At 37.2% G+C, this 144,179-nt stretch overlaps 7 protein-coding genes and 2 long non-coding RNA genes across 11 annotated transcripts; 3 read left to right on the top strand and 6 right to left on the bottom strand.

The window, feature by feature from the left end:
* Nucleotides 1-5,115: 5,115 nt before the first annotated feature.
* Nucleotides 5,116-24,268, bottom strand: LOC764771 (V-type proton ATPase subunit C). The gene is made up of 12 exons (XM_030995059.1): nt 24,061-24,268; nt 20,064-20,263; nt 19,377-19,462; nt 17,625-17,719; nt 16,737-16,828; nt 12,284-12,382; nt 11,609-11,677; nt 10,251-10,343; nt 9,246-9,339; nt 8,067-8,164; nt 7,084-7,225; nt 5,116-6,161 (listed from the first exon to the last, which is right to left on the bottom strand). The coding sequence occupies exons 2-12, from the start codon at nt 20,261-20,263 to the stop codon at nt 6,078-6,080; spliced, it is 1,152 nt and encodes a 383-aa protein (XP_030850919.1). The 5' UTR covers nt 24,061-24,268; the 3' UTR covers nt 5,116-6,077.
* A 6,191-nt stretch (nt 24,269-30,459) lies between these two features.
* LOC115918933 (MOB kinase activator 3B-like) lies at nt 30,460-42,470 on the bottom strand. Its single transcript, XM_030995048.1, has 7 exons — nt 42,249-42,470; nt 35,580-35,730; nt 34,847-34,940; nt 34,170-34,303; nt 33,642-33,757; nt 32,644-32,730; nt 30,460-31,852 (listed from the first exon to the last, which is right to left on the bottom strand). The coding sequence occupies exons 1-7, from the start codon at nt 42,276-42,278 to the stop codon at nt 31,823-31,825; spliced, it is 642 nt and encodes a 213-aa protein (XP_030850908.1). The 5' UTR covers nt 42,279-42,470; the 3' UTR covers nt 30,460-31,822.
* Nucleotides 42,471-46,236: 3,766 nt separating this feature from the next.
* On the top strand, nt 46,237-47,384 carry LOC115928264. The gene is made up of 2 exons (XR_004065986.1): nt 46,237-46,462; nt 46,895-47,384. It is a non-coding gene; the product is annotated as an uncharacterized LOC115928264 (long non-coding RNA).
* Nucleotides 47,385-56,847: 9,463 nt separating this feature from the next.
* On the bottom strand, nt 56,848-59,686 carry LOC105441414. Its single transcript, XM_030995036.1, has 5 exons — nt 59,418-59,686; nt 58,802-58,961; nt 58,260-58,386; nt 57,610-57,872; nt 56,848-57,316 (listed from the first exon to the last, which is right to left on the bottom strand). The coding sequence occupies exons 1-5, from the start codon at nt 59,599-59,601 to the stop codon at nt 57,055-57,057; spliced, it is 996 nt and encodes a 331-aa protein (XP_030850896.1). The 5' UTR covers nt 59,602-59,686; the 3' UTR covers nt 56,848-57,054.
* Nucleotides 59,687-70,041: 10,355 nt separating this feature from the next.
* LOC590580 (kinesin-like protein KIF17) lies at nt 70,042-90,947 on the top strand. Of its 2 annotated transcripts, XM_030995023.1 has the most exons (17): nt 70,042-70,244; nt 72,257-72,497; nt 73,130-73,276; nt 76,335-76,473; nt 77,061-77,294; nt 79,079-79,228; nt 79,653-79,880; nt 80,354-80,368; nt 83,528-83,664; nt 84,103-84,238; nt 84,793-84,908; nt 85,367-85,506; nt 86,397-86,619; nt 87,056-87,229; nt 88,341-88,613; nt 89,203-89,299; nt 89,810-90,947. In XM_030995023.1, exons 2-17 carry the CDS (start codon nt 72,273-72,275, stop codon nt 89,995-89,997), a joined length of 2,622 nt encoding a protein of 873 aa, XP_030850883.1. In that variant the 5' UTR covers nt 70,042-70,244; nt 72,257-72,272; the 3' UTR covers nt 89,998-90,947. The 2 variants fall into 2 exon arrangements, with proteins under 2 accessions (XP_030850883.1, XP_030850890.1); XM_030995030.1 differs by lacking the exon at nt 80,354-80,368.
* A 6,361-nt stretch (nt 90,948-97,308) lies between these two features.
* On the top strand, nt 97,309-101,364 carry LOC578390 (microtubule-associated proteins 1A/1B light chain 3A). Its single transcript, XM_778560.5, has 4 exons — nt 97,309-97,457; nt 98,280-98,335; nt 98,916-99,022; nt 99,410-101,364. The coding sequence occupies exons 1-4, from the start codon at nt 97,427-97,429 to the stop codon at nt 99,567-99,569; spliced, it is 354 nt and encodes a 117-aa protein (XP_783653.1). The 5' UTR covers nt 97,309-97,426; the 3' UTR covers nt 99,570-101,364.
* Nucleotides 101,365-104,775: 3,411 nt separating this feature from the next.
* Nucleotides 104,776-118,800, bottom strand: LOC588307 (di-N-acetylchitobiase). Its single transcript, XM_030995009.1, has 7 exons — nt 118,432-118,800; nt 113,060-113,198; nt 111,728-111,930; nt 110,900-111,071; nt 108,145-108,242; nt 106,814-106,978; nt 104,776-106,100 (listed from the first exon to the last, which is right to left on the bottom strand). The coding sequence occupies exons 1-7, from the start codon at nt 118,660-118,662 to the stop codon at nt 105,900-105,902; spliced, it is 1,209 nt and encodes a 402-aa protein (XP_030850869.1). The 5' UTR covers nt 118,663-118,800; the 3' UTR covers nt 104,776-105,899.
* A 928-nt stretch (nt 118,801-119,728) lies between these two features.
* Nucleotides 119,729-140,310, bottom strand: LOC115918932 (tRNA (cytosine-5-)-methyltransferase-like). 2 transcript variants are annotated; one of them, XM_030994997.1, is made up of 10 exons: nt 140,225-140,310; nt 138,497-138,606; nt 137,400-137,476; nt 136,207-136,278; nt 134,351-134,416; nt 133,473-133,518; nt 132,142-132,704; nt 127,839-127,896; nt 122,985-123,111; nt 119,729-120,719 (listed from the first exon to the last, which is right to left on the bottom strand). In XM_030994997.1, exons 2-10 carry the CDS (start codon nt 138,512-138,514, stop codon nt 120,619-120,621), a joined length of 1,128 nt encoding a protein of 375 aa, XP_030850857.1. In that variant the 5' UTR covers nt 138,515-138,606; nt 140,225-140,310; the 3' UTR covers nt 119,729-120,618. The 2 variants fall into 2 exon arrangements, with proteins under 2 accessions (XP_030850857.1, XP_030850864.1); XM_030995004.1 differs by lacking the exons at nt 136,207-136,278; nt 137,400-137,476; nt 138,497-138,606; nt 140,225-140,310 and adding an exon at nt 134,519-134,579.
* Nucleotides 140,311-141,764: 1,454 nt separating this feature from the next.
* LOC115928150 lies at nt 141,765-143,321 on the bottom strand. The gene is made up of 3 exons (XR_004065919.1): nt 143,174-143,321; nt 142,336-142,478; nt 141,765-141,865 (listed from the first exon to the last, which is right to left on the bottom strand). It is a non-coding gene; the product is annotated as an uncharacterized LOC115928150 (long non-coding RNA).
* Nucleotides 143,322-144,179: the final 858 nt, after the last annotated feature.

Genomic DNA, 144,179 nt, shown 5'->3' with positions numbered 1-144,179 from the left:
TTTCCGCTGCATATCCGAACGGACTTTAAAGCAGTGTTAAAGCTTATATGCCGTACAGGAGGGATTAGACCGCTCTTCAAGGTCACTGGACAGGTGGTTATCTCATCAACTCAGCTCTCAGTTAACATAAGAAAAAGAGGATCATGGGGAACCAATGGTCACCGATTAGGCATTGTTTGTTATATAGAGGGCGCAAGTAGCTACCAGTAGTGCAGTGGGCCTTTAAGATTTCCACATTCAAGAGTGGATTTCACTATTTGAAGATATCCATTCAAAAATTAATTTTTGCTGACTCTGATCCCATGATTACTCTAAATGATCGAGTTATTGTCATGAATGTCTAAATTATGTTCCTATGTGTATTTTTCTTTGATAGTCTGATTTGGATTTGGATTTTATGTTCATTCATTTTGTTTAGTTTGTATATTTCATTTTCTGTGATTGTATTGTTTGGTTATGTTAAATTGTAACATAATTTTGATAGTCTGATTTGGATTTGGATTTTATGTTCATTCATTTTGTTTAGTTTGTATATTTCATTTTCTGCGATTGTATTGTTTGGTTATGTTAAATTGTAACATAATTTGAAAGAGGATGCCATTTAAGACACACTTCTGCAAAGATTCCCCCCCCCCCCCAAAAAAAAAAAAAAAAAAAAAAAAATGTGTTTGAAGAAAACTTGATAAAATAATACATAATTTGGGTTTTCTGTTGTACGCAGAAAACCTTAATTTTGTATTCTTTCATCAAAATTCGACTTCAAACACATTTGTTGAAAACAATCTTTGCAGAAATGTGTCTTTCACATTATGATACATAGCCTATTAAGTGATATTTTTTCCATCAAAGTTTTGGGGCTCCCAACACTTTAGAGGGGCTTTAATGTGAGTGAACCCCTTATAAAAAACAGCTCTCGTACTGATTAGGGTGGTCCACCCTACAAGTGGTACATACATAAATAGATAAATAAATGAATGAATAAAATAAATGTTGTATTGAACGGGGCTAAACCGGTCTACCTCTTGCAATTCATTGGTTCCACTTACTAAATGTGTAATTGCATTATGCTGAAATACAATGTAACTTGAATTTTTGATAATAAATCAATGAAATCACAAGAAAGTGATCCAGAAGAGACTCTCTAAAGAATGGATGTTTACTGTATTCCTATACGTACTAGAGTAAATTTGTCTCGATTGAATTGAATATAATGTATTCTATATAATTAGTAGCGCATTTGAGGTCAGTTGGCCTATTTTAGAGACAAAACCTGACAATCTGTGATTCGATCTATATAGTTGCGTATATTGAAAGGCTCGCGCTACGTACCGTGAATACAAAAGTATTGTTATGACATAATCATCGCTAAGTTAGTACCCGGTTTAGTATCCTTAGGAAGTGTGTTTATTCTTCTTTATACGTGTAATTCCACTCCAATTGTTATGATTTTCAGTCATGATATTTGCATTACATAAAAAAGGGGCAAGTATGGTCAAAAGTGAAAAGTTGCTAAACATGCTGCTCTTGCTTGGCTGTGCCGATTCTTCTTCATTGAAGAGTGTTGGACTGCTGTGGAGTGCATTGCATAATAATTAATACCAGTGCTTACCAGCACATTTTGCAACTTTTCACCTTTGACTCTGCCCCTTATTCCATGGCTACAAAATCAGAACAAATTATATTATCATTTGATGAAGAGAAATAAACGGACTTTCTAATGAAACAAAACTGAGCAATGATCACACATGACAAGACAGATATGATCGATCAAACTTGAGTTTCAAAAAAAAATTGAGGGGTTTAGTAACGTGCTGTTACACGCCTTTTCATACAGATAAGTATAGGACATGTTTAGGTGTATGTTACATAATTATGTAGTGGGACATTATACTCTCTTCCTCATTTTAATAAATAAACTGGTCGCAATAAATAAAGTCTTCATAAAAAGTTTGGAAACTGAAGTGGATCAATGTCTTGTCAAAAGACGTGAATACTGGGCTGGGATTCGAACCCGCCCCCCCCCCACTCAGTATCATTTAGGGTACGCATATGCGTGTTCCCTCTTTTTGAAAACACCACCCAAGTCCGGTGTGTAAAGTCTTTTTTGTGTATGTACGACTTTGGTGCGTGAAAAGTACCCCTTTACCGGACATTTTGGTAACACGCATGCGGTCATTCCGACCCAGGAGTGGGGGGGGGGGGGGGGATTTGAACCCTCAACCCTTGGATGGAGAATCAAGTGAATGAACCACTATACTACGACACCTCGAAACATATGCACTATAAAAGCTAGACTCCATTACTATTATTATTATTTTTTGTGATTTGATGATGTGGTTGGGGTGTGTGTTTGCAGCAGGAATTAGGTACCAGCAAAAATTTGTCCGCGAGAATCATGTGGTCTCTAATAAAATTATCAGCTTTCTAGCTTTCAACATCGTATTTCCAAACTTACCATTATGCAAATTTCTACCCCCACATTGATTTTATTTTCTTACCTTCAACCGTATACAAATAATTCATGTTTGCGTCAGTGCATCAAGACAGTGTATTAGTGAATATGCACTAGCTGCACACAGGTTAATTCACAGTAGGATAAAGAACGAGACTTGTCGAGTTCATTGTTCGTCTGATTGTGACTACTAACGAGCTTGTATCATGTATCATTTGTTTCATAAGATGGGTCTACAATACGAGTCTAAAGCCAAGAAAATGACGGTTGTCATCACCAAAATACATTCCCTGTTCATATGTTAACAATTAATACACGCACGAGTGATCCATTTCAACGCTTCCCATAGAGTACCCGAAGCTGTGACGTCATAAAAATCTATTTTTAGAATTTCTCAATTTTTTCTTCATATTCCGAAAGAACATGAAAAATAATGTCCAAATGTCGAAAATCAATTGAATATGTTAAGTATTGGCTGATATATGACCATCTGAATGAATATATGTCCTATGGGAACTCAGTGTTATATGCTCTGGCTCCTAACCATTAGGAGCCAGAGCATATATATTCCTATGGGGAGTATATTTATTTAGATGGTCATATCTCAGCCAATACTTAACATATTCAATTGATTTTCGACATTTGGACATTATTTTTCATGTTCTTTCGGAATATGAAGAAAAAATTGAGAAATTCTAAAAATAGATTTTTGATGACGTCACACTTCACCATTCTATTGGCCACCTTCTTGAACCCATTTTATAAAATACAATACACCAAGGAACAGGACGCATATTCACTTTTATAACCATATATATTTTAATAACAATACCATAACATTATAATCATATTTCATATATATATAGAACTCTTTGAGGAATAGTAATACAAATAAGTTGACTTTAATTACCCAACCATACAAACATGATCAACAAGGAGGGATCAAAATATTATAAATCTACCTTATGAACTATCTCTATCTCTGAATTTTCCTACGCCAACACAACCATTCTCGAAAAAATAAACTCGAGGGTAATTTCAATGCCACATTGTATACTACTACCCCTGAACTTGCCTTAGCTTGAATTTTGCGAAAGTACTTGCCATTGTGTTTAGTCCACTTTTTCATCATTTATTCATGAAAAAAATTACAGAAATTTAAAAAGGAAGGGTTCTGTTAGACAGATTCTGGCGACAATTGCTCTGCTAAATGAATTCCCAAATCCAACCCTGGACCAAACACTAGACCTAATTCTAACCCTAATGGTAAACCTAACCTAAAACCCAATTGCAACCCTGACCGTAAACCTGTATCTTTGACAAAATCGAGCCCTTAGCAATTGTCGACAAAGCATATATCATATAATCCAGGGATCTGTTTCACAAAGCCTTTTTTCAATGAAAAATGACAAAATTCAGTGACAAATCTGCTGATAACCAATCAGAAGCAAGGATTTCAGTAGCTTATAACAAAAACTGTCATTTGTCACCGATGACAAGTTTTGTGAAATGGAGCCCAGGTTACTTCTTCATATGGAGAATGTACTATCAGTATAAGTGATAAATACACAATTCCCAATTATGCATAATGAATCCATTTTCCCTTGATTAATACATATCAAACCTTCCAACCTTTCTCCCCTCCACCTCTTCTTCCATTTCCTTATTCCCGACTTATTCTCAATATTCAATTGCTTTGTCAAGTCTCAATTGAATTTAAACTGAACTTCTTATTTTTGAGACACTGGAATGTAATATCCTACACATAAAATTGCATAACATCAGGATCAATACAGGCAGTTCCTATTGGATAGTGTACACATATACAGAGGAGGCCAAAATACATATACACCCTAAAATATGTGTACCGGTATGCAATAGCTTTAAATTATAACGTGCATGTATGTATATGTAATCTTTAAGCAATACATAACTGGTGAATTTTTCTGCCCTAGGTTACCTTTAATTGCACAGCGCCATCTCATGGTCAACGTGCAGACAGTGCGTAACTCATGACTTAATTTTCACGTCACAGAGGTCTCGATGCGAGAACCAACAGCGCAGCTAGGGAAGCAGTGAGTTACAGAATCATACTGCTATAGCTGACCTGAGATGGCACTAGAGGGGACTTGCAGTCTAGTACTTCTAGTACAGTATGACTTTAACCCTTTGTGTGTCATGGGTGCCATAGAAAGTTGCGCAAAGAGTATGCGTGCACATTCTTTAATTTAAAAAAATCCTTAATCTGCCACTGAGTGCTATCAGCTTAGCCTTTCTCGCTCTCTTGAACACCTGACCAGTATCATGCTGGCCTCGTCAGTTTTTTTATAATGGTAATGATTCCAAATTTCAAAAGATTTTGGGTCATGTTCTACTCAAATTTAAACCAGAGGCTGACGTGAGACCCTGAATTAGTGGAATACAGACCCTTTGTCTGCACCCATTAATACAATAATATAGTTACAATAATATAGTTACAGCACTTATTGCAAAATGCAAACATTTTCAAAAGCTAAACATACTGTACTAGGAGAAAGAGACATTGCATGTAAATTATGAATGAATATAAATGGAAACAGAAAATCATCAGAGATTTTGTTCAAGAAGCACCTCTAGCACATAAAAAACTAAAACAAAATTGTAACAATACATATCTTTAAAGATTTTTTTTTTGGGGGGTGGGGTCCTACTTATTCTCTCACTGTATTCATCACTGATATTTAAATAAATTCTCATCAATGTTAAGAAAAGTGATCATTTAAATAATCTAGCTTATACCCCTACTGACAAAGGATTTGCAAGACACACATGAACGACATAAACAGGAAAGAAAAAAAAGCCTTTTGAGATTTAAACTAATCCTCTCAAAATCTGATTATCATATTCTTCAAGTACTGATCCTATCTTACAGACTTCAATGTCCTTTTAGAATTCAACAAAATGATATTTTATTTTTATAATACGGATATCTAATATCTATCTATACACGAAACTGACAGATGTTCAACTATATATGGAAATATAAAGAACATGTACTATTATTGCCCCAATTTGTACAATACATATTTTTCACAGTTTAAACAAACAGCATTGTCTCATTATAATTAATATATTGGTTATTTTGTACAAGTGAATCTGTTATTGGCAGAACTGCCAACATCAAAAATTAGACCACCACATATATTACAGGACTGAACTTTTCATGGAGTTTTCCGACTTTAATTCTCAATGAGAAGCCTTCATCAAGAAGACAAAAAAGTGGTCTTTCTATACAGATGGTCACAAAGCTGGTTTCAGTATATTCACTGATTAACGAGTCAATACTATAAAAAAAAAACAAGCAAATAGTTCCAGGTGTCGCAACGAAATATCTTCTTTTCTTAAGTCCATGCTTGTTCATTGGTCTGTGTCTCTGTGACATCAGCAACGTAAATAGGGTGTATTCAAATTTGCTAGGCAATGAAACAGAATTTGACATAACAAGCAATGCTATTATAAACCTTTCAATTCCTTTTTGGTTCTTTATGCAATGATGTAGATTTACAGACTTGATTAATGAGATGTACTGTGTTTTTATTTAGCTGAAGTTAAAATGTCCACGATGATGACGGCAAGGAGGTCTTGCTCAGTCGCAGAAGTTGATTTGGATAGGATAGAAGACATAGGGGAAGTACTCTGTGTTTGACATTAGACCTGGCATGTCAAAAGCCTGCAGGAAATAAAAATGAGATAATTTTGAGATAAATTTTGAAGTTAAAGAGAAAGCTGAGTTCTGGGAAAAGGGTGAAAAACAATTTGTGAGCGTTATCATTGCTGTTATGCAAGTGTGGAAGAACATCAGATAAAACATGCTCCTTGAAAAGCATGGCTCTTCAAATGCCTGGATATTCTAAATATCGCATGTAACATCATAAAAATCTGGACAAATTTTTACAGCACTTGTTCGAGTAGTCCCATATACATCTTTCTGTGTACAGTGAATTTAACTTCACCAAGACTGGGCCAAGTTTCTTATCATTTTGATGATTCCAGAACCTTGCAGTACACACCAATACTTATATGCTAGATGATCAACCTTTTCTGATCATTTCCACAACGTTTCTTTCACAATGCAATCGCATGACCAGAACTCAACTTTATCTTTAAAGGGACATTTGAGCTCTTTTTTTAAGACCGCAAATGCCTTCAAAGTACATGGTTATTGTTCTTATTCTTATTTGCCACTCAGTTTTTCATTATTTCATTAAAACAATTATTTTGTGTAGCGCCCTCTACACCAAAACTCAACTATCCCTTTAAATGTTGTGAACATTATCATCATAAGAAGTAAGAAAAAATCAAGTAAACATAAACATGTAATGTATTTAAGCCATTCCTTCAATAAAAAAAACTTAATTCCATGAAAACAAGACACTACAGAACTAAGGAACAGTCAAACCTGTCTACAGCGACCACCCAATGGAAACACAAAAAGTGGTCTTTGTAGACAGGTTTCTTTAGTACATGTTTCAATGAGAAACCATTTTCAAGGGAAACAAAAAGTGTGGTCCTTGTAGACAAGTGGTCACTAAAGCAGGTTTGACTGTACAATGTAGAAAACACATTGGATCGAGGAATAACTTTTTACTTACCGGTACACCTTTAGCATCCTTAGTATTTATATTGCTCCCATCTAGATGGCCGTAGAGGGTGTTTAGAACTTCTTTGAGTTTCTTCTGTGTTTTCTTGTATGGTTGGAGTATCATGGGTTGAAAGTTAACTGGCAGACCATACCTAGAAGAGGAAACAAAGAGATGCATTTAATCTAATCTGTTGTCTGATATCTCACCGTATCTGGTCTGATCTAATCTTCACATGGTCTAATTTGCCAATGTTTGTTCTGTGTTTTCTTGTGTATTTGGGGGTCGTTACTCGAAACCGTCTTAGACTTCCTATTTAAAACGTGTTTTTAATTCTATAACTCATGTTTTAAATGGGATGTTTACAAACTTAGACTTTCAACGGTTTTGAGAAATTGGCCCTTGGATTATATCATGAGCTGTCAGTTAACCGGCAGACTCTACCTAAACAAAGCGAAGAGATCAATTTGGTCTGATTTATTTGCTTTTATCTGATCTACTTTGACAAATATGATCTGATTATAGTCAACACTTACTCCTACGACTTATTAAAGATAAAGGTGAGTTCTGGTAATGCGATTGCAATGTGAAAGAAAAAGTGTGGAATGGATCAGAAAAAGTTGATCATGTAGCATGTAAGTATTGGTGTGCACTGCAAGGTTCTGGAGTCATCAATATCATAATAAATTTGGCCCAGTCTTGGTAAAGTTACAAGCACTGTACACACAAAAGGCGTATTTTGGACTACATTAAACATGTGGCATAAAAATCCGTCCCGATTTTTATGATGTTACATGCCATTTTTAGAATATTAAGGCATTTGAAGAGCCATGCTTTTCAGGGAACATTTGTTATCTGATGTTCTTCCACAGTTGCATATTAACAATGATAACGCTCACAAATTATTTTTCAACTCTTCCCAGAACTCATCCTTCTCTTTAAAAGAACACAAATTCTAACTGGAGAATCCATTGTACAACCAATGAACATCTTACCTTAAGACTGATTCTACAAACACCCTCAGGGCCTTGACATGTACCCACGCCTGGAATGCTTCACTGAAATTGATCTTTAGCCATCGCACGAGTGGGCCCTGCATCAGCAACAAAAACAATTGGGTGTGTCTCAAATGTTTGGTTACTACAGATTCCTCCAGATATCCACTTATAACTTATGTCAGGAACTAAACATTGCATGCTAGTACAGTGAAATATGTCTATAAAGATCACTCAAGGGAGACAAGTCTTTACAGACAGATGGTCTTTATGTACAGGTTCCTGCTTTAGTACATGTTTCAATGAGAATCAATATTCAAGGGAAACAACAAATGTGGCCTTTGTAAACTAGGTTTGACTGGACTACTCAAAATCAGAAAAGAATTAGAAACAAGCAATGAAAGAAAACAAAATCAAAAGGAGGGAAAAGAGACATAACAAAAAATAATGAATGAAGACACATGTAAAACGCAATAAAAGAAGTTTCTAAGCTCAGTGCAAAAAATGAAATAAATAAGTAAATTTCCCTAATATGGAACAGTTGATGAACACAGATCAAGCCGACCCCAACCATCAGGTCCTGACCTATCACCAAACTTTGAGGCTTGGGAGCTCTAGATTGTACTTGGTGACATTAACATAGATCAATATCTATGTGGGGTCTTTTAGACTCTTGAAAAAGTGGTTAAATCTAAAACATATGGGTCACTCCATAAAGTTGGGGCAAAAAAAATACGCAATGTCCATGTAACGTTGGTCTTCTACTATACATGGAAGATGAAATTATCAGTTGAAGATATTTATGTAATGAATATTATTATATTAGTGCACGCCAGAATCGTTCCAGATTCAGTTGCTTTTCTTCAAAATCTTTGCTTGATACTCATTTATCTTTTTACCAGCTTTACATGGACACCATATTCATATTACATTACTTAAACCGTAGGTCTATAATATCGATTCACCATATAGCTTGAGTACTTCTGAAGATAGTTGGCCAAGGTTTTCATGCAAAACTCAATGTGAACTATCATTGTTACAGTTGATAGGAGACATAGTTTCTCACTTCTGGTATGTCAACAAAGTGCCCCAACTTTCTGGACAGACTCATATCACTCAAGAGTTATTTAATAAATTGCATAAGGCGTGATAGAATGATTAGTATGGATGGTTACTTACATATTGCCTTTTCTTGTCAGCTGCAAGCTTGTTCAGCTCGCTCTTCCCGGCGTTCAACTCCTCCTCATTGTATGTGAACTCTCTCACCATGAACCTGTGTGGGAGGTGAAAGTTCAAAGGTCAAAGGTTATATTTAGTTAATTCACACTCTTTCATAATCAAGGACCTAGAATAAAAACTATAAATTACCGGGTACAACAAACATATCTTTTACCGATTCTAGACACAACTCCACCATTGAAATGTTTGTAATCATTTTTTCTTTTCTTTGTCGTTTGTTAATGTATATTGTATTTTTTTGCTGTACCATTTCTGGTCCCCATAGAAGGCCAGCGGTATCATATTGATACCGCTGAATATGGGCTATCCAGCCGATTATTTTATCTTGTAATTCATAATTCTATTTGTTATTAGTTTATTGAATGCATGATGTATTTTTATATGGAAATAAAACAAACAAACAAACAAACAAGCATCTTGCTTGCACAGATTTTTTTGTTAAACTTCTGTTTTCCCTGGTGTAGTTTGTGCTCATCCACGACCTTCTATAACATGACGCTGTACAATATGACTGTTCCCCCCTCCCCCACCCCATCACGCTTAACCTATTGCATAGTGGGGAGTGTTTCACAAAGACTAAGATCGATTTTAAGATAGACTTAACTATGGTAGGCTGTTCATGCCACTGTTTGCTTTCACCATTTACTGGCATTGGTCTCTCAAGGGACGTACAAAATCAGGGTCACAAATCTACAGAATTTATATTTTTGATAATTAATTATTGAAGGTGAGAGTGACCAGTGGCATGAACGGCCTGCCATAGAGCACATAGAGATGTTATTTCATAACGTTTTATGCGTTATACAAGAACTGAACTATTATTATTATTATTATTATAGTTAAGTCCATCTTAAAGTCGATCTTAGATTTTGTGAAACACCCCCTGGTCCCTGTATTAAGACTATGTGAATGAGAGAATTCAGAAGACAAAGGGTTGATCCTTACTTGTTTTCCCTGGCGTGTAGCTTGTACTCATCCACGACCTTCTTGAATAACGTGACGCTGTATAAGCCGTGATCATTGTCTTCATAGATCATCCTGCAATGAATAAAAGTGGAGACGATTATCCATTTGAAGCACTATAGCATATTGTGTAGCATACATTTAAGATCCCAATGAGAATTATTCCTTCAAAATCGGAATGGGTGGCAGCTATGCACTACACAAATGTGACTATTACTGTTATTATTATACTTGATGAGTTCCGATCCCATTATGGGGGTCGTGCATGTTGCATCAGTCCTCTGGAACAAGCTGCCAAGTGACTTTAGAAACATTCAATGCCTAGAAACCTTTTAGAAACATGTTAACCCTTACTGTACTGGGCTATTTTGAGCACCTCCTGACTGGGGGGGGGGGGGGGGGGGGGGGGGGGGGGGGGGGGGCCTGGGAGGCCCCCCCTATGATCTCGGCCGTCGGATGTCCGATGAACACGAAAATTTGCATGTTTGTAGATATTTACATTACGAACAAGATGGTGTAATTAGTTTTTTGCGAATATGCAAATTTTTGTCGTTATAGCCTAATTAATTATGCAAAATGCTAATCTTATGCATTTTACAGAAAACATGTCAAACTTCACTTTTTGAGCGTTAAAACTCATTATTCATATGAAACTTCTTTTCTAACACAAAATATTTATTTGGATGTAATTAACAATGATAATTTATGCAAATTTGATGCGATTTTCAAATATTTATTTTCTTATGTATTTTATTGTTTTTTTTATTTCTTATTATATCTATTGTTTTTATTTCTTATGTATTCTTTTGTTCTGGAACACATCAAGTTACTTTGAGAAAACATATAAAAGCAATTCGATATCAATTCACATCACCCACTTAGGAAGGAATACATCTAAACCTGCATTCACATTTATGCTTGTACATGAATATATGCAATTATAGCATATTTTTGATGACATGCGCATACTAATTGTTATGTAACACCTCACAGGTATATCCGATTGCGACGAAAATGGTATCAAAACGTGCGTAAGACTTGACGGAAAAAAGTCATGAAATGACAATTCAAAATTTCAAGCGGTTGCGGCGCAATCTCCGAAAATGTCGAGGGGGGGGGGCCTCCCAGGCCCCACCCCCCAGTACAGTAAGGGTTTAAAACGGTTTTATTTACTCAGAGTTACAAATGATATTACGTTGTTAAAATTCTGGAGAGAGATTTGTGTATTCTATTTTGTATAGCACATTGAGTAAGTTATTACATAAGTGCGCTTTTTAAGTGTTTATTATCATTATTATTATGATTATCCCATCAAAAGCAAGGATGCATGTTTTACTCACCTTGTAGACCTGGGCACAACCATGTCAGAGAGCTTCTCATATTTGAAACCCCAATCAGAGTACAGATTCCTGCCAAAGAGAAGCAAGGCAAGACAATTAGATAAAGACTTATACAGTGAAACCTGCCTATAATGACCACCCAAAGGAGACTTGTAAGAGAAGTGGTCTTTATAGGCAGGTGCTTTTTATGTACAGGTTCCTTCCTCTCATATTTCATTTCTCTCTCTTTCTCCCCCTTTCCTTTTTTTGTCTCTCTCTCTCTCTCTCTCTCACTCCCCCCTCTCTCTCTCTTTTTTTCTCCCCCTCTCTTTCTCCCCCTCTCTCTTTCTCTCTTTCTCTCTGTCTCTTTCTTTCTCCCCCCCCCCCCTCTCTCTCTCTCTCTCTCCTTCTCGGTGTGACCGAAGTAAAAACAAGTACAAATGCACAAGGAAAGGATATGAAAGATGGATTTCAACCTACTTTTAGACCACGACGAGTAGCGTGGTGAGATACTACGACTCGTTGATGAAGTCCTCCTTCTCTCTCTCTCTCTCTCTCTCTCTTTCTTTCTCTCCCTCTTCCTTTCTCCCTTCTCTCTCTCTCCCTTTTCTCTCTTTCATTCTCCCCCTCTTTCTTTCTTTCGCAGCGTGTCAGTATAAGATAAGGATAAGAAAGGTGGATTTAAATTAAACCTACTTTTGGACGACGACAAGCAGCGTGGTGAGATACTCTGACTCGTTGATAAAGTCCTCCTTCTTGACGATGTCTCCAAGATTGCGTGATAACAAGCTCCCTCTGTGCAAAGAAAGGGAATGGCATTCTGTTATCCCATTGGCTACTGATTTATTCCCTTAAAGCTTATCAGTACTAGTTTACAAAAGAGATTAGACTGCCCCGCAAGGTCAATGGACAGGTGGTTATCTCATCAACTCAGCTCTCAGTTAATATAAGAAAAAGAGGATCATTGGGGACCAATGGTCACCAATTAGGCATTGTTTAATATAGAGAGGGCGCAAGTAGCTACAAGTAGTGCAGTGGGCCTTTAAGCTTGAATACAATAGATTACTATCTATATAAGGCTTACTAGTAGAATAATAAATCAGTGTATTCAATATCTGTAGCGCAGTACCCGGATGTCTGACCCAGTGGCGGATCCAGGGGGGGGCCGAAACGGCCGCGGCCCCCCCTATTGGCGGCGCAAAAAAAGGAAGAAAAAAAAAGAGGAAGAAAAGAAGAGAAAAAAGAAAGGAGAAGAGGAGAAAAAAAAGGAGAAGAGAAAAGAAAGGAGAAGAGAAAGGAAAAAAGAAGAGAAAAGAAAAGAGAAGAGAAAAAGATAAAGAAGATACACCCCCCCCCCCCCTTTCTCCCTCCCACTCCGGGGTCGGAGGGACCGAATTTGTGTTCCCAAAATTTCCGATAAAGAGTTACTTTTCACGCAACAAAGTCCGGCCCGTAATACACAAAAATCCGGCCCGTACTGACTCTACACACCGGATATAGAGGGGTGCATTCAAAGAGAGGGAACATACATGTGCGTACCTTAGATAACACTGAGTGGGTGGGGGGGGGGGAGAAAAGTCGGGTGAGAAAGGGGGAAAGACAAGGAAATGGCGCTAAGTGACAGTAACGACGAACAAGGGAAAACTGTAATCGGGAGATTTGGGGTCATTCCAGAAGGCTTGGCAAACGTTATTGAATAGAGGGGGGCCGGGCCGGCCGCATAAAATCTCGAGCCGCGGATTCAAATTTAAACGTTAAGATCAGCCCCTGCGGTCATCACTCTTTAGTGAGAAATTTGAAAAGGGCACAATAATTTGGATGTCTTTTAAATAGAAGTTATATACTCAACAGTCAAATTTTAAATTAACGGTAGGGCCGCTTCACAACTCTTATTTTGCCCTTCATTTGGATTCAGCTCATACCAACTCGCTTGTGCTTGTATTTAAACTCATGTTGGTAGTAATCATGGGCAGGGGCGGCAATCCTGGGCCCGTCCCCCAGGAAATTTAGAAATATGGCTAGAAAGAAATATAGCGGAAAGAACGTACATATTGGGCTTAGGGATTTTTTAGAATGCATAATTTCAGCATTCAACATTGCAAAATCTCGCTTGGTCGCTACAACCAGGCCCTCGCCCGATAACACAAACCTTTGAAGCTCCCGGCCGTGATTTATCCATGGTTGGTGTAATATATCTTTTTTCCCTTTCATTTCTACTAACCTAATTGTGTGCTATCACAATCATGATTGTTTCATTTTCGCTTTAAAGCGGTTGCGTAGCCAGGGGCGGTGGGGACAGTAAGAGGATATAGGACGAAAAAGGAGCAGACAAAGAAACATTTTTGAAAATTCTGACAAGTCGAGAACGGTACAACGAATCGTCTTCTTTTTTAATAATTTAATGAAACGTCAACGTTTCCGCGCTTCGCGCGGGAGGGGGAAAACTGAATTCAAACAACGATTAAGAGACGAGAATGGTAAAACGATTGGTCTTCTTTCTTTAATAATTTAATGAACCGTCAAAGCTTACGCGCTACGCGCGGGCAGGGGAAAATGGAATTCAGACAAGGACTAAGAGTCAAGAATGGTACAAAGAATCGTCTCCTTTCCCTTATAATTTAATGAAACGTCAAAGCTTCCGCGCTTCACGCGGGAGGGGGGACGGGAACTCAATTCAGACAAGGATTAAGAGTTGAGAACGGTACAACGAATCGTCTTCCTTCTCTAATAATTTAATGAAACGTCAAAGCTTCTGCGCTTTGCGCGGGAGAGGGGGGGGGGGGAAGGGGGGCTGAATTCAGTCAAGTAATAAGAGTCGAGAATGGTACAACAAATTTTCTTTCTCTAATAATTAATGAAAGGGCAAAGCTTCCGCGCTTCGCGCGGGCGGGATGAAACTGAATTCAGACAAGGATTAAGAGTCGAGAATGGTACAACTAATCGTCTTCTTTCTCGAATAATTTAATGAAAGGTCAAAGCTTCCACGCTTCGCGCGAGAGGGGGTGAAACTGCGTTAACACAAGGATTAAGAGTCGAGAATGTCACAACGAATCGTCTTCTTTCTCTAATAATTTAATGAAACGTCAAAGCTTCCGCGCTTCGCGCGGGAGGGGGAAAACTGAATTCAGACAAGGAATACGAGTCGAGAATGGTTAAACGATTCGTCTTCTTCCTCTAATAATTTAATGAACCGTCAGAGCTTACGCGCTACGCGCAGGCAGGGAAAAACTGAATTCAGACAAGGATTAAGAGTCAAGAATGGTACAAAGAATCGTCTTCTTTCCCTTATAATTTAATGAAACGTCAAAGCTTCCGCGCTTTACGCGGGAGGGGGGGACGGGAACTCAATTCAGACAAGGATTAAGAGTCGAGAACGGTACAACGAATCGCCTTCCTTCTCTAATAATTTAATGAAACGTCAAAGCTTCCGCGCTTTGCGCGGGAGAGGGGGGGAAGGGGGGCTGAAGTCAGTCAAGTAATAAGAGTCGAGAATGGTACAACAAATTTTCTTTCTCTAATAATTAATGAAAGGGCAAAGCTTCCGCGCTTCGCGCGGGCGGGATGAAACTGAATTCAGACAAGGATTAAGAGTCGAGAATGGTACAACTAATCGTCTTCTTTCTCGAATAATTTAATGAAAGGTCAAAGCTTCCACGCTTCGCGCGAGAGGGGGTGAAACTGCGTTAACACAAGGATTAAGAGTCGAGAATGTCACAACGAATCGTCTTCTTTCTCTAATAATTTAATGAAACGTCAAAGCTTCCGCGCTTCGCGCGGGAGGGGGAAAACTGAATTCAGACAAGGAATACGAGTCGAGAATGGTTAAACGATTCGTCTTCTTCCTCTAATAATTTAATGAACCGTCAGAGCTTACGCGCTACGCGCAGGCAGGGAAAAACTGAATTCAGACAAGGATTAAGAGTCAAGAATGGTACAAAGAATCGTCTTCTTTCCCTTATAATTTAATGAAACGTCAAAGCTTCCGCGCTTTACGCGGGAGGGGGGACGGGAACTCAATTCAGACAAGGATTAAGAGTCGAGAACGGTACAACGAATCGCCTTCCTTCTCTAATAATTTAATGAAACGTCAAAGCTTCCGCGCTTTGCGCGGGAGAGGGGGGGAAGGGGGGCTGAATTCAGTCAAGTAATAAGAGTCGAGAATGGTACAACAAATCTTCTTTCTCTAATAATTAATGAAAGGGCAAAGCTTCTGCGCTTCGCGCGTAATGGGGGGGGGGGGGGACAGCGAGCTGCCCGAATATGAGTTTTTGATACCTTTTCTCGTTTATTTTGGTGATAAATAACACTTTCACAAAATACATATTATGCTCAAATTGTTGCTAGCTCACTAGCCGAATTGTGAAACCAGAAAATTACTTTTTTTCGGGCAAGACGCTCTAGCCTCCCCCCCCCGATGAAGATGTCAAAAATTGTACCGGTATGGTGCTTCTAATATGACCTTGACAAACACGGTCTGCGCAATTTTCAAATTTCCGGCCCCCCCTATTGGAAAATCCTGGATCCGCGCCTGCTGACCAATATTGTTTTTGTATTGCTCAGTCATCCAGGAACTTCAACTATCAATATTGATATCGATATCGATATCACATCACATTATCACATTATCACATGAAAACAATGCCATATGTACCGAGGTGAGTCAAATTTGTTATTTCGCTAGTCAGCCTAATATAGATAATAATAATATTACTTTGCTTTGTTTTCGTGGGATACAAGAATATATTGCTCTCGCTATGACAATATTGGACTCGTCCAATAGTGTCATGGCTTGAGCAACATATTCTTGTATCACACTCACAGCCATCCAGTATTATATAAGCACCGAAGCTGTAACATCATAATTTTTTTTGAAGAATTTCTCAATTTGAACTTCATTTTCCGAACGAGCATCAAAAATAATGTCAGAATGTTGAAAACCAATTGAATATGCTAAATATTGGCTGAGAAATGACCATCTGAATAAATAGAGTTCAATAGGAAATCACTGTTATTTTGCTCTGGTTCATAACATTATGGGATGCGGGAGGCTAGGAAATACACAGTGCAGGTTTCAGTCTTCTCCTTGGACTCGACTCAAACCCATAATCTTTGGGTGAACAAGCTACACCAGCTGAGCCTGTAAACTTACGTGGCTTTCCTTTCCAGTGTTTGCAGGTTTCCCTTGATACTGTTGTACGAGTGAGATTTGGTCTTGAGATCTCCATCCATCTGTGATACTTGCTGTACATGGAAAGATCATGTGACAACAAGAAAGATCATGTGACAACAAGAAAGGTCATGTGACAAAAAGACAGATCATGTGACAATGAGAAAGGTCATGTGACATCAAGAAATATCATGTGACAGCAAGAAAGGTCATGTGACAGCAAGAAAGGTCATGTGACGACAAGAAAGGTCATGTGACAACAAGAAAAATAAAATAAGATTCGATGCAAACGTTTCTTTTATAAACGTTTTCTATTTTTTAGGGGTGAGTAGATGGCTCAGTCCTAGAGCAGAGGTCATGGAGGTCAAATCAAAATGCTAGTGCCCTTTGGAAAGGCATTGATCCTCATTACCAAGTCCCTCAGAGAGGACTTAAAGCCATCAGTCCTCTGGTTGTTTACTTACAAGCATATACATGCTCTCTGTAATAGCAGTCAGGTAAAAACAAACAAACAAACCAATGTGCAAATAGAAATAACCTGACATTTCCTCTGGCAACACTTGTTCCCAACTTTGTTTTGTCACAGAGAAAGGGCTATGGTTACGATTGCAATTGGGTTGCAGATTTGGTTTAGGGCAAGGGTTAGGATTGCTGTACAAGGCAAGATAGAGAAAGAATAGGGTAATTCTCCGCTGATCTGTAATACTTGTTGTACAGAGAAAGATCATATCACAACAAGAAAGAAGCAAAATAAGATTGAATGATAAAGTATTAATTTACTTCAAATTTGTTGATACATTTAAATTAATTTAACAAATAAATGAATTGGAAAATGAAACGTATGAAAGAATGAATGAATGTTACACATACCTTGCTAATGATCTCAGCAATGCTCTTTAGAGGAAGTTTAATAGGATATTTAGCCACATCCCACTGGAATCTGGTAACATATGTGCTCAAGTCCACTAGAAAATGAAATCAAATAAACACAGAATTAAAGAGAAAGTTGAGTTCTGGTCATGTGATTGCATTGTGAAAGAAAAGGTGTGGAATGGATCAGAACAAGTTGATCATGTAGCATGTAAGTATTGATGTGCACTGCAAGGTTCTGGAGTCATCAAAATCATAATAAATTTGGCCCAGTCTTGGTAAAGTAACAAGCTTGGTACACAGAAAGATGTATATGGGACTACACAAATGGTGGTGTCGGGGCTAGTACTACCTGATTTTCTTATCTTTCTATGCTCATTACTCAGCCAATATACATTTTCTTCCAAAATTGTTTGGCACATGACATTTATTTGTAATCTTGAACATTCAGTGTAAGTTTCGTTTGATTCTGTGAGAATTAAATTTCTTATTTTTACCAGAACTCACCTTTATCTGAACACTAATACATGTGTATAATTATACATAGTAATCATAATAATAATAGGCATTTCTATAGCGCCGTCTATCTTGAAATTCTACTCCGAGGCGCATTTATTATTACCCCAGCTTTAGCCTAGCTGCCATTATAGCGCTCCAGCATTTCAAGGAATTAATTCCTGCCAGGTACCCATTTACATCATCATATCCTGAATATGTAATTTGATATTGCACCTATTACAAGTAGAACTACAAATAAACCAAAAGATATCAGATGAAGGTAAGGACATAGGAAAAAAGGATTATACTCTCCTGAATATTATTTTAAATTATGCGCAATATGCAATTTATAAATGTTACGTTAAAAAGATTGTCACTGGTTCTGTTATTGACCCCAAATTACCAGCATGCTTTGTTTTTTCAGTTCAAGTCGTCGCTAAGATTATTTTTTTAAGGTATGAATGTGTTAGCAAAGAAAATGATACTAAGCTGGAAGAACTGTTAAAAGTATGCTTTAATTTTTAGCCAACATTAATTTTCATTCAATCATTGAGTAATCTATGTAAATATGTATTGAAATTATGGAAATAAAAACCTCGCTGGAGGAAAAGAGAAAAACAAAATATATATTTACCACTGATGGTACGACTACGCCAATTCACATCTCCATATAATTGCTACAAGAGAGTACATTTTAAAGAACCCTCTTACTCTCACCCCCCCCCCCCTTCTCTCTCTCTCTCTCTCTCTCTCTCTCTTCCTCCTTCTCTTCCTCTCTCTCTTCCTCTCTCTCTCTCTGTCTCTCCCTCTCACTCCCTCTTCTTCTCTCTCTCTCTCCCTCTCACTCTCTCCCTCTCTCACTCCCTCTTCTTCTTCTCTCTCTCCCTCTCTCACTCCCCTTCTTCTCTATCTTCCTCTCTCTTTCTGTCTCTCCCTCTCACTCTATCCCCATCTCACTCTCTTCCTCTCTATCTTCCTTTCTCTCTCCCTCTCTCTCCCTCTCCCTCTCACTCTCTCCCCCTCTCTCTTCCTCTCTCTCACTCTCTCTTCTTCTCTATCTTCCTCTCTCTTTCACTGTCTTTCCCTCTCACTCTCTCTTCCTCTCTCTCTCCATTGATATATCCTTGCTATTATAAGGGAGTACATTTTAACCCATCGCCTACAGGAACCGGGTAGCTCCTGTATTAAGCCTATGTGAATGTGAGAACTCAGTAGTCAAGGGGTTAAAGCACCACAGTGATGATGATGACTCACTTCTGTTAGCCATGAGATTCTCTGCCAGTCTGTCCTTCTGATCTTCTAGAACTTCTCCAAGATAGTGAGCAAGCTTGTGAGTGATACTGTGAGAGGGGTGGGGGGGGGGGGAGAGAGAGAGAGAGAGAGAGAGAGGGAGGAGAGACAGAGAGAGGGAGACACACAGAGAGAGAGGAAGAGATAGAGGGAGAGAGATGGAAGAGAGAGAGATAGACAGAGGGAGAGAAATAGAGAGAAATATATAGAGGAAGAGAAATGAAACGAGAGTGGCAAAATTAGATAGAACAATAGAAACATAAAAAAGAAATAAACAAAAAATGGATGAAGAGATTTCAGATAAATTCAGTTAAGTTCCATTTCACAAATTTTGATGTATTCTGTCTTCAGTTTTTTTTAAAGTGTAATTCGATGTTGCTTTTTGTTCAGAGCTAAATTACCTTAGACTCCATAGTATTTTGTTTGTATTTTTTATAATAATTATTATATTCTGTACGATAGATTATATGGTTTAGGAAATATATAATTTTAACCTAATCCTTGCTAGATGTTTATAATAACTTCTTATACCCTTATATATAGAGGACACACAAAGGCTTCCATTTACATCAAAGGAAAAGTAAGCTAGTCACTAGTAGTGCTAATGTTGTTTTTTTTGCATTGTCCTTTGAAGAAACACATTATGCTTACTTGTCTACATAGGAATCCAGTTTCCCCAATTCATCCGAGAGTCCGACCAACGTGTCTAACGTTCCGACTTTCAGGTCAGGGATCGGGAACTTGAAGTTCAGCGACAGATCGAACCTCACGGTAGCGCCATTCAGTCTCTCCCATGTCTGCTGACACGTCTTCTCACCCGGCGCCGAGATCAACCAAAACTCACCGCTCATCTGGAATTAAAACATCAAAAGTTGATAAATTAGCTTTGAATGAGTGTTAAAGTGGGACTGCACTACTTGCAGCTACATGTACTTGCGCCCCTATATAGCAAACAATGGCTAAGCGGGACTTATTGATCATGTTTGCTGACACATCTTCTCGCCTGGGGCCGAGATCAACCAAAACTCACCGCTCATCTGCAATAAGAACATCGAAAGTTGAACAATTCGCTTTGAAGAGATGTTAAAAGAAAAGGTTGAATTCTGGTAAAGGTTAAAGAGTATCCAGAGCTGAAAACAAGATTTGCTCTTGATGTACAGTAAGGGGTCCGGTGAGGCTATACTGTAAGCTTACTATACTGTATTCAAAATATGAGCTTCAAATACTACAAGATTTTGCATTTACATGTACTGCAAATACATTCTAGTGAACTGTAAGAAGTCTTGTTGAGTCCAGTTAACACATGTGTACGCACTATAGGGCTCGCACAGAACCCAAGCCAGAACTGGGTTCTGTCACTTCTGTGCGTGACCTATACGCAGGGTTTTGATGTTATCTTTATTTCTTCATACTCTGTAACCATTTATATATATAATGCCCAGTTAAGTTTTGTCAAGTTGAAGAAATAAATTCTAGCTGTATACACACGAAATATTGCAGTTGCAATGCAAAACTTTCAAACATTGTCAATCTACAGTGCATCTGCCTGGTCTGAAGTTCTACCGTAAATTGGTCTGGTAAAAGACTAGCTAGCTTGCATGGTTGAGATTAAAACTACCATACTCTAACTTTAGAAATGTAAGTTAGGTGTCATTGATAGATTCGATACACAATGCACATTTTTCACAAAATTGCTAAGCTACTTTCCGGTAGATTTAGAATTAGGTCTTGTAAATTACTATTGAGCTTGTACATGTATGATTACTTCTTTTAAAGCACACTGCAGTAATACATGTATATTAAAAGTTATGAGTTGGCCAGTTGGCCTGCAAGTACATGTGTATTCAGTCCAAAGCCACGCTTTTGAAGCATTGCCAACTTGCTTTCGTCTGTAGAACATAATTAGGTCTGGTAAGAGACTAGCTTGCTTACAGTATGATTGAGACCAAGAGTACAGTTAGAGCAATGAGATTTCCTCTCTCTTTCTGTCACTTCCTCTCTATACATGTCATTATGACAGTCACAACGAAACACCTAACATTGAAAATCGTTTTAAAGGGATCGTTAAACAATGTTAAATCTGAGATACATGGCCCTACGTGTTATCAGCGTCTGTGATATGATGTAATATTGAAGCCCTAAAAAAAATTGCGCTTCAAAATGATCAAGAAGTGCCTCTAAAAAGTAAAAATCTTTAAGTGACCGGTTTTACCATACTCGTTTCCCCAGTGGACTGTAGTATTATGAAAACCGTTTGGCAAACGGTTTTCAAAATTTATAATTCCAATCATAAATATCTTGATAATCAGACAGGCGATTGGCTTGTAAAAGTCATGGGATTCCTGACTGATGTAAAGGTTTATAATTATCATTGCAGCATGAGCTAAATCCAGAATTTTTATTCAGAATCTGAGACAAAGTTACTGATCCCTTTAAACCTGAAACGTACAGTATAAAAAACAGCAATAGAATCATTGAAGCAATTCCACGATATGAAATTATGAATGACCAATGACATTTTCATTTGATTTCATTTCCAGGAACATACATGTAAGGAGATAACAATAATAAAGAATACAAGAAAACGAATTACAATAATAAAGACATAGGAAATTGATTTTCAAAAGGTTAAAGTTAATAAATTCTGCTTCCTGCAATATATAGCGTTGATTATATTTTCTTCTCATTCTTTACTTTTCAAGATAAAATTAACATAATAATAATAATATTAAATTTTTATATAGTGCTTAATACAAATGTCTCTAAGCGCTTTTAACATTAAACCTTAATAGTGTAATTGAGTACATGTTTGTAAATGTAAGTCTACACCTGTGATAAAATGCTGAATATAGATTTCCTTCTAATTTTGTTCCGCTTGGTTTTCATCCAGAACTCATATTTTTTATCTTCAACATTTTCATCTCCACTTCCATGTTCCTATTTCTTTTGAAAACTTCCCGTTTCATTCCTCATCCACTCATTCTCTTTAACGTGCTTAACTTTTATTACAATGTAGATCTTTATTCTCCTATTCCCTCTCCTCATAGTCATAGTTCAAAGTAGACCGAAAGCTTCAGTCTCTATACCGTCGGTTGTTCCACTGAGACTGCGTCTGGCTCCACTAGACCTCCGGTTATAGAGACAGAACGATCGCCTATGCCAGCCTATGTTGAAGATATCACGGCTAGATTTTAGCCGTTAGGCCCCTCCCACAAACATGAACAAACTTGCCACGGCCGTATTGTTATGCCCCCAAAATCCCCAAAAATGTCATTTTACCTTGTGCATATCCAATTTTACATTAGGCCTAGGCTATAATACATGTATCGGTTCCACTTACTAACTTGATTGAAATAATCCGTTTAATGGTCCCTCTTAAGGAAATTATGGGTCAAAATCGACAGGAAAAACTGTGCGCCATCTACACGTTCGTAATGGCGTTATCACAGTTTTTCCTTCATAATCATTTTGCCTTCGGCGTAGACTAGAAGGGATGAGATTGACGGCAGCGAGAGTTTAACACGGCTTGCAAGATTTTCAACATGGATGTCGATTTTGACCCATAATTTCCTTAAGAGGGACCATTAAACGGATTATTTCAATCAAGTTAGTAAGTGGAACCGATGTATTATAGCCTAGGCCTAATGTAAAATTGGATATGCACGAGGTAAAATGACATTTGGGGGATTTTGGGGGCATAACAATACGGTCGTGGCAAGTTTGTTCATGTTTGTGGGAGGGGCCTAACGGCTAAAATCTAGCCGTGATATCTTCAACATAGGCTGGCATAGGCGATCGTTCAGTCTCTATAACCGGAGGTCTAGTGGAGCCAGACGTAGTCTCAGTGGAACAACCGACGGTATAGAGACTGAAGCTTTCGGTCTAAGTTCAAAGGTACTTTTGTATCTCTCTTCTTCTTCTTCTTCTTCTTCTTCTTCTTCTTCTTCTTCTTCATCTTCTCCTCCTCCTCCTCCTCCCCTCCTCCTCCTCCTCTCCTTCTTCTTCTTCTTCTTCTTCTTCTTCTTCTTCTTCTTCTTCTTCTTCTTCTTCTTCTTCTTCTTCTTCTTCTTCTTCTTCTTCTTCTTCTTCTTCTTCTTCTTCTTCTTCTTCTTCTTCTTCTTCTTCTTCTTCTTCTTCTCTTCATCAAACTACACCATCATGGCGATCAAGTGATGCATAATAAGGTGCAACACAAACAGATAGATCTCATATGAAATGTTGGAGTAACAGAACAAAATGAATTTTAGATCTAAAAAAAAGAAGTGAAATAGGCCTAGATCTAGGCCTAGACCTAGTCTAGATTAGTTAGATCTAGATAAAATTCTAGAGTCTAATTTATATTTCTAGGGTCTACTTAGCCTAGATCTAGACTCTTAATTACAAACAAGCATAAAATGACGAGTAAATATTCGCCACCTGCAAACAAATTTTATTCAGATAATTCAACCTCAAAATAAGGCAAAATGGATCTTCGACCTGTCACTTCATTCATAATCACAGTCACAAGCATTAAGCACAGGCTCGCGCTCGCTCCACCGGCAATCCAATTCACTTCGCTGGGGCCGCACCCCGACAACTTCACACGGCTTGACACTACTGAAGCCCCACTAGCCACTCACGTCAACATGTCAACGAGTCGCATACTTACGGTCAATAATAAAGGTCAAATAATTAGAGATATCCCTTTATAACAGCAAAATTGTGTAAAGCAACTTCTTCCGTCTCTTTGACCCACTTTACACGTGAATCATCCAGCTCAATCCTGTAACATTCGAGTTTTCCAGCCTATTTGTATTCTCGAATGATGTTAGATCGCAAGTCCCATGACCTGTAAGAAGTGACACGAAAACATTTCATTTCATGATGTGCGGACGTCAAAGTGCAATTGACAAATGCAAAGAAAACCCTGCTGTGCAAACAAATGCAGCGCCGATGCATGGGGCCACGTTAAGTACAGCAAAATAAAATTGAATTCCTAGATGTTTGTCCCCTCCCACAACGTAGGGGGGGGGGAGTAGGGGAGCAATTGCCATTCCAATCGAGCAGTGAACAACAAAAGTGAAATGGAGCTACAAGAAGGGGGGGGGGGGGCCGGGGAGGGGGAATTGAAATCTCTGGTATCGGACCTATATACGACCAACCCCATCGGCTTATTCTCATTTCATCCACACCCTACGATCACCCCCCCCCCCCCCACCATGGCTAAAACCATGCTACACCATGTCTTCTGTTTCCTTTTCTTTCTCTACCCGTCCCTTCTTAGCACTAGTTTGTCCGACGGTCCGATCCCTCTCTTTCTCTCCCAACCCCTTTTCCTTCTCTCTCTTCCGAGTCTTTCCCTCCTCTCTACAAAAATACTTCATACAAAATAATGATATTCTTTCTATTTTTCTCTGCCTCCCCATTATTAATATTATTATTAGCACTTGTTTTTCTGTCTCCCTCTCTCTCCCTCTCAAACACTATCTCTCTCTCTCGTTTTCCTCTCTCCCTCTTTTGTTTCCCTCGATCTCCCTCTAATTGTTTCCCTCTCGCCCTCCCAACCCCAACCCCTTGATCCCGTCTTCTCTCTCTCCTTCTCTCCCTCTCTCTCTCTCTCTCTCTCTCTCTCTCTCCCTTCCTCTCTACATGACAATAACAAAAACAAAACAAAAAATACTTCATACAAATTATATTCTTTTCTTTTTTATCTGCCTCCCCATTCTTAGCACTTGATTGTCTGTCTCCCTCTCTCTCCCTCTCAAACACTATCTCTCTCCCTCTCAAAACTCTCTCTCTATCTCTCTCTACATGAAGATATAACATAAAAAAGCAAAAGATTACTTCATACAAATGATATTCTTTCTATTTTTCTTTGCTCCCCATTCTTAGCACTTGTTTGTCTGTGCCCCTCTCTCTCCCTCTCCCTCTCGTTTTCCTCTCTCCCTCTTTTGTTTCCCTCTCAAAACTCTCTCTCTCTCTCTCTCTTTCCCTCTCTACATGACAATAACAACAACAACAAAAAATAATCATACAAATGATATTCTTTCCATTTTCTCTGCCTTCCCATTCTTAGCACTTGTTTGTCTGCCCCCCCCCCCCTCTCTCTCTCTCTCTGTGTTATTTCCCTCTCTCCCTCTCCCTCGTTTTCCTCTCTCCCTCTCCCTCTCCCTCGTTTTCCTCTCTCCCCCTTTCTCCCTCTCTCTCTCCCTCTTTTGTTTCCCTCTCAAAACTCTCTTTCTCCCTCTCGTTTTCCTCTCTCCCTCTTTTGTTTCCCTCCTCCCCCCCCCCCTCTCTCTCTCTCCCTCTCTACATGACAACACAACAAACAAAAACAAAAGATTACTCCATACAAATGATATTCTTGTATAAATTGCAAATACAATGTTATTCAAAAAAATGTTCAGTACAAGATGACACAATGTGGTATTTACATTTTTTACTCCACATTTCTTTCTGTACGTAAAATTTAAGCTACCAAAGAATGCATCAGAATCCAACAAATAATCTTGCTTTTTATCGACGCAAAATATAAAATCTTTAAAGATACATGTCACCTACAGTATTTCACTAAAATGAACCATTTCCAGTCTGGGGTAAAAACCATAAGTGATCTACTTTTTCTTCATCTTCCAATTTGCAACTCGCATATTTCAATTTTATTGCTACATTTCTATACCGGTACTTAAATCATACATCAACAAATTAAAAGTGCATGTCAAATTTGACTTCTGATTTTTGTTCTTCACATTGTTGTGAAGCAGACGATCTTGATACCTATTTAAACACAATGTGATTATATCAAATTTTCCTTGATTAGATAAAAGAATTGACAATTTAAAAAGCAGCCAAATGTTAGGGGTTTGTGTACTTCAAACTGGTGGGGGTAGCACAGGTCAGATGTATCCACCCCCTCCCCCACCCCCCCCCCCCCCCCCCCCCCATCCCCCTTCTATCATTACATATCAGCTTACACACAAATTTAGTTTTCACTTTTACTTTGCTTAATGTTCACTCTGTAACAAATTTTACATAAAAAGGTAGACGATTTGAAAATAAATGTAGATTAATAAAAATTTGCTCTCTCCTTTTCTATACAGCCAAGCTAAGATGCTTGTTTATCAATTTGTGATCTAAATTCAGCTTTTATGGTGCAACATGTCTTAATATGGCCTTAAAAAAAGATGGTTTTCATTTACAACTACTTTACAAGTTACAACTTAAGGGCTTACCAGTATTTAATTTTCATCAAAATGTATATAACATGAAAGATATGTTACAAAATGCAACCAAAAAGCCCCTGCCAATTTGTACAAGAAAATAGAGATTATCAATTGATTCCACATTGCATTGTCAATTTTTATGAACATTATACTGCAACAGAAACAGTTTTTTTTTTAAGTCTGTGATTTTAGCTTTTTCTGGTCATATATTATGTCAAATTCATTGCATTTTGCATCAAAATATTACACACAAACAGCATTAAAAGGTGACTCTAAGATGCTTTGAATTAAAATGCAAAGAAAAGTGAAAAAGAATATTAAAAATAACATAAATAACGTGAGTCTAGAGCACACGGGATACACAATTCAATGACATTTTCCCTTTACAATACCAATACATGTACACGTAACAGAGCCATAAATAATTCCACTTAAATTTGCATGAATTTTGCAGGGAGCACATATGCACTACTGAGGGGGTGTTTCACAAAACTTATCATCAGTGACATGTGACAGTTTTTGTTACAAGCTACTTAAGTCCTAGCTTCTGATTGGTTATTGGTTTTTGTCATTTGACAATGAAAAAAAGGCTTTGTGAAACAGGTCCCAGAACTTGTTTTACACAGGAAATGTGTGCAAATTTCAACAGTTGTTCAGATTTGCAAAAACTTTCAAACAAGCTGTCGGTGACAAATAGCAAAGTTTCACATCACAAAAATCTCTGGTTTCATAGTATATCGTACTAATCACAAACAAATCTGTGACTGACATGACATAAACTGTTCATATCATATTCACTACCGGGTATTTAAAAGATTATTTGTTCATATAATTTTTTTTTGCAATGTAAATACGTGCAGTGGGTGCATCATTATATTACGGAATCAAAATTATGTGAACTACACACAAATTAATCTCATCATAATTCAAATTATTTGTAGAACGTCTCCAGAAATTTCCAGAACAAAAGGAATAAATAAATATTATTTTCTTTGATAAATGCAGGAAATGTACATGAAGATATTTGCAAATACATGTACATATATAGCGATATAGACGTACGTACAACTGAAGAAAAAGACGAAATTTCAGAGGCAAATTTGAGGAAGTTTCTGACAAGCACATTTCCGGAAAAGCGTAAGACTTTGCCACATACAAATATAATACATCACAATACATTGAAACACAGACTATACCATACATTAAGAATTGCAAATTAGTCTTGATCAATGTTATCATTTTTTTTCTGTACATAAAAATCAGAATTATGAAAATACTTTTATCTCTAGTTGAAAAATACACAAAAATGATGCAATACAGTCTATTCCTCCCACACAAAAATGGTTCATACACATTTGATAATATTTCAATGGTTAAAACAATTTTTTTTTTTTTAAAGTGAGGCATACTAATGCCATAATAGAATGAAGTCACTTTACATATTAGCTTTGTGTGGTAACAAAGAGGCAAAATAAATGACTATCCTCAAATGTGTGATTCAATGATATATGTCCCCCAAAACATATGATTTGATCCTTTTCATTAATCCACAATATCAATTTCTTGACCAATAATGATAAAACGGTTCTTTCTGGTACCAGTAACATTATTAAAAGGTCAAGTGGATAGATTTCTCATTTTTGAAAGAAGTGGGAAAAGGACACGTGCCACATCCCACAGAATTGCCAGATCTAAAGAGGAATTACATGTTTTCTGAAAATGGATTAAACCAAGTCTGGTTTTTTCAGACTACCTCTATTCAACTTTCATGCTCATTTTAGTTTTAGGAGAATAAGATGTACCAGTTTTAATATTTTCCTCTTGAAGTTTGTTTTTTACAAATAAATATCACAGTCCCTTACAAAAAAAATTCTCTAACAAAGTGGGGAGATTGTAGTCACTCTATACGAACCCTAACACCACACGAGTACATGTACAAACCTTCACTGTGACATCACAATGCCACAGCAAACCTATACTGTGACATCACAATGCCACAAACCTATACTGTGACATCACAATGCCACAAACCTATACTGTGACATCACAATGTCACAAACCTGCACTGTGACATCACAATGCCTCAAACCTATACTGTGACATCACAATGTCACAAACCTGCACTGTGAAATCATAATGCCACAAACCTATACTGTGACATCATACTGCCACAAACATTTACTGTGACATCACAATGCTACGGCAAAAGCAAGTCATCAAGATGGTGTCAATTTACAACTGAGATTGCAACAATATCTTTCAAATGATTATTTTCAAAAAAAGTATCTACCATTCTCTGTCTAATAAAAGGTAAGAAACAATATACGATTGTGTGAAGAAAAAAAAATCATTAAAACTCGAACATCGATATAAAAAAACATAACAGAGAATAGATCATTGAAAGAAAGGCAAAATATACAAAATATAAGTTCATGAGTAAGTGATGGAAAAAAATGGTTTACAAGGTTTCTTCTCCTCAAGATATATTTTCTAATATGATGGCAAGTTATGACTACATGGGGGTTGTATGTACATTAGGGATATCATGGTTGGTGTCTGTGTCAAGTCTTTGGTGTATAATCATACACTTTATGTTCAGGCTTGTATAAAATGGGTGTTGTGTATTATCACCACTCACATGTTTTCTAGCATGGCTTTAGATAAGTGCTACATCAAAGCACCAAACACCAATCAATGTAGGTGTCTATGATTCAGTGTATCATGATAGGTGTTAGGTATTGAAGGTGATAAGACTATACTTCATGCGTAGAGTCAACACATCACACCAACACTGGACCATTAGCTTTGGTGTATAATTATACACTTTATGTTCAGGCTTGTATAAAGTATGCATATGTTTTCTAGCATGTCTTCAGATAACATGGCTCCAAACATTAACACCGAACACAAACACCAATCATAACACCACCCAGTCTGTCCAAAGGATAGAAACCATAAGTCTTTCATGTCCCAAAGTAACTCCTTAGATACACCTTACAATTTTGGAAAAAACAATACAAGACCTGCAGACACTTGATGAACACCTGGATTTAGGATCTTAAAAGATAAAGTGGAACCTCATTATAAAGAGCACTGATATATTGATAGTAGGTTCTTGTATAGTGCTCATGTCTGTCAGACTTGGCATTCCTGGTGCTCCCGATTATTGCCCTGGCTTTACCCTGGCATTTCAAGGAATTAATTCCTGCCAGGTAGCCATTTACATCACCTGGGTTGAGTGTGGCAAATGTAGATCAATATCTTGTCAAACGAAATTAGCGCCGCAGCGGGACTCGAACCACGGACCTTGTGATCGACAGTCCGATGACATATCCCCAAGACCACGACACCTCTGACAAGGTATCTTTTATAACAAGGTGATTTTGCTGGTCCCAGCTCTTTATATTCTTTTGGGTTTTTTACCCCGATATATCAAGATTCTTGATGTAACAGTGTACTTTATATGGTCCCAAGGACCGTGTTTCGAGGTTCCACTGTATCTGGATGCACCTTTGAAATTTGACAGTAGATGTGTTCACAGAAAGTTGACTTGTTTAGAACAGATTCACACCAAACAACAAGTCAAGTCACAATCTGTCGATGAAAGGTAGACATTCAAACTGGACTTCAAACACGTTTCCTTTCCTGGAGTTTTTACTCTTTCCTGTATAGTACAAATCATTCTGTTTGAAGCCAGAAGGCCATTAACTCATATACTTTAATACAGAGTTAATGCCCTCCTGGCTCTGAACAAACAAATTTGTGATATTCTGTCTTAACAGAACAATACATAGGGGTGATATTTTCATATCCTGGAGTATTACTTCAGTAATTCTCAAACTTTACAGATGACTGCCATAATTGCAATAACATTAGTCTTGATATAATGGACTTACATTACAATAATTTTTTTTTTTTTTACAAGGATATCACAGCCACTGGGCGTTTGTGATTATGCACAACCTTTTGAGTATACATTGACCTTAGACCTACACAATGTTAAAGGTTATGACCTGAAGAACTTCATGATGAAAAGCGATAAATAATGGCTGAATGTGAATGTCTCAAAACCTTAACTAAAATTTCGGCTACATCAATAAATACCAAGGCATGGTCTGTATAGCATATCATGAGTATTTATTTTCAATCTTTCAATCTGAATCTTAACTACATGTATCAAAAGCATGAAAAATAGAGCTATAGTTTGAAAAGGAACTAAAAAACTGTGATGATATTTTTTCATAATTTAAGATAGTTCTGCAAAAGGAAATAGCAAATTAGACATTCGCAGAAGCTATTTCTAGATCGTGTTGAAGACCCTTTACACAAATAGGGACAATATCTAGGTTACTAAAAAAACAGAAACTCCCGAGTGTATGACGTTCTTTGCGATATTTTGCCAGTGGTTCAGATTATAAGCAGAAAAGTATCATGCCGAAATATCATTGCAAAACTTGATACAACACTAGATTTATGCCATTCTAGAAAGATTCTTCTGTGAAAATGGGCAGTTTCATGTCCCAAGAATTTATGGTTTTGCAGTGGCTTTCTGGATTAGATTTCACCTTTCCATTACTGTTGAAAAAGTCACATGCACATTTCATGGGAGACTTTCTAAACAGTGACATAAAGGGTCAAAGTTCAGAGGTCGTGTTCATCTTAACAGATGTCGAGTCAAAGTTCAAAGGTGGGATCATGGAGAGCTATGGTTTTTATTTCTCGTTGTTGTTTCTAGGAAGAAGGGTTATTTGATGAGAGGGCACTCAAATGTACATCCAGAAGGGAGCCATCACATATAGTGACATGTGAGGTCAAAGTTCGAAGTTCAAAGGTGAGATGCGATCATGGATAGCTATGGCTGTTATTTCTTGTTGTTGGTTCTAGGAAGAAGGGTTGTTGATGAGAGGGCACTCAAATGTACATCCAAACAGGAGCCCTCACATATAGTGACATGTGAGGTCAAAGTTCGAAGTTCAAAGGTGAGATGCGATCATGGATAGCTATGGCTGTTATTTCTTGTTGTTGGTTCTAGGAAGAAGGGTTATTTGATGAGAGGGCACTCAAATGTACATCCAGAAGGGAGCCATCACATATAGACAATAGTGACATGAGAGGTCAAAGTTCAAAGGTCAGATGCTATCTCAATGAGCTGTTGTTGCTATTCCTAGTTGCTGGATCAGGAGGAAGGGTCATGGGTCACAAGGGCGCTCATATGCAGATTTTGTGGATCATATCTCTCTGCAACAGAAAACATAAGCAGATGGAAATAAAAAATGAGATAATAATAATAATAGTGAACATTTATAATGCGCCATGTCTGTCAAAAAGGACACTCCTTTAGTACATGTTTAAATGAGAAACCATATTCAAGGGAAACAAAAATGTGGTCTTTGAAGACAGGTGGTTGTTAAGCAGGTTTGACTTTACTATGCCAGTACCAAAATGTCACTTATTGATTCATAGAGAATTCATCCCATAAATGGGCAGCATACTCAGAAAAAAGATGTGATAAATGTCATGAAATCTGGAGCAACCAAATTTGTACATAGCAACTACCTTGTTCCTGAGTCATACATATTTTTTATATTGAAATTTTAGTCATTTTGTGTATTGGATCAAATGGGAAAGTTGTACTGATTCAGTCAATTTGCAGAGCATGTACCTATACTGATTACAACATGTTTTTGTCTGATTTCATTCAAACTTCCACCAGTCTACTTCTCTGATTTGTATGCTTTTATCTATAGGGTAGTTTGTTATCAAGGTTGGATTTCTCTTTTACAAAGGATCCTCAACACAATTTCATATGCCGTATTTAATCGTTTTATATAAAGTAGCAAAAAATCACCCTCATTACAGGGACCCGTTTAGCAAAGCCTTTTTTCAATGACAAATTACAAAAATCAGTGACAAATCTGCTGATAACCAATCAGAAGCAAGGATTTCACTAGCTTATAACAAAAACTGTCATTTATCACTGATGACAAGTTTAGAGAAATGGGGCTCAGATGTGTGTAGTTCTAACTTACCAACGGTTCTAGCTCCTTTGAATCCACAAGGTTGAACTCGTGTACGAAGAAGTAGAAGTGTTTGTAGCATGTGTTTATGTGTGCTTCCTGTAAACAAAAGAAAAGAAAACGAAGAGGACTTTCAGGTAATCTGATTTTTAAATATGGTCATGTCGTTTTTTCATATGCACTGTCGGTATCTTCTTACATCTTTCACCTCATGAAATAGTTTTACTATCTTAATGTCACTCACATCTATGAAATCGTTTTATACTATTTATTTTATTTAAACAATCTCAACAAGTCTATCAAAGTGATTGATGTAGACATGAATGAAAACTATATAAAATCTGGTCAGCATCTTCATGCATTTTTCACCTCGAGAAATAGTTAACTATCTCACTCATAATCATGAAATAGTATACAGATATTGACTGCTTTGAGAGGCCTGGCTGTATTATATGCTTAAGGGAATGCGCGCACCTCCTGCCATGACCCTGAGGCATACCTGGGTGGGCGGCGCGCCGAGGGGTCATGGCAGGATCTACTAGTTCCCAAGAGCATATAAAGCAGCCAGACCTCGAATACTGAAGCAGTCAATATCTTTTATATGCCGAATTGAAACAAAAATCAATAAAGAATTCTTACCTTATCCTTTTATTGAGTAAAGATTGGTTAAAACATCACAGAAAATTTTAGACACTGTCTGTAATTTTTGCTTGAAAAATGACTGAAACTTTCAATCATTTTGGGAATTGCAGACAAAAAGCGCTGTATGGTGTCCCCGCTCGCACAAAGAACATTTTAACATGAAAACCAATGGGTATCGCACCAAAATTTTACTATTTACATGGTAACCTGAATTTTGAGGGATCTCACTCTTGGACTATTAACCGGTATTGCCATTTTACGTTTCTTTACAGGAATGGCTAAAATTACGACTCCAATTTCGACCAATCAAATGGCTAGATTTCTTAAGTGAGGTATATAATTTTTACTACTACTTCTTGTGCACTCACCGCTCCGATCTCGACAAGTTTATCAAAGTGATGGATGTAGACATGGATGAAAACTCTGTGTAATCTTGTTAGTATCTTCTTGCATGTGGAGACAAACGATTTAGGGAAACTCACATCTGTAGAATGTAAAGAAAAACATGCATTCATATAATCTAGTTATAAATAATCTATGATTCTAGTAGGAAAAGAGTTAATGGTATTAATAATCATAATAATAATAGGTCAATTTATATAGCACAGCTCCTATATGAATATACTGCACTGAATACAAGGTATCATATTATTACCCCGGCTGTAGCTGAGCTACCATAATAAAGCGCTAAAGCATTCAAGAAATTTCTTCCTACTGGGTACCCATTTACTTCACCTGGGTGGAGAGTGACCAATGTAGATCAATGTCTTGCCAAAGGACATTAGAGCCACGCGAGACTTGAACCCCGAACTATGTGACCCACAGTCCGGTGTCACATCCACTAGACCACGCCACCTCTAGCTCTACTAACAACCATCTCTTTCAATAGTTCATACCTGTGTTGATAGGGAAGATGTTCTCATTGTTGATGAGTTGTTCTACCCAGTCCATAAGCTTGTTGATGTAATCTGAGGCTGGTAGAGCAGTCGGTTTCTTGTACTTCTCCCCATCCATCCACATGTATTCATACCTACCAATGAAACGTTAATTGAAATGTTAAATGATGTTACAATTCATAGCTAAAGCTGTACATAGAAACATGAAGTGAAACCCTAATTCTCTACTCATTTGAACGTGTCCATCACCTTAAATTGGCCGTACACTTACTGCCAGACAAGTTTCTAAAATGCAGAACTCGGACACTTTGGTAAAGAAGAAACATGAATCTAATGGCTAATTCTCTGTACTTGTGTGAACACAGCCACACCCTCAAATTGGCATAACACTTACTAGATATGTTTCCGAACTCCTACACTTACATTTGCATGTAAAATCTGAACGTAAATCTGAACGTAAATCTGAACGTAAATCTGAACGTAAATCTGAACACCAATTCCACACTTATCTGAATGCATCTATTGTTTTCCCTACTGTGGGACCCCTTCTCATGATAGGACATGTATCCGCACTGCAGAACTCACATTCATGTACTTACCATGTACATGTTGCTATCGAATAAAACGTGGGTTTCATCGCTGATTAGACACTGATCTGAACACATTTATAGTCTTACCTTGGACCCCCACTCATAATAGGACATGTATCCGCACTGCAGTACTCGCAAACTGTCCCGTAAATGAGGTTAATTCTGTTGAAAAAGTCCACCACTAGAATCAATGGAAAAAATAAAGAAAATGGGGGAAAAATGATAATATTAATAATAATACCGGTACTCAGTTTTTATATAGTGCTTATTACAATTACTAAGCGCTTCCAAACTTGGAGATTATAACCCCGGCTTAAGCTGTGCTACCATTACGGCGCTCTAGCATTTCAAAGAATTAATTCCTGCCAGGTACCCATTTACATCACCTGGGTTGCCAAACGACGTTAGTGCCGCGGCAGGTCTCAAACCGCTGACCTTGTGATCAACATTCTGGCGACTTAACCACTCGCCCAAGGCACCTCTACACAGGATATTAACATAATATGTCATTGTGTAATTAATAAGCTTGACCACTACGTCAAGATCAAGACCGGAGTTTTTTTAAAGTCTTGGACTCTTCATCTTACCATCACTCAATTCTCTCCTATCTCCTATCTCCCTTCCCCCTTCCCCTCCTCTCTGACCCGAATTCACAAAGGAGGTTTGTCAACAAACCTTGGTTTTCGTGCGTCATATGACCCGTTTTTACAAACCAGGTTGGAAAAAAATGTGTCAAAATGCGTCACATGACGTACTTAAACCTCGGTTTATCGACAAACCTCCTTTGTGAATTTGGGCCAACGTGTCAGTTATATCTTACCATGCACTGCAAGCCAATCATTGAAGTCTTCTTCTGCGGGTAGCTTGACCACCACTTTAAGATCAAGGCCAGAGTTTAGCGATGCTTGCGCTTTCTTGTGCAGGTTGAATCGCATTGTGCCAGACTCAAATTTCTTCTTCGGACGAAAAGTCTAGAAAAATACAAGATGAAAATTATAATTATACCGATAATATTTTCTTTCACATAATAAACAAAATAATAATTTTTTTTTCCGATTTATTTCTCAAGCACATGTACTTTGTCATTTGATTTTCAATGCAATTTGTAATGGTACATGTACAATGCAATGTCAAATGATATTGAGAAATTGTTGTGTACATGTGCAATTCAGCCATTTGCCGCAAAGCATTGTCAAATAAAACCATTATTGAAGTGAGCTGAATTGAATTGAATTGAACAAACTTTCATAGAGAAACATATCAGCAATTATATTATCTGTGCATCTACAATGTGTACCGTAACATGTATTAAAGATAAAGACCAGTTATAGTCATGCGATTGCATTGTGAAATCGATCAGAAAAGGTTGATCATCTAGCATAGATGTACTGCAAGGTTCTGGAATCATCAAAATGATAAGAAATTTGGCCCAGTCTTCATGAAGTTACAAGCACTGTACACAGAAAGATATATATGGGACTACTCACACGTGCGTTTTTATCTCTCACATGCCAATAGATAAACTAATTTACCAAATCTATCAATTAGTAGGCGGTTTCCCCGGCAAAATGTTATCATCATGTATTATTCAAAACATATTCTTTCACATGATTGGTAATAAGAGCTTCCATTTCATTTTTTGAAATTGGGGCGTTTCCAATACTGGTCTTTACCTTTAATGCATGTACATACATGTACATGTATGTATACATTGGGTATATTTACTCCAGGAGTTTCCTGGATCATAATTCTGACTTCCTTCCTTTATCACCAACACAAATACAGTATCATGAAGGAAAAAAGAGTCTCCTCTTGGCTACTTTCCAAAGTGATGATTATTGTGTCAGTCCATTCTCAGATCTTTACAAAAACATGGTTGTACTATGTACAGAGTTTCACACCAGCCATGTTTGGGGTTATTGAAAGGGATAGCTCTGTTCCAGAGGGTACGTGCTACACAAAATTATTTCTTTGTGAGATGATGAAAAAACTGAGTGTCAAATTTGAAAGAACATACAATTCAAATGACAAAATCATCTTTGTTAGATCAAAAATCGGTTCAGAGATGGCTGAAATATCTATAAATATAGCCATTTCTAATAGTTGTGTGCCACCACAAATATTGGATAACTTGAACCAGCCGTTGAAAAAACGAAATAGCGCCTCATACGTTTTATTCCAGCCAATGCCGATGTTGGCATTTGTTGGCTTTTTTGTGTTGGTTATAATACGCACAACCGGTTATAATTTACGCACAACCAGCTGGCCCATGTATTCTTATTATTAATTAATTAATTGATTAACGGTTATTCTATTTTTATTTTTTTTAAGTAGAGCTAAATTGGTATGATCGTATTGGCTAAATGTCACACATTTTTGGGTCTAAAATTACATTCATAACAATTTCAGGTTGGGTTTTCCTTTATTGAATTGTATGTTGATGGTGAACTTGGGTTTTTTGTCACATCTCCTGTTTTGTAAGACTACACATTCTGGCAAAATACACAACTCTACATGTAGCCCAATCGCCCATGTTGATGATAAACTTGTCAAGAACTCCTGTCGTGCCAGTCTAGACACGGACTGGTAAAGTGTTTTGTATACAAGTGATTGGGTGATTAGAAAAACATCACTGCATCATGAGGAATAGGGGGATAGCGATTGACAAAGAGATCTTTGTTATGGAGATGACGGAAGACCTATCAAATTTCACGTACAACCATCATACACAAGCCCTCTTCAATGCTCCTCCCCCCCCCCCCCCCCCCCCCCTCCAAAGCAAAGAGGGAAATTGCAGATAACATCCTTTGTAGTGAAAAAAATTCAAATAACATGATCACTTTTGTTTTTTATGCATATCTTCTTCCTCTTTCGCAGCTGTACAAACATGGAAACATACACACAGTACATTTATAGTGTATAATACAAATTGCAAAGTGAACTTCCAAATGATGATTCTCCAAGTTGCATTGCCATACTTTACATGTATGTGTCATTGTTGTACAGTACATGTACATTAGAAATGTTGAATATACCTTGATACTTTTTATAGGACACTGTTTAAGCTTCTTCAGATGCTTGTTCAAAAAGTCAGATTTTCTTTTACGTGTGACTGGCATTGTGACAACTGCGTGGCATGTGCGCAACAAAGGACTTGTGAGAGCCTACAAGTCGCATATAATATGCACTAAAAACAAAACTGTACATACAAATACTGTGCATAAATGTGGTTATTTCAGATGCCAATGTAGACGAAGGGCTGTAGTAATGTACTATACATGTACATGTACAGGTACATCAATCAGTACATTAGTCATGAGCCAGCATAACAATAGTAAATGACTGAGAGTAAACACGGATACACATGCATGTATATCACTATTATCCTCGGTGTAATAAATTGATGTGTGCATACACATTGTACAGGTGTACATAATACAGATAAAATGTAAAAAGAAAGTGTACTTTGTTGTAATGAGCAAACTTGTAGACGATTCTCTGGTTTGGTCTGGAAAATAGGGGTTGTTACTCGAAACTGTCATAACTCTAACTTCTTGAACATCCCACTGAAAGGTGTGTTATAGACTAATTATCAGTAACACATGTTTCTGGGAAACCGGGGCCTGGAGTCTACATGTATGTGGACACTACATATTTTAATGTGCATGCATGTACCAGCATTTTCAACATGGCAGAGATCTGATGTCTCCTCGGACATTTAAGCCCTTAGATCTCACTAACAAATCAATCAATGGTTAATCTGCGAATGTAAAAATAGTTCTGTTTCAACTTTTGATAACTTTTGATGCCTTTTGAAGTTTTGATCCAGAATTCTATGACTTAAAATGTGCAGGGAACACATGTATCTTTAGAGGAAGGATTTCCATATTGAACTGTTTACAGTCTGTATGCATTTGGTCGTTAGACTCGTTAGTCGATACGATAGGATACTTCACCGGCCGCATCTCAGATTTCAGTACGTGTGCTATCTGATTACTGTATCAAGCTGATAGTCTTAATTAAGAGCTTCAAGCTAATATCTCTAGCATGCACAGAACTTGAAACTATACCCTAGTTCATAAAGCCTTGAGCAGAGCCTAAACATGTCAGTCTCTGTGTGTCTACCTGTGACTAGTGTGAGTGGCTAATGTAGTCTAGAGCCTCATGTACATGTAGTCTTTTTTAAAGTATGGAATGCCAAGTGTCTATATGAATATATTTTTGAATAATTTAATCTGTCACTTAATTAAAATAAGTGTAATAACATAATCAGTAAATTATGTTATCATGGTAATTTAGGGGCATTAACTTATTCAAAAATATATTCATATGGACACTTGGCATTCCATACTTAGTCAGTGGATTACACCATGGACTAAAGTTAGTCTACTTTTGAAAATACCACCCATAGTGCAGACTAGGAGTAAGAGACTTGCCCATTGCCAATCACATGGATCAAAAGCACTCGTGTCTTGGCGAGCAGAACACCACACAAACAAACCATATATGATCCGTATCTATAGACGTACATGTATTACTGGTCAGGAAATGCAAAGAGGAAATAGACAAGACTATAGACCCTTCCTTGGCTAACCGCCTCAATCAATATTAAAGGCACTAAAGAGAAAAAACATGAGTGCTATACAATATAAAACTAATTATTTGTTCATATAGTTTTATTATTATTACCACTTTAATAACTAGTTTCACTTTTTTAACAACATTACATAGTTGATTCTGCTTTTTGAGTTACAACGTAAACTACATTTAAAAAAACATTGTCATGGTTGATAATGATCTAGGAGACATGGATTTTTACTTCTGGCATGTTTTAAAAAATTGTAACATTTCTTTTAGTTCCAATTTTCATGTTTCTCAGATGTTGAGCATTCTTTGTCATTGGTAGTTTCCAGACATCATTTCAACCAATCACCTTATTTTTTGTGTGATAAACATTTCTTAGCCAATAAGATGTCATCATTAGCTTTTTGTCACCGTGGTGGAACTTGAGAAGTACATGAAAATGAAAGTTCATATGAGGTTTTGGGTGTGATGTAGTGTTTGAGTTTCATTTTACTCAGAGGAAAATCCTTTTGGAAAGGAAACTCTATATTCTAGGAAAGAGAGAGTGACAAAAAAGACAATATAAAATGTATCAGGCTCTTAGCCGGACATGACAGAAACGACCAACAGGAAATACACAGTTCAGCAGAAAGGAAAACTCCACCCTATACATGTAGATAAAAGTGTTGATTTCAATTCTCATTACTTTCTATACTATAATCAATTTAATCATCACCATTTTTGGAAATATGATAAAGTCTTACCAAATGGAAAAATATGGAATTGCAAGGCAAAACTATAGTACAATTTGTAAATAATAATATAAAATGTACCCAAAATCCTTTAGACTAAAGAGGGATTGTGTGGCAATCCAACTCTTGTAATAAGTTCATATGAATGAAAACAGACAAAAAAGAGTAACAGGATGTATAAGTTAGAAATAAAGCAAGATATATTGTGTATTATTATTATTTGTGTTGAAAGTGGAATTCTAACGAGGCAAAAGCAAGTGTGTACAGGTACACCAGTAATTTAGTTGGAATCTCAGAGCCTGGGGCACTCAGAGACTTTGGTGGTAAGCGCTTTATAAGCACCGTTTTTATAAGTATTATTTAAATCTTCTTCTCCTTCTCCTTCTCCTTCTCCTTCTCCTTCTCCTTCTCCTCCTCCTCCTCCTCCTCCTCCTCCTCCGCCTTCTTCTTCTCCTTCTCCTTCTCCTTCTCCTTCTCCTTCTCCTTCTTTTCCTCCTCCTCCTCCTCCTCCTCCTCCTCCTCCTCCTCCTCCTCCTCCTCCTTCTTCTTCTTCTTCAGCTAAATTAGTAAAAATGAGGAATAGGGGACCTGCCAAAAATGTTGTCAAAATGATATATCCAAAGATGTTTATATCAGACAACCTTCTTCTTCTTCTTCAGTACGTGTCGACAGACTTGTTTAGCTCATGTCAAGACACGGAAACGTTAGGAGGTGAGTTGGCTCAGTCGGTAAAGCACCTGCCTGTCGAACCAAAGATCTCGGAATTCGAATCCCACCCAGGCGGATGACTGAAGCCTGCCCAGTGTGTTAACGTGCCCCTCACCTTGTTTCATAGTTGCAGGCTATGTTAAGTGGAAAACAGAGTAGGGGGAAACCCCGGTGTAGTGGTCCACCTGCACACCCTAATCAGGCCGATCTTCAGTATCGAAGGAGGCAGATTATCTTGAAGAAGAAGAAGATGCTGTTCTTACACACTATTATTCTCTCTGATGTCTGCTGCCCAATTATTTGATTCAAATGATGTCAAGTTGGCCAAGAAATGTCATCACTGACTTACAGAGTTTTTGGCTTCGCAACTCGTTGCTGCCACAAGTTCCTCTAGTACTACATGTACATTGTAGTACTGTGTACAAGGCGCTGATAGCGACCAGCTCTGAATGAAGTTGCAGACAAAACTATGTTCAAATGAGTATCAGCACTATATTATTGTCATTCTATATTAAAGAAGAAGACTAACTTACAATTTAAGTTTATACATGTAGGAATCCCATCTTTATTCTTCTTCCTCAATAAGTGCTATTATATGTAACAAAGATTACACACTTCAATGATTTGTGTGCAGTGGTCCACTGTAGTCAACTACAACCATGACTGGGGGCGGGTTTCCCCTTACTCTTTGGCAAATAGTGCCAGGGGTTCTTAACTTGCAAAGGTACGAGAATACACCAGATGGTGGCCTGTACTTATAAGCGAAGAAGAAGTAGGGACTCGATCTCCTCCCTCTATTGAACATCCTATCCAAGGGACGGAGTGTTTTCCACTTAACATAGCCTGTGTCTAGTATGAAACAGGGGCACCGGCACGTTAACCATGTTATTGTTAACACACAACGCAGGCTTCAGTCATCCGCCAGGGTTGGATTCGATTCGAACCCACGGTCGCGGTCATTGGTTCGACAGGCAGACGCTTTTACCTTTTGAGCCAGCTCGCGTACTCACCTCCTCTTCCTTTTCTATTATTTGCTGATGGCATGCTGATGATATGCTGATGATTGGTAGGCCTATTAATTTTTGTATAGATCTAGTCTGATTCCCATTTCCCAGCATAAACATTTCTTTAATCCCAATTCCAACCAGTCGTAAAAACTAAAAAAGTTTAATTTGAAAAATTCTGAATTTTCATAAACATAACAGCTTTACCATGTTTACCATGTTTACAAATCATATTGATATTATTGTTGTTGATTGTCCATTACTAATTCACAACAATTTCCTTGAAAGAAAGCAAGAATCATGATATTGTCTAGATCTAGTCTAGATCTATAGGCTACTCATGATAGTATTGTCTTATTCAAAATGATAGCCTACAGTAATGATCCGTATTAAAAAGGGTTATCTATTTCCTCAACAACAGTCAACAGACAGAGCATATCATTCACACATTCTTAGTCTTACTTTGTTTTTGGCAAAGAAGGGAAAATCCATGATGATCGTTGCTAGCTTTCACAAGAGGTGGAGTTTCAACTTTTACAGCAGTAGATCCACCAGATGTACAGTACACGGGAACCGGTCTATTTCCTCGATCGGAAGTCAAATCACTTCTTTTTTTCGTAAGTATTGACTATTGTGTGTTGTTGTATGGTGCATATACTGTACGTGCTTTTCCTGCATACAGCTGATATGAGCAGCGCATGCATATCGCATGCGATGCAGGCTTTTCCATTTTGCATTTTGGATTAGCGCCATCTCTTGCCAAATACAAGACAGTGAATTTCCTCCTTTTGTATATTTCTGTTTTTATTTCATTCCCCTTTTTCCTCCCCCAGATTAAGAGCTAGAGAGAGAGAGAGAGAGAGAGAGAGAGAGAGAGAGAGAGAGAGAGAGAGAGGGGGGGGGGAGAGGTGAAAGCTGGGCAGACTATGGTGGCGGATCTAGGGGGCGGGCCCCCTCCCCTAGCACCAAAACAGGAAAATTTAACATTTTTTTAAATAAAAAGAAGACGCCCCCCTCCTCCCTGGCGTGAGGGGGGTGGGGGTGGTTGGGTGGGTGTTGATTGAAAAAAGTGCTCACTATCCCCCTCCCACCCCTCCCCGTCGAGCAAAAAAAAGGGCTCCCCTCCCCCCTTTTATTTGCCGGCTGGCTAATTCGCCGTTAAATATTTTCTCACGAATTGGGCCCCCTATTTGGCCCCCCTCCCTTGCCGCCGGCTGGATCCGCCCCTGCCAACTCATGCGTACAATAATATTACCCCGATGTGTTTTCCATCATCATCATCGGATGTCTTTCCTAGTAGGTAATTTCTTCATTTTTTTCTTCAATGGCAGCCCCATAAAGCTCCCTAAAAGGAACAAAATCTTTGGACGTTTTTAACATTTTTTTTTTAAATTTTAATTCTTTTCCCATTTGTTCTGCAATACGAAAGGGTGTGGCTGTCTTCTCACCGGCCCGGGGGCTTCTTACCCATCATGATCAATGATTACCCATCCTGCACTTATATAATGGTCATTCTTCCCTAGTCATATTCAATGGGTCCGGAGGAGGGGCGGGGGGGGGGGGGGTTACCATTCCCACAATTGTATGTCCGATCCCGTGTTTGGATTAATATTATGATATCCCACATCCAAAATTTTGCAACACAACTATTGATCGAGATTATACAAAAAGGGAGAGATGGAAGGAGAAATAGAAGAGAATATACCTGGAGAAAAGAGAGACATGCAGATGTGAGACAGGAGAAGGGAAAGAAGAGCGGGAAGCCGCAATCGTTTAGAGAATCGGGGAAAACAAAACGGGAGAGGATGAAAGAGGAGAGAAAATGGAAGGAGAGGAATTTGGAATCCGTAAGCCAATTAAGATTGAGTGACTATAGCCTTATCATGATTATTGTTCATAAAGGATATAGTACGTGCGAAAATTATAGTGCTACATAATAGAGTTAATAGAATAAATTAATTGTGTTTTGGAAAATTGTATAACTCGTAAGATAATCCGTAAACATTTTGATTATTTTTGCTGGATATGGTATCATAAGAAATATGTTAAACATTTGAAAACAAATTCTAAAACGAAAGCAAATGTTAATGAAAAATAGGTAAAAACTTTGATTAATATGCCAACATAATTGATTCCTTTTTATTTAATTTTTTTCTTTTTTTCATGCAGTGGGTTAGATATAATTTTGTAAGTATGCAGCCATGAGCTCATTGATAATGGGCCTAAACCCAATCTTGACCACTACTTTCTCTTTAGTTTATTTTGGTATTGTATTGATGAAAATGTATTATTTTTGTCATCTTTATTGCCATATTGTACTTGTCATACCTGTTCGTTTGGCTCATTTGTATATTTACCGTATTTATAACTGTATTGTTTAAATTGTAAACATGTTTAGTTTTGGTCCTTGGACCTTTGAATCATGTATTTTTATGTCTTTTTAAATAAATAAATAAATAAAATGCCCGAGTTGAATGGAAGCATATTTTTAAATCTATCAAAGGGTGTTTTCCAGACCAGGATGCCATCAATTCATTCATTTCATTTTACTTATTACCCAATTTCAGATACATTGTAAACGTTTTTCAATCAGCATATGTCAATAACTAAACCGTTTGGTAAATGGGGCCAACATAATTATAGCAAAAGCTTGTCAAGGTTGGCGCCGTTAAATACACTACAATCTGATGATTCATGGAAAGAAATAAATCACAACTAAGAATTAGCATATATCATGAAGATCATAAAGTACAAACCGCGATAACCAAATTTAAAGGACTGCTTCAAATTAGTAAAACAAACAAAAAAGACAAGAAAAAAGGTTTGCGCGCTTATACCCCAAGGAAAGACAATAAATAATGAATGAATGAATGAACAATAAAAGTGGCTAGATCTAAGTATTAATTAACTGACAATACGAAGTGAAATGTACAGAAATGGTAGAATTGTATCATCATAATAACCAAACGGTTTTTGCCATTCAAATCAAGCAGCAATGTGAAGAAGTTTACAAGCAATATTTAATATATTTCATTTAAATCTTAAAAAAAACTTATGGTGGACAATATTGTAAAGGCTAATATTCGAGAATGGTGAGTGCTAAAAGGCTTTGGGAACAAACTTCCTTTAGATGCTGTTTGTAAGTATCGGCTTGTCTTTTTCAAGACTACACCAACAGTCTTTTTCAGGACTACACACCCTCAAGAAAGATTACAGAGAGTCCTTTTCAGGACTTCTGAGCAATCCTCCCTCTCTCACACATGGTACACCCGCAAGCCTATTGTCAAAAAATGTCAGACAGTCAACCAATTCAAAACTTTAGACGAGTAACTTACTCTGTTCACATTAATGTATATTTCATATGTATTGTAATTGTAGGTTTATAATTATGTATGTTTTTGTTTTGTTTAATATAGATAGCGTTTAGAGACTTCAGTGCCGGGTAAGCGCTTTATAAGCTTTATAAGCGGGTAAGTGCACCGTTTTTACTATTATTATTTGTAAAATACTTTGTGTTAGATCTGAGGCAAAAGGAAACAAAAATTGCTGTAAGTAATCTTTGAATTATTTTATGAGAGAGATGAAAAAGATAAAAAATTCGACCTTGCCAGGACTCGAACCTGGAATCCCCTGATTCGTAGTCAGATGCCTTATCCATTGGGCCAAAAATGGGGCATAAAGGACTACCAACTTGGGGTAAAAAAAATAAAAAAGAAGGGAAAAGGAGGGGAAAAGGAGGGGAAAAGGAGAGGGAAAGGGAGAGATTTTTTTGCCTCTTCTGTACTAATTTGTCCACAGAAATCTTTATTTTTATAGTTCTAATAAAAGAAAGGACAAGATTTATTTTTTTTCCTTTGGTCCTCGAAAATTTAAAAATTTGCACCCCCCCCCTCTTGAGCGCCAGGGGGGGGGGGGGGGGCCCAACCCCCCAAAAAAGGTAAAAATCACATTTTTTTTTCCTCAAGGGGGGGGGGGGCCGGGCGCCCCCCCCCCCCCCCCCCCCTCGGTAGAAGCTACCAAAAGGAGGGGAAAAGGAGGGGGAAAGGGAGAGAGAATTTTTTTGCCTCTTCTGTACTAATTTGTCCACAGAAATCTTTATTTTTATAGTTCTAATAAAAGAAAGGACAAGATTTTTTTTTTTTTTTTTTTTGGGGGGGGGGGGGGGGGGTAGTGAGCACTATTTTTTTTCCTTTGGTCCTCGAAAATTTTAAAATTTGCACCCCCCCCCCCCCCTCTTGAGCGCAAGGGGGGGGGGGGCCCAACCCCCCCAAAAAAGGTAAAAATCACATTTTTTTTTCCTCAAGGGGGGGGGGGGCCGGCCCCCCCCCCCCCGTAGAAGCTACCAATTTGGCCAGAACATGACATTCCACAGCTATGAGGGAGTTTATGATGTACGGTCACTTGTAATTACTAATTATAGCCAAATAAACCCCAAATTGTAAACAACGGATAAGAACCCCAAACTCCCAAAACAAAAGACTTCCTGTCTCCCTCCCAACGATAAGACCTTTTCTCTGAACAGATCGTGTATAGCTAGAACACTGTGAGAGTGTAACTGTTATAAAAGAAGGCAGAGGTATTTGTCAGATTCACTCCTGCACTAGTACTGCACCCCCATCCATGGGGCAGGCAGGGAGGTCGACTCTGCAAGCTTGTTGTGTTACTTTGTACATTAGGTAAGATTACTCTTTTGTCAAGTTTGATAATTATCTCAATAATTATTATTTTTGTAGATGTATTCTGATGTTAGTTAATAACCTAGGTATCATTCTGAACGATATAGTTTGTGCTAAATTAAAATGCATTCTGTAAGGTATTATCTGTTTAATCACATGCAGTAGGTTGATTTTGTTATTGAGTTAGCACAAGATTAGGATTTAGTAATAGTGATTTGAGATGATTTGAATGTTACGTTATCTGTTATATTACTTGTAATCTTTAGAAGTTTTAGTTATATAATGGGTTGAGGTCAACTCTGGATAATTATGTATTGCGAAACAGTTGTAAAGTAATATTTTGAGAATAGGTTGTGATTATATATTGAATCGTCTGGTTTGGTGTTTCAGAGTAAAATTCACAATGATTTGTTTTAATTGTTATTCCTTCAGGTGTTGACAAATGACAATTAACATGAAAGAAGCGGGAATAATCGGAGGAATTAAACGTCCTCTAGGCCAGATTGCCAGGGTGAGTGGTTATCATATTCAATGTATAAACCACTAATTCAATGTAGTTTTAATTAGGAATTATGTTTGATTGGACAATCATTGTTTTCATTTATTTGTTGGGAAAGTTATCCATATAACGATGGAAGAACTTTATTTGTGATTATAGTTTCATGCAATATTGATTAAGTTAATGGAATATAAACAACCTGTTTATCATCATGAGTCGACTTGACGTCATATTGTTGGAATTCGTATCTTGGAGTCGTACACAAATAATATGTTTATTGCTATTATGTGTGTTTTTCAAACATTTCCTCATATCTATTTAATTCTTTTAACTTTGTTTATTTCTTCAGGTTTTACGGTTTTATGGTTTATGGTTTAACTGTAAATTGCGTTGTACATGAAATAAAAAGAACCGCAACACAAAGAATGGTGATGTGTCTTCTCCACCAGTTTCCGCGTGTGATCTGCATGTTACATATGAATAGTGGGTGATGAGCCCATTTATTTGTTGATCATTGATCTTAAGCAGTAATTGAAAAACCTGCAAATCAATCCAAAAATGACAAATATAAATGCAAGTACAGATTCTCATCATGTTTAAAAATGTGAAGCTTTATTCAAACATCTCAAACATATTGATAAATATAGTTTAAAAAAGTAAAAATGGTACCCCAAAAATAAAATGTGTTTGATTAAAAACTTGCCACATTAATTGGTTAATACCAGTCTAAGACCAGTGTCGTAATACGGACGTAGCTGTGTAAGAGTTGATTATTAAAGCCACAAAGCACTCGACCAAGCAGCTTGTATGAATAGTGGGTGATGAGCCCATTTATTTGTTGATCATCTTCAGCAGAATTGAAAACCCTGCAAATCAATCCAAAAATTACAAACATAAATGCAAGTACAGATTCTCATCATGTTTAAAAAGAAGGTTTTGCAGGAACATCATATATATATATATCTGAGATAACTAACAATGTAGGTGAGGCAACCAGACAGTAAATTATTAAACTGTTGGTTTACAATGATATTAATCTACATAAACTGTGACATTAATGTACATCAATGACAATATAATAATAAAGATAATCTCAAATATTTGAAAGCATCTTCAAAATTATATAATAAACAACACTTACAAGCAGCATCTAACACAGAGCTGCCAACCTCCAGAACAGAAAATCAGTAATTTGGGGTATAAATCAGTAATTTCTTATGCAGCGCTATGAATCTAAAAAAACGGCACGCCAACACTGAGCGGACGCATGATTATCTGAAATTTTTTGGTGATTTTACTCACACAAAGATGTTAAATATTGAATTTCAGGTCATCACAATACAGTTTATCATGAAAAATGGCTTCTATTCACAGCACTCGCTATGATAAATCAGATTTAATTTATTAAAAAAAATATTTAAAAAAATAAATAAATGAATAAATAAATAAATTTAAAAAAAAATAATTTGAGACAACATTCCGTAATGGTCGTTAATTTCCGTACTAGTTGGCAGCTCTGCTACACGTACACCAATTAAACAATTGATATATTAAATCATATCGAACTATAATTCCTACCCAAGCTATATCCTTCCTATTCTACAAACACATTCTGAATAATTAAAGTAAAAATGACTTGTGACACATTATATGCAATCTTGTTCCTTTTTTACATAGACTCAAAATATAACAATTCTTCCTCAAAATAATATTTTAAAAAATTAAATCGAGGAGCTACATTTCGTTCATCGTCATTTTAGCGGCAGTTTTATGCACATTTTCCAAAGTCATTTGCATAAGAAAATATACGTATAAATCGAAATTCCTACATTCTCCCCGCTTGGAAACCTTTGCCCATAAAAGACCAAAGTCGTTTGCATAATAAAAATATACGGACAAAATCCAAATTCCAACATCAGTATCTGAGACAACATTCCGTAATGGTCGTTAATTTCCGTACTAGTTGGCAGCTCTGCTACATGTACACCAATTAAACAATTGATATATTAAATCATATCGAACTATAATTCCTACCCAAGCTATATCCTTCCTATTCTACAAACACATTCTGAATAATTAAAGTAAAAATGACTTGTGACACATATTATATGCAATCTTGTTCCTTTTTTTACATAGACTCAAAATATAACAATTCTTCCTCAAAATAATATTTTAAAAAATTAAATCGAGGAGCTACATTTCGTTCACCGTCATTTTAGCGGCAGTTTTATGCACATTTTCCAAAGTCATTTGCATAAGAAAATATACGTATAAATCGAAATTCCTACATTCTCCCCGCTTGGAAACCTTTGCCCATAAAAGACCAAAGTCGTTTGCATAATAAAAATATACGGACAAAATCCAAATTCCAACATCAGTATCTGAGACAACATTCCGTAATGGTCGTTAATTTCCGTACTAGTTGGCAGCTCTGCTACATGTACACCAATTAAACAATTGATATATTAAATCATATCGAACTATAATTCCTACCCAAGCTATATCCTTCCTATTCTACAAACACATTCTGAATAATTAAAGTAAAAATGACTTGTGACACATATTATATGCAATCTTGTTCCTTTTTTTACATAGACTCAAAATATAACAATTCTTCCTCAAAATAATATTTTAAAAAATTAAATCGAGGAGCTACATTTCGTTCACCGTCATTTTAGCGGCAGTTTTATGCACATTTTCCAAAGTCATTTGCATAAGAAAATATACGTATAAATCGAAATTCCTACATTTTCCCCGCTTGGAAACCTTTGCCCACAAAAGACCAAAGTCGTTTGCATAATAAAAATATACGGACAAAATCCAAATTCCTACATCAGTATCCACACCATAAGTGACCATAAAATAACTAATCCGTGAAAGTTTAACTTCAATCAATCATTGGAATCACAAGAAAAAAGTGAAATAAATGCCTAAATGTTTTCACCTTTACCAAACATTGAGTTTTGATCCAATTGTTTTACTCAATTCTCAAAAACTATTGCATTTCAAGCAAAAATATTTCAAGGGAAGTTTCCCACAATGATACCATTTGCGTTGTGTGCAATCTGTGCACAAAATATTTTTACCCTAATTACCAGCAATGTTATGCACACCCTTTAACAATTGGTGGAGTACTTGGCAGCGCAGGCTGTACTGCCAAGGATGCCGAGATATGGTTAAAGGAATGAATTAAATGGCCCAGTGACCATGCAGGGGTAATAATGTTTGAGCATCACTGAGTGGTAAATTGAGCACTGTATTAGAACCATTGTTTTTGATCATTGGTGAAACTATTACCAAAAAGTTTGATGACAAACATTTTTTGTTAATTACAAAAACAAGGTGTTTGTGGAGAGCGATTGAATTAATAGGTAACAACATTACACTTTATCAATCCAATGCATATAGTTCAGGAGTTATTAATACTTTAAAATTTAAACATCATAAATTTCCGGTTTAGATCGGTAGCCAAAAGGTAAAAAAAGAGTCACAGTTTGTGTAGCGCGAGGAGGCGCGATAGCTCAGTTGGTAGAGCAGTGGTTTCGTAATCCGGTAACCCGGGTTCGAAACCAAGACGATGCGCTATATAGTGCCCTTTGGTAAGGCATTAATCCTCACTACCAGTCCCTCGGAGAGGATCTAAATCCGTCGGCCGTCTGGTTATTTATGCTTTCTTAGCAGTCACAGGTTAAATAACCATCACATCACATATTAGTTTATGAAAACATTCTAGATGATGTATGGATTACATCCAATATGTGGTTCAACAGTAATAAATGTTTTCAAATATAAAGTTTCAACTAACAGTTTCTACCAAAGTCAATGTCAATTGAGGTCACACTTTATAGCTTTGGTTAAGTTACAAAAGTTTTAACTGACTGTGGTTTAGGATTATGATTTTTTCCTTTGCCTAGATGTCAAATGTAGACAATTTCCAGCCATTCTGACATCTCAACTTGCCCTGGACAAAAAGGTTGTCACCCTCATGGAACCCAGGACGGCAGGAAACAGTTCAAGCTACCTGAGGCAGAGTTTGGAGGAAATTCACAGGGAGGAGTGGGGAAGACGTGCCCTTCAATATCTGTCTGATTGTGAACTTCACAAAAGAGGAAGCAGGCTTGTGACTACTGTCACTGTCTATAGACCACCTCCAGCTTATCGTCCAGTTCCTCTTGCACAGTGGTTTGAGACGGCTCATGGCAATGAGATTGTCCAGCATGTGCAGGAGATGCAAGGGGTCATCACCTCCACCTAAATATGGGAGGATTCTCAAGTTGGACTCCACCAAGAAAATAACAAAGAAGCTGGCCGGTGGCATTGATGGCACTGCCGCCTGGATGTCAAATGTAGGCAACGAGTATGGCGCAATCTTGAACAGCGTTTTGACCACAGGAGAGGGGGCCGCACAGTGGGCCAGGGAGGAACCAAAGTGCGCCAAAACTCATGTTTGGGGATTTATTTTTAATAAATCCAGAGGAAATGTTTGGACTTCCAGGGATTTTCGGTTAAATTTTATTACCAACATTTTCTCTGATGTCAGCTTTAAGTTGATACCAGATTTCGCAGCCCGATTATGCCCGTTATTATGTTAGAGCCGTTTTCCTTGCAACATTGCCCCGAAAATGTGTTTATTTTGGTCCGTGCTGTCAGAACAAGTGTCACGCGCCCCCTCGCGCCGTGATTTATGACCACGAATCCTTCATGATTCAGCCGCGGACCAAAAAAACCCACATTTTTCGGGGCAATGTGGCAAGGGAAATCGGCTCTAACATAACAACGGGCAAGATCATCAGGCAGCCAAATTTGGTATCAACTTAAAGCTTAGACATCAGAGGTTATGGTGGTATTAATATTTAACCAGTACACTGTGGAGAACTAAACATTTCTTCTGAATTTATAAAAAACATGGATAATTAGTCCATTTTTCAGTGAATTACCCTATAATATGTCATGAAGATTGTGTTTCTATTAATTTTGACCCATTCATTCAACGGAATGAACTATCAGGAATATGTGAGAGCAATTTCATATCAATAACTTAAAAACTTCATTTTGAATTGAAAGAATTAAACTGTGAATATGTAGGATTTTGCTGTTTGAAGTAGTAAATTTATACCCTTATTGTGCATACCGGAATTAAATATTTCACTGAGGTATTCCTTTATGTATTACCTTTCAACTGGGCAAGAAAAAAATTGGAAAAAAAAAATCACCCAAACTTAGTTTTGGCGCACTTTGGTTCCTCCCTGGCCCACTGTGGGCCGGTTTGAAAGAGATGTGCCAAGGTATCGTAAAAAGATACAAAGATGCCGGTGAGCCAGAGCCCAATGTCATATATGTGGATAGAGATTGCTGCAATAGATCTGGAGAGCCCCCTGCTCATGTGTTGTTCCATCCCTGGAAATTTGAGGTGAAGCTGGATATTTTCCATTTCATGAGGCGTTTTTCTCCAGGCCTACAGAGCACCATTCTCTCTATGGTACATTCTGCTCGAGGCTTTCCAGCGCAATCTTCGAGTGGGATGAGGATAACATTGGGCAACTCAAAAAAGCAAAAAGATCGCAGCTTAGAAAGGAGTTTGGCGGCCATGAGCCTACTGAAAAACAGGTTTCAGCAAACATCTCAACTGCGGAGCTGGCCAAACACTGCAAGAGGAGAACTCGCGGAGTTGAAACGACACGCCGCTCCATCCAGAAACTCGATCCTGGATGCAACGCGGACCTCACAGAAACCACTGGCCTGCGCCTCATCAATGCTGACAGCACGACACATATTTGGGAGGTCGAGCAGAAGCACCTTCCCTGCATCCAAGATGTGCTAGGATTGAAGCTATATACAAAGGCTTTCCTTAACTTAACAAGCTGTGCTTCAACCAAGGTCTCCTCGTCTTTCTCTATTCTACATTGTACTGTTATGATTATACTCTATTATATTTTGTCACATGTGTTTTCTGGAAGACAAATAAACTTGATACTTGATACTTTCCAGCGCAATCTTCGAGTGGGATGAGGATGACATTGGGCATGCAACTCCAAAAAGCAAAAAGAGAACAGCTTAAAAAGGAGTTCGGTGGCCATGAGCATGGGTGTAAATCCTTACGTAATACCTATTGTTAAGGGGGGGATGAATGAATAGATCATCCCCCCCTGAACAATAGGTATCAATTGCAGATTTACGCCCATGGCCATGAGCCCACTGAGAAAAAAGTTTCAGCCAACATCTCAACTGCTGAGTTGAAAGGAAGAAAGTTTTAACTGACTGTGGTTTAGGATTATGATTTTTTCCTTTGCCTGTATGTAAAATGTAGACAACGAGTATGGCGTAATCTTAAACAGCATTTTGACTACAGGAGAGGGGGCCAGTTTGAAAGAGATGTGCCAAGGTATCGTAAAAAGATATAAGGATGCCGGTGAGCCAGAGCCCATTATACAACGCCTACTAAGATTCTTGCAACCTCATAATTGGTCAATTCTTGATCACATGACATGCGCTAAAAGTACCATTGAACGGCATCATTCTCCAGCCGTGCAATTCCGTTTGATCCTTTCGCACCATTGCACTCTGACGTCACTAACGATGTACAAAGTATATTGTGAGCTAAGTGACGTCAGAGTGCAATGGTGCGAAAGGATGAAACGAAATTGCACTCTGCGTAACAATAAACATATAAAGCATGATACGCCCATTGTTTGCTGCCTGCTTAATAATAGTGCGCGCTCACTATCGACAATTTCATTCAAAAAAGAAACAAAATCTCTGAGATTTAGGCTTAGAAAAACTGTTCTTTAAACAAAAACTATTTAAATCTTGTTAACTTCCGAGGTGTTGTATAAAACAAATAGTGAATGGTCTTTTGTGCAATGGAACAATATTTTGCATTCAGTGAAAGATGAGACGCTCCATTCAACTCGGCTGCGCCTCGTTACCGTCTCTTATCTTTCACCTCGTGCAAAATCTTGTACCATTGCACTCATGGCCATTCACTATTTGTATAATGTCATTTATGTGGATAGAGATTGCTGCAATAGATCTGGAGAGCCCCCTGCTCATGTGTTGTTCCATCCCTGGAAATTTGAGGTGAAGCTGGATATTTTCCATTTCACGAGGCGTCTTTCTCCAGGCCTCACCTCTCTATTCAGAGCTGCCAACCTTTGGAAGTACAAATTAGTACTCAGCACCTCCAAAATTAGTATTTTACCATCAAAATTAGTATTTTTCAACTGGCCTTCCTTTCACCTATTAAAAACCTATTGATGTCGTAACGCAGCGCAAATGCATACCGTGAAGACCATATTTTTGCTGTAATTAGTTTTTTTAAAACATATTGTACATGTAATTGGCTGGGCCAGTAAAATTTCAGAAAAATGTGATACTGGTATACGTACGGTCAATTAAAATGTTTGCTCTTTCATTAAAATTTTAAAAGAAAATTGTAAATCAAAGTTTTTGTTGGGGTAATGGGAATTCACTTGTACATGTTTCTATGCGATTCCGTGGTTTTTATGTGTTTAAAAAAAATATTTTTAAAAAAAATATATAGAATTTTTTTTTTTTTTTGGGGGGGGGGGGGGGGGGGGGTGAAAATCGTTTTTAAAAGGTTATATCATATTATCATATTCCACTCTTATTATCGTACTAAATATGATTAAATCGTACTGGTTGGCACCTCTGTATGGTACATTGTGCTCGAGGCTTTCCAGCGCAATCTTCGAATGGGATGAGGATGACATTGCTGGGCAATTCCGAAAAGTAAAAAGAGAACAGCTTAGAAAGGAGTTTGGTGGCCATGAGCCTACTGAGAAAAAAGTTTCAGCCAACATCTCAACTGCGGAGCTGGCAAAAAACACTGCAAGAGGAGAACTTGCGGAGTTGAAACGACACGCCACTCCATCCAGAAACTCCTGGATGCAATGTGGGACCTCACAGATACCACTGGCCTGCGCCTCATCAATGCTGACAGCATGACACATATTTGGGAGGTCGAGCAGAAGCACCTTCCCTGCATCCAAGATGTGCCAGGATTGAAGCTTTATACAAAGGTGGGCACAACAGAAAAAGGAGATGAGGTGCTGGATGTACTGAGGTGTGGACGGGGCTCTTCATCCCTCGAAAGTTTCCATCGACACCAGTGCAATTTTATACCAGGTGAGAATCAGATATACATACATGCCAACATTTGAAAATCAGAAATCTGTACAAATTATGCTATTTAAAAAAAAAAAAGAGGAACAATCCTAACTCTCCTATTCAATACTACAGACAAATTTGTACAGGAAGAGGAATACCTGCATTAAAATGATAATTATCTTCTCCCAAAAAGAGGAATGTTCCTCTTTAATCTGAACAGTTGGCAGGTATGGATATACATGTTATCCTATCAATTTATTTATCTGTTATACTTTTTCCAAAAGTCTTGGGGACTAAACTGATTGAAGAGCTCACTCCTGGAAAATCCACAGGTAGGCTTACAAGACACAAACGGTTACAAACGCTTTTTAAAGACCAACCCGCCCGATCCAGGGCAACGTGTCCCTTTAAATTTGACTTTCTACAAAACTTCAACAGTTACATTATTTGTTTTTTGTATATCTGCACCATAAATGTATTTGTTCCCTCACTAGTTCTGGTACCGGTTTCAAGTACTGGTGTTGCTACAAGCTTGTAGCAACAAGACAAGGTAGAAAAGAAACCACTTTCTATTTCCTTTATTTTAGGTGAATAATTCCCTAAAAAACAGAAGAGGGTGAGGAAAGAAGATCTATTTCTTTAGTGAACTCCTCCACTCGTCAACACTCTGTCCCGAGGCGGGGCAGTACCACTTACCCTTATATTGGGTGTGGCCAGTATCTTTGGTTTTAGGCTCTTGGCACTGAGAACAGGTATACCATTCTTTACGTTTGGAATGTCTTTTTTTTGGTGCCTCACCCCTCGCCACTCTCTCCTCATCCTCCTTGAGAGCTTTCTCTCTCCTCCAACTTCTCTGCCGGGATTGTGGCATCTGGCTTGATGGGGAAGGAGCTTCCTGTTCCTCCTGAAGATGGGGAGAAGAAACAGGCCACGACTGAGGTCCGTACCAGCTGAAATGACCAGGCTGCATACCTGGCCAGGCACCTGTAGTTGGGCAGGAGGGGATGGGTGGGAAAGGAGGGGGCATCATGGTCGGAGGAAAGGGCATGGTTGAATATAAGGAAAACGGTGTATCCTCCTTTCCTGTTCGCCGTTTTTTTCTTGGTCTTACGGCAGTTTGATGGCCTTCCCTGTTTGGGGGTTCGTCAAACTCCATCGGGGCTGCATGCCGCAATGGCTCCCTCGGTCGCTGCCGTGGAAGGGGTAGTGGGCCGTCCACTGCCAGGGAAACAGTGTCCCCCAGATCCACCCCCTGCAGTAGAGAATCCCGGTTGGCCTTCTCCTGTCGCTTGAGTAACCTGGAAGAAAAGTCAATATTTTGTTTAAAAAGCTGTGTATTTTTGTATGTGCAAACTGAGAAGTTGAATTTCATGCTTGAATAACATTACAGTAAGGAATTGAATTGCATCCTTGATTTTTAATTTTGTGTAAAAAAAGTCAGACTTCTTTTTAATAAAGGTGCTTTTTTGTAGTTTGTGTAAATAAATTTATCAATGCCAGTTGTTGAATGGCAAATTGTTTTTAATAAATGAGAATAAATCATTTGTTTTTTAATCCTTACTTTTTTTTAAATTTACAAATTAATAATTTCAATCTCTTCAAATCAATTTGGTTAATCGACCGTGCACCCACTTTCATCAGTACCAAAGTTTACTCAAAAAAGAAAACAGACAAATTGTGGAATCCCATGCAGGCTCCATGGTTTCTTAGAAGATCGAGAGCCCAGTGAAAAAAAGGTGGGAACCAGAAAATGCTGCTTAGCAAATTTCTTTTCAAAGCAAACATTGAACAGGAGGATCAGTCATGACAATGCAAACTTTACAAAATTGTACCTAGTTAGCTGCTGCTAATTTAGATTTGTCTGTGTTTATATAACACTGTTTTGTGCTCACAAATGTTATGAAATTGGGCCGTGTTCACATACTATGTAGGTTCCCTATATTACATGTATTACAACAAAGTTATCTCACCACGTAGAAACTGTTGTGTTGCTGATGGTGACCATCACCAAGTTGGTCTGCTCTCGGATGTCTGTGCTGTCCACTAGCAGCTGCTGGATATGGGAGTAGGTCTGGACGATAGTCTGCGGAATGGGAAGTGTCTTGCCCTCGAAGTCCTTCGGCCTGTTTCGCACTTGGCAGAACTCCTTGTAAAGACGTAGACAGACGCACTCAGAGACTCGGTTGGTGTCGGGTCGCTGTGCTGCCTGGCCATGAGTCATGTATAACCTGAAAACCAAATATGTTTTGACTTTTTAGAAAAATGTGTGTATATGCAGGTGTTGTTAAGTACAACATGACAACTCACTCAAAATTTGTTTACTTTTTGATAGTTTATATCTTTCATGAAACATAAAATAGAGGGTATATGTGGACGGTCACAAATGTTTTTTATTCAAATTAAGGCATTCAAAACAGGCAATGACTTTCGAGGTTCACAACACGGGTAAAATTGTTAATAATTCAGTCTCCATTTCATAGTGATTTAAGTTATAAAGATATGTTTTTAGGGTCAAATTTACCTCTCCGCTGCCTGCTGACCAGGAGCTGATCCACTTCGTTTTTTGGGGGCTCTCCATCGTCCTGTCAGCTGCTTCTTCTTGGTTTTCATGCTGTATTTAGTTGCTGACTTGTCCAGTTGGTCCAGCTTTGAATACAGTCGCACAATCTCAGCAGCCTCTGTGGTTGACAATGCAGTAATGGTGCGATTGAGAGTGACAAGGTAGCCAGCCAGTCTGTCAACTGCCTCCCACCCTGGGATACCTCGCGCATCACATCGGCTGTCCTGGAAATCGAAATGGGGGAAATGTGTATAAACAAATTAAGATAAATGATAGTTTTCCGAGCAACTAAACTTCAAAATGTTGATGGGGGTGAGGGGAGGAGGATGGGGAGGAAAAAACACTGAGGGTTCACAATTGAATTAACTCCCATGCAGGAATAGAGCGAGATAGAGGTTTATATAGTAGGGGGAGAGGGCCGGGAGGGTTCTCTGGTCTCAAGCACTCTATTCCACGTCCTATGATAAAATCCCATGATGTCCGCCTGCCATATAAAAAAAAAAAACGTCAACAACAAAAGCAACCAAATAATAGATGTGCACATAAATTTACGTTTTGATATCAAGAATTAGCCCTTTTTCCTTTACTGTCGGATCTTAATTGTTACTTACAGGAGTGGCGCGTGGTGATGAGGGATCACTGTCAATGTCGCTGGACGGAAACTGAATGGCTGGTGGTATTTGTTGTGCAGATGAATCCTCATCTGTTGAGCCCCCCTCTGCCTCCAGTGTAGGCGATCTAAACATTAATATGCAACAATATTAAAACACGTTATTTTCAACAATTTTAATTGGCCTATATGAGAATTCCCAGAGGAAACAAATTTAGAACCTAATTATTCAGAAAACATATTGGCACGCCAGATGCTTTTATCGACCAGTCGTTACTGGTCGCAATGTCTGAATACTATGTTGGATAATTAGTGACATACACTCATGGCTCAAAGTCGTTTTCTCTTTTGTAAAAGGCATCTCGGTGAGAAAAATAAGTTTCAGTTGGAACATTTCAAGGACACCAAGGGTGACCATGCAGGAGCAACAAAGGTGATTATCTTTATTGCCTCCATGCAGTATAAGTCTTGTTATGGTAAACATGTACTCAAGTATGCAAGCATTCCAGGTGTCTGTGCAACTTGTGTAAAGGGCTATTATACCTATCTGGTACGTTAACGTCAGCTGATTGGCACACAGTGGCATCAATTGTCTCTTCCTCGTTGACCTCCTCGATTCCAAACTCCTCGTCTAGCTGTGCCTCAGATTGAAGGTCTCCCTTGCCAGACTGGGCGAGCAGATATTCGACAGCTATACGCTCACCTGTAACAGTATTCATCAAAACAAGAAACTGAAAATTTATTACTGATCATTTCAAAGTGGAAAAACATGGAAGCTAGCTATCTTGTCTTATCTGGCATGTAAAGTAGTTCTTTCTCTTCAGTGATGGCAGTATCTTTTATTATATAGTTTATTTAAAGTAATGCCTCAATGCATGATGATGAACTTACGAGGCGCTTAATAAAAACTAAATAAAATAATCGCTTAGGACTTTAAATGGAGAACAAAATGTTGATTTTGTAAACCATACAATCAGCGAAGAATTGTGAACAATTTTAGAATTAAATCTGCGCTCAGTTGTTTGATTGAGTCGTCCAAAAGGTAAAGCAAAGAAAGACGAATGTAGTAAAGTGAAAATTAGTACATTATGTATGACCTTAATTTTTTTTTTTAATTTTGGACAGCCCCTAAGAATTGGTATGTGTCTTGTAAGCCTACCTGTGGATTTTCCAGGAGGAGTGAACTCTTCGATCAGTTTAGTCCCCAAGACTTTCATGCTGGAGCTGTTAATGCCAGACATCAAACGCACATCAAACATTGATGTCCCTGATGTGCTCCCCATGTCCACCCGATCACGTCCTCTGTTCAAGTTCCATCGAGAAAGTCCTTCCAGCATGTACATCTGTGTGTGCAGTGCATTACACCTGTAGCCTGATGAATAAATTAATATCAAAGTATAAGTAATTATTAGAAGTTAAAGATAAAGACCAGTTATGGTCATGCAATTGCATTGTGAAAGAAACGTTGTGGAATCGATCAGAAAAGGTTGATCATCTAGCATATAAGTATTGGTGTGTACTGCAAGGTTCTAGAATCATCAAAATGATAAGAAATTTGACCCAGTCTTCGTAAAGTTACAATCACTGTACACAGAAAGATGTATATGGGACTACGCACACGTGGACGACACGTGCATTTATCTCTCACACATCAATAGATAAACTAATTTACCAAATATATCAGTAGGCGGTTTCCCGGCAAAAATTTTATCATCATGTATTAGTCAAAACATATTCTTTCACATGATTGGTAATAGAGCTTCCATTTCATTTCTTTGAATTGGGGCGTTTCCAATACTGGTCTTTACCTTTAACCCATGAAAGTCCAAACTATTATCAAGTTTTGGAAAAAGTATAACAGACAAATAAATTGATAGGATAACATGTATATCTGATTCTCACCTGGTATAAAATTGCACTGGTGTCGATGGAAACTTTCGAGGGATGAAGAGCCCCGTCCACACCTCAGTACATCCAGCACCTCATCTCCTTTTTCTGTTGTGCCCACCTTTGTATAAAGCTTCAATCCTGGCACATCTTGGATGCAGGGAAGGTGCTTCTGCTCGACCTCCCAAATATGTGTCATGCTGTCAGCATTGATGAGGCGCAGGCCAGTGGTATCTGTGAGGTCCCACATTGCATCCAGGAGTTTCTGGATGGAGTGGCGTGTCGTTTCAACTCCGCGGGTTCTCCTCTTGCAGTGTTTGGCCAGCTCCGCAGTTGAGATGTTTGCTGCAACCTGTTTTTCAGTAGGCTCATGGCCGCCAAACTCCTTTCTAAGTTGCGATCTTTTTGCTTTTTTGAGTTGCCCAATGTCATCCTCATCCCACTCGAAGATTGCGCTGGAAAGCCTCGAGCAGAATGTACCATAGAGAGAATGGTGCTCTGTTGTGAGGCCTGGAGAAAAACGCCTCATGAAATGGAAAATATCCAGCTTCACCTCAAATTTCCAGGGATGGAACAACACATGAGCAGGGGGCTCTCCAGATCTATTGCAGCAATCTCTATCCACATATATAACATTGGGCTCTGGCTCACCGGCATCTTTGTATCTTTTTACGATACCTTGGCACATCTCTTTCAAACCGGCCCCCTCTCCTGTGGTCAAAACGCTGTTCAAGATTGCGCCATACTCGTTGCCTACGTTTGACATCCAGGCAGCAGTGCCATCAATGCCACCGGCCAGCTTCTTTGTTATTTTCTTGGTGGAGTCCAACTTGAGAATCCTTCCATAGGTGGAGGTGATGACCCCTTGCATCTCCTGCACATGCTGGACAATCTCATTGCCATGAGCCGTCTCAAACCACTGTGCAAGAGGAACTGGACGATAAGCTGGAGGTGGTCTATAGACAGTGACAGTAGTCACAAGCCTGCTTCCTCTTTTGTGAAGTTCACAATCAGACAGATATTGAAGGGCACGTCTTCCCCACTCCTCACTGTGAATTTCCTCCAAACTCTGCCTCAGGTAGCTTGAACTGTTTCCTGCCGTCCTGGGTTTCATGAGGGTGACAACCTTTTTGTCCAGGGCAAGTTGAGATGTCAAAATGGCTGGAAATTGGCCGCGGTGGGCAGGGTCTAATTGGTTGAGCAAATGTGAGCTCCATGGGCACTGAGGCAACCTGCATGCTTTACACTTGATGTACTCACCAACCATGTAGTACCTCCAGTTGATGTCAATGACCTCTCTTATCTTGGTGTAAATTCCCCCATGGGACATTTTGCCACTGCATGCTGGACATTTAAAAGAAATACCCCACATCCGCATTGGTGCCCAAATAAACAACTTCTGTCTGAAGTAGCTGTGTGGATCAGGAGGTGATGCAGTTGGCTTAACTGGAGGAGGCGGACTGAACCAATTCTGAGGGAAGTTATCCCTAAATTTCCCTCGACTATCATAAAGGCACCGTGCCACCCACATGAGATCCCCTCTTTGCAGCACACTCCTAAACTGCTTGGGCAAGAATGAGCTCACAAGTTGAGGTTGAGCTGATTGAAGTGGTGCTGGCTGAGGTGATGCTGACCGAGGTGGTGCTGGCTGAGGTGAAGGCCGTGACCGAGGTGGGGCTGGCTGAGGTGGAGGTGACCGAGGTGGGGCTGGCTGAGGTGAAGGCCGTGACCAAGTTGGTGCTGGCTGAGGTGGAGGTGACCGAGGTGTTGCTGGCTGAGGTGAAGGCCGTGACCGAAGTGGTGCTGGCTGAGGTGAAGGCCGTGACCGAGGTAGGGCTGGCCGAGGTGGAGGTGACAGAGGTAATTGAGCCGAGGTGATTGGCCGAGGATTATGCATAGCCTCAACATGCTGTGCAAGTCCCACCTCTCCCCTTACCTTCCTCCCGCACTGCTCGCAAGTGATCTGAGCATGGTACACGGCTAAGTGCTCGTTGAATTCTTCAACTGCCAGCCATTGTTTGCACTGGCCACACTGAAGATCCCCCGGATTTGGTTGCTGTTTTAGTGGTGCCGTTTGAGGTGGAGCGGGTTGAGGGGAAGCTGACCGATGTGGGGCTGGCTGAGGTGAAGGCCGTGACCAAATTGGTGCTGGCTGAGGTGGAGGTGACAAAGGTGTTGCTGGCTGAGGTGAAGGCCGTGACCAAGTTGGTGCTGGCTGAGGTGGAGGTGACCAAGGTGGGGCTGGCTGAGGTGAAGGCCGTGACCAAGTTGGTGCTGACTGAGGTGGAGGTGACCGAGGTGGTGCTGGCTGAGGTGAAGGCCGTGACCAAGTTGGTGCTGGCTGAGGTGGAGTGCTAATACTTGAAGCAGCTTGCCCCTGAGTAGCTGTGCTCTCTGAACTAGTGGCTTGCTCTGGCTGCGATGGCTCATCCTGCGTTAAGATTATGAAAATGAACTTTTAGGCAACCTGTCATTGAATTATCAAATTTGTTTTAAGAGTTTAATTTAACATCCCTGTTAATTTTGTACCAAAAAGTTTTTTAATATTAAGAATGAATGGAAAGACCTTTTTAATTCCACATTCACACTCCACACAAACAATTTTCAAAACAGTAAGTTTTAAAGGACTAAGATACAAAGCATGTGATTGTAGAATGTTCTGTTATCAAATGAAATGAATGAAGCTAAATAGTGTTTGCTGTAAAAGATACTACTAGGCAGTTTTACCTTGAGGCCCTTGATTTTGTGGAGGGAAAATTCCCAGTGAAAGCACCAATATTAATCGAGTATTGAAATTAATGTTGATGTTTCAATCCTTCATTATTATGACAATGAACCCCTCTTGATATTCGTACATTAACTACAGAATCATAACAATTTTAAAGCCTTTGTTGCATTTAAATTATGCTAAACCATGTTTGGAAACTTTTTTTTCTCCAAAATATTGTTCAAAAGCACTCATTAAATGAGTTGATGATACTTTTTACATTTAATTTTTGATGTTTAATATACAATGTACATTAAGCAAAATTTATTTCATTTAGTAATTCATCTTGTCTTTTTTTGCGACTCAACTTTTGGACTCGTCACAAAATGGACTATGTAGCCCCAACCATTATTTGATTTATGGCCACTACTTTCTGTAACATACCTGCTGTTTTTGATGTTTAATATACAATGTACATTAAGCAAAATTTATTTCATTTAGTAATTCATCGTCTTTTTTTGCGACTCAACTTTTGGACTCGTCACAAAATGGACTATGTAGCCCCAACCATTATTTGATTTATGGCCACTACTTTCTGTAACATACCTGCTGTTTTAGTGGTGCTGGCTGAGGTGGAGGTGAATGAGGTGGTGCTGGCCGGGGTGAAGGCCGTGACCAAGGTGGGGCTGGCTGAGGTGAAGGCCGTGACCAAGTTGGTGCTGACTGAGGTGGAGGTGACCGAGGTGGTGCTGGCTGAGGTGAAGGCCGTGACCAAGTTGGTGCTGGCTGAGGTGGAGTGCTAATACTTGAAGCAGCTTGCCCCTGAGTAGCTGTGCTCTCCGAACTAGTGGCTTGCTCTGGCTGCGATGGCTCATCCTGCGTTAAGATTATGAAAATGAACTTTTAGGCAACCTGTCATTGAATTATCAAATTTGTTTTTAAGAGTTTAATTTAACATCCCTGTTAATTTTGTACCAAAAAGTTTTTTAATATTAAGAATGAATGGAAAGACCTTTTTAATTCCACATTCACACTCCACACAAACAATTTTCAAAACAATAAGTTTTAAAGGACTAAGATACAAAGCATGTGATTGTAGAATGTTCTGTTATCAAATGAAATGAATGAAGCTAAATAGTGTTTGCTGTAAAAGATACTACTAGGCAGTTTTACCTTGAGGCCCTTGATTTTGTGGAGGGAAAATTCCCAGTGAAAGCACCAATATTAATCGAGTATTGAAATTAATGTTGATGTTTCAATCCTTCATTATTATGACAATGAACCCCTCTTGATATTCATACATTAACTACAGAATCATAACAATTTTAAAGCCTTTGTTGCATTTAAATTATGCTAAACCATGTTTGGAAACTTTTTTTTTCTCCAAAATATTGTTCAAAAGCACTCATTAAATGAGTTGATGATACTTTTTACATTTAATTTTTGATGTTTAATATACAATGTACATTAAGCAAAATTTATTTCATTTAGTAATTCATCTTGTCTTTTTTTGCGACTCAACTTTTGGACTCGTCACAAAATGGACTATGTAGCCCCAACCATTATTTGATTTATGGCCACTACTTTCTGTAACATACCTGCTGCTTTTGATGTTTAATATACAATGTACATTAAGCAAAATTTATTTCATTTAGTAATTCATCGTCTTTTTTTGCGACTCAACTTTTGGACTCGTCACAAAATGGACTATGTAGCCCCAACCATTATTTGATTTATGGCCACTACTTTCTGTAACATACCTGCTGTTTTAGTGGTGCTGGCTGAGGTGGAGGTGAATGAGGTGGTGCTGGCCGGGGTGAAGGCCGTGACCAAGGTGGGGCTGGCTGAGGTGAAGGCCGTGACCAAGTTGGTGCTGGCTGAGGTGGAGGTGACAAAGGTGTTGCTGGCCGAGGTGAAGGCCGTGACCAAGGTGGTGCTGGCTGAGGTGGAGGTGACAAAGGTGGGGCTGGCTGAGGTGAAGGCCGTGACCAAGTTGGTGCTGGCTGAGGTGGAGGTGACCGAGGTGGTGCTGGCTGAGGTGAAGGCCGTGACCAAGTTGGTGCTGGCTGAGGTGGAGTGCTAATACTTGAAGCAGCTTGCCCCCGAGTAGCTGTGCTCTCTGAACTAGTGGCTTGCTCTGGCTGCGATGGCTCATCCTGCGTTAAGATTATGAAAATGAACTTTTAGGCAACCTGTCATTGAATTATCAAATTTGTTTTAAGAGTTTTATTCATCCCTGTTAATTTTGTACCAAAAAGTTTTTTAATATTAAGAATGAATGGAAAGACCTTTTTAATTCCACATTCACACTCCACACAAACAATTTTCAAAACAGTAAGTTTTAAAGGACTAAGATACAAAGCATGTGATTGTAGAATGTTCTGTTATCAAATGAAATGAATGAAGCTAAACAGTGTTTGCTGTAAAAGATACTACTAGGCAGTTTTACCTTGAGGCCCTTGATTTTGTGGAGGGAAAATTCCCAGTGAAAGCACCAATATTAATCGAGTATTGAAATTAATGTTGACGTTTCAATCCTTCATTATTATGACAATGAACCCCTCTTGATATTCATACATTAACTACAGAATCATAACAATTTTAAAGCCTTTGTTGCATATAAATTATGCTAAACCATGTTTGGAAACTTTTTTTTCTCCAAAATTTTGTTCAAAAGCACTCATAAAATGAGTTGATGATACTTTTTACATTTAATTTTTGATGTTTAATATACAATGTACATTAAGCAAAATTTATTTCTTTTAGTAATTCATCGTCTTTTTTTGCGACTCAACTTTTAGACTCGTCACAAAATGGACTATGTAGCCCCAACCATTATTTGATTTATGGCCACTACTTTCTGTAACATACCTGCTGTTTTAGTGGTGCTGGCTGAGGTGGAGGTGAATGAGGTGGAGGTGAATGAGGTGGTGCTGGCCGGGGTGAAGGCCGTGACCAAGATGGGGCTGGCTGAGGTGAAGGCCGTGACCAAGTTGGTGCTGGCTGAGGTGGAGGTGACAAAGGTGTTGCTGGCCGAGGTGAAGGCCGTGACCAAGGTGGGGCTGGCTGAGGTGGAGGTGACAAAGGTGGGGCTGGCTGAGGTGAAGGCCGTGACCAAGTTGGTGCTGGCTGAGGTGGAGGTGACCGAGGTGGTTCTGGCTGAGGTGAAGGCCGTGACCAAGTTGGTGCTGGCTGAGGTGGAGTGCTAATACTTGAAGCAGCTTGCCCCTGAGTAGCTGTGCTCTCTGAACTAGTGGCTTGCTCTGGCTGCGATGGCTCATCCTGCGTTAAGATTATGAAAATGAACTTTTAGGCAACCTGTCATTGAATTATCAAATTTGTTTTAAGAGTTTTATTCATCCCTGTTAATTTTGTACCAAAAAGTTTTTTAATATTAAGAATGAATGGAAAGACCTTTTTAATTCCACATTCACACTCCACACAAACAATTTTCAAAACAGTAAGTTTTAAAGGACTAAGATACAAAGCATGTGATTGTAGAATGTTCTGTTATCAAATGAAATGAATGAAGCTAAATAGTGTTTGCTGTAAAAGATACTACTAGGCAGTTTTACCTTGAGGCCCTTGATTTTGTGGAGGGAAAATTCCCAGTGAAAGCACCAATATTAATCGAGTATTGAAATTAATGTTGATGTTTCAATCCTTCCTAATTATGACAACGAACCCCTCTTGAGTTGATGATACTTTTTACATTTAATTTTTGATGTTTAATATACAATGTACATTAAGCAAAATTTATTTCATTTAGTAATTCATCTTGTCTTTTTTTACGACTCGACTTTTGGACTCGTCACAAAATGGACTATGTAGCCCCAACCATTATTTGATTTATGGCCACTACTTTCTGTAACATACCTCATGATAGCCACATCTGCAAACTACCCTGTTTCCAAGAAGGTCATATGCTCTTGTCACGATGTGAAGGGGACAAGCGTCTATCCTCTTCAGAACCTCTTTCCACTTCTTGGCCCCTGGCTTCTTGCCTGTGCTAAAGTGGTACTTCCCCTGGGCATATTGGCGAAGAATGTTTTGCCAGTGCGAGTCGGGCTTCCCTTTCTTGGTCATACCTGCAATAATGTATCAACAATTAGCAGAAAGAATGATTATAGGCACATAAAGTAGAAAGCTGGGAAGGGATCGAGGCTACGTGCCCCCAGCAAGCTAGTCCGGTCACACTAAAAGCCGACAACTGACGTCGACGACGACAACAAATTTTAAGTGCACTTTCAAACAATGTTTTAACAAAAATAAATCGTTATGTATAGAGTCATATATCCAAATCACCTTCAATCTGTTGAAAAAGTTTTGATTTTGACTATAAAAAAAGGTTTTGTTAATACAACGATTTAGTAAAAAAAAGAAGTGTCCGCCATGATGCATCTGGAATGCACTTGGACGATACCATTATATGCAAAGAGTAAGTTCTATAGGCTTATTTTTTTTGGACTGTTTTTCGTTCTCTCTTTATTTCGTCTTTTTACTTTTTTAAAGCTTACTGGCTGTCATTTTACTACTGTAGTACCATGTTAGTTTTTTTAATGATTCCTTTAAAATAAAGACAACTTGACTTGCCATTTTCAATTAAAAACAAAACTTTTTCAACAGATTGAAGGTGAATACAAATTACTCTTACTCATATATTTTAAATACATCATCAACCAGTAGCAAAATAAGATTTAAGAATAAAACTGAATATTCATAAGGAAAAGGAGAAGTGAACCAATGATAAGTAAGAAGTGGAAATATGTAAAGCATACACACAAGATCATGAATAAAGAATGAGAAGAGAACAAAAGGAACATACCAGGTGAAATGGACGACTTGGTATGTAGAGAAGATGAATGGAGGAAGGAATTGGGTCAAGTGAATATGTAAGTGAATAAGCAAATGATGTGAAATGAATATGTAGAACTATAGAAAGAAGAGACTAGAGAAACAAATAGTAATTGTGACAAATACAAGTAAGGAATAAGTTTAATTTAAACTCTTACATAAAATTCCCTTTCAACTAAAAATGTCCTCATTTTTTTTAAATTTGGAAACATGACAATTCTTTTAAAAACACTTTGAAAACTTATTTGTAATTCACCAATAATTTGAATAGATTGAATAGCTTTAAAAGAGTAACAGTTCACAGTGAACTTTTCTCTAACAATCTAGACTATTTGAAAATAAGAGTTTTGGTGTTTTTCTGTAATTTAAAAAAAAAAGAGCCGAATGCAATTGCTTCACAAAAATTAAACTGTCACGATATTCTTCTTTTCAATCTTAATTCTTATGTCATGAGTCAAACAGATATTCAAGGCCAATTCAATTTTTGTTGAGATATTGATATTTTTGCATAATTTTGTACCTAAATGGCCTACGACACCACCTGATAAATCCATGGAACGCCTCCTTCTCGGTTTTTTCACAAATTCCACACAAACACCCTTAAACTAAACCTCGTAATTTTAACCCCCTTTGATCGAAGCTGCACTGACAAAACCTCGTAACATCATGACATAAGCTACGTAATTCCTTTTCCTTGTAACTCACACAGTACCGAAGTTAGTGTATTCAAATCCTCGTAACTCATTCAGAGTTTAAAGTAAGAACATAAACGCAAAAACCTCGTAGATCTAGATCTAGTCTAACTCACTTTCAAATATAGACCTAGACTAGTCTATAGATCTAAACACAATTAGACCTATTTTACCGACACTGTTTTTCAACAATGACATTAAAAATTGTAAAAATATTCCAGTTTTAAAAAGAAAGGACGGTGTCACAGCACTAAATTTGTTGAGACAGGAAAGTTTTTTCGCTCTCCTGAAAATTCATGATTTTTGAGATAGAGGTCTAACTTAGATCTAGTCTAACTTAGATCTAAAGTTAGACAGGTTTTGTCACCCGGCCACCGACGATATCACACATCCCACACATACCCATACCATGCCAGAGTCACTGAAGAACCACATTTGCAATGGAAAATATATCCTAAAATATCACATTTTAGCGATGTAATCGGCGGTCCCGCTACCCGAATCTGAAAAATCGAGTATCTTACGCGTGTCTGTAAGAAATATGGGTACCATGAAAATGAACTTTATTTCAAGTATTTTTCAGATTTAGCACATCGATTTCAAAGATTTTTCATATTTAGCACACAAAACCGTGTGCGCGATCAGACACGTGCACCGTACTATAGTCTAGGGCTATAGACTAGATCTACTCAAGATGTAGACCTCTAGGTCTAGATCTCGACTATTTGAAGCCGTTATTAGAAAATATTCTAATCAATAGTTTGTTAATTTTTGTAATTTATTTCTGGGGATAAATAGTTCTCATTTTTGTTTGAACATTATTTTGTTTTACTCTTATCTTTCTGCTTTTTTGTCGTGAACAAATTCTTGGGGAATGGTACGAGTTGGCAAAGGTACAAGTTGGACGGCGAAGGTTCAAGATCAAGTGCCTGTTTCTGAAAATAGGAACCTAGACTACAGTCTAACTTAGATGTTTATAGGCCTACAAATAAATGAAATTCAAACTCACCTGAATGGAGAAGACTGCTTCGAAAGATGAATTTTCTGAGGGCACTCACAGAAAAAGTTGAAAGAAGAGCAAAATATGCTGGCAATTCGCACTCAGTCAAACTAAAGTTGAGGAGCATGCATGCGCAGAGATCACGAACACGACCAATTGCGCTTATTTGTCAATTATTGTCAGGGGAAAGTCATGTGACCAAAGTCTCCGCCCCTTTCTTTATGCCCCCTGTTAGGAATCGGTTAGGAATTGTTAGGAATTGTTAGGAAATGGTTCGGACTTGTTAGGAATCTTTAGTAATCGGTTAGGAATTCGGTTGTAGTCCCCTCGGCGGCAGTAGGGGCCACAAGGCCGATCTGTAAGAATGATGAAAATTAAATTATTTATTTTAATTATTGAGAATTTTACACATTGTTATTCTTGTTTAATCCATGGCAAAGATAAATCTGAAATTATAATGAAATTCATTGCTTTTCACTACTTGCTAAAAAGCTATAAACATTGATTTATACAAAAACGATATCAGTCTGATATGATCAGACTGAGATTGACGTCATTGAATTTCGCTGGTTCCAACAAATAGCAGTACCGCGCTGGTGCACCGATTTGCCGTGTAGAAATATGTAGAATGAAGATTGAGATGGATGGAGCGAAACATTAAACTTGGATGTTTTGCTTGTCACCGAGTACCGGTGTTTACTGAATTGTGGTTTGTTCTACAAGATCACCAAGCCGTGAAAATGAATAATTCTTGAAATATTTCGTAAATAACGATTCAGGCGTGTCGTTTACAGCGAGTTATGAGTTCTTGCTGTACAAGAAATCTACTTTCTGACCAAGCGTAAGGTAACGTACGGCAACATTTTTTTCTTCTTTTCAGTCAGTGCTGTGGTAGCTTACATGCGCGGCCCCTTTGCGCCCCCGGTGCGCCGGGTTAACGTTCTGGCAGTGGCACTGCCATGTCTCTGCGCTGTGGCTGTATTGCTAATTGCTATGTAATTTCTGAATTTTGTGCAGTGTTTACAGATATGAATATGACGGCATTTCCCAGTGTTTTTAGAGTAGATATTGCTTGTTGAGTGAGTGAATGGTGTTGCGCCTGGCTGGCTAGGCTTGTGACATGTGTTGTGTGTCCATATTTTCAAATGTACTTGTCGGTTGTGTCCTTGATTATTTGATTGACCATCGAATGATCGATGATCGTGTGATGATGGAATTTACTCTGGAATTGTAGTCTAGATCTAGATCTAGGCTTGACCGAATTTTTCTGTCTCTTTCGTTCGGTGAGAAAGAAAGAAGAAGCAGAATAAAGAAAAGAGCCACCCCGGAAAAAAATTAGAAAAATGATTACAAAGAAAAATAAGTAAATAATAAATTTAGCCCCCCCCCCCAAGGCCAGTTGCCCTTTTACCCCAAATTTGGCGACTATTGAGCACCCCCCCCCCCATCCCATCCCAACCTGCCCCTATCATGTGCGCATATCGGAAGAACAAATTAATAAACATTTCAAAGGTAATTTCAGAGGTGGTTTGATTTTTTCTTTTCTTTTTTTAGTTCACCATAGTTTTTATTCGGTTATTTCAGTTCGCTAGTATCTCGCATCAAGCAAAGAGGAGATCCCCTACTTCGCTGCTATTTTTGGCTTAAAATTGCTTTTTATGACGTCAAATGATTAAAAATCATCAAGTTTTGGTATGTTTATATTTGCATATATTAGCATAATTAATATTATTGATATTAAATCCATAATAAACTGAGATTTTCAGCTGGGCACTAAAGTCCGGGTTTGCCTTAATTGAAATTCAAAAAACTAAAAAGAAAGCTGTTTCCTTTCATCAATCATCATTATCAAGACATCATTCGTTCTGTTCATCGTCTGAACCCCCTGAAGAAGAACTGTTTTAGAAAGGGGGATAAGTCACATTGAAACTTGTGCAAACTTATCATTTCAAATGTACCTGGCATGGCAGTAGTCTATCATCAATATTGAATCCTTTGACACTTTTTAAAGTAGCCCAAACGCTTCAATAATTAAATATAGATCAATATAGGCCATGATCACACAACCTTCACCTGTGTCTCATCATGGACCAAAGAAGGAGAAGAGGAAGAGGACAAAGTAGGAGGAGGAAAAGAGGAAAAAGAAGGAGAAGGGGGAGGAGGAGGAGAAGAAGAAGAAGAAGAAGAAGAAGAAGAAGAAGAAGAAGAAGAAAGAAGAAGAAGAAGAAGAAAGAGGAGGAGGAGGAGGAGAGAAAGAAGAAGGAGGAGGAGAAGAGAAAGAAGGAGAGGAAGAAGAAGGAGAGGAAAAAGAAGGAGCAGGAGAAGTAGGTGAAGAATGAGAGGAAAAGAAAGAGAAGAAGAAGATGCGATTTTATGGGTCAACCAAGTTCAACAAGCTCATTTCAGATGCTCAAAGTTTCATGTAAAATTTGCCATACATGTACATGTACATACCATCTTTGAAACACCCAAATAAGCATTAATGGTCATTGATATTGAATCTATATCTGTGTGCACCCATGCAAAGGCGACTAGCTAGAATGCTCCCCAAAAGTGTGCACTTTAATGTGCAGATTAGAAAATGAATCCAATAACCAGGGTGATAATAATACTGTAAGTGCTTTGATCAGGTAATGGTAAACTGCTTTGATCAGGTAATGGTAATCTGCTTTAAATAAGAAAAAGGTATTATTATTGTTATTATTATTATTATTATTTTTATCATTATTTTGTCATTATCATTATGGTTGTATTGTTATTATTATTTGTATTATTATTATTATTTATACCATTTATATCATCATTATTATAAATATTATATACTTATTTATATGTCTATGTACCTTTTACACTCGCAGTACACCCTAATCCAAGATGGCTGAAGCGGTCAAGGTTATCGTGAGATGTCGCCCTCTTAACGGGAGAGAGAAGAGTCTCAAATGCAAGACATGCGTCAAGATGGACGGCAAGCGCGGATACTGCGAGATCCTCAAACCGAACTCCAAGGATCCTTCCAAGTCGTTCACGTTTGATGGGGCGTACTTTGTCGACTCAACGACGGAACAGATCTACGGTGATATAGCCTATCCGCTGGTCGATGTAAGGATTATTTATTAAATGGTGTAGTTTGCTTAGTGGATCTAGTGGTGGTGGTTATTTTACCAGACTGCTAAGAAAGCATGCATGTATATGATTAGTAAGCAACCAGAGGGCCAACAGCTTTAAAGTAGTTTATAGTTTCTACTTTCCAACTCGGTCAAAGATGCTACACGGACACCCAGTGAATGACTTGAATAACTACCAAAACAAAAATTGAGTATTAGTAGTTCCATGTTGTAGTTCAAATATTAAGTACCGGTATGTTAAAAAAATTTGCTATTTAAAATACAAGCTTAAAGGTAATACAAGTTTTGGTAATATTTCAACAGGATTGGATTATGAAATTTAAAATTTGCATTACCATTGTGAAATCTAGTGTTAGAAAAAGCAACTTTGACAGAATTGAGGAATTAAAATATCAGTGTATCTATACAATGGTAGCTGTGACCATGAAAGTCTTGGAATATGCAGTTTTGATATATAATTTTCAAACGGGAATAGAAATTGGTTGATTTTCGTCAAGAAAGATTGTTTTGAAGCTAAAGTAATATCAATCTTGAGAGGGAGATATACGACAAAGAGTTTATTATTTACAATTTCATCACTTTAGACTTGATTTTTTTTATTTGCAGGGTGTGTTGGAAGGCTACAATGGAACTATCTTTGCTTATGGGCAGACTGGATGTGGAAAGTCGTTCAGTATGCAGGGCATCACAGACCCAGCCACACAGAGGGGTATTATACCCAGAGCATTTGAGCACATCTTTGAGAACATTCAGGTAATTTTCTGTCCCTTTCTGTCTGTCAACTTGTTTCTGACTATGGAAAGTTATTCAGTACAAGTACATGTATGTTAGGACCCTGCCACACAGAGGGGTATTATACCCAGAGCGTTTGAATACATCTTTGAGAACATTCAGGTAATAAGCAGTACTGTTTGTACTATTGTCTACTTCTCTGTCCCTTTCTGTCTGTCCACTTGTGTCCTACTATGGAAAGGTATTCAGTACATGTATGTAAGGACCCTGCCACACAGCGGGTATTATACCCAGAGCATTTGAGCACATTTTTGAGAACATTCAGGTAATAAGCAGTACTGTCTCTCTGTCCCTTTCTGTCTGTCCTCTTGTGTCTGTCTGACTATAGAAAGTTATTCAGTAGCAGCACATGTATGTTAGGTCCCTGCTGTATACAGAGGGGTATAATACCCAGAGCATTCGAGCACATCTTTCCTATCATGCACAAATTTTACTGTAAAAGTGTTGATAAAGCATGCTTAAGATGCAAGTATGTATGCCTCTAGCGTGTTAAAAGTGAGGATGCAATATATTGCAAATTGGTTGTCATTCATAAATAATATTCTGCAGTTGTGAGTCGGTCAAAGGAGGTGCACACCGTCTTATTTTTTGTTTGTTCGATCCTATGTTTGATCCTATGTTTGACCTCTTGTATGTATGTTTGTTTGATCTCACTCTTATCTTATTTTTTATTATTATATATGCATGATTTATTGAATAAAGAACAGATGTATAAGTTGTGTGTTTATTATAAGTTTTGGTAAATAATTGTTAAGTCAGAATATGGTGCGCTTAGAGACACCAGTATTAAGCGCCTTATAAATATTGTTTATTATTATTATTATTATTATTATGGCAAGGACACTATTTTACCCTGTCATGAAAATCATTCAGAACCTAAACAATATACCAGACGCATGGGTAGCAAGTGCAAAAATTACCTCACACACTGCATCAATTTTCTGTGCATGACCCTATTGTCTTTTTATGCCAGAAATTTAAAAAAGGAAAATGAGCTTATTATATCCTTAAATTTGCATACATTGAGAGGTTCTGAATCACTACTTTCTCAACTTTTTGACAAAGTCTGTACACATAGATATTGTTTCTTAGAGACATAAAAACTGTAAACTGTTGTAACCATTGCAATTCAGTCTTTGGACTGCGAGAATGAATAATTATCAATAAAATCCTTCAATCAAAAAAAATCAAAAACAATATAATACATTTTAGTAGAACCATGTAGCAATAACATTAAAACAAGTCTGTTGCCGATTTGAAGAACAACTTGTGATTGATTTTAGCCTTGAAATAAATCCTGTACTATATGTGATGTGATCAGTGTCACACAGTGTCTGCTCTTTTCAAAACCAGTTTGGCATCAGTTTGACATTTCCCTGTAAGTCACAAGGTAGAAAATGCTCTTGACAAGTTCTGTTCATTTTTTCCTGTTTTGAGTTCTCCCGCATGCAGAGCATAGTCACTAATGCACTCATAAACATTAATAATTTATATACTAAGTAAATTAATTAGCCTGTATTTTCTGTTTGAGTTCATCTACATGCAGTGCATTAATCACTAATGCATTCCTGAACATGAATTATTTATATGCGAAGTACATGTATATTAGCTGGCCTGCATAAAAGGTATTAAACAAATTCCCTTGGAAATATATTCTGCAACTTGTATTTACAATGCAATGTTGTCTGACGATTAGGGGGGGGGGGGGGGCGTTAAAGTGTCTGGTAATCTATACTCTTTATTGATTCTATAGCACTAATCGATGACTTAAAAGACAGGCACAATACATACATGTACTAGGGACTAATCTCTGTAATGTATTGTTAAGTGCATGAAGGAAGGGCCTAGAGCTTACATTGTACATGTAACAGTCTAAATGAATACCTTTCCCAATTGACCTGTAAAATGCTAAGCTAAACTGACATTTTGAAGTGTACGGGGGACCCTGTTTCATAAAACTTGTTATCAATAACGAGTTACAAAGTCAGTTACAAGCTACTGAAATCGTGGCATTTGATTGGCTGAGAGCAAATTTGTCAGAGAAATCTAGCATGCTACATGTAGCATAAAGATAGAATGTTTCAACCATATATGTTATGCCTTCAAATGGTTAATTATTGTTCTGTATTAATTTTTTAAAATGTATCTAATATTTCAAAATGGAAAAGCAGATAGGATGAAAATGCATACCGTAGATTACACAAGTGTGACCTGTCCTAAATGTATGTACATGTAGATTGGTGCTCCCCATCCCATAGCCATGCAACTGATTTCATTACAGCCCCATGATCATTCCAGACACTGCGTTAATCAAACTTCCTGTTTTTTTGTGAGACTGATTAAGAACATATCATTCTTGCAAAAGTAGGAATAAACATGTTCCTGGCAGATCGCTTAATGATCAGTTGAGAAAGCCGCTCTTTTACCACTATGCCATGGCATGAATGTTAAAAGTCTCTCAATAGATTTAGTGTTTGTTTTGTTGTTGATGTTGTAGTCCATATTGGATCCACTGTCTCATATAGCTTCAGATGGAATGTTATGGGGGGGGGGGGGGGGTATATGAAATCCTCTTTCACACCATTAGACAATTTAAGTGAAATTTTGCCATGAATTGTTTTGCAATGTTTGGGCTCCCAACACTTTAGAGGGGCTTTAAAGAAGGAATTTGCATAGACAAACCACCCTGATAGCATACATGTACATGTACTGTGAACATGGCATGTATTCATATTTCATATGTAAATATGACATGTATTCATATGATATGCATGTATGTGCAGTACATTTGACATGAACATACATTATGACATGCATTTATCTGATATATGTGCAGTACATATGGCAGGCATTCATGTGATATAATATGCGCAGTACATATGACATGAACATATGACATGTATTCATTTGTTATCATATCTACATGTACATATTAATAACTACATATGTCATATCTACATTATACATTGATATATGACAGGTATTCATACATGTGTGACATTGATATCATATTTTACAGGTTGCAGAGGGCTTGAAGTACTTGGTGCGGGCCTCCTATCTAGAGATCTACAATGAAGAGATTCGTGATCTTCTTGGAAAGGACGCCAAGGCTCGTCTGGAACTCAAAGAACATCCAGATAAGGGTGTCTATGTCAAAGGTCAGATTATTATTAATATGATGGTGATGATGATGATTGTTATAATGATGATGATGATGATAGTGATGATGACGACATCGCTGGTAATGATGATGATGGTGATGATGTTGATAGTGGTAGTGGTTTGGGAGGTTATGGTGGTGGAGATGATGATTATGGTGATGATGGTGTTTATGATGGTGGTAATGAGGATGACGATGATGATGGTAGATGATGATTATGGTCGTGATGATGGTGGTGGTGATGATATTGGTGATGATGGTTATAGTGATGATGATGATTATGGTGATTATGGTGATAGTGATGATGATGGTGGTAGTGGTGATCGTGATGATGATGATGATGGTGTTTATGGTGATGTGGATTGTGATAGTGATGGTTATGATGATGCTTGTAGTAGTTGGGATAATGGTAACAGTAGTTATGTTCATGAAGCTAAAAGCATTTGATATGATGTCCATTTTCCCTTTAGACAAAATAGAGATATCATAACCTGATTTTAACAAAGCTAACATGCTACTTTTTAATGTAGAAAGCTTCTTCTTATCAATAAAGTTAACGTTTATTTTCCTGTTTTTTTTTTATAGAACTGACCATGCATATCGTGCACAACAGGCGTGAGTGTGAACAGATCATGGAGCTTGGGTGGAAGAACCGTTCCACGGGTGCTACATTGATGAATGCAGACTCGTCGCGTTCACATTCCATCTTCACCATCCACATAGAGATGTGCGAGGTGGACGATACTGGAGAGGATCACATCCGAGCCGGCAAACTCAATCTGGTTGATTTGGCCGGTAGCGAGAGGCAGGGCAAAACAGGTATGTTGATAGTATTGAAAGTAATGATGATGATCATGATGATGGTTGTGATAGTGATGATGGTTATGGTGGCGATGATAGTAATGATGATGATGATGATGATAGAGATGTGCAAGGTAGATGATTCTGGAGAGGATCGCATCTGAGCTGGCAAACTAATACTGGTCCATTTGGTTGGTACTACATGATAGGGAGAGGCAAGCAAAGAAAGGTATGATGATACAATTAATGCTGATAAGCGTGGTGACACCCATATTTAACCCTTACTGTACTGGGGGGGGCCTGGGAGGCCCCCCCCTCGACATTTTCGGAGATTGCGCCGCAACCGCTTGAAATTTTGAATTGTCGTTTCATGACTTTTTTCCTTCAAGTCTTACGCACGTTTTGATACCATTTTCATCGCAATCGGATATACCTGTGAGGTGTTACATAACAATTAGTATGCGCATGTCATCAAAAAATATGCTATAATTGCATATATTCATGTACAAGCAGAAATGTGAATACAGGTTTAGATGTATTCCTTCCTAAGTGGGTGATATGAATTGATATCGAATTGCTTTTATATGTTTCTCAAAGTAACTTGATGTATTCCAGAACAAAAGAATACATAAGAAATAAAAACAATAGATATAATAAGAAATAAAAAAACAATAAAATACATAAGAAAATAAATATTTGAAAATCGCATCAAATTTGCATAAATTATCATTATTAATTACATCAAAATAAATATTTTGTGTTAGAAAAGAAGTTTCATATGAATAATGAGTTTCAACATTCAAAAAGTGGAGTTTGACACATTTTCTGTAAAATGCATGAAATTAGCATTTTGCATAATTAATTAGGCTATAACGACAAAAATTTGCATATTCGAAAAAAACTAATTACACCATCTTGTTCGTTACGCGAATATCTACAAACATGCAAATTTTCGTGTTCATCGGACATCCGACGGCCGAGATCATAGGGGGGGGCCCCCCCCCCCCCCCCCCCCCCCCCCCCCCCCCAGTCAGGAGGTGCTCAAAATAGCCCAGTACAGTAAGGGTTAAGATAATGAGGAGGAGGAGGATGATGATGATGGTGGTGATGATGATGATGATGATAAGATAATGGTGGTGATGATGATGATGATAGAGATGTGCAAGGTAGGTGATTCTGGAGAGAATCGCATCGGAGCTGTCAAAGTGACCATTGTCGATTTGGCTGGTAGCGAGAGGCAAGCGAAGACAGGTATGAGAGGTCTACCCGTAATCCTTTTCCTAATGCCAAAACATACCAAGTCTAATTTTTAGGATTGGAGGTTGTGGAGCCTTTTGCTAGTCAGATGAAATTATATGTAGACATGGTCACTATATTGTCACTACATTTATTATTAACTATATTGTATATTAATGCTAAATATATTACTCATTGCAGATGTAGTATCGCAAATAATATCACTAGTGTTATTTGCTTGATCCGCCCGTAAAAACATGCTTGCATACAATATATTTTATCACCTGACGAAGCGTTGCAGCGGCGACAAAACATTGTGATCTTTTAGATCCCTTGTTGACCATACATTGCGAGACAAACAAATATCACTAGCGATATCATTTTAGATATATATTGTTGCAAATATGTAGACTAGATTTAGGCAAAGAACAAATAAATTATGTTGCCTGCAGCTCCATTTGTGCCCTGTTTTTCTTCTTTTTTCTTTTTAACTGGGGACAAGGAAATGTTTTCCTCTTAAACATAGAAATTACTCATTGGCTCTTCTCTAATTTCTCTTGTTTTAGGCGCAACTGGAGACAGACTCAAGGAAGCGACAAAGATCAACCTGTCGCTCTCTGCCCTGGGAAACGTCATTTCAGCCCTGGTGGACGGCAAGTCTAAACACATCCCCTACCGTGACTCCAAGCTCACACGTCTACTCCAGGACTCCCTCGGTAAGTGTGAACAGTGTCAGTGTAGAGGTGTCGTGGTCGAGTGGATATGTCACCGAACTGTGGATCACAAGGTCCGTGGTTCGAGTCCCACCCTAGCATTAATGTCCTTTCGCAAGACATTTGCCACACTGAGATGACGGCTGCCAGAGCTAAAGCTAGGGTAATCATGTCCAAAGCTCTTTGGAAGCGCATAGGGACGCTACAATGCGTTATACAAGAACGGAATATTATTATTATTATCTATTAAAGACGAAAAGCGATATTCCCAAACTGTATGATTAAGAATGGTAAGAAAGAAAATTGATTGGCAAGAAATGTGGGTCTTGTTTTAGGAGAGACCAAAGTTACTGTTTTTCCAGTAATCCACTATCAACAATTACTGCATTTAATGAAAATTTTGAACACCGATTTCCTTTTTTTTCAGGTGGTAACACCAAAACCCTCATGGTCGCCTGCCTCTCGCCCGCCGACAACAACTATGACGAGACCCTGTCGACGCTCCGGTACGCCAACCGTGCCAAGAACATCAAGAACAAGCCCAAGATCAACGAGGATCCAAAGGACGCCCTCTTGAGGCAGTACCAGGAGGAGATCAAGACGCTCAAGCAGATGCTCATGGGGGAGATCCCCATTCCTCCAGGTGGTTTTCCAGGTAGGTTTAAAGCCCACTGTACTACTTGTAGCTACAGACCGTTATTGATGATAAAAATTGGGGAAAAACTGATATGATTGATTCCTAAATTCTCCCAACTATATTATATTAATTAAATTTGAAGTGAACCTAAATCGTCACATAGCAATGAATCGGCCCTATTTACCATTCTAAACATTTAAGTGTTGACAATTTTTTGAAAGCCTGTTTTTTTTTCTTGGAAAAAAGGTTTGGATAATTCATAAACTAGTTGGGAGAATTCAATTTTATTTCACTAAAAATGTTTCCAGTTTCGGTAATTCAGCAAACAAGTTGCTGTTGTTTATCAAACATTGTTAATTTCAGACATTGTGGGGTTTTTTTGCCCTTGAATTTAAAACTGTTGATTTATTTCAGCCACTAAATCTCTGTATATTTCCTCGTTATTAACCAAGCATTTTTTGAATGAAATTTAAACCCAATTTTTTAACCAGGCATGGAGATGATGGGTGAGTTGTGTTTCAATCTCTGTGTGACGACTATCCAACTGTCCTGCTTCAAAACTATCATTTTCCCCCTCTTCTAATATCAATGTCACTCTGTCAGTCTTATAATACGGCCACGTGGAGTACACATTGATATCTTTGGTTCAACTCATTGCAATTTTTGTCAAAATTAGGATTGATGTTAAAGTTGCTGAAGCGTGGGTATATAGTTGTTAGTGATGTAGGCAACTTGGCGATCAGTACATAACACTGAACCAACGGGTATTACGCTCTGTGTGTATTTATGTGTGCTGCCCTCTATATACCCACGCTTGAGCAACTTTAAAGCACAGATAATCACTTTATATGCCAGGGACTGCTCATTTTGTGTACTAAATGAGCTGTCCCTGGCAAGAGTTGTTTCTTAAGCTAACACTTTATCCATTGTCATACTGTTTATCATTAAATCTTTAAATAGGCTTACTTGTGTGCATTTTTCCCCTTTAAAATCGCAAGGAGGAAGGCCCTCTGCCTCAAGACCTTTAATAAGTTTTCCAATACTGTGAGACATGGGGGTGTTTCACAAAGACTATTAAAGATCAATTTAGATTGGCCTTGAACTATGGCAGGCCGTTTCTGCTACTAGATCCTCTAACCATACCTGCCACTGGTTTCTCAAGGGACGTACACATCGTGGTCACAACCAGACAGAATTTGCATTTTTTAATAAGGAAAAATGTTATCTAAAGATCATAATTTCTACGGTTTACCCATCTAATTTTACATCTGGTTTGACTTTTTAAGGGCATAAATCGCATACCATAGTATAAGTCCAAGTCTTAAATATATTTTATGTTTACAATATAAGTAACTTTTTCCTTCAGCAATGAACTATCAAAAATGTAGATTTGTGACGTTCCTTGAGAGACCAATGGTGAGAGCAACCAGTACGTGGCATGAATGGCCTGCTGTATTTCAAGTCCAACTTTAGTCGATTTTAGTCTTTGTGAAACACTCCCCCATGGAGTTGATTTAAGTGACACCAACCACTTCAATGTCAAAGAAAGAGTTCATGGAAGAACACTGGTGAAGGGATACTAAGTGTTGGTTTTGACACTAACACCAACACATATTGTGATGTTTCAAATGACTTTATCCATACTCCATTTATAATCCAAACATATCTACAGTCTTTCTTCAGAAGTAATGACACATTTCTGTTCCAAGCCAAACATTGATTTTGAAATCACACTGTCCTCATGAATTTACATGTGCACATAATATTCTATCCATTTACCTGCATAGAGATACATATATTCTTAAGGTGAACTTAGTTAAACCTTGGTTAAATTACTCTGATAAATTATGGATCGTGAAGTGTCAAGCACTTTGTTCTCCCCTGTAGACAGCACATAATAGAAATTTACCACACTATATCTTTCATAATAATCATCATTGTCGTACTACACTAATATTTATGTTACATACATGTACATACATTCCATTTCACTTCATATCAATTTAAACCTAGATTGATGCAAATATATCCTACTTTTTCATGCGTTCGGCACCTTATTCAAATAAGCCAGAAGGCGAAATAGTAATATTTTAAAATTCCCATGTATTTAGCATATTTGTCCATTATTATCACCACACTTCACTAACATTTCTGTTACATACATATGTACATATGTAAAAACCTATGAGTGATATATCTTCATTTTTTTCTTTTGCTGACTTACACTTTTGTGTGAGGTGTACTCTACGTTCGTGTGCAAACGTTTGATCGCAACAGATTTAAATTCATATCTATTTGTGTTTCCTTTGGTTAACAGTTAAATCTATTCTAAAACTATTCTTGTGTGGGTAAAGCTTAGTGATGTGAATACTGCTTGAATTGAGAATATGGTTTTGTAAATTAAATTGGGGTCATAGTTAATGTAATGTCCAGATTTGGTGGTTTTTGTGAATTTCTAAAACAATATTTGCAATTTGAAATGGACATCAATTAGCATAAGCAGATGAAAAAAAAGAAAGGAGGGGATGGGGGCAGAGGGGTAGGGAGGCAAATGAAATATGATATTGATATCAAAGACAAAAATAGCAGAAGGCATTCAAAAATAATTTTGAAAGAACCAAGATTTGTGAATAAGACATTATGAGAAGGAGAAGATTCATTGAATTGAATGAATTTCTAGAACATCACAGGTAATATCAGCTATGATGCAAGAATCCCAGAATCTACCAACAATATCATCAAATTTGCAACACATTATAGAAATTAAGACTTAATTGATAATTGGCTAGCTTTTTAAAGCCCATGTATCTATTTTTTAAACAGTTTGCAAATGTGACACTGGTCTTTTAAATGTAAAACATACATAAAACCTCTTTAGATTGAACATTGTATGACATGCATGTTCAAATTATTTGCCTTCCTTTCCCAAAAAATTCCAAATGTCTTTACTTTTTACCCTTTGCGTTCCCAATTTGATGATATTTTTGGTTGCTTCTGTGGATTTTGTAAAGAGCACTTTCGGCAGGTACATGTATTTGCACAACATTACAAGCACTGTTAATACTGGTAAATGGTTATTTTGTATTTGGTACCCTAGCCTGCCTATTCATTAGAAAACAAGATATTTTTGTCCCCTTTAAAAAGCAAAAACTTGAATTACTAATATTTATCCTTGTACCAGCTCCACCAGATGTAGACCTGCAATTGAAAATAGCAGATGAAATTCAATCACTGTCTACGTATACAACCAGAGCACCAATTACTGATACAAACAAAAACGTGCAATAAATGAAAAAGGAAATGAAGCAACAAATATTTTGTATGATGGCATAATTCATTTACTTTCATGATTATGCTTATTTTTTACCAAATAAAATGGTTTTACACCTGTCTAAAGATAAATATTTATGGATATTGCATATGAAATTTTGTTTATATAAACAGCAGTTTTGACTATGGCACAAACAGGGATAGAATCATAAACATCTACGGCTATGCATTAATTATTTCTATTAGTTACATCCAAAATTTACCTGAGATTGTTTAGAGGTCTATTTCACCTGGAAATACCTTTCGGATGTCATGAAACTTAATTACAATAATTCAAACTATCCTAATGAATTTAACCATTAATGAAAATGTTATTTTCTCTTTGACACACTCAGCTGGTGCTTTGGGTGGGGCCCTGTCCAAGCCCCTCGCCCTGCCCCCTCCCCAGTCGGCAGAGGCCGCCCCCGAAGCCACCCCCTCCCAGGAAAGCACCCCTGAAGACACTAATATCATGAAGGAACAACTTCAAAAGGTACTCATCGATCATTGGAATAAAGGAATAATTTATAATAAATATGTGTTTGTAATCATTCATGTATGTTACATGAATATTTATAATAATTTGTCCTTGATGAACTTATAATAATATTTTTTGTCAAGACTTTGTTTCTCTTCAAATGTGAATCAACTTGTAAAGAGGAAATTTTGTTAGGGTTTGTATTCTGACCCTTGTGGACAGAAAAAAAGGAGAAAGAAATAAAAGTTGGAGAATAGCCCCTCAGATCGGTAAAGACATTTTGTTCAATACGGATTCTTTTCCCCTACTCTTCTCTACCCTTTAGATTGAATTTACACTCTTTGATGGTTTTACATGAAATAAGAATTTGATGGCTGTAAAATACACAATGAGTCTTTGGCATCTATATTGGCAAATTTCTCATTGTTTGCTTTCTTCACTTTTTTTCCTTAGGATTATCAAGCCGAGCTTGAGGAGATGAAGGCCATGTATGAGGAGGAACAGGTGTCTAAGGCTAAGCTCCAGCAAGACATGGACCAGCTCAAGTCTTTGTATGATAACAAGCTAGCCCAGGTCTCAGAACAAGGAGGTAATAGAATACACACTTTATATGTATAGAAACCCCTTGTAATAGCTTAGAAACACAAGTTTAATTATATCTTTCTTGTTGTGCGATAATTATCGCTGAATTTTGTATCATTATAGAGCATGTACATTCCTCTTTAAAATGATACCATATTTGTTATCATTTTGCAGCCATGGCATGAGCAGAATATCGGAATAAGGGGCAGGGTCAAAAGAGAAAAATATTCTTCTTCTTCCCAAGATACCAAAAATGTGTTTACATCATTTGATATCAATCAGGAAATAAAAAATTTGAATTTCATGGGATCAGGTTTCTTGCCTGTATCTTGTTGATTGACATTTTCATTTTTAGTAGTATTATCATGGTCTTTGACATTAACAATGTCATATTTGTTAACGTTTTGTTTGACATTGTTGATGTCCTTGACAATGACATCATCATTCACCATTATGACATCATAATTAACCATTATGACATCATAATTAACCACTATGACATCATAATTAACCATTGTGACATCATAATTGACCATGTCTTTGTACTTGTCATTGTGACAGGCGAAGCATCACCAACAGAAGCGGGTCAGAAGGTTATCACACTAGAGAGAGTACAACCTCCTCAGGACGGGGAAGCTGCTGCTAAGCCAGATGCTTCAGGCAAGCCAGTTGCGCAGGTAAGAAATTGCTTCTTTTATAATTTCAATCTTGAATAGCAAGTTACAACAAAAAAAATAGAGGAAAAATAATAATGCATGCATGAACAGTTCTTGGATTTCCCACATTGATTCAGAATGTATGAAAGTTTCATGCCGTGAAACAATTAGATCACAGTTGACAGCAGTATATTTCCTTTTTGTTGATTCAGAGAGACCATCCTTCCTATCTCCACTAAGAGGTCTTATATACAATTTAGCTGATTCGTTCTCTCATTGGTCTTTCCCTATGTTGATTCAGGGAGAGCAGTCCCGTCTTTAAAAGGAATCATCTCTATCCCTAGCCTTTAAAAACCATCCTTTCTGTCTCCCTGAGGGGTCTTTATATACACATTTCACTCATTCTCTTCATTCATTCATTCATTCATTCATTCACTCACTCATGAGTTTCACTCTTTCATTGTCTTCTGTTGACTTAGGGAGAGCAGCCCCGTGTTGAAGGGGAGCCGTCTGTACCCCCTACCGAGGATGAGGGTCCCTCTGCACCCCGGTCCTCTCCTAAGATGCCCCGTAAGGACCAGGGAGGTGGATTCCTAGATCAGGAGGAGGCTATGAAGAGGTATGTGTGCACTCTCTCTCTCGCTCTTTGCCTTCATTTTACTCTCCTCTATGTCATTATTTCTTAAAATCTGACAGTGGTCTCATGATCCGGTGACCCGGGTTGGAAACCAAGTCGATGCGCTAGTGCCCTCTGGTAATGCATTAATCCTCATTACCAGGTCCCTCGGAGAGGACCTAAAGCTGTCAGTCTTCTGGTTGCTTACTAACAAGCATTTATTGCTTTCTTAGCTGTCAGGTAAAATAACCACCACTATCACTATCTTCCCCTTTCCTCCCCCTGGCCACTTATAGTGTCACTCCTTTTCTCTGTTTCTCTCTTTCCTCTCAGCAAAGGTAATTGAGGACACGAGGCAGCCACAAAGAATGTGTGTTTCTCCCCAGTCTTTTGCCTTGTCTACCTCTTCTATTCTGTCTTTCTGAATCTTTCCATAAAGATTTGTTATCTATCCCATCCTTACTTATCTCTCTCTCTCTCTCTCTCCCTCTCCACTCTGCAAAATAGGTTGGTTTCTAGGAGATTCCGTCAAAATTTCTCTATCGCTATTTATCCTCTTTCTTTTGCATTATCTGTCACTCTCACTCTATTTCTCTGAGGTGATAGCTACATAGTCTCATTGTATTAATCTTGTAACATACTTGTAACATGGTTTGTGTGGTAGATTATCGAAAAATCTTGTTAATTGATTAGGTTACAAGCCCTGGAGCATGAGATGGTCAGAGAAGAGAGAGCTACAGATGAAGGGCTGAATGAGAAGAGGAGGAAGAAGTTGAAAAACGCTGAGATAAGGAAACTAAACCTCACTAAAGCCAGCAGTTAGATTGACAAATTATTCTGTAGTCTTCATTAGTCTTTTTTGATTTTTACAAAATATCTTGTTGAATTTTCAGGCTACAAGCCCTGGAGCATGAGATGGTCGGAGGAGAGAGAGCTACCGATGAAGGGCTGAAGGAGAAGAGGAGGAAGAAGTTGAAGCACGCTGAGATGAGGAAGCTAACCCTCGCTAAGGCCATCGCTAAGATGGATGATGATGGCATCATGCTAAACATCTATAGCAGTATCGAGGACGAGCTGAAGGCGAAGAATGAGCTGCTCAAGAAAGAACAAGAAAAGGTACACTAGTATACAAATAATACACAGCAGTGAGGGCATTAATAAGAATTACCCACATAAGGTACCTTTGGAACAGTCTAACACGCCTGAGGCGATAACCGAGGGTGTTTGGACTGTTTTGAAGGTACCGAGTGTGGGTAATATCACTAATGCCCAAACAAAATAATGTGTATTATTTGTTTTATAAGATTATGTTTAATAAAATGATGTTTTATAACATGATTTTACTAATGACCGGTCATTAGCATTTGATAATGACCAGGCAAAATATATGCCTGGTCACGTGTACGCTCTCAACCAATCATTTCATTAGGATCGATGTCATCATCTCATAATTTCATTTATATCGTTTTTCACTATCCAGCATCCCCTGTGCCTGGAATGTTAAATTGTAGTTGGGTGGCTGATAACCCCTTTGTCTATTTTGTTTCTGTAGTTGAGGGCAGCAGATTGTGAAATCAGTGACCTGAATGCCGAGTTTGAGTTTGAGCGTATCGACTACCTGGACACGATACGTAAGCAGGAGAAACAGATCACCATGCTGCAACAGATCCTTGATAGAGTACAACCATGTCTACGAAGAGACTGCAACTATTACAATCTGGATAAGGTAATGCAGAAGATGAGATAGCGATGAAATTGGGGGGGGGGGAGGGGCAGATAATAACAGATACAGATTCTTGGTAGGGTACAACCGTGTCTACGAAGAGACTGCAACTATTACAATCTGGATAAGGTAATGCAGATGATGAGAGAATAGAGGGGAGGGGGAGGAGGAGGGGTAGGAGGGAGGCACACCCTGATACAGAGAGATTCAAGCAAGAACTTGAAGGGGAGGGGGGGGGGGGAGAAAGAAATAATCTTGATAAGGTATGGTGAAAAAAGAGAGAAGGGATTACATGAACATATGATATGTAGAGATGGGTGAAAAGAGATAAAGAATTGGAGGGTGGGGGAGGGGGTAGATAACAGATACAGATTCTTGATATATTACAAACGTGTCTTCGAAGAGACTAACTATTACAATCTGGATAAGGTAATGTAGATGAGGAGAGAGAGAGAGTAGCGGGGGGAGGGGGGGGGGGGGAATATGAGGGAGACACACCCTGATACAAAGAGATTTAAGCAAGGACTTGAGGGGGGGGGGAAGAAAGAAAGAATCTTGATAAGGTATGATGAAAAGTAGAGAGTAGGGATAACAGAAACAGGACTACAATGATGCAAATAGTTAAGTAGATAAGAGTGAATAGAGATAGGGAATTGGAGGGTGGGGGGGGGGGGGGGGCAGATAATAACAGATACAGATTCTTGATACAGTCTGACCATGTCTTCGAAAAGACTGCAACTATTATAATCTGGACAAGGTATGAGAATGCATGAGCAGAGGAAGAAATAGACAAATGGAGAGGAGTTTATGACAACACATTTACTAACGCTAAATGAGTACAAACCTCGGTAATCTAGAAAAATTGTAGGAAATCAACCAAAGGATGGATGATTACGATGAGAGAGATAGAGAAATAATCAAAAATAGGGGAAACTAGGAGAGGAGGATCTCAATGGATTAGAGAGAAGAGAATAAGAGACATTTTTGAGAGAGTAATGAGTGCATAGTATTACCTCATATAATATATATCGTAGTATATAGGTAAAGAGACATTTGTATTAAGCGCTATATAAAAGCAGAATATTATTATTATTATATCTTTATTTGTCATCAGATAAAAGGAGAATGCTCTTGGGATGAGGAAGAGGGTCGCTGGAAGCTCCCCGATCTCGTGGTCGTACGAGAGAAACTCCCCACCACCACACACCCAGGGGGCGCCAGCATGCCGGGCGGCATCATGCCCGGAGGTCGCCAACCTTTGACCCAGAGAGGTCAACCCGAAAGGTCAATGCCAAATAACAACCGACCTCAGGCCAATGGGTACCCTAATGCCAACGGGATCGGTCCTAGTGCATATGACGAACCGGAGGAGGATCGTTATCTACAGGTAATGATGCTGTTAAGCGACGCATTTTTCTTTCCATTGCTGCTTCGCACCTAGGGGGTGATATTCTGAAAATTATTTTTATCTGTTCTAAAGAGTGATATTGTTGCTGTCATAACTTTATCATATATATTGTTGTAACAAATCAAATTGTGATGCTTTGTTATGACTGTAGCGGTGTACGTTTAAGACTTCTGCACAAATACCCAACAAAGGTTGCAATATAATTTTGTTGTGATAATTAAAAACCCTTTCTTTACAAAACGTACTAATTGTATTTCAGAAGACTACCTGAGGAGATAAATGCTACAATTGTACTGTGATAAAGATTTCCATTACTTTTTCTCCTTCGCCATTAAATTAGCATTTTTTTAATGATTTATTTTAATCCAGAGTTTAATCTACATTAATATTATTATTATTATATGAAAGGGTGCTTTTTAAATAAAATGTTATGATTTTATATTTTTGAAGTTCATAGATATATGGCATAATATGTGCTGTATGAATGAGATCTTGATGCTATACTCATGTTCTTATACAAAGTTTAAAACTTAAATGTTTTTCTCTCTTTTTTTAAATTTACCAACAGAAATTGAACCAGTCCAATCATGACTCTGCAATAGATTATTTCAAACCTAAGAGGGCCAACAAGCTACTAAACAACTCTGATTCCAACAGGACTTTGAGTAAGTTTTTAATTAACATTTTGTCTTACTCTGCCTATGTATAGAGATGCATTAACATGGGTACCGTATGTGCAATTTTCACAAGCCTAATTTGGCTTTCTACATGCAAAATCCTTTTCCTTATCATTTTATTTTCATTTCTTTTAAATTTTGATGTGCATTTGTCACTTTTGTACCTGACTCTACAAGTAATCTACTTGATTTTGTATACCGTAGTCAGTCTTTTTTTAAACTCTGTTTTTATGAATGATTTTTTTTTGTTTTTTTTTTGTTCCATTATTCTGCATGTACATATAATTTTTGCTTTTTAAAATAAAGTTTCTTGAATTGAAAATTTGAATTTGAAGAATTATTGCTATTTTACCTAGATTAACATCAATGGATAAAATCATTTTGCTGATGTTAACATGTTTGTTTATATGAAAGTTTCAATTTTTTAGAACGAATTGACCGATGTGCGTTGCTTGCAATGGTGTGTAAACCCAACCTTTCTGTACGTTCGTTTCACAGCCGCAGACCTTCCGATGCGTGGCCCCTCCCCCAATTTCCTCACCAACACTGACATGGCCGCCGCGTCCGTCCACGGCCAGCTGGGCCCGGCTGACGTCCCCATGAGACGCCCCATGCGACTAGAGGCCCTCCCCACGGGCAAGCCCAAGAAGGGCAAGAAGAAGCACAACACACTGGAACCGCTTTAAGAAGGCAGACAGGGCGCCGCACTTGCACCCTAGATGTTCTGGGGCAACTTTGGGGGTTGGTGGGGCAAGTGGACTGAGTGTTTTGCTGAGAGCAGAGAGGATTTGCGGCTGAACTAGATTCATTTGAAAGAATTACTAGTACATGTGCATGTAGATTTTAATGATAGGATTATTTCTATGCGTATACTGTATTTTCCCTTTGCTGTCAACACAATTGTCTGTTTAATAGTTGTACCCTGTGCCCACCATATATACACCATGTGTGCACCATGAGTGCACCATCTATGTCCCCATTGTGCACCATGAGTGCACCACAATTATGACAACTGTCTGCTATGTGTGCACCGGTGTGTACCATGAATACATCTCATGTGTACCATGTGTGCATCATGCATACGTCATATGTGTACCATTCATACACCGTGAATACATCATGAGTGTACAATGCATACACCATGACGTTACCCTTTGTGCTCTAAGGTTACATCACATAAGCACCACAAGTGCACCAGGTAGTCTAGACCTCATTTTTGTTTCCATCAGCCAGTAGAACATGCTATGACATTTAATTTGTACTAATTGACAAAACATAAACAAAATTACAGATGCTGAAAAAAGTCATCTGATTGGTTGTTCGCTGGTTAAAAACTTCTTTTACACAATCAATTTGAAAATTGATTCAACCCCATTCTCTCATAGCTGTCTAGATGCCGTCTACGACAGTCCGACAAACAACGCTTTTTGCATACCAATCGAAAGTACTCATTAAAGGTAACACAAATGTTCACATTGATTGTGTAAAGGTAGTTTTCAACCAAAATTACAGATAGTTTCCCTAAGTCACATAGTTAGTTGTCCAAGTGGGCTGCAAAATTGCCAACAGAAATTAGTAGAAGAGTGCATCTTTGAACGACTACTAAAGCAGTGCACTTTAGCAAGGTGGCATGATTTGAATTGCAGCCTAATCCTAGCAATCGTTGTGTTTTTGTATTATAAATTCTCGTCTAACAGAACTTGAGCGTCTTTCTTTTACTTTTATCAAGCAGTTGACAATAGGTATTCATTCGAATTCAAAAGATAAAGAAATTCTATGGATATTATTAGATGTATGTACATAAAAAAGTATTGTTACTTCTTTCTTTCATGTATTTATTAGATGTCTCCCGAAGCATTCCTCTTCCGTTTAAAGGATAATCACTGTCATTATCATATCATTATCATATCATATCATATTTGTCACCAAGGGGGTGTTTCACAAAGATCCTAAGTTGAACTTATCTCTAAGTTGGACTTAACAATTATGGAAAGCTGTTAGCGTCTATGAAAATATTTTGTAAAAGTTATTTTAAAAGGCATAAAATGTTGATTCAAATCATTCATATTTTCCATTATCAAGGAAATGCCATGTTCTTGATGTGAAATTTATAAAAAGTCTTAAATACTTATATTTTCGTTTTTGAACATATTTTATTTTAAGGCTACTAATGGCTTTCCATAACTTTTAATTCCAATTTAAGAGTTAAGTTCTACTTAGGATCTTTGTGAAACACCCCCCTGTGTTGTATATAGCCACAGCATATGTCGTCAGCATGTGAATTTTGTCTCAGTGGTGATGCATGTGATAAGCAGATCAATATTGACAGATAGAGCACTGCACGCTTTATAGTGTCCCCCTCATGCCAAAGTAATATATATATTTGTATTTAGTCAATATTGAATAATAGGATCACTGTTGCTCTGTTGGCCTATAAGAACGGCTAATGCTATCGGAACAGCGGAACTGTCTCCGAAGATGGATTTTTCCGGGTATCCTCATCTTTTCAGTTCTGTAGAAAAGTATCCTGACTTATTTAGCGATAACAATCATATATTCTCACAAAATTCCAGATGCAAAAGCTTGCTGCGCTTATGATTATTGCACAAGTGTTCGCAGGCACATAAATATTGCACGGTGTAAATATTCAATTATGCTAATATTGTGTATAAATGTAAATGAGCGTTAAGTGAATGTGTATCGTATGCGCTGAATCATGTTCATGCTTGAATATTTATCACTGTCTTATTCCACCTTGTAAAAAACAAAGAAGTATATTATTTAGGTGTAAAACTTCTTAAAAACTGTGCTGTATTCAAAGTCATGCTGGTTATGAATATGTATTAGATTCATCATAATTATACTTGTACTTAAACCATCAAAGCTGGTTATGAATATTCATTAGTATTGAAGAAAGTTATGAATATTCATTAGATTCATCACATATATGTTTTTAAACCATGTAAAACTTGTTAAAAATATTAATAATATTGATAATATATACTTGAACTGTCAAAGCTGGTCATGAATATTCATTAGATGCATTATATGTGACAAACTGCAACTAACTGTTTAAAATTCTCCTGTTTTCATATAACGTACATGGGTATACGTTAAAACCTGACAAGTTTTCAGGCACAATATTTGAACGGGTTAATGAGCTTTCTATAAAGCTTATATTTTAAAGTTAAATACTGCTTTGCAAAGATGAAAATGTAAGGAGGAGGTGGTGAGTTCGTGATATCACTCAATAATTGGCAAGCTTGAATTAGCTGTCATAAATTTGCCAAATTTGCAGTTATGAGGTGTAGGTTTACGGTTTCCAAAGAAAAAGACATAAAAGATACAATACCAAAGGGTATCGGTCGGAAACATCGTTTTCTTTTAGAGTCCTTTTCCTTCTTGATTTTCTATACAAATATGTTTTTATTTGACTTTTGTTTTAAACTAGAACTTTTCACAGTTTTCTAATGTGGCATATATTCACGAACATGTCACAAATGATCCAATTGCAACAATGAAGTTTTGCAATTCACAACAGTTTCTTGCTGCAAAAACAAACAAACAAGGTTGTCAACATTATATGTACTTTCATGTCACCTATTTTTCTGGTTTTACAGCATCCTTTTCCAAACTTTTTATAGATAATTTTTCTGAACTCTTAAGCTTTGCTCCATTTAAATTTCCCATCTTCTTTCAGTGACCACTGAAGCATAAGAAATTCAATGCTTCTTTTTAGAGGTGACTTACTATTTTCTAAGTAATGCTGTGTATAAAAGCACCAAAGCAGCTGTTAAAGGAGTGGTCTACTAACATGTAGATTTCATTCAAATGGAAAACAGGGAACTATACACGTAGCATGGTGTAGTTTTATCAATCAATGTCTATCATTTAGCCATTTAGCCCAAAGTGGGAAAAGTGAGTCAGCTTTGCCTACTCTTAATTGGAACCAATAATATTTTCATTTCACTGTAACATTTAAGACACAATAATAGATATATTAATGAACCAGCTTAAATGGAAGTTACAAAAAGCAATGAACATGAAAATGTTGATTATAAAATTACAATATTATCCGGTAATAACTATAAATTATAATGCGTATTTTCATGAGTGACATATTCTACTGCAGCGTAAATGAAATTCAAAGTTCTCTGATTTTAGTGTTTCTGCCTTCCAGTATAATTCTGAGAATTCTATATCAATAGATATTTCAAAATGTTAATAAAAAGTAAAATTGTAACTCTATGGGATACCCATTATAGTTTTCAACGATAAGTATAAAATCTACTCATGATACTTTTTTATCAAATAACTTAACTTTTATTATTAACCCAATCCTCTGTATTCTTTTGCATATTTTTTTCAACCAGAATTTGTCAATAATGTCTTATTTTGCTGAAATTTTATTTTTCTATCTTCTTGTCAATATTTATGCACTCCGTCTTTTATGCCATTTTTATGAATTGTTATGCATTGTTTATAGTGTGTGCTGTGCTTATTAATACTGAAATTATTTTTCAACAAACTTTTACAATTTTCACTAGATATTCAATTTCAAAGATGCTATATTAATTGATAAATACAAAAGTTTATGTTATAGTTTTTATGTGTACAGAAGTTCAGAATGTCTATGTTATTTTAAGCAATGTTTAACCAGAGAGTGTGTATTGTTCTTGATTTATGTAAACTCTTCTATTTGTATAAGTTTTGTTTGTATAAGTTTTTATTATTTTCAATAAGATTGTGTTCAGTTTGTTGATAGATGTATGGAGCTTAAAACCAAAATATGATAACAATCTTCAAATAACCCTTTACATACTGGAACTGGGAGGTCCCTGTGTTAAGCCTATGGGAATTAGAGAATTCAGTAATCAACTGGTTAACATACCTTTGAGACTACAAAGTAAGAAACAGGGTTTAGCATTAGTTATACCTTATATTTATACCATCTCTCTATTACTAAACTTTTGCCACTAAAGTTGGAATAAATATTCTTAGTGATCGATTCTCGAGAGCCAAAGAGATTGATCAATACAGTCCTGGGGATGATATACTTTATCGAGAATAAACCATATTGTCACGATCACTTCATGAACAGAGGTCAGAATCGGTGACTTAATATAATTATTCCAACTTTTTGGGCAACGGTGCTTTGATTTGTTTATTTAACGATAGTATGACTTGAAATTAGTGAAAACAAAATATTTATCAATAAAGTCATGGGAAGATATACTTTATCTGTCAAGAATAAACCATATTGTCACGATCACATCATGAAAATAGGTCAGAATCTGTCACTAAAAATATTTATTCCTACTTTATGGGCAACAGCTGTATATGATTCGTTTATTTAATGATATTATGACTTGAAATTAATGATAACAAAAAGGGGTGATGTTCATAATTAAAGCTATTAGAGTTAAATGAATGGAATATGTCATCAAAAAGTTGTGGCAGGTTGAAAGTTTGTTAAGTTCAAAAAACCACCATGGGAAGTAGAAATGTCTAGATTAAAATTCAGAGCATCTTGTATGTATGACTCTAAGATTGCTTGCCCGGTCATTTCTCAGTTATTGTTTATGTGCAATACAAATATTGACTTTGTATTTAACATACATTCCTCATCTGCATGTACATGTATAGACATTATAACATTTAATATTTATAGGAGAATATTTAAAGCAGGCGCTTTTTCAATTTGGCATTGTTTTAAATTGGCAGATTTTATCAAAGTTCGTCCATTTCAAATTCAACTACTGGCATATTTACCAGAACATAAATGCCTCTTCTCTCTCTCTGTAATAATAACCATATATTTGACATTGAAGAAATAGAATGTTGTTATCTTGCTTACGAAACATGTAAAGTGTTAATGTATAATCGTATTGACTATAAATTCATAGTAAACCCATGTGATGTAATGTAGATAATTACATACCGGTAATAGTCATATATAATTACAACATTGATGTACATTAACTGTAAAATAAGTGTTGCATGTCGACTAGCAGTTATCCTAGTGAAAGGTTTACTTCCAGTGATTTGTGATATATTTCACCTACTGTATAAGTCACTATATTCACAAGGGTTTATTTTTTCAAGAGTCACCAAGTTCAGCTGATGCACAAATTGTATGGAGGAAAATTCAAGAGTAATTACTTATAGAATATGAAACGTTTCGATACAATTTGAGTTTTGTGTAATGTAAACTTTCCACACACCAAAAACATCTTCTTGAGTTATCTTCAGTGAAATCTTTAAATAACTGGTTGCATGGTATACTCTTACATTAATTACTGAGCCAAAATTAATGCATTGTTTTGAAAATTACAATAGGGCCTTAATTCTTGATAGATCTCACAGTTGAAACTAGACCCAACGCTTCAGTCTCTGATATCAATGGTTGTTCCGCTGAGATTACATCTGGCTCCTCTAACGGCCTCTATACATAGAAGGTTGACAAATGTCATATTTATTAAAGAATGACTCATACCAGGTGGTTATTTCTGTCTAAGTTAAAACATGGTATAAGCTACATCACTATGAACTACAACACTATGAACTACAAGGACTATATAATTATTCACAATATAAATGTTTGATGCTGTAATATTGCCTATTTATGCATGTACCTTGCATTGCGTACAACACTGGTGTAAACTGTTCAATTTTCCTCTGCAGAAGTTAATTTAATGAATGGAATTCTATATGTATATTTTGTGTTCTGTGTGTGATGTGTGTGTCATATAGTTATAGGAATAAATTATGCAGCATTAAAATATTGAGAAAACGTATTATACACTTGTAATATTTCTGAATAAATCTGTGGTACTCGATGTGATTGAGAGAGAGAGAGAGAGAAGGAGAGAAGTAGATAGAGAAAGATGAAAGGGAAGGAGGATCAAGAGAGAGATAATTCTAGAGAAGAGAGATGTTGGATAAATACATGTTAATACAGATCCGAGTCCACATTTCCTTAAAGTATTTCATAATGAAACTCATTTGAAGCTATTGTATCTATTAAATCTGATCATGTGTAAACAAAAAAATGAATCAATATGTATCTAAGGGGGGGGGGGGGGAGGGGGTAAAATATGTTTCAAGTTTTGCAAGCTCATTGTGTTTGTTGGTGCAATTGCTATATCAAATTATACGGGTATATTGGTATGTAAACCCTTTTTTTCTAACTTGCTAATATTGTTTGATCGGCAGGCAGTGTGATAGGGTCATAGTACATAGATCAAGGTTAATTAGTGTATCCTGGACTTTAGACTGTAAACTAGCTGCTAGATGATTCTTCTGATCCATATGTACATACATAGTCAAATTCATAATTATAATACACAATTTTCCAACAAATTTCATTTATGGTCTGTTAAGTCTATATGAAGCTAAATCAATGAGTTATCTAGGTCCTAAACATGCAGCCTGGAATATGATTACCCAAGTAATAATGAAATCACAATTCATTATCTTCCTTTAGAAAACAATATAAAATCTACTATTCGAAATAAAAGATCAGCACAGTTGTTGCTTTTTTTAAAAAGATCTGAACCCCCTTTCATTGTTGTTTTGTTTTCTTTTCTTTTCTTTTCCCCATTCATATATTTTTTTCTTCTCTCTATTTCACTCTCTCTTGTCTTATAGATAGTTGAAGTATTTGTACTTTACTTATTTTAATTTATTGTTGTGTGCTTATATATTATAATATTTTGTATTTCTTTTTGTTTTGTTTTTCATTCTGTAATGGGCGATCCAACTTCACAGATTTTCGCAACATTCATGGAAAGCCCCGCATATAACCTTTGTAAACATAGTTAACATTTACTGTTACTTTGTATATTTAGATTTTTATATTGCGAAATAAAATTTAGCTAAATGACAATTTGGAGTCAGTGGCAATAATAGACTAGACTAATCTAGCGGCGCGGCGAGTGACGTCATGATGTATACTTGGCAAAAACGTAAACATTACATATGCCATTGGAAAGTCCCACAGCAGAGACCAGAGAGTCAGAGAGCCGAGTCATTTAATCATCGTTCTTGCGTAAGAACTAATCACTGAAATATAATATTTTGAGTTGCGAATTTGGGTGATCAGTTTTCTCAGCGATGAAGTCGTTCAAAGAAAGGCGAAGTTTTGGTAAGCATTGAGAGAATAATTGAAGAAAAAAACAGTCGATCTTTTTGAAAGTTTGACTGTGTGTGATGTGACTTTGTGAGAATCAATGTTTTGACTGCATGCGCCTATGGCGCTGGCATATGCAGTGCAGTGCTGAAGTTGCTAGCTGAGTACCGAGTGTCTAGCTCTCTGACTCTGAGACGTGTGTGGCATGCATGTGAGTTGTGGTGCTGTGACTTTGTTTGCATATGCATGAATCAATTCAAATGCCCATGCATCTGCATAAAGCATATGCATATTGGCAGTAGACTAAGTAACTTTTTTAATTTGCATACCATCTGCAGATCTGATCCGGAAAGATTGTGTATGCGGACAGTTGATTTAAAATAGCAATATCTGATATGAGGAAGTTAACAAGCAACATTAAATGAATCGTAATTAAAAGACTATTCTGTTGCCAATATTATAAAGGACAAATATTGATGATAATTAGGGCTATTTGATGAATATAAAGAAGTGACTTCAGCTACATTGTGTAAGTACCCATCAAAATCTTATTTATTACAGTCATATTGCTTCCTCATATTTTCTCCAAGGCCAATCTTCAGTACCAGGGTATCTACTATTTATGATGTCACTAATTGATAATTCCAAATGCTGCACCTAAGTTCTGCCCCTCTTTTCATTTCTCCTAATGTAGATGACAAATGTATAGATCTAGGCCAAAGTGTTTCATTCTGTCTAATGTATTACGAAAGAATCAAATGTAATGTAGACCTAGATCTATAACATTTTTGTTATTATCATTTTCTTTGATTTAAATTTTGTTTCTTCATTTTGCAGAGCAAAGACGGAAGGATGTGGAGGAAATACGCTGCAAACATCCTCACAAGATTCCAGTAAGTAAAATGAGTTGCTTTTCTGACTAGTAGCCTAATTAATATGAGAAAAGAGAGAGATCAAGAGAAAATGTTAACATTGAAAGTGTTTTAAATTTGTTTCTAAAGATAGGCAATATGGGCATTACTATCATAGCAGCTTGATCCAATGCTGTATTAATTGCACCTTGTTAATAATTGGCACATATGTATACAATCATACACCCTATCCTTATGGCACACACTATACCAAAGTTCTGCAAGGCTCTTCAAATTAGAAGGAAGCAGACTCCACCGAAGAAGAAGAAGAAGAAGGAGGGAGGGAGGGAGGGAGGGAGGGAGGGAGTAACCGGGAGGAGGAGGGAGGAGGATTTTTATTGATACATGTATTTCAAAGGAAAACTAGAGTCTCAGTATTCTACATATACATGTATATGCTGAAGTGAGGCTAGTTTACAGCTTCTAATGCTCATGCTTTCATCCACAAATTATATTTTATCTGATGAAAGGCATTGTTTATGTTAATTTAGGGAGCAACAATTTCCCAGCCGGAAAGGTAATGATTAATATCGCTGTATACATTGTACGTTTTTCTTTGCAGGTGATCATTGAGAGGTATGAAAGGGAGAGGAGTCTACCCCTGCTGGATAAATCAAAGTTCCTAGTACCTGATCATGTGACCATGGGAGAACTCGTCAAAATTGTCAGGTGACTATGAATAAAGACTCAATGTATATGTTTACAAACAGAATATTGACTTGTTACATTACATTGTAAACTGATTTATATTATGTTTACAAACTGAATAATGATTTATTACGTGTGCATTGCATTGTAAATTGATTTATATGTTGAAAAACAGAACATTGATGTACATCAATGAAGTTGAATAAATATACAATATTCAAAAAAGAAAATTTCAGGAGGTTTTGTGCAGTGGTTTACCCTGTCATATCTGAGCGGGCCCTTTGAGGCAAAGACGCTTCAGCAGTGAGCTATGAAACCTTTATCATTTTACTGCAATGTTCATGTTCTCAAAGTAACACACAATCACTCTTAACAATTTATTCTCTTTTCTTTTGTTTTATTCATCAGACGAAGACTCCAACTCAACCCCCACCAGGCCTTCTTTCTTCTCGTCAACCAAAAATCCCTCGTCAGTGTTTCAACGTGTGTCTCTGAGGTGTACCAGTGTGAGAAAGACGAGGATGGCTTCCTGTATCTTGTCTATGCTGCACAGGAAACATTTGGTTAATGGAACTTTTCTTGAGGTATTGTGGACTGGTAACGCCAAAGCGAGTGCGTGGGACTGCATATATGAAATTGTAAACTTTTAGAGATCATACATTGGCTAGCTGCACCAGTGTGATGTGTCTGGGACTACATGTAAGTGATTTTCAAGAAATGATAAACCATCACCAGATGTTATGGTTGGGACTACATGTAAGTGATTTTCAAGAAATGATAAACCATCACCAGATGTTATGGTTGGGACTAAATGTTTAAGTGATTTTCAAGAAATGATAAACCATCACCAGATATTATGGTTGGGACTACATTTGTCTGATCATCGGACCAGCTTCTAGTATTATGAGTTCCAGTAGTCATGAAAGCAAATCGGATCATGATCACGAATTAAATTGTCTTCGTTATTTTAGCAGCTTTTACAGTAAACAAACTAAATATTCATACCTTTTGTAAATTTTGATGTTTTTTGTGTTTTCGTATTTCAAGAAGGAATGGTGAATTGGTTGAATACTTTCAGATGCAAGCTTATACACTGTATACCACATTCTCAAGAAACTTAAATTGGAACGAATCAAGTTTTCACAAACATATAGGTAAAATTTACAGTACCTTGTAAGGTATGACATGACCTATTCTTGGTTGTTTGGGATATTGTAATTATTTTATTCGGTCTGCCGTCTGTCTGCATTCCACGTTGTTGGTGTGACCTTTGTATGATTGTCATGTAGTACTTGATTAACATATCTTGATGAAGTCACAGGTTTTAGGAATGAACATTTCGGAAAATCGTGAAAAGCAGATAGCCCGAGAGATAGAAATACATGTATGAAGGAATTTCCTTCATTCATTTATTTTATTTTAAGGGTTCTCATACATGTATGAGGCTTACCCAGAATTACAAAAATACAACAAATGTATTCAATATGATTATACACTATTATTAAGATTGAATGAACATGTATATACGATAGAAAAAATTAAAAGAATTATTTAGCAAGGCTTTTACTAATTTAATCATTTCATACAGTGCATCCAAATAATTGATACCTTTTCTTTTAGGGCATACATGTACATGATATACAGTATATGTATGTTACTATTGAATAACTGAGGTAAAGTTATATACCCAGTCATTTTTATTTTTTTAATTCTGGAGCTAAAGTCGTGATGAACTTGATATAAAACATCAAATGTACATGTACAGTATCATGTAGATTATTGTTTGAAAATAATACCAAAAATGAGAAGATATTTAATTGTAAATTCAAAATTATGTTGAGACCCATATTACGTAAAATTTTACTTTATCAGTACTTCAGTTATAAATGTGATTTTATCATTTTTTTTATTTCACAAGTTGTAAATAGTGCTCATTTAGATGGTGCATGTAAATTGTCTTAATTTGATATTATTATAGCGCATGTTATTGTTATGTAACCAAAAAAATTTAGAACATTATACATGTAGATAAGGCATTAATATTCAATAATTTGGGCCATTTGTATGAAATGCCAATGAAGAAGTGCAACATATGCTCAAAGTCGGAAGGTTTCATACTATACAAATACTGATACAAATGTTTACTACTTTGAGGGGCACAGTTAAAAGGTGATTGCGAAACTGTCCTGTGCGTGTATCTATTGTTAACTTTACGCTCAGCCACTGCATCTTTTTACTGTATGCGCAATTAAAACTACTGTATGCCTGGTCAATAAATGTTGGCTATACTGCCCAGCATTTAGCAGCAAATTGGTTGTCTTCAGTTTTGACCAATCAGAAGTCTGGAATCTTCATACGCGTTTGTAAAAACAAATAAGTTCTTTAATTGTAGATGGTTGTTGAATAGAAGATGTTCCGTTTACATATACTGCCAAGAGCTTGTTATATTTTTAATCTTGTAACCATGTCTACCCATATGTTGTGTGTCCGGCAGTCTGGTTGTCCGGATCAATTATTTCCGACCTTTAAACTGAAAAAGTTTTCACCCAAGTTGTCAGAAATGTTTAACAAGATATGTCAACAATATTAATATAAGGCCTAAAAAAAAAAGATGTTGTATTGCCCTTTAGGTGCCAAAACATTGGATGGTCGGTCGGTCAGATTTTTTTTTTTTTTTTTCTCCCTCTTTGGGCTGATATTTCTCAGTTTTGAATGCTTTAAAACATTACTTTTCTAAAAAAAAGAAGATTTTTTTGGTCGGTCGCAAAGGGCAATACAACATCTTTTTTTTTAGGCCATATGGATGACAAGTTTTTGTGGAAGTAATTGCCATTTGTCTATTTTTATAAAATCCAACTGCAAATAAAATAGCTTCCCACTCATCTGAAGACCAGTTCATAGATGCTTTAAAAGTTTTCGTTGCTTTTATTGCTACTGAACTAATTACACCTCGTTTTTTTTTCTGAAATTCAAGTTCGATTGATTATATATCTGTTTTTAAGGCATAATCATCGCTATGTTTAGTATCATTAGAAAGTGTATTTCTTCTTCTTAAAAAATGATGCCCCATTTGTTGTGATTTTTCAGTCATGGAATGTGCATTACGGTATATCAAAATATAGAGCAAGGTCAAAATTTGCACAATGCACCGCTCATGTTCGGCTGTGCATTCTCCTTTCTTTGAAGAGTGTATCACTGCTGTGTAGTGCACTGCATAACAAGACCAGTGCATACCAGCAAATTGTGCAACTTTTCACTTTTGACCCTGCCCTTATTCTGATGTCCTGCTCATTCTATCCCTGCAAAACCTTCACAAATATAAAGATGTTATCATTTTAAAGAGCAATAAACATACCGGTACTTTCTAATAAAACCAAAGCAAAAAGCGATAATTATCTCATTAAAAAAGGGAGATATGATCGATTCAACTTCAGCTTATATCATTCAACAAGTCTATGACTATTATTTTGTGATTAATTTTTCCTCTGTGTTTGAATTTTGATGTACGTGCATGTACACTTAAGCCCTATCATTAGTCATATATACATGTATGCAGCATTTAGAGGAGCTATTTTCGTGAGCCATTATGTGCTTTATATCATAAAGCTAAACAAATATATATTGCGATCTTGTTATATCTACTGTATCATAAAATGTGTTATTTTCTGTAAAGAAGAAGAACATATAGGTGGAAATTAAAGGATTTTATGAAATTATTTCCATATTTTTCCTGTGTGCTCAATTCAAGAAATGTTTTCAGGGGCTGTATTCTGAAAACGATGTTATCTTCCATGGTAGAGAAAACAGTGTAATAACACTCAAACTGTGCCAACACCTGCCATTAACCCATGACTTGTCCTAATTTTAATTTATTATGACAACTAATATAGTATTACTAACATGAAGAATAACATCGTTTTCATAATGCCACCCCAGAATTTTTGTAACTCCCATTTGTTTTGTGTTTTCCGTCTTGTATATTCAAGCTGTCCCCTTCTTTCCATATTCATCCATCATGTCCATCTCCTTCTCTTCTCCAACTTTCCGTCTGTAATCCTTTTCTCCATATAAGGTGTAGAGGGAATAAGGAGTTGGGACACATTCAAAAGTAAGTAAATGAGAACGAGAGCGAAAAGGAAAATATTGAGATGGAAGCAAGAGAAGAGATATATTCTGAGATATGTTGTAAAACAAGCCAGCAAAATAATGAACCATACTGTTGACCTAGATGAAGTCTGTAAGGAAAGAGTAGTATCTAAGGCCCTATCCATTATGTCTGATCTTACCCACCCCCTTAATGACCAGTACATACACCTGAGGAGCGGACGAAGATTGAGATCTATTAACCCTATTTAGCCCGGGGGGGGGCTTGAGAAGCCCCCCCTCGACATTTTTCGCGATAATTTTTTAACGCAAGAAAATCTTGCACTGAAATTTTGTGACTTTTTTCTTTCGAGTCTTGCGCATCTTTTGAAAGAAATTTTTCGAAAATCGGACCTACCATTACGAAGTCACGTGTCCTTTTGTCTTTGCATGTCAGCCCGAAAATCGCTCATTTTTGTGATTTGTGTACAAAACATATGTAAATCTCATTTTTCAAATAAAGAGATAAAACATTGGTTATTTGGTCTTGTTTATAGTTTAGGTGTTTATTTTTGGGTCAAAATAGTTGAATTATAGTTGGAAATGAAATAAAACAACAAAAACAATAAAATACATAACTTAAAAAAAACAAAGAAATACATAAGAAATTATCAAAACAATAGATAACATAAGGAATAACCCTGGTTTTTCAATTTTTTGTGTTGTATTATTATTCCAAATGGTCTAACAAATATATGTAGTGAGAAAGAATGCTTAAATATGAATAATGTCTGATTTATGGGCAAAAATGTGAATTTTATGACCTTATTTGCATAAATTACCATAAATATGCAAATGAGTGAATTTTTCAAAAAATTGAAATTACCATAGTATTCTATACACTTCACTTGACATGTATGCAAATTTTCGCGGCGATCGGGCGTTTCACGGCCGAGATCATAGGGGGGGGCCTGAGAAGCCCCCCCCTGGGCTATGCAGTTTCAAAATAGCCCGGGCTAAATAGGGTTAAAGCAAGAACTAGTCGCCGCATTAATTCATTCATACCACTTTCCATAAGAGTAGTTAATGAAACCCAGTAAAGAATAGAGAATGTGAAAACCATGCAAAATACCCTCATTGACATGTTACACGAATATATATATTGTTTTAGTATACTTACTTTACTGTTGTACCTCTACTGTTATACCATATCAAGAAATAATTTTTAACACAAAATACCTACTTTAGATTAGAGCATATAAGAATTTAAAAAATGGAGGGTATGTAAGAAGAAAGAGAAGAAGAAGAAGAAGAAGAAGAAAGAGTATTTAAATGTATATTCATCATGACCATGTATATTATATCAAATGTATACTAAAACAGGGCCCTATGAATGTCAATTATATGTTGTTCCTATGTTCATTTATATGTTGAAGCAAGATTGTTCATGTGCATATAAACAATTATCCTATATGGACTCAATAAAGAAATGAAATGAAATGAAATATTTTCCTCTACTCTCTCTCTCATTCTCATTCTCTAACTTTTGAATGTGTCCCTAATCCTTACTCCCTCTCCACCTCATATCAAGCCACTTCTCTCGCTACTTCCTTCTTATTTTTCCCTCTTGCCGTCTCCCCCATCTCACACTCTGGTTTCATCTTCAACAAAGCTTGAAATACACAAAATACTTTACAAACATTTTTATGAAAATGTTATTATCATACATGAGTCTTTTACAAAACATGATGATCTGTCTATTCCATACAAATATAGTATTTCAGAAAAGCCACATGAACAGGAGAATTCTCAAGGAGAAATTAGAATTAGCATTGGTATTTAAGAAGACAAAGACATGATTAGAGTTCATGTTCAATAATTCTTACTAGTTCTTTATTAGTCTACATTTAAGATTCATCTTGAAGTTCAATTGCACAGTACTTTTTCTTCTGAGTAAAAAAACACAAAAAGATTAACATGTAACATCAACAATATTTTGCTTTTTCAAAGCATGGAAGCGCAAATTTACAGCAAAATTATGTAATATTAAATTCAGTCCCCTAATTTCCTCCATTATTTCATGCTTTTCAAGCTACATGTAATATCCAGCTTGAAAAAAATGATTACAAAGTTTTCAAAAATGTTTCCCTGTTTATATATTTTTCATCAAATAGAATTTTACCTTCTATACTTTGATTTTTTCCCTCATTGAGAAGAAAAGGTTTTGTTATTGAACTAAAAAGTCTTTCCAACTAGAGCTTGGTGCATGATACCTCATGCTCAAGTTCACCTCGTACGTCACATTATCATGTCATGCTAAAAGGCATTAAATCATGCCAAGAGAATCATTATTTATATTTATATATCTCTTCTACATTATCATAAGAAATTTAATTAATAGCCAGGAATAAATCTCATCTTTCAGCATACCCGTACAGGTATTCTTGGGGTGAGGTTTCCTTTAATATTCATCAAGTTTGCTATGCACTCGAATTTGGTACTGCTTGATGGAAATATAGGATGGAACAAGCCTTCTGAGAACTTTTCCTGGGGGTTCCAAAATCTGACATTGTCTTTCTCATGAGCTGTTGGTCAATCTGTAGGGCTCTACAGAGGTCAGCACCCCTTGGTCCTACTGCCCTACTTCTTACAGTTCTATTATATTTCTCTTGGCATATTCATGACGTAATGAAGCTGGAAGATTTATTGACCAAGGATGCTAGCCATTGCTGCCCCTATAGCATTGGTCAGGTTCCTACCGATAGGGTCATTGCCGTAGTCTAAGAGGTCCGTAGTCATAACATAGCTGAAGATTCTATGGATTGAGAAAGGTAGCCATTGCTGACCACATAGCGTCGGTCTGGTTCCTACCAATAGGGTCATTGCCGTAGTCCAAGAGGTCAGCGTTCCAGGGCCCTACTCCGTAAAGACCCATCTTCTTGGCATAGTCGTAGCGGAGCTGTAGGCTCTGAGTATCGTCATACCACACTTGATACGCCTCACCCGTTTCAGAATTCTGTAAGTGGGATGGAATATTAAAATCATGAAAAGACCGGTGTACTATCATATTTCCAGCATACTTTTTAAAGGCATCATTTAAAAATGTTAAATCTGAGAGGCATGGCCCTACGTGTTATCAGTGTCTGATATAGTGAAATATTGAAGCCCTAAGAAATTGTAAAAATCTTTGAGTGACCGGTTTTACCATACTCATTTTCCCCAATAGACTGTAGTGTTATAAAAATGTTAGGAAAACGGTTTTTGACATTTCGATTTCCAATCATAAATATCTTGATAATCAGACATGCAATAGGTTTGTAAAAGTCATGGGGTTCCTAACTGACATAAAGGTTTATACTTATGATTGCAGCATGAGCTAAATCAAGGATTTTGTTTGAGAAGCTGAGACAAAGATTCCCACCCTTTAAGCAAGGGTTGTACTTGAAAGCTTGCCCAATGTTTGCCCAACAAAGCAACAAGTTCTATATGCAGACTGGATTTTGAGTATTGTAGTTCATTCAGGTCCAGTAACATGTTAATAGAATAACTCGTCACTTAGGTCCCCCAGAAAAGAAACATTCATAAATTTGAATATGATAGTAAACCAGTCTCATTATGGGGACAAAGAATCTCTGTACTTCTTAGTAAATCTTAGATTGGTTCCACATTTTAGATAGAAATATTGGATTGAAATATTGTTATCCCTCATTTAATTTTCAAAATTAATACCTTGTAATCAAAATAAGGCGCTTTGTAAGTTGCATTCCATTTTCTGCCCGTCGTAGAGTTCAACACCAGGAGTTTCATGACGTTGACAAAGCTCTTCTGATTACCCGCCGCATCACTGCAGTTCACGCCACGGAACGGCACCTCAGGAATGGTGCATACGTCGGTCTGTGGAGAGAAGAAAGTGTTCAATATCGAGTGTGAGAAGACTTCCTTTTGCGACAGCCACCCAACTTGATCAGAAAATATGGGTACAGTTTCAAATCGAGGGGTCAGTGACACAAAGACATAACTCCATTTTGAGAAAAAGTGGTTATGTGTCACCGAGCACTTGGGCCTCAAAGAGTTAAATCTATGTTTCACTGGCCATTGACTATAATGGGGTGTTGGGTGGAGTTAAGTCTTTGTGTTTCCTGGAAAGCCCACATTTTTTTGAACGTTTTGATATCAAATACTCATTTTGGCAAAGTATGGAGTTACATCTTTGTGTCACTGAACCCTCGAAAAGATATATCTAATAATAATATGATATATAAAACATGATACAAAAGGATGAGGGTTAGGGTTAGATGACATAGTGAGTAGCGCCATCTATGGCACAGGAGATGTAGTCTGGATTGTATCTATTAAGGTATATCGCCGCTCCATCTTAACTCGTTCTCGCAGATAGCATGCTGGACTGCAGACTAAAGGATCAGAAGTTCGAATCCTCCAAGAGACCAGTTTGTTTGAAGTTTGAAGTTTGTGTGCATGATGTTCTATGCAATGTCGAAAATGTTTGCTTGGATGGACAGCATGCAAGAGTATGAATACATTGAAGGAAGAATGGAAGGAGAGAAGAGAGAAAGTGTTGGCTAGAGCTGTAATCGATCAATTTAGGTCTCTGACGCAAAAGGAAATCTTTCTAGCCATTCCTGGCATTGGTTTCTCAAGGGACGTACACATCATGGTCACAAATCTACAGAATTTACAATTTTTATAATTCATTATTGAAGGAAAAATATTATCTAATGATCATAGTTGAGAGACCAATAGTGAGAGCAACCAGTGGCATGAACTGCCTGCCATAGTTAAGTCCAACTTAAAGCTTATCAACACTAGTGTGGCTAGGAGAGATTAGACCACACAGCGAGGTCACCGACAGGTGGCTATCTCATCAACTCAGCTCTCAAATAACATAAGAAATAGAGGATCATGGGGGACCAACAGGCACCGATTGGGGAAGTTTTCTATATAGAGGGAGCAAGTAGCTACAAGTAGGACAGTGGGGCTTTTAAGTCCAACTTAGTCCTTGTGAAACACTCCCCAGGAGTGGTAAAAAAACAATTTCTTACCTCAGACACAGTCAAGCATTTGTAGTTGTATCCATACCAGGGTACTCCCAGGACAAGTTTCTTGGCAGGTATACCTAGCTTGAGGAATGCTTCAACACCTACAACAAAAATAAGAGTAAAAGTCAAATTATTTCAATTTCAATTTCATTAACTTCCACAGATTCATAAAAAGACAATATAAATTACAATCAAATATAAAAGCATTAAAACAAAAGATGAACCTGCAGGGGGGGGGGGGGGGGGGGTGGGTGATCAAAAACCAGAGGTTTATCAGGGATCATCCCCTGCTTAAAATTACAACATTTAAATACGTTTAACAATGTTAAATCTGAAAAGCATGTGTTATCAGTGTCTGTGATATGGTGTAATATTGAAGCCCTAAAAATATTGTGCTTCAAATTGATCATAAAGTGCCTCAAAAACGTAAAAATCTTTGAGAGACCGGTTTTACCATACTGGTACCGGGGTACTATTTTCCACAATAGACTGTAGTGTTCTAAAAACTGTTAAAGGAGCTACACAAAGAAAATTCACTAACAACTCATAATTAGAACAAATTACATATGGATGGAAAGATTTTCTCTTGAAAAACATGAACAATTTGCTGAGAAATCATATACGGTAGATATCATGGAAAGGCGTAAAATGCAATTTTTCAAGACCCTCCTTAGACCCCCGAACGCCCCTGAACGTAAGTCAAACACACAAGCATAGTGAGCTCTGAATTGTGACGTCACACACTGGATGAACAGCTCAGTGCCGTGTAGCAGTATGCAGCTAGCCAGCCGTGTCCCGTATGTGACGTCACAAATATTGACGCTCTACAAAGGACCGCTGAAGGCAGAAAATCTGGATCTCAAAACTAACATTCTTGAGAGTTGATCACTGCGGGCCCCAAACATATTTTTAAGAGAAGAGTTGTTGTATTTGATCGACAAGGCTTCCCCTTCGCAATGATATGAGTTTTGCATCAATTCAAAACACTTTTGATTTCTACGTGTGGCTACTTTAAGAAAACAAATTCTGACATTTCGAATTCCAACCATAGATATCTTGATAATCAGACAGGCAGTTGGCTTGTAAAAGTCATGGGATATATGTATGACATAATGGTTTATAATTATGATTGCAGCAGGAGCTAAATCCATGATTTTGTTTCAGAATCTGAGGCAAAGATACAGAGTCACTTTAAAGGGACTTTTTAACATTGTTCAGATGAGAGATAGTGGTGCTAAGGTAGTGACTTCAATGCTAGATGTACAATTAAAGATAATCTGAAAATTTGAGCGAAAACTGACCATTATTCATGGTACAAATTGGGAAAAACTGATCCGATCGATTCCTTAATTCTCCCAACGTTATTATTACAATTTAATTACATTTTAGGTGAATGGAAATCTCACAAAGCAATAAAATGGCTCTACATTCCATTCCAGACATTTAAGTGTTGACAGATTTTTTATAGCCTGTTTGTATGTCCTTTTTTCATGGAAAAACGGTTGGGAAAATTCAAAAATGGTTGGGAGAATTTAGATTCAGAAGCGCCGCACATCGACGCCCGTTCGAAAACCAGTTGAACATTGTTAAAAATCTTCATATTGCGTGAATAATTTCGGATTTGGGGCATCGTAGTTGGATAATCCATACATACAAACATAATTTTACGTGTTTTGCATCCTGATTCAACAGATTTGTGAAATCAACCATCACAATGTTACTAAGTACCTTTAATATAATACAATTATATTAAATATAATATAATATAATATAATTTGTACATACAATACGTGCATGTTCTGTAATATTTACATGACTTATTCACATAATTGCGACTTAATTAATATTTTCCTATTGACATTACTGTTTACTAGGTTAAGGATATATGTTTATTTTGCAAACGAGTATTATTTTTGTAACTGTTCTGTATAAATGTTATAAACGATGTAAATATGTTCATTCAGGGCCCCATGGAAGACCACTACTTGTTGGTGAATGGGCTACCCTGTCAAAAGATTAGAAATAAATAAATAAATAAAAATATCTAATGCAACCTAATAAAGAAGGTATATGTACAGACCTTGTGCTGTTTGGTCATATGGCGAGTTGGCTTTGGCGATACAGTCTCCAAAGATTTGACTCTGCTCATCGTATGACATGACGAAAGCTATATATGGGACAACACTCATGGTGTCGGGGCTAGTACTACCTTGATTTCCTTGTCTTTCTATGCTCATTACTCAGCCAGTATACATTTTCTTCCAAAATTGTTTGGCACATGTCATTTATTTGTAATCTTGAACATTCAGTGTAAGTTTCGTTAGATTCTGTGAGAATTCATTTTCTTTTTTTACCAGAACTCAAGTTTATATATCTTTAATATCTAATGCAACCTAATAAAGAAGGTATATGTACAGACCTTGTGCTGTTTGGTCATATGGCGAGTTGGCTTTGGCGATACAGTCTCCAAAGATTTGACTCTGCTCATCGTATGACATGACGAAAGCTATATATGGGACAACACTCATGGTGTCGGGGCTAGTACTACCTTGATTTCCTTGTCTTTCTATGCTCATTACTCAGCCAGTATACATTTTCTTCCAAAATTGTTTGGCACATGTCATTTATTTGTAATCTTGAACATTCAGTGTAAGTTTCGTTAGATTCTGTGAGAATTCATTTTCTTTTTTTACCAGAACTCAAGTTTATATATCTTTAATATCTAATGCAACCTAATAAAGAAGGTATATGTACAGACCTTGTGCTGTTTGGTCATATGGCGAGTTGGCTTTGGCGATACAGTCTCCAAAGATTTGACTCTGCTCATCGTATGACATGACGAAAACAAAGTCGACCGTGTCGGCGATGGCCTTGTGGTCATAGCAACGAAGGTCGATACAGTCAGGTGACCAGGCAACATCAAAGGTCACCTGAGGGAGGGTTGGGAAAGGAATGGGCATAGTTAATTTACATTAGTGAAATCATGTTATAAAACATCATTTCATATAACAAATAAAACATAATCTTATAACAAAAAATAGCATTTTGTTCGGACATTAGTAAAATTACCCACACTCGGTACCTTTAAATCAGTCCAAAGACCCTCGGCTATCGCCTCGGGCGTGTTAGCCTTTTCCAAAGGTACCTCGTGTGGGTAATTCTTACTAATGCTCTCACGGCCATTATACGGATAATAGCGGAGAAAGCCAGTTTCTATTAGGCAGAATTTATCCCTTATCGGCCATTAACCGGATAATGGCTTCTAATACAAACATGCTGTATGTGACATGCTTTGACTGAAAAGGGTCTGTGTCTGCAAAATGACCCAAGACTACATTTTACCTGTAGAGGTGTTGTGGTCGAGTGGATAAGTCACAGGACTGTGGATGACAAGGTCCGCGGTTCGAGTCCTGCCGCGGCACTAATGTCCTTTGGCAAGACATTGATCTACATTTGCCACACTCAACCCAGGTGATGTAAATGGGTACCTGGCAGGAATTAATTGCAGCCGTGCTATAAAGCCGTGCTCAAGTCTAACAGATACGAGTGCTATACAAGAACCCAATATAATTATTATTATTATTACCTGAGAATGTGGGATGGATTGCTTGAAAACCTCGGTGGTCATCTGGACAAAACTGGTCAGTAGCGGAGCTTCTTCTTTGGTCAGCGCGAACTCAATGTCCAGATTGATACCGTCCAGGTGATTGATGACTGCAAACTCGACCTTTGACATGACCCATTCAATCCGGGCCGTGTCATTGGTCAGCAGATCAGCCCCAAATCCACCTGAAAAAAATCAATAAAAAAATCAATGGTTATCAATTGAATATAAGCATAGCGTTATATACAATCAGGGGGGTGTTTCATAAAGCTGTGCGTAAAGTTACGCATGACTTTACCAATGACTTGAATATGAAGAGCTGAATGGGATTCTCAAATCCTTTTAATTGCATTTCAGCTAAAGTTGAAATATGCAGATGTAGATTAACCTTATCATTATTAACAAAACATTTTAATGCAAAGTGTATTTTTGGTTAAAATTTAATTGAGATTATAGGAAATACACTCACACAATGTTAAAATGTCAGGAAAAACTTTGGACATCCCATTTGGCTCTTCATATTCAAAACATTTGTAAAGTCATTCGTAACTTCATGCACAGCTGTATGAAACACCCCCTGCTTTAAAAACATATCTTTTCTTTAGCAGTTTGTTTCCCTAAAAGTTTGGGGAATTGGTAAACTTAATTTTAAAATGATCATGCTGATGAATTAGGTATTGTCTTTTTGAATGCTTCCAGGCTCGTAAAGCGGGTCTGCACTACTTGTAGCTATAATTGCGCCCTCTATATAGCCAATAATGCATAAGTGGTACCAGTTGATCCTCCATGGTCCCCTTTTTTCTTATGTTAATTAAGAGCTGATTTGATGAGGTAACCACCTGCCAGTGACCACGCAGGGAGGTCTAATACCTCCTGGCCAAACTAGTGCAGATAGGCTTTAATTTATCCTTTAGTTGGTGATGTACTTATTGATATCTTTAAGTATACTTGGCTATAATAGTTGAATTGTATTACTACTATAAAGCCAAAGTACTAGGATAGCTCTGACTTTTTGCTCTGTTTTGCTTTATTTTTGTTTTAAAGCCCATCTGTACTAGTAAACAACTGGAATTAGACCACCCTGCAAGGTCACTGGACAGGTGGTTATCTCATCAAATCAGCTCTCAATTAACATAAGAAAAAGAGGTTCATGGGGGACCAATGGTCACCGATTATGCATTGTTTGTTATATAGAGGGCGCACGTAGCTATAATTAGTGCAGTGGGGCTTTAATCTTGTGATTAGTTTGAAAACTCTTCAAGGTCTTTTCAAATTAATAAAGTTTATTAAAAAAATTAAAAAATAAAATCTTACCCAGATCAACCACTCGAACCCCCTTGGAGTGAGCGAAGCACATTAGCTTTGGGTCGTAGTAACCAAACATAGTGATCGTTGTAATATGATCCCAATCATAGTCTTGCCAATTGTGAGACGACACAGAGAACAGAAAAATCTGAATAAAGAATAAATTAGTAACAATAATAATACATGCATACTGATATTTATATAGCGCCTTAAAATAACATGCTCAAAGCGCTTTACATTAAATAAAACAGAATAATTATTTTGCTCTCCAAGTGCATGTAAAGCTGTGTAAAGTAATTCAAAAAAGTTGTGCACCACAATGCCACATGAACCATAATATTCTGCTTATATAGCACTTAATACATCAACCATGTCTCCAAGCGCTTTACAGATATATATACAATTACCCCGGTCAACAGATTCAGGCTTGCCCGCAAACAATGTATGCACATCCTCCACTCCCAGGCATTATCTTATAGATGCTCACAATGCTGAGCAAACTACATTAACTTTTGCATCCTCTCGGGTACCCATTTAACACCTGGGTGGAGAGTGGCAAACATACAGATTAACGTCTTGCCAAAGGACATTAATGTTGGGCTGGGATTTGAACCCCATACCTTGTGATCGTGGTCAGGTGACTTATCCACTAGACCACAACGCCTCTACAGGCATCATAAAAGAAACTGAATTTTAAATCAGAAAAGCAATATTTTAATCCCTCTCACAAAACATGTGACATATATAATAGTCATTACACAATTCCATATACCGGTATACTGTAAGACTTGCAATCTGCAACACAAATTTAGCTGGTAGCATTAAAATTATGTACTGTGCTTAATCCATTGCCAAAAGGGACAGGGTGACAGTCCTATACTAAAACCAATTGGATTTAAAGGATTCACTAGTCAATGGGTACATGTAGTTAATTAAAACAAAATTCCTTATGATTTTCTTCAAACAAAACAATCACATGACGTACAATGCCATAGAAAAGCAGAATTAAAATTCTTTCTCCATTATAACTTCTTGGTTCAAAATGTATTCATCGATCATAGCAATCAAGTGCCTGACTTTTGGTTTCAGTTTTCTTGTGAGGATGAAGTAAGTCCTTATATACCAGTATGTGATCTCAAATCAAATAAGGAAGTTCCTGAAAAAATTCTTAGCACAATGGCAATGTTGATCTACACGATCCGGCCACCTGAATAAAAGAGACCAATTCTCACCATTTCCACTTCCTTATTTCATGTTAAATGCAGATGCATGGGCAATTTCAACAAACATGCATTAATGTGCATGCTTGCTGCTATATTTGCACATGCTTACATCACGCATCAACATGCATTCATGACTCTGCCTGCTTAATTTTGCATGCTTTTTTTACTTCATGAATAGGTGCATGCATACTGCTTTTAAATAGAAAACTTGCATAAACGTGCCGCATTGCTCGCATTGAGTTTCTACATGTGTTATAAACAATCCAGAATAAATCATAGCAATTTTCTATCAAAATATGATTCCCATACCAGAACTCAGGTATCAAGCCTTATGATGGTTTTGTGAAACGATGCCCTATATAGCTAGTAGGAGACTTTATTTCTGTGTGTTAAAGCCTCACTGCACTACTTAGAGCTACTTGCGCCCTATATTGCAAACAATACCTAAGCGTTTGTCCCACGTACATGGTCCCCTTTTTCTTGTGTTAACTGAGAGCTGATTTGATGAGATAACCAACTGTCAGTGGCCATGCAGGGAGGTCTAATCCCTCCCGGCCAAACTAGTGCAGATAGGCTTTAAAAAAAAAGGTTGAGTTCTGGGAAGAGGTGAAAAATAATTTGTGAGCTAAATTGAGGTCAATAATGGCTAAAAGCAATTTCAAATTGCTAAGAATAATATCAGCAAATTGGTAAATTGGTCCAATTAGCAAATTGACCAATTTTAAATTTGGATGCATGCGTACGCGTCCGCCATGACACCCGCAGGGACATGGGTGTGACCAAAAGTTTACCTGTGACGTCAAGTTCATGCGTATCAAATATCATCCAGGAATATACAATGTATGGCGGAAATATAGTCAATAATAGAAATTAACAAAATGGTGCATAGATGCTAGTCACGCATCAGTAATAAAGAAAATCTCTTTGTTAGGATCAATAATCATGCATAATATAATACATCCACAGGGGCATCCAAATATATCAAAATTGTAAAGATTCACTATCCACCCAATTTTCAAAATTTCCCAAAACTTTGTATTACCTTTAATGCTTGGGGCACTGTCTTTTTAAATTATGACCAAATAGCTAAATGGCCCTTTGAGAGCCTGAAGCTTTTCAAAGATAAAGAATTATAAATCAGTTGCCAGTTTTGTCTTGTAGCATGGACCTACATGTACCTGTAGATTGACTTCCCATAGCTCAATGAAAAATGTTCAACTTTGCTTTATGCGCATGAGATATCTCTGAACAACCAATTGTTTAAGGAATTTTGTAAAAAATTGACAATCCAATTAAGCAATAAGTGGATGAAATCCAACGAGTTAATATCAAATACTAATAAAACTAATTATATTATATTTGGAACTAAAACCAAAATTCCAATGGTTTTAAATTTGTTCTATTCAAATAAAAAGATAACTCAGGTGTCAAGTACAACATTTTAGGAGTAATTGTAGATGAAAAACTATCTTGGAACCACCATATGTAAATCATCTTTGTAACAGTTATCTAAAAATATTGGTGTCTTATTCAGATTGATTTTTTTTACCTCAGACTGTTTTGAAAATGTTATACCATATGTCCTCATTTCTTCTTCCCATTTAAATTATTGTAATATTGTTTGGGGTTTCACTTCTAAGAGAAATATTGAACAAATTTATAAATTACAGAAACATGGGATTCGCCTTATTACACACTCTTTTTTATCTGTCTCATACTCCACCATTATTTACAAAAATGCAAATACCATACTATGATTTAGTAACCTTAAATAGTGCAATTTTCATGTTTCAACTGTGTAATAAACTTCTTCCAAAGAATTATGATTATTTTACTTTTAATTGTTCCATTCAAAATTACAATACTATAAATGCTCACAATATCCACCTCCCTTTAAACTGCATATCAACAACTGAGAATTATTTAATTTTTTACAATGGACCAATTATTTGGAATAACCTCCCAATTAATCTCAAGAATAGTAAGACCGTAAAACAGTTCAAACGATTAGTTAAACAACACCTCCTAAATGATGAATATTTTGTTGATGTTTCCTATCTTTTCTTCGATCCTTAGCATTTTTTAAATATTTTTAATTGTGATGTTTTTGTTATGTTTTCCTTGTTATCATTTTTGACATTTTCTTACAATTTATAATATGAAGTGCTTGTCAGTTTTATTAAAGAATGACCCATACCAGACGGCTTTTTCTGTTTTAGTAAAATTGTAAGAACTCATACTTTTTGTTAGTATTTGTATCTGGCGAATAAAAAAGGAAATAGCTGGAGTAATTAGCTCCAAAAATTGCATTTGTCAAAAACATGAATAGTCCTGATCCTATAAATAGGCTAAAAATACATGTTTGAAGTACATGTAAGCACTATAAGCATAATGTAATTTTTGACCGTCCAAGTTGGGGACATGCATGTTTGGTTTATTATGTTTGGTTTATAATGTTTACAGTATGTTTTACTTTTTTTTTTAAACAGAGCCTTTATGCTTTACTCTTTTAGTTAACACCATATTTTTGGCTATTGTGGTTTTATAGATCGGGGATTGTTTACAGTTTTCCTATTGAATGTTTGGTTTTGGTACAGGAATGTGTTAGATGTTATTGGCTTTTTATATTTTTAATGATTTACAAATAGTCAGTATTTCAGAAAGAAATTTTACACCAGTACTAGTAGTATTCACCTGTTTCAAATCTTGATAACATTTGTAAGAATCATTCACCAAATAATAAAAAAGTTTAAACATATAAATCTTCCAAGCTTTTTGAATATTTTAATATATAAAGTATTAAAATGAATCACTATATTTTCCCAAATTATAAGACATCCATAATATTTATCCAATTTGTTTCGGAGGCTTCATTTAGTGTTAACCACATGTATCATGGTCTTTGCCAACCCCTTAGGATCAAATGGCATAGGCCATGCCATCCAAAGACCATTTGTAACAGAAATTTGGTGGGCAAAGAACCCTCTAGAAATGTTTGGGAAGCAGTGTGTACAACCCTTTTAAGACAATGGAATAATAATAATAATATTCGGTTCTTGTGTAGCATATATTGAACGTCTCTATGCGCTTCCAAATTTGGAAATTATTACCCCGGCTTTAGCATGGCTTCCATTACGGCGCTTAAGCATTTCAAGGAATTAATTCCTGCCAGGTACCCAATTTACCTCACCTGGGTCGAGTGTGGCAAATGTAGATTAATGTCTTGCCAAAGGACATTAGTGCCGCGGCAGGACTCGAACTGCGGACCTTGTCCACGACAATAGACCATGAAGATCATGAAGATATTGACAAGGTTACAGCAACATGTGCTAGCAACATCTGATACTAGATAGCATCTCTTCCAGACAGGCATAAACACTACAGACAGTTCTCTCATTTCCTTACTGTTATCCACAATAATATACACTGTAGAGGCAAGAACTGTATATTTTGTCCTTAAATTACTTAACTTGTACTTTTTTTTTAAATGGGTCATTGTAATGGAACTGATGTGTGAAAGTTATTAAAGTTTATTAAAGTCCAAGAATAAGGATCGTCTTCATAAACGAGGATCGTCTGCATTTTCGCAGACGTTTCATATTTTTGATCGGCGCATTGGCGATGCAAAAAACGGATTCTGCAATGATTTTCTTGATGCATTTTACATTGACTTTGTACAGAGACCTTCACATTATGAGCAATAAATCCTTGGGAAGACGGACAACCCATAAAAGTAGACGGTGAACTAGGGTTATTTTCCCCCGGGGAATCCATTTTTGGCATCGCCAGCAGGCCGTTCTGTAACATGAAAAAAAACGTCCTCGAAAATGCAGACGATCCTTATTTTTGAGGACGCATTTTGTCCTCGTTTATGACTATGAGGATATCCTTGTTTATGAGGACGATCTTCATTCTCGGACCAGCGCCCCTACTGATAATGAAGACTCAATTTCATCATTATATGCGTGTCATAATTCATTGACCAAGTTCAGTTCAAGTCTCAAAATGAAAATAGAATTTTATTTTCAAATGGAATGGAAGCATATAGATTTCTAGGCCTAGATCTATATTAGGTCTATAACCAAATTCTAAAAGTCACTTAGATTATAAAGGCTAAGTATATAATCGCATGCAATGTATACCGTTACGTTACGTTACCTCTTTTGTTCGTGTTGTTTTGATGGTGTCGCAAAGTGATGGGTCAGTACATGGACAGTTCTGTGCAGCCAAACGTCTCATCGCGGAGATGTGCTCGGAGAACATCGGGGACCCGACTTGCTGAAGTTCCGCTCCGAGCCCGTGTTTTGAATGTACCTCATTTTGAAGGCATGTTACACCACCATATAAAGTGAAAGTCACTAAAATCGACCAAATTACTGTCAATTCCATGTTGAGAAAGAATAGTCTAATAGACACAGGTTATGTGTCGTTCAACTTCAATAGACTACAGAATATTTTTTCTTCAATCGGTAATAGTCTACTACATGTACGTGCACAACGCAACGGGGATAACCCTGAACAGTCACGTGACAGGAGGGAAGTTGATCATGTGATTCGAACTTTTAAAGGTAATACAAAGTTTTCGGAAATTTTAAAAATTGGGTCGATAGTGATTCTTTACAATTTTGATATATTTTGATGCCCCTGTGGATGTATTAGCCCCTAAAACACTTCTGCTTTAGAGAAAAATTGAATATAAAAGTGGGGGGGGGGGGGGGGGGGGGGGGTCATTTTCAACCCCCCCCCCCCCCAACAAAAAAAAAAAAAATTGGCAGTAAAAGTGGTTTCGCGATAGAGATTTTTCTTATGTCCCCCCTCCCCTCAGTACGCCACTGCCCGTAAAAGGTGAGCCCCCTATATTTTTGCCCCCCCCCCCCCCCCCCCCCTTGACCCAAACTGCTTCCGGCATGCCTGCCACAGGCCTATACCATAGGGTCTCTTTTTAAAATTAGAGAACGGAATAATTGCTCTATGATTTAGTTCATCTGTGACAAAGGGAAGGATGGGTGTGTGAATAATTATGGAACAAATTAATGAGATTTGTACCATTTTAATAAATGGATTATTATTTTGTCTTCATACACACACAATTTTTGTCAACCCCCCCCCTCGCACACACACAAACACTCTTTCCACTAGCACTGATATCACATTCCCTCTGTCCTTTAACTCCTTTTCCCTTCCTTATTTTTCTCTCACTCTCTCTCTCTCGTCTCTCATCATGCACTATTTTTTGTTCTCTCCTCTACCTCTCTCATTCTCTCTCTCTCTCTCTTTTTATCTTCCTCAAATCCCAAATTATTCTTTCTCTTACCCTCACTCTCAGTACCACAAACAGTTACCATCTGTTCAGACCCAGAGGGGTTTTAACTCTGTGTTAATGCCCTTCTGGCTCCAAGTCTAATAAATTGGCCAGTCAGTAAGAAACTCAAATGAATTAATTCACACATAGCTATACAAATGAGTGTCATCTATATTTGTCTTTGATTTACATTTAGACATTTATGCATTCATGTTATTATCGTTGGGACAAACAAAAAATAGAATTCTTGCAGAATCCAACAAGTAACCCCCCCCCCCCCACCCCCATATTTTCACTAACTTTGGGCAATCCATGATTGTGGAAAATTATAATCCATGGCGATTTCAATATGAGGAACCCACACTTTCGCTGATAATATTATGTACTGCGCCTAGAAACAAAGTATTAGGCACATTATATTAAAATGTGAGCTATAATTATTATTATAACAGTGTTCATTCCCACAAGCGGAAAAATGAATGAACAAATGAGCAAATGAATAAAAAGAACTGGTACAATTTCAAAATGTTTGTTTTTTAGATGTGTCTATCCACTGTCCCTGTTATTATCTACTTTCTCTGTCAAAATTTGCTTGACAGTTAAACTTAAAGACGCATAGTAGTGGGCTCTAATTGGGAATTAGACACCATTCAGGTCATTACCCAATAGCTGGTTTTGTCAATCCCCAGGATAAGCCTTCAGTTCTTATGACCAACATGCCTTATGCAATGCTCTGCATTTTCCACCAATCACCCCCCCCCTGCCCCCATATGGTAAAGTCATTATCTAACATTTCCATCACCCAAAGACTCTCAGATAGAGGAGAGGGTATTTTATGATGGGACCACGGGTTTGCTGTGTGCAGACTTGTACACCCATTAATGGTATTTCCACCATGTCTGGTGTCTGTGAATCATGGCCTTCTGCACATGGAAACTGACTACCATCTCCCTTTAACCCAATCAATACTGAATTCTTTCTTTCCTGTACGCTTAATACAGGAGCCATCAGCTTCCCACAGGCAACGGGTTAAATTCTTCCTTTCATGCAACCATGTAGCTTATAAGCTGGGCGAGCAGCGTCACGTTGAGACTGTTGCCTAGCAACCGATACTTTTGCTTCTTGGTGGAGCATTCTGGGAAACCTGCAGAGATCAAAGACATACGAGGGAGAGGAGAGGAGAAGAGAGGGGAGGAGAGGAGAGGAGAGGAGAGGAGAGGAGAGGAGAGGAGAGGAGAGGAGAGAGGAGAGGAGAGGAGAGGAGAGGAGAGAGGAGATGAGAGGAGAGGAGAGGAGAGGAGAGGAGAGGAGAGGAGAGGAGAGGAGAGGAAAGGAGAGGAGAGAGAGAGAGGAGAGGAGAGGAGAGGAGAGAAGGAGAGAGGAGATGAGAGGAGAGGAGAGAGAGAGAGAGAGGAGAGAGGTAAGAGGAGAGAAGAGAGAAGAAAAGAGAGGAGAGAAGAGAGAAGAAAAGAGAAGAAAAGAGAGGAGAGGAGAGGAGAAGGAGAGAGGAGAGGAGAAGGAGAGGGGGGGGGGGGGAGAGAGAGAGAGAGGGGGAGAGAGAGAGAGGGGGAGAGAGTGAGAGAGGGTGAGGGAGAGAGGGTGAGGGAGAGAGGGTGAGGGAGAGAGAGAGAGAGAGAGAGAGAGCGATTAGAAAATGACACAATCAATTATCTTTTCAAAAAAGCATTCAAGATAATTTCAATAGCTTCTTGCATAACTGATAGAATTCACATTGGGATTATGGATATGTTTGCACATTGCAATAGGTGAGGCACTGGACAGCCTGTACTACTGAAATTGCCCCTCGGTTGATTTCTTGCAAGTCTCTGCAATCGCTTTCCTCGTTAAATAAAGGCTATCCTGACTAAGAAACTCATTCGGGGGAGACTAAGGGCGCGTTTATCAAGGCTTGCCACTAGATATGTACATATCGTACCCCACTATTGAACCCCACTATCATACCCCACTATACGATCGTGATTTGCGGGATGTAGCGTTTATCGTCCCTTCACGATTCAAAATAAAGGCCTTGTGTCTGCCCAGCTGTTTTGACCCGGGAAGCAGACAGTTTCTCGGAGGTCAACTTCACACTCATGCTTGTACACAACACCTGGGTGGTCCTATTTGTATGTGAGGTTCAAAACAGCTTTGCGTTTATCGATCTCTCAGAAACGTGATTCTGGCTGTATGTCACATACAAAACACACCTTTTTGCGTCTTTAGATATGCCCATATCTAAAGCCCTTTAAAAAAGGCTTTGCGTTTATCAACTTCTAAATTTGCCTGAAAGACGTTTGAGAAACCTGATTCTAACCAAAAATTTGGTAGATAAACGCAACCCAAGTCAACTATCCACGCCTACTAATGACTCACAGAGACCCTGGTTAAAGATAAACTTGAGTTCTGGTAATGATAGAAAATAAATTGTCACAGAATCCAACAAATCTTTCACTGAATGTTCAAGCCATGTTCTCTCTACATACGATTCCCACACCAGAGCTCAAGATTAGATTTAACTAGATGGACCTTCGACCGCGCGCAGTCGAAAATGATGCCTCCGCCATGGAGCAATTTTGCAAACCAAAACAGAAGCAAGCTATTTTTGCATACATAATGAGCCCTGTGACCTTTGACATTTGACCTCATTACCCCCAAATTTAATCAGTTCATTGGCTCTGCAAGATAAATACATGAACTACATGAAAGTAGGGCAGGAATCCATCAATCAGTTCTTGAGATAATGCGATCATGAGCTATTTTTGCATACATAATGACCCCTGTGACCTTTGCCCTTAAATCTCATGACCCAAAAATGTAATCAGTTCAGTGGCTCTGCAAGATATATACATGACCCAAGTTTGGCAGGAATCCATCAATGGGTTCTTGAGATAACGCGATCACAAGCTATTTTTGCATACATCATGAGTCCTGTGACCTTTGACCTTGGATCTTGCGACCCCAAAATCTAATCAGTTCATTGGCTCTGCAAGATACATACATAACCCAAGTTTGGCGGGAATCCATCAATGGGTTCTTGAGATAACGCGATCACAAGCTATTTTTGCATACATAATGAGCCCTGTGACCTTTGACCTTGGATCTCGCGACCCCAAAATCTAATCAGTTCATTGGCTCTGCAAGATACATACATGACCCAAGTTTGGCGGGAATCCATCAATTAGTTCTTGAGATAACGCGATCACGAGAACGGGACGTACGGACGTACGGTACGGACGTACGGACGGACGGACGGACAACCCGAAAATATAATGCCTCCGGCTACTTCGTAACGGAGGCATAAAAACTGAGAATATTATCCCTTATATGGCGACATCAAAGGTCGGTCCCCAGACATAAATATTCTGATTGATACATGTCTGTAAAAATCCAATTACATACACACACTCACCAAAATCTTGAGGAAAGTGGTGCAAGTTGGCAACCTCTCTGGGTGAAAAATACCTGAGACGGAGCGCCTTCAACCTCTCCAGGCGTTCATCATCACTGCACGACCCGGAAGAGAAGGCTGCAGACATCTGGAATAAATGGGGGATTGTTCAGTAAGATTTAATAGAGGATATCATGAAATTGGGGGGGGAACATTTTAATATGGTCTGTTTAGAACAAAAAGGGCACACTTTTTCACAGAGTTAAGTGCCCTTCTGGCACCAAATAGATGCACCAAGATTCCAGACAGTTATCTACCTGATTATTATTGCCTATTGGTCCATGTGGTGCACAGCTTTCTAAATAACTCAACACGGCTTAACACAACAAATTTACAGTGTATGCGCTTGGAGAGCAAAATAATGATTGTTTTATTTACTTTGAGCATGTTTATGTAAAGGCGCAATATAAGTATCTATATGTATGTATGTATGTATGTTATTTTGTGATGTTGTCATGGCTGATTTTGTACATGACGACCTCCAGGAAGGACTTTTCATGCCACACTGAGTTGCTGAGAAGTTTAGTGTTAGGAAACGACAGGGGGAGGCAACCATATCCAGCATGATTATGGAAGCGGGCAAATCAGCGGCTGGAGTAGGCCCAGAGTGCGCCGGATCTGCACGTGGCGATTCCGATGGGGCACATTTTTTCCGTCTGTACTCGAGAAAGTCAGTCCTAAAATCAAAATGGCTTGTACAATATAGATAGTTGCGGAAAAGTTCTACGTTAGAAAACGTCAGGGAGAGGCGACAATCTCCGGGATGGTAATGGAAGCGAAAGGAGGAGGACGCCCAGAGAACACAGTAGAAGCCCACTTCTTCCGTCTGTACATCAATTCCAATGTGACGGACGAAAAGTTAAAGGAAACGATTCTGAATATGGAAAAGGGAAAGCGGGTGATTATAACCCAAGTCCTGAAATATCCTGGGAGTGGTCGATTGACCCCCAAATCAAAAGTAAGTGGACCCAATGCTAAACCTACTAGTATAATAATCATAGATTGATTGATTGACTTTTATTCGCCAAGCCTCCAACTTACACTGTACAACAAATTACAATATACCCAAATAACCGATTAAATCAGCTTGAATAGTACTCGTATTTAATATGTTGTTCATATCGACATATATTTTTTGCTGAACGTGTATTTGATTTGTTTTTGTATAATTTAAAAAAATATCATGTACATGTACATGTAGATTATTATAATTTTTATTTTTTGTGGTTTTATAGTAGCGATTGTTGTGATTAAAAGGCATTTTTATTTAGTTTGACTTTAATAGTATTATATTTTATGAGGATTTTATTTTGTTTCATTTCTTTCAGGTCATCACAAATGTTAGTGCTTTCGAATACGATGTCGCGGCACTGAATGAGTTTGTGCGACCGGCCACGGTAACCGTGGCGGATTCGAGAGGTTCAGCCAAAAAACGGCGACTCGGCGTCGAAGGAGATGTCGTTGAGGTAATAATGATTATTATAATAGTAGATAGAACCAGTGAGCTATTTGTAAGAACCAGTGAGCTATTTGTAAGAAACCGTAATCGTGGAATTGCCTATGTTACACTTTGTAATAAATGTGTCCATCTGTTATGTATGTTTTTTGTTTGAAGGGGTGGGGTGGGGTGGGGGGGGGGGGGGACGGCAGTACCAAATACAGGTGACTGTATCACACATTTAATTTTGATGAATATGTGCCATCAGGAAAAGTGTAAAAGTTCAAGTTTTTTTTTAAATATAGTTAAAGGTAAAGACCAGTATTGGAAACGCCCCAATTTCAAAATATGAAATGGAAGCTCTTATTACCAATCATGTGAAAGAATATGTTTTGAATATTACATGATACAAATTTTGACGGGAAACCGCCTACTAATTGATATATTTGGTAAATTAGTGTATCTCTCGCCTGTTGAGAGATATGAAATGCACGTGTCGCGCACGTGTGTGTAGTCCCATATACATCTTTCTGTGTACAGTGATTCTAACTTTATGAAGACTTGGCCAAATCTTAATCATTTTGATGATTCCAGAACCTTGCAGTACATCTATGCTAGATGATCAACCTTTTCTGATCGATTTCACAACGCTTCTTTCACAATGCAATCGCATGACCATAACTGGTCTTTAGCTTTAAAGGGAAAGCGAACTGGCACGCAAATAACTGTGAGATGATGTATTCACAACAGCGCCATCTCGTGGCTGCTTACGACCAGTGACTGTCTTTGAAACATGGACCCCTTAGACGCTTCCAAGTCCCTCAGTTTCTTCCGTCTATCCATTTTGTCTTGCACATGCACTTTGCGCTCCCACGCAGCCAGTGGCGGACAAATTTGCGAGCATAATTTGGTCACTGCATAAAACCTATATACCTATTCACGTAAAGTGCACCGTGCATGGATTGTCTAAAGACCGTCTCGGTGCGATCGACCGTAGTCTGAATACAAATACTGTACCATGCATACATTTCAACAGACTCATTGACAAATTAATTAGGCTATAATAATAATGAATATGCATGGCATTGGCAGTATATGGAAATATGTCAGGTGGCTTTTGTCACTTTTCGGTGATATTAAAGATATTACATTTTTTTTACTTTAGACAATACAGAACCTCCTTATAATTGTAGCATATTAAGTGACATTAATGGTAATTTTCTAAAAATTCATGTGGAATGAAACAGTACTTACATTATTGTAGAAAAATATGAAATATTTTAAACTGAATATAATACTACACTCTGAACATAAGAAATTGTAAGTGTGTGATATTATTAATAGCTCACTTGTTTGCATGTTGTTGATAACAACTTGATATTATGGATATCATTGTTTCATGATATACATGTAATGCCAATCATTAAAATGTTGTAACTTTGATATTCCACATCCAATTGAAACTTGTAATACTATGCTTGTCAAAATTTGTTGAGTTTATGTTATATTTTGAGTGGATTTCGATGTACAGCTTAACGATTAAAGTGTAGAGTTATTCAGTTATAAATGATGTTGTTAAATAATGTGGGGTAAAGTATTATTTTCATCATAATTTGTTTTTATTATTCATCTTGATATATATCAGGTAGGAGGGTTTGTGACAACAGACGAGTATTCGAGACAATCTCTTCAGATAGAAGGGGCTGGGAGCCGAATTGAGGTGGTGCTGTGGGGAGAGGCGGTAGTGAGGGAGTATGCAATCTCCAAGAAGGTTACATTCACTGCCTTGATTAAAGAGGAGAGGAGATTGTCGTGGACTACCTCTACTAGTGTGGAGGTAGGTTTTGCTATATCTGGATAATAAATCTTTATTCCTTTCGGTTGAAAAGATGTTCTGTAGAGGAAAGGTCAAACTAAATGTGACAGTATAAAAGCAAGGTTAATTGGTCTGTTGGACATGAACTAGGACTGTTTTTTGTTGTAATACCTTTTGCATTTTTGTTTGATAAGCATTGAAGTTCTAACTTGTGTTTTTTAATGATATTGAGTCAAGAAGAAACTGAATGTAATTTGGAAAGGATGATGCTATATGTAGAAATTGTGTTTGCATTGAGGCTGCAAAATTACCAGATTGATTAAACATGGAATCAATCGTTGTGAATTGCACCTTCCCCTTATGCAGTACAGCATGTTTGGGACTAAATGTTTATGATTAAATACTAATGAGCATTTTGAGCAATAAGCCATTTGAGCTTTAAGTTGGTCTTTAAGCTGGATTTGGCTTAATAATAAGAGCGTTTTGTTTTGGGGGATTTAAGTTTTTTGATGATATAAATATTATTTAATGAAGAAATCTGTCGGGGTTCTTCTTTAATGATTTTTGATAAATCAAAATTTGTGTGTCATCATCAGATATATATATTAGTGATTGGCATGAATTTCCTGGCACTGCTATTCAAACTGAATATTTCATGTAGCTGTAATGTATGAGAAATGGTCCTTATTTACCATTTGTGATGATGACTGCTGAATTTATCTAATATGTATATCGTTTGTTTAAATGTACATGTATGTTTTGTTCATTTTCGGATTTTCTATTGAGGTTATTCTCGAAAGTGGGGCGTTCCTTTTTGTGGGCGAGGGAGTGCCCTTCAACTTCGAGGTGGTGCTCCCTCTCCGAGTCCGCTACAGAGCGACTGCCAGTGGAATCGTGCAGACTATAACAGTAATGGTCGACGCCGAGGAGGCAGAGCAAGACGTGCGATCTAATGCGATCTAATGAATTATTCATTGAGCTTAAAAGTATAACAATTTTTGTCTTGATATCCTTTTTTTCTTAAAATATTTATATCTATTGTACTTTTTCGTATTTTTAAATAATTTATTAAAATGTATTAGTGTGTTATAATTAATGATACTTACATTTCTGAGTTTTTACTATTTTGTTTTAATTTTATGTCAACATTTAAATGATGCAGTTAAATGATTGTATTTGAAACGTTATACATTTCACATGTGATTTGCTTTTTAATGTTAACAAAACCATGTTGAAAAACAGTATACCTAAACGAATAATATGTTTATCGGTATTATGTGCGTTTTTCAAACATGTCCTCATTTCTATCTAATTGTTTTAATTTTGTTTATTTATTTAGGTTTATTTTGCCTCTTAACTTGCATATGAAATAACATGAACCACAACACAATGAATGGTTTCCGCTTGCAGCTATACATGTAACTGCAATCTTAGACAGGGTTCGAACTTCACCGAATTAGTAGAATGTGGAACTTTGTCTTCATAAAACGAGAGGCTTTCTGACTTGGGGTTAAAAGAGGCAAAAATTGGAAAAGTCTAAGGTGACTGAAAGGAAACTTACATCAGCCGAGAGATCAGTGCGCAGAACGGATCCTGTTCCTTCCACATAGTATGCATACCTAGACATAAAAGAGATTAAAAGATAGATCAGTTTTAGGTCGATATGCCATCTCCTTGTTCTGTTGTCTCCATTTCCTTTTATCTGCAACAGGAAGAAGAAACAAATTATTACTAACACTGTACATACTGTACATGTTAGTAAAAAATTAATCAAATGTGTCTGTTCTGTGTCAATTTCTAATGGATAAATGTCACAGAAATGCTATAGAGACTTGCTTAAATGTCTCTACTCCGATATTTATAATCATTAATTATCATCACTATCATCATCATCAAATTCAACTGATGTAGTGCTTTTCAATTGACAGAGCCTGCACTTTTACATAATTCTGTGAAATGTGAATTCTCATTGTCATCTTCAAGCCGGGGAAATAATATGTTTGCAGGGGCTCAGGGAGAACTGTAATACTGTTGAGGCTATCCCCGGCCTGGGTAAACAAGACATGAATAATAATAATCATATCAATGTGAACAGAGTGAGTTAATCATCAGAAGCAATTTTGAATAAATAATATATCATTATTATCATCATCCTCATAAATACTCACTATGAACATGACGGACAAAGAAAGAGGACAAAATATATAGTTCCTCATTCTACCCTCAACGATTGCTGTGGTAGACAAAGGCACATCCCTTCACTGCTATTATGTGGCACTGGTTTTTTTAACATACACCAAATGTGTCCACAATAGGGTCTGAAATGAAATCATGTTTACTCACTTCAAACATGTATTTTTAGGATCAGGACTATTCATATTTTTGAGAAATGCAAATTTTGGACCTTAATCTATCTTCTTATTTATTCACCAGATATGAATACTTTGAGTTTTTACAATTTTGTTGTGAACTATAGCATATCTAATAACTGTGATATAAAACTCATTTGCTATTAACTTCACCAACAAATATGTTGGTCTTTAAGAATATGTTTCAGAGATTATTCATGCAAATTTTTGAGTTTCTATCTTGAAAAATACAGATTTTGTGTCCCTTGAAAGTGAAAAATAGCTCCAAATTAGGGTTTTGACAATAACAAGTTTTTATTTCAATAGGTAAAATGTTTTTTTCTTAGGTCAAACTTATTTTATTATAACAACTGATGATATAAGTTAAATACATCCCAAAAAATTGGGGAACCAGTGCATTGCCTAATAATTTTCATATGTCACACCACTGGTGTTTCGGACGTTACACACTGTTAACATCATAACTTTATTCAAGTTAATTGCTTTTCTTTAGGTATTATTGACCTAAGTTACATTAATTGTTTGCAGAAAAATATTTCTTTAACATTTATTGAAAAACTTGTGCAGTTTTAATTAATTTTACACATATACCTAGTTTGTCTTCATCGACTACTCAATTTATGTAAGGTAAACTATTCATTTCAGGAACGTGTAGTTAAAAATGCTTATGTGATCTAACAAAGTGAAATATGGAGCTAATAGCAATTGTAGTCATCACAACTCCTAGAAATTTCACTTTATACAAACATACTCTCTTTTGCAGGTTATGAACAACAGTGTACAATATATGCTATAGTTTGTTTCGGATGTTACAAGATGTGAACATTTCAATCAGATCATCAATTTCTTCAAACTTTACAACATAGATGTTTACTCGGCTTGCTTTGTACTTTGCCTTAAACTAGATTCATGTAGTGTGTCATTCAATAATATTGCTATCACATACATGTACAGTGTGTACAGTGTAAGCAAAACATTACAAAAATACTTTTAACAAATAAAAGTATACAAAAGTATCCCCAACCATTTAAGTAATAAGAAATATGGGAATCCTAATTCATTGTACATGTACATCCCGATTTTTTGCATAAATTTGAGGAAGTTACTATATCTTTAGGATCATGAAATGATCATTAACATGTACATTTTGTTATGAGGGTCAAGCATTTGAAAATTATTTGTACATAAGGCTAGTACATTTGAGGGTAATTCATCCAATGAAAGGAAAAAATTATGAATTAATTAATTTTGAAGAGGCTACACCTTATTTTCATGTTCATGCTTTATTACCCCCACAAATTGGTAATCCATTTTCTTGTCATTTGGAAATTTGGCAGATCTACATCTATGTCAACATTATGTTGTACAAGTTTCTATAATTGGTATCGGATACTGATTACTGATTATTGTTTTATAATGGAAGCCTTTGTGCTCATCAATTGTACATGTATGCAACCAATGAGTGTGTCATGTACATGTAGTGTGCAAGCCAATTTCATAAATCTGCTTGATAAATTGTTATTATTAAGCGTAAATGCCAATTCCAGTTTTGGATAATGGCAGTAGCAATCCTTTCTACATAGATTAGTTACATGTACTGAGTGCCCTTTTAAAAATGTATTTTCAGATGAAAATACTTATTTCTCATAAATTTTTAGAAAAACATTTTAATTTGCTTGATTTTATCAACTTCATATACCTGTATCATATCCATGTCATGACCATGCACACTGGGTATTGCTTAAGTGGGTGATTTTGATTTTTGTAACCTACCAGATAGTGTAAATTGACCATACAATCTTTGGTTATATGACATCATTTTGAACAGCCTCTATAAAAATGAAAACCTCATGATTTGCAAACACACACCAATGTAAATAGCAAAAGGAGAGGTTGATCAAATGAAATTTGCTATTCTCACATCTATCATTGCCCCTCATTTGAACTAGTTAAAGTATGAAAATGTCTGTTAACAGTTTAATGTAACGTCCGAAACGTGCCAACAGCATACCAGAAAGTGCTCTTAAAGTGGCTGAATATTTGTTACGAGTCACTTTTGTTGAGATTTTTTCTGATAAATTACAATTAAGGATATACTGAAGCAGCCAGCCATGCCTTGCATCACAAAGTGTGGCTTCAATATTTTATGTTTTATAAGTCAATTTTGCAGAAAATCTAGATATTTTACGGATTATTTGATTTTTGGCATCATATTTCTACACATTTTTATATTTATATCTGAATAAAATCATCAAAATAGTGTTTTTAACAGGAGTGTCCATTGTGAAATGGTAACTTGCAGATATGATCGAAAATTAGGTGAAATTTGTCGACTTTGTGTTAACAATATAATTGTGTAACGTCCGAAACACCATTCTTGTGATTACAACAAATTAATGGATTTGAAAGACCTGATTTGTGTTTTGACTTGTGTTAAGACTTATAATAACTTATTTCATAATGATTTATTCACTCTAGATACCTTAAAATATGGATTATTATCATTTTATTGGTATTTTTTGTTTCGGACGTTACATTTGTTTCGGACGTTACAACTGTTAACGGAAAATTGGTTTTAACTATAAAATAGTATTGTAGTAATGTATTGCAAATTTCTTTGTTTTGGTGGGTAGCTGCAATGAGATGTTAACAAAATGTTATGATAGATATATCCTGCTGTTCATATATTTTCTGCTACTTCAACTTGAAAATTGTTTCGGACGTTACAAAACTGTTTATGGAAAATGAGACAACTTTTTCAAATTTTGAGTATATTTCTAATATAAGCGCTACTATAATTAAATTATATTTTCTTTTAATATAATCACTTGGAGCAACTAATAAACTCACTCAAACCATATACAATCTCATTAATTTGTTGTTCTAGTGGGTTAAATGAGGGTCTACATTGTTTACGGAAAATGTAACGTCCGAATCGCCATTTTCAATTGCACTTTTCCATTAAAATAGGGGAGTTGATTCAGATTACTGTTAAGTTTCTTTAAGATCCACTCATGCTCATTAATCATCAATAGAAAAAAAACATATTGTTTGTGGCTATATATTTTTTTCAGCTCCGACCAAAATGGCATGTCAATTTTGTTACAAAATTCCGTAAACAATTTGCTGTTCAGGGATATCTCATGCGCATAAAGCAACAATGAAAATTTTTCGTTAAGCTATGGGAGGTTAACCTAGGTCCATGCTACAATAAAAAGTTGTTACTGATTTCTAATTATTTATCTTTGGAAAGTTTCAGGCTCTCAAAGGGCCATTTAGGTATTTGGTCATAGTTAAAAAAACCAGTGCCATGTACAAATGTGTAGAACAGGTGAATATGGATGCGACACCTGTTCTACACATTTGTACATAATAGCAGTGAAGGGATGTTTCTTTGTCTACCACAGCAATTGTTAGGGTAGAATGAGGAACTGTATATTTTGTCCTCTAACTTTGTCCGTCATGTTCATAGTGACTGGTACTGTAGCTACTTACGCCTTTGTGAAGCAGCGAGTCTTTGTATCCTCCACCGTCACTATGTCCATCACGTTAACATACTTGAGTAAAATCCTGTCCGGTATTAGGTACTCCGCCATAGACTCTTCACTCAAATCGGCCTGAAGGTAGTCGCCTATTTTCCTTCTCTCATCATCCTCACCCGTTTCCTGTTCATTCTGTTCACTTGAAGACACCATATCTTCACAGCTACCACTCTTCACATTATCTGTTCTTTCCTTCTCATTCAAATGCTGCTCATCTGTTTTTCTTTCAATACTTTGCTCATTCAGGGATACCATACTAGATTCATCTTGCCCTGTTCTTTCACGTGACTCTGTTAATTCCATATTTGTCTGCTCCTGTGAGGACACCATAGAGTTGTCACAAACCAGTCTGCTAGTTTCCTTTATCTCATTTGGCATTAAAGGCATATTCACTCTGTGCTGTACTAGTTGAGTGCCATGTTCCTCTTTGAACTGTAGAGGGCGCTGTTTGGCAAGCATGAAGTAGCGTACACGTTGATTGGGTATGCCAATATTCATAGGTGATAGTAGGAATTCCTGTAACATTAAAAAAGAAAAACTCTGATAAATAGAGGAAATTTCAAATACACAGGGTGTTAACTAAATGCAAATAAATGCGAGTACCGGTATAGCAGATATCCCATACTTTTACCATATTTTAAGCCCATTTTCTTTAAAATGGTTATCAATAACTGCAGCAACTCTATGAAACATGTGATCACAGCCAATCAAATCAATTACTAACCGATATAAATTAATAGAAACAGGGTAAAATGATAATAAACTGATTTGATAAAGTGTTTAATACAATACACCGTCTGTAAGCGCTTTACAGATATGATATCATTAACTTATTCATCAGATTCATTCATGCACAATGTGTACAGTCTCCACTCCCCGGGGAGTATTCCTACCATATGGTCTCCGTGGGGGCATAGGCAATTACTAACACAAAGGCTTCTATCATCCTACGAGGTCCACATTTCTCTCTTGGGTATGGAGTGGCAAATGTAGATTAATGCCGTGCCAAAAGACATTATAGAGCCGTGTCTGGATCGAACCACAACCTTTGAATTTTAAGTCAAGTACTCAACTATGACACCTCTACGGTAATCACTCCTACCATGAGCTTAAATGAATCATGAAATCAAGATTACAAATCATTACTTTGAACGAATAATAGATCACTTGGCTCTTCATAAAAGTTAGCAAATTTAGTTGATCAACATTCTCATCACACCAAAGCACAAATAAGAAAAATGATTTTCACCTCCAATTATTTTTTTTTAATTATTAAATAATTACCTGAAAGACGTAATTGCACTTCTGAAGAGTCTCCACAAGAAAGTTTCTATGAAACAAAGACAAAGATTGAAAAACTGACAGAATCCTCAATTGAACATTGCTACAGGTCATATCAATACAATTTCTTAGATTTTTTTAGAGTCTATAAAGACACTTTTTTAAATCAAAATACCAATGTTTATTCGGTGATCTGTGAAATAGAAATCCAACAGTAAAAAATGAAGATATTTGACTTACACCAACTTTTAAAGCCATATCTTACTGTAAACCACTCCAGCAAAGCAGAGAGTCGATGCTATTGCATATTGACCTCTAGCACTGCATTACGTGTTAATAGGCAGCAATTGCACACATGAATAAGTCAATACACTATGACACATGAATAGTCAATAACACACAAATGCACACAATAAAGACGATGTGGCTGTCATCAAGTTTGACAGTAGACTCACGATTTGAATTTTTGAATTATTCTTTCTAACATCGGTAAGTTGAAAAAATTGTATTTTACTGCTATTTTAGGTGTCGTCAATTGTTACCAAAGCAACGATTTTGAGTGAAATCAGTCAAGTTTTGTACAGTGGTGTTTGAAATGTTGAGAATCAATAGAACAGGTTTTAATACACAGCCAGGATAGTAATGCAGCTATGTGTGCTGTAAATTAATATTTCCATAATGTGTGCAGAGCTTTTCATTAACTATGATTTTAAGAGAATTAAGTTGATACACTAATTTTGAAGATCCCATACCTTAAATACACAATCATTCATGTTTACTATTGTAATCAACATTTCAAATGCAATGGCATGACAATTTTTTTAATTTTCCTTTGAATCTACTAAAATAATAGAAATGTTGCCCATTTGAATGTAGTATACCTTGTTTCCGATGTGTCAAATCCTTTCACGTTTTCCACCAGTAAATAGGTCGGTTTCTTGGCCATTCTGTAAAATAAAACACAAGTACAAGAGGGTTTTAATAGAATATCAAAAATTACATCTATCAACTCTCAAATTCACTTAATATAAATGCCTAGTGAAACCTACCTTATTAATTATCGATGTGGCTTTTATTTTGGCTAGAAGATTTCAATGCAGTAAAATTCTGACAAAACTAGTCTGACATGATTGATGACTGGAGCTGCACTGCTATATTTAATACATCTTCAAAATGGCTGCCAAGATGGCTGACATGCAGTCCATGAAACAATAACAACCAATCACAAGATTGTACCTGAAGTAAGGAACCAATAGAAGGCCTGAGGAAAGATAGAGTGCCATGTGTCTATAGTGAGCTGGGCTGAAGAGCCAAGAGATAGAAAAAGATAGAATGTGTGTGGTGTGTTGGTGCTATGGCAAGCAATGTTGAATGGGTACAGGATGAATAGGGACAGAACAATAGAAGTCAAGAGCTTAACAGACATCAGGTGATGAATGTAGGTCAGGAGTGTCCTGAAGCATGACAGAGTGGAAAGCTAAGCGTAAATTAACAAGCAGGAAGCTGTAATGAATGGACATACTGTCTCAAAAGAATTTCTGAGGGAAAGATATTCAAGATTAACTTGGCTTAAAAACAAGAAATGTAACCCTCTCCAGCCATCAAATCCATCAACAGCTGTCCTTTTCAATGCACAGATCCCCTCTGGCATTCCAAATATTATGAAATGTTACGCAACGCCATCTGCTTCCCTAAGATCTCTAATACTCTCTGTCTTAAAAATATGCAAACAATTTTCTGCACCCCTCCAAATTGCGGGTCAATCAAAAAAATTCTATGTGACTCATTTTCTTAGGAATCAAATGCATTTTCATAAAAAGTCATAGTATCTTTAAAAATGAGGACATTTTTCTGTGAAGATGGAATATTATGTAAGGTTTTAATTTTACTAATCTAAATGGTTACTTGTTGAATTACTATTCTCATTATTATTTAGAAGCTAAATCAGGAAAATGATATCTGTGGCATCTTTTCATAAATTTGACAGTTGAAGACTTAAGAGAGTATGCCTAAAGTCACTCTGATCCATAATGAAAGAAGAGAAGAGAGCAGAAAAGGGAAGTGAAGAAATGGAGCCATATTGGACAGGAGAGGAAATGAGAGAGAATTGGATCTCGAAACAGAAGGAGAGAGAAGAGAACTTGTGAAGAAAGAGGAGAGCTCTGATATGAGAAGAGAGTAGAATTAAGGGAAGGGATAGAGAGAGAGAGAGAGAGAGAGAGAGAGAGAGAGAGAGAGAAAGAGAGAGAGATCTACTAAATACAATTGCCACTTTCCTTAAAACAGATTGCAGGACAATCCATAATGTGCAGTGAGCTTAAGATTTTAAGAAAAAGGTCCTCAAAAGGCTCTTGGTTGATTACTAATAAACAATTACACATTATATACATGAAGTTGCTTTCATTGCAGAGAAGCAAAATTGCAGTATCAAAATAAATATATGTTTTTAGAGAGCAAAAAGGACATTATCTGATATGTTTTAAACATGGAGTTATCACCTTTCTGGCTCTCAACAGACGATACAAATTTAAAGCCCCACTGTACTACTTGTATCTACTTGCTTCCTCTATATAGAAAACTTCCCCAATCGGTGCCTGTTGGTCCCCCATGATCCACTTTTTCTTATGTTAATTGAGAGCTGAGTTGATGAGATAGCCACCTGTCAGTGACCACGCTGTGTGGTCTAGTCCCTTCTGGGTAAACTAGTACAGATGGCCTTTAAAAGAAATAGACTTACTCAGCAAGGTTCCTCATTATGTTGAAGAAAGCGTTTGTCCTGGCATCGTTCTTGTCTCCTTTCAATCCAACTCTGGCAAAAGAGATTCAAGAAATTAAATTTGTATGAATAACAACAAATAATAATACAAATACAAATACATATAGCGCTTAATACATAAACAATATTTCAAAGTGCTTTATATATGTATCACTACCAAAGACATCAGATTCAGGCTTGTCAGCACACAGTACATCTATATGCACTTCCTCCTCTCCCTGGGGAGTATTCCAGCCAAGTGCCATTTAACAAACAGTTCAGTTTGGATATGGTCTTTAAGTTTTTCCAGTGCGATATGAATCTATACCAGTGTTAAAAGGGTTGACATAGAGCTAATTTTGAGACATTTTGCAAAGCCATTGTGTTGCACAAAGCAATACTTTCTTTAATTTGTGCCTTTTGTTTTGCGGCAAACAAGCAATCATGCACAGAGGTGAAGAAAGAAATCAAAGTGTTAAATTCCTTTCCCTCTATAATCGGGGGTACAGTTTACCAACACAGTAACACCAAGATTAATAATAATAATATACCGCAAAAGTTATGAACCTCTCAAGGGGAAATTAAGAATGCAGTCTGTTTTGTATACTTTTCACACAGAATATTTCAGAAAAAGAGAGGAAACTATGGTTCAAAACAGTAGCTTGAAGACTAAAAAATAGGAATGGTTGGCAGCTATGAAATAATGTTGGAGTCCTATAAAGCACTCATGGCGCTCGATTATCATTACCCTGGCTTTAGTGCAACTAACTACCATTTCAGCACTTTAACATTGTAAGGACAATTATTCATACCACAAACCACCTCACCTGGGTGGAGTATGGCAAATGTAGATTAATGTCTTGCCAAAGGGCATTGGTGCTGTGAAAGGGATTTGAACCCTGTACCTCGTGGTTCATAGTCTAGAGACGCATCCACTGTACCACAACACCTCAAAAAAAGATGATTTTGAAGGTCCAGCAACGTAACTCCATATTTTGCCAAAATGAGTTTTTGAATCAAAATGTTCAGAAAAACGACTTATTACTCCACCCCACACCCTTTGAAGTCAATGGCTAGTGAAACATAGACTTAAGTCCTTAGGGCTCAGTGACACATAAACCACTTTTTCGGCAAAATGGCCAAAATGGAGTTACGTCCTTGCGTCCATTTCTTACCTTGTGAATGGTTGACAAGGAGGGCTCATTACAAACATATCAGCATCAAACGAAGCAAAGTCATCTACGGTAAATCCCTGCAATTATACAAAATTTGAAGAGAATTTGAAGTTAGAAAGCGCCCAAAAATGAGCAAGGGCACAAAAAGTACCCCTTTGTGCCCTGTTAACTACATAATCATATAAAATTCAGTCTATATTTCAATAATGATATACAGGAAGCCCTTTAGCCACTTAGGTAAATGGAAGTGCTCTAAAAGAAACAGTCATTATCAATGTAAATGATAATGTGAGAATGACGGAGGGGGGGGGGGGGGGAGAGAACAGTAAGAGATGGAGACGGGCATATTTAAGAAAAAAACAGAAAGAGAAAGAGAGTCGGAGAGAGACAGACATCACCAATATTGATAACGTTCTATACACTCTTTCACCAATATTGTTTCCAAGTTCTATGCACTTTTTTATCAAATAATGCAACTTTACACAAGACAGTTTTTTATTTAAAGGTAGATTTTGCCTTTGGTACTGTAAACTAATAAATAATCTCTTGCCAATAACCACTGTATTACACCAATCATTCAAACCACTGCCAAACTCACAAATCCTCTCTCCCAAGTCTCCAACTTATAATCAAAACTGAGCCCTAAATTAATACCACTCACTCAGTGTAAGTCCAGTCCAGCTCTGCATGTGTTTTATTGTACATACAAGAACCCACTATTATTATTATTTATTATTACATGTAGCATGCTGTCCATGTGCAGCCTCATGCAAAGTATATTCAAATGAAATACATTACCAACCAATGGCAAAATAGGATTCAAGAATAAAACTGAATATTCATAAGGAAAAGGAGAAGAGAACCATCGATAAGTAAGAGGTGGAAATATGTAAATGAGAAGAGAACTTACCACCTGTTTTAAGAGTTGGTATGTGGAGGAGATGAATGGAGGAAATGAATATGCAAATGATGTGAAATGAATATGTATAGAGAGAAGAGACTAGAGAAACGAAGAGTAATTGTGAAAAATACAAGTAGGGAATAAGTCTAATTTTAACTCTTACAGTATTGAAAATGTTAAAACTTGAAATGCTAACCTCTAAGTTTCTCTGCATGAGGTTGACTTCAGGGAAGTTGTGTTGGTATACAGCATTGGCTACCGTGTTGATTTCCACAGCAGCTACCACAGTACACGGGACTCCACAGGCTGGAATATAAAGAAAGAAAATAGCAAATTTGGGTTAACCGGTAAAAGTTTAAAGTTGCTAAAGCGTGGGTATATAGAGGGCAGCAGACGGACATACGCACAGGAGCGTAATACCCATTGGCTCAGTGTTATGAAGTGATCGCCAAGTTGCCTACTTCACAAACGACTATATACCCACGCATGAACATCTTTAAAGCTAATCTTGAGCTCTGGTATGGGAATCATATTTTGAGAAAAAATGGGCTATGATATCTTCTGGATTGTTTATCCTGCAGTAGATTGGTTGTTTGAACCAGTGAAATAAAAACAAAAACAAAAGCTTCCTGAAGTTCCTGGGTATGTCATCTTCGATAAAAACCACAACAAAGATGAATGCTGTTGATAAAATTAAAGAGTCCAATCTGCTGCTTGCCAGTGAAAGTTGATATGAAGAAAAAATGTGCGAGGGAATGAAGATGCTGATAAATGTCCTAAACTGTACGGTACGAGCTCGGTAGAAAACATGTTCCCTATCTGAAAACTTCCTACTAAGTGGAATCTCCAAAACAGTGGAGGGATCAACTAAGAAGAAGGTGTAAGAACAGGTGAATATGTATGTGACACCTGTTCTACAGATTTTTACATAATAGCTGTGAAGGGACGTTCATTTGTCTACCATAGCAATTGTTGAAGGTAGAATGAGGAACTGTATATTTTGTCCGCTTTCTTTGTCCGTCATGTTCATAGTGTGACGTAGCAATAGCAGAAAACAAGTGATGACTGCTGACTGGAGCTGAATAGAAACGAATGTCTTTGCTCTTTTAATCTCCAGTGAAATAGGTGCAGACACTATGAACATGACGGACAAAGAAAGCGGACAAAATATACACACTATGAACATGACTGACAAAGAAGCGGACAAAATATACAGTTCCTCAGGTAGACAAAGGAACATCCCTTCACTGCTATTATGTAAAAATGTGTAGAACAGGTGTCAAATGCATATTCACCTGTTCTATACATGTTTACATAATAGCAGTGAAGGGATGTTCCTTTGTCTACCTGAGGAACTGTATATTTTGTCCGCTTTCTTTTTCCGTCATATTCATAGTGCATGCTTTGCCTTTGAAAACAGGAAATGCTGAGTGAACTTTTACTACAGTACAAGCATCATTCAGTGGAGGAAGGATACAAGAGAGATCCAGAATAAAGAAATTTTATAATAAACTCAAAAAATGATGGACACAAAAAAGTCACAATAAATCAATATGATGGTCAAAAATATTAAAACAAAAGAAATATGAAATTGAAAAGAAGCAACAAACTTGACTAAGATTGTCATAATAAAGTTTAAAAATCGCCAACTTCAGCCTACTCATGGTCCTTCCACCCCCCCCCCCCCTAAAGGAAAGAGAAGTCACAGAAAGACACACATTCAGGACATTTCAGCACGTACATGTACAGTTCACGTGCAGGTGCATGCAGTCATTGTCAGTCAGGCACAATTAAAAAGTCGACACAATTTGCAGTAAGTGGGCACGTTGTAAAGAAATTTGGTGCATGCCCTTGTTATTTTCACCCGGAAAAACTAGAAACCATCCCATATCATTAACTAAATAACTTTAAATTGATCAAATACCTTTCACGGCACAGTGAAGACCTCCAACACCACTGAAAAATTCCACAACACGAAGATTCTTGGTTTTTTGGTCACGATCGGATTGTTCACTGGAGGCTTCCAAGGCTTCCATCTTGAATATTGTTAGTCTTTGAGATCAGACCGCAGACAGAATCTTGATGTAGATACCTCTGGCAAAATTAACGTCAATCAATATAAATAACCAAGTAATCGAACATTATCTTTATCAAAATTTAGAATATGAATAATTTCTTTCAATTCTTCTTCGATGCCTTTAATTGCAAATAAAATGAAAGCTTGGATCAAGACGTGGTGTGTTGTCATAAAGGGGTACATATCTACAGACTAATCAATAATTCAGCACTCCTCCGAGAATTATGTACGCAACAGGTGAATGCATGCTTGCAAGGATATTGGACGAAGAAGGGGAAAAAAAGGAGGGGGTCATCTTTGGCGCTTCCTTTTAGGCCTATCATTCCCCTCGTCGGTCGACCCCCTTCTAATATTCTCCTCGCTCTCATCTCTCTCTATTCTTTTTCTCTCTCTCTCTCTCTCTCTCTCTCTCTCTCTCTCTCTCTCTCTCCCTCTCCCCCTTTCCCCTCCCCTCTCCCTCTCTAAAACATACAGGAAGATACCAGTTTCGATTTTTACAGCAATACCGTCATGGCAAAGATAATCTACCAAAGACTTTATTGAAAATCGTTTGCACGCCGTCCCGTCAACCACCCCCCCCCCCCCTCCCAACAAAAATAGTTTGACGTCCCTAGATATGAATACTAACATTTGGAACGTATAGACATCATACTTTGAGGCGAAAAAGAGACAGGTTAGTCCTAAAAGCTGAAGGCCAGTGCGAGGAGATTCAACAGGTAAGCATCAATCATGGCGACGGCTAAATGCAAAATCGCGTTCTGAAGGACGAGATGAACCTGAAATTGAAATAAAGAATACAAATTAAATGGTATTTAGATCTCTGGTTAGAACTCTATCACAACTTTCTGTATCTGTCAAAATGTCATAAATACTGCAAATTAATGTTTCTTAGAAATATGTTGTTTTGCATTTAGTTCACAGTTCATATGCCATTTCTCGTTCCCCTCAAATTAAAGTGAATGCATGTACCACAAAATGATCTCTTTTTTTAAATGGATTACTTATTATAATTAAATGCTTTAATATTCAATGCAAAAATATGTTGATATGTTTCTATTTCTCGTTATCTTCGATCTTATTCGATAATTGAGCAAGTTCAACCTTTTTTGTCCCGGCTCTTTCGACCTGCACATGAAACATTTAATATTCATTATATCTGATTATTGTATGAAGTTAATAGCAATACTGGAGCTTGTATCAGACAAATATTAATATTATATAATGCTTATAAAGTTAATATTATGAACGTTTGTATTCTCGAACATGGACTCCAACTGACAAAAATCCTGGACTTGCTAACATGGCGAGATCTTCTAATAAAAACCTGAACATAACTTTTAAAAATAGCAACTACATGAGCCAGTTAAATGACATTCGCAATATGCTTACTTGTACATCTATAAGCCAGTCGACCAGTATTTCACCATGTAATGGATCCACAGTAGGTGAGATCGATGCACTCCTCGTAGCAACAACACTTTCTCTTTCCTGGAATATTTGGTTCAGACGGAAAATAGAGAAAAACTTTCCATTTCACAAAGTAACAATTTCACAAAGTATTACAACCAACCAATCACAACTCTCTCGCATTATAAATCAATGGATAATGACGAATGCATTTTCAACCGGTCTTAGAACTTTGTGTTGCAATAGTTATGAACACGATTCATATAATTTGTAAATAATCATTCCCATTTAATAATCTTGCATTCTTTAATCATGAATTAAACTGTTTGAACATCGCATGTATCACATTGTATACGCTTTTCGAAATTGCAATCTTTTAATTTTAAGTGACCCCCCCCCCCCCCCCCCCCCCCCCCCCCCCCCCCCCCCCCATCACGGATATTTCTATTTTGAAGAAAAAAATATTGGGTTATCGAGGGCACTGTATATTTGTGGAGGCACCTGCCTCATTGCCCCCGCCCTTCACTTCGACTACGCCCCGTGTTTCTTACCGTTAGATAAAACAGAATATCACCGGCCTGGTATCCATCACGGGAGATCAATGATGAATCAGTTTCCATGGATACGTCAAAGAAATCGTTGAAGTTGACCTTTCGCATCAGGAATATCATGTCGTCCTCGGAGATTTGACATGCTGAAGTATAAAGTACAAATCTTATGGATATTATTAAATTTTGTGTTATTAATAAAATAAAAAACATACAAAAGAGGAAGTGTTTGGCCATTGCAATCCATACAAAGTGTGGATTCATATTTGTATGTTTTCTTTATATAGCTTTGATTATATTATGTAACTATACTAATTAGTCTCATCCCGTCCCCCTCTTTGATGTCTGAATTTCTTAATTTCATTCATGTCTTTGGGAGACGGAAATATTTCTTAAAGGACTCGAATTACTTTTGCCTTAGCCTCAAGGGCAATCACACTAAATGTTGTTGTCCATTTGTTTTTCAATTGTTTTTTTTTTCTTTCTTCAGAATCTTATGAAACCGGCTTCCTCGCCATGCGCAATGTTTTAACATTCATTTTTTTAACTCTTCGCAAATCAAGTACAAATTCATTGAAGTCACTTCTTGACCTTTACATCTCAGATAAATGTGCAGACTTTACATGTTCTAGAGTTAAGAAACAGAATCACATTCATTCGTTTCTACTATTATACTGATTTACAAATTGACTGGGTCACTAGTCTGTGATCTCTCAACATAAGCGTTATTTTTCATTGTGATTAAAGAGAAGTTGATCCCCATATATAGAACTCATATGAAAACATCCCAGTTGAAGTGTATTCTTGTTAGACAATATTGTAATTGAATATCATGCCATACCTGACGGTGCTCCATCTATGGGCGTATTGGTAGGTACCTTCACGGGAAGTTCATCGTTGAGGACCTCGACCTTCAGATCGCAGTCCCTGATTGGAGGTCACTGAGGTCGTAAGTCCTTTCCCGACGAGAGCCAGCCGTCGACCTTTTGACCTAGGTCTGTAAATGGGAATCTTCGAGCCATCTCTTCTGCCGATGTGCACAAGAGGACCCTCATCGACTGACTGTCTGGATGTAGGGTAGATAGTGTTCTTGTGCTGCAGGATGTGTTGCCCACCATGCTTTTCCTCAAAGCTGGCCGTCTCCCTCTGCTCTCCTTGCCCTGCTCACATTTGGATATCCTATACCAAGTACCAGGGATATGAGAGTTTATCCCTGATCCTACCAAGTACACGCGACCGCCTCACAACTCTTGTGGCATCCATGTTATCTAGCCAACCTCGCTCTTGTTCTTTTCACGTTCAGAAGTTCACTGGTGATCTGGCAAACGGTACAATTAATATTACATAATCATGTTCAGGAAACATTGCATGTACCAATTAAAGAAAAATCTATGTAGATTATACACATGAATCATTAAGAAATGAATTCCAACATTTTCCTGAAGGTTGGGTACTTAGCAAAGAATTGCTCTTTTAGCTGCCGGCTTACCGTTAACCTGAAAGGGGGATAGAAATAACATTCAAAGACTTGATGACACATTTGCCCGAGTTGCCAAGTGTAATTTGAGTACAAACCAGGGGCGGATCTAGCTTTTTGCTAAGGGGGGGGTTGACCAAAATAATGACGATGCGGAGCATCGTCCACGAGCCGCGAAGCGGCGAGCCGATTTTTTGGGGGGTGTTTATTTGAACCCCGTAAGTGATGTTTTCCTGGCATCTATTAACACAATGGAGACCATAAAAAGCAGTGCATGATAACGTCTTTTTAAATCAAGTAACAGTTTAATACATAGTTATATTCAGAGTTATCATGTGTTTGGTTAAGTTACCAGATGAGTTGAATATCT

Source organism: Strongylocentrotus purpuratus, unplaced genomic scaffold (genome assembly GCF_000002235.5).
Source record: "Strongylocentrotus purpuratus isolate Spur 01 unplaced genomic scaffold, Spur_5.0 spur5_contig_852, whole genome shotgun sequence".
NCBI lineage: Eukaryota > Metazoa > Echinodermata > Echinoidea > Camarodonta > Strongylocentrotidae > Strongylocentrotus > Strongylocentrotus purpuratus.
This window is presented reverse-complemented; position numbering and strand designations above follow the sequence as displayed.

Coding starts and splice junctions, on each gene's coding strand:
- LOC764771 (XM_030995059.1), bottom strand. CDS start 20,263: ATGAGCGGTGAGTTTTGGTTGATCTCGGCGCCGGGTGAGAAGACGTGT. Junction 9,340..10,250: donor CTACACGCCAGGGAAAACAA/GTAAGGATCAAC, acceptor CCTCCCACACAG/GTTCATGGTGAGAGAGTTCA. Junction 7,226..8,066: donor TTTGTAGAATCAGTCTTAAG/GTAAGATGTTCA, acceptor TTCCTCTTCTAG/GTATGGTCTGCCAGTTAACT.
- LOC115918933 (XM_030995048.1), bottom strand. CDS start 42,278: ATGGATTTTCCCTTCTTTGCCAAAAACAAA. Junction 35,731..42,248: donor CCTTCTTTGCCAAAAACAAA/GTAAGACTAAGA, acceptor GTATTTTTCTAG/ACTTTTCGTCCGAAGAAGAA. Junction 32,731..33,641: donor AACTTGTCGAGATCGGAGCG/GTGAGTGCACAA, acceptor TTTTGTTTACAG/GAAGCACACATAAACACATG.
- LOC105441414 (XM_030995036.1), bottom strand. CDS start 59,601: ATGTACATGCTGGAAGGACTTTCTCGATGGAACTTGAACAGAGGACGT. Junction 58,387..58,801: donor GACGTTAACGTACCAGATAG/GTATAATAGCCC, acceptor ATTAATGTTTAG/ATCGCCTACACTGGAGGCAG. Junction 57,873..58,259: donor CATCACCACGCGCCACTCCT/GTAAGTAACAAT, acceptor TTCGATTTCCAG/GACAGCCGATGTGATGCGCG.
- LOC590580 (XM_030995023.1), top strand. CDS start 72,273: ATGGCTGAAGCGGTCAAGGTTATCGTGAGATGTCGCCCTCTTAACGGG. Junction 73,277..76,334: donor ACATCTTTGAGAACATTCAG/GTAATTTTCTGT, acceptor CATATTTTACAG/GTTGCAGAGGGCTTGAAGTA. Junction 77,295..79,078: donor CGAGAGGCAGGGCAAAACAG/GTATGTTGATAG, acceptor CTCTTGTTTTAG/GCGCAACTGGAGACAGACTC.
- LOC578390 (XM_778560.5), top strand. CDS start 97,427: ATGAAGTCGTTCAAAGAAAGGCGAAGTTTTG. Junction 98,336..98,915: donor AACATCCTCACAAGATTCCA/GTAAGTAAAATG, acceptor TTTTCTTTGCAG/GTGATCATTGAGAGGTATGA. Junction 99,023..99,409: donor GAACTCGTCAAAATTGTCAG/GTGACTATGAAT, acceptor TTTATTCATCAG/ACGAAGACTCCAACTCAACC.
- LOC588307 (XM_030995009.1), bottom strand. CDS start 118,662: ATGGAATTGACAGTAATTTGGTCGATTTTAGTGACTTTCACTTTATAT. Junction 113,199..118,431: donor AAACAACACGAACAAAAGAG/GTAACGTAACGT, acceptor TTCTTTATTCAG/ATTTTTCTGTTCTCTGTGTC. Junction 106,101..106,813: donor CGCCTTATTTTGATTACAAG/GTATTAATTTTG, acceptor TCCCACTTACAG/AATTCTGAAACGGGTGAGGC.
- LOC115918932 (XM_030994997.1), bottom strand. Junction 133,519..134,350: donor TTTGACACATCGGAAACAAG/GTATACTACATT, acceptor TTTGTTTCATAG/AAACTTTCTTGTGGAGACTC. Junction 123,112..127,838: donor GCACTGATCTCTCGGCTGAT/GTAAGTTTCCTT, acceptor CATTTATTCCAG/ATGTCTGCAGCCTTCTCTTC.